This window comes from Dipteris shenzhenensis, chromosome 31, assembly GCF_047967505.1.
Source record: "Dipteris shenzhenensis isolate YYH24624 ecotype China chromosome 31, Dip_SZ_1.0, whole genome shotgun sequence".
Lineage (NCBI taxonomy): Eukaryota > Viridiplantae > Streptophyta > Polypodiopsida > Gleicheniales > Dipteridaceae > Dipteris > Dipteris shenzhenensis.
Genome location: NC_141626.1, coordinates 45,667,018 through 45,811,196, shown reverse-complemented (window position 1 = coordinate 45,811,196; position 144,179 = coordinate 45,667,018). Strand labels below are relative to the sequence as shown.

The window sequence follows — 144,179 nt, the reverse complement described above, 5'->3', positions numbered from 1 at the left end:
TACATGTGGCTCTGCCCCCACCTCCTAAACATATGAAATGATGCCATGTGTCCTCTCCCACCTAACTTATCCCTAGTCCCATGGAAACAAAAGCCTAGGAACTAGAATGGGATCCCCTTTTTTAGGAATAATGAAATGTATCTTTCTCTCAACCTGCTAAACACATCAAATGATGTTGTGCATCCTCTCCCACCTAATCCATCTTAGTTTGTTTGACTCTTAGGAATAGGATAATAATACATTTGAACATGGATGGGACCATCTTGTCCCATTCCCATCCTATTTTCTCATATGTGCTAAGACCCTATGGGATAACTAGCATTTCGTCTGAACCTCCCATTTTTACACCATCATATGCTTGAGAAACTGAAAGAGAAACACTACAACGAAACACCCCAATTTTTGGTTGTCATTTTTTTGAGGCAAAATGATGGGCATTAAAGATAATGTTTGTTTCTTTTTCAGACTTCGTAACTTCACCATTGGAATTAGCATTGATTTAACATAATAATAATAATATATACTTTTGTGCGAGCTCTATATTTGTGCATCTTTTTGCCAACAAGCATTGGTTTGGTGGTTTGTAGGTCTTCATTACTTGTCTAAATGAAAGTCCTAAACTTTGAATTATGCACAAAGAACAGTTGACGCAACACATTTAAGCAATGGGTGAAAGCATGCTACGGTGTATATACTAATGGCAAAAATGTAGTCCTATCTATTAGTACTTTTTCAAAAGAACTCGAGTTAATGCATTCACACATTATCATGCACACGCGCGAGACAAATTTAAGATACGTTCACCAAAATCTTTCAAATCTCATTATGGGCTCTAGCTTTGTCTTTCATTTTCGGGCACACGTAGGTTCATGATTCTTTCAACCACCTCATTGTCATTGTGACCTCCAACCACCTCATTCTCAGTGTGACGAGACTGTGACTTGCACGTCAGCCAGTCGGTTGAACTGTTGAAGGTTTCTTTTTTTCTAGACAAAGAAGAAGTGCATCTGAGCTAGAGAGTGTACGTCGGCCGCAGGGATTATAAACCAAAAGGTGACTGTTTGAGTCTCTCTCTCTCTCTCTCTCTCTCTCTCTCTCTCTCTGTCTTTCCTCTTCTTCTTTTTCAAGTTTTGCCTTTGCATACAGCTGTTACATATGGCTGAGCCATAACATTGTTTGTAAACACTAAGGCTTTGTTTACTGTATGTTGAATGCACGCATGTGGAGAGGTTGGTTGTAAGCCATGTTACAACATCATGGGCATCATTGAGTTTTTCTTGAGGGCATGCTAATTGGTGTTTAAATAGAGCTTGCTTAACCCAAAGAAATTCCACATCATGTTTAGACCGGTTAGGGATTTGAACCTTGAGACGAAGTAGAATCCATGGGCTGATTTAAATTGAGAGGCAGCACCATCTGACCACACCCAATGTTGTTTTATATTTCTTGCATGGGGATTTTCCTTTTTCAACCATTCCCAATGTAGTAGAAAAGCATGCTGCACAAATAAGGTATGATGTTCCCTATCATCTGAAATGTAGAAATGGTATGTGCATTGCACTGACTTGGACCCCTGTGAGTCAATAAGCAGATTGGCATCATGTGTGGAAGAATCAAGCAAATGATTATACGTGATATGCACAAGAATTGTTATCTGCTTGTTGTACCAGTGAGCACTTTGCATCTCATCTTGTTCTTGAAATGAATAATTTTCAGCAAAATCTATGGCAAAGACAATAGTGTCATTGGGAAAATTGGCAAGGCACGTCTTGAACTGCTTATCCTGCCAGCTGGTTGTGAAATTGTGAAGCACAAAGCACATATTTCGGGATGGATTGAATCACGTGACCTATAAGCTCCCTTGGTTGAGTGCTCTTATATGATAGTAGCCATCTCTTTTTATCGCATCCTTCAACATTGACATTTTCAAATCTCCTCCATTTAAGAGCAACATGGTTGTCTTCCCTCATTTCATTTGGATAGACATTCAATGTCTTCTTCTTCAGCTTCAAACTGCAATGCTTGCATGTGCCACGAATGCATTCAATCCAGTGCCACTCTCACGGTCTCATTCAAACCACTGGCTCCCATAGAGACCTTGGGCTACAAAACCTGCTCTCCCTTGCAACACACATTTAGAAAATAACATTATATTGCTTTTCGTTTCTTAATTTCATAATTTCAATCACAATTTATGTCAGTAGTTGCTTGCTATTTGTCGTAAACCAGCACTGGGCTGGTTTAGGACAATCACATTAAGTCCAAGCCATCTCGATCTAGAAATAGTGGTATATGACCCGAATAGCAGGAAATTAAATTTAACAAATTTAAGTACTAAGAAACACAATAATTTCAACCATCGGGCTGGTCAATAACTAATGTTTGTTCAACCACGCTGGTTCAAGACAATCACATAACTAGTGATTGAACTAAAGCAGCCACGGTAGAATGATGTTCCAACCACCGGGCTGGTTTAGTAAAATAACAATATATTACGAAATATATTGCTGTTAATTTTTGCTCAACCATGCCATCGGGCTGGACAACAACTAATGTTTGTTCAACCACGCTGGTTCAGGACAATCACATAACTGGCGATTGAGTTGAACTAGCGTACGGTTGCATGATGTTCCAACCATCGGGCTGGTTTAGGACAATCACATTTAGTCCAAGCTTGGTTTAAGAAATGAAAAAAGTAAACTATCCCAAAGCTCAATCACAAACAACCACCGGCCTAGTTTAGGTACCACTGACTTGTGTTGTATCTAGCATGTGTATGATGTGCTCCTCAAACACCTTGCATCTCGTTTTCTTCTTACAGATGTCCTTTCTATTTGAAAAAACTCTCGTATTTTCGTGCCAAAACATCGTCATTGTAGCAATGACTTTCACACTTAGGCTGTCTCTCCTTTTCTTGCATTCAGTTGAAGCCCACACACTTCTCGGATTGGGATGATCATGCATCGCTTCTACTCTACGTTCAATCGTCCGCTAGAGCCACATTGATCCTTCTGATTGACAACATCTCCTGGGGTACCAACTCCCTTTAGTAAGAAAACCTATCAAAATCTTGAGTATGTGATGAATTTAACAATATGCCATGAGTAGAAATTATTCAAATTAACTTGGTTGTGTTCTACACTAAAAGAGTTTTAAATATGTCTTTACACCTTGAAATTTGGGTAACACATGAAAAAGTTACATTAATTTGAAAGGAGATGGATTTTCATATTTTAGTGTTTTTTTAAAATACCCCTGCATCCAAAAGACCCTGCCGTTGGGCCACACATATTATGAAAAATATGTACAAATCTTAAAACCTTGCATATTTTTCAAGGTACATACCTTATATTTTGTATGAGGGGGGACATGAAATTTTTCCCTTGCATCTTTGAAATTTTTAGAGGAAATCCATGCATATTACATATGGACCTTGTCCCCCCATACCTTGGATTTTGGACAAGGGTAGTAACATATTACACATTGAGTTGGTGCCCCAGGCAACATCTTCGACATTGTATGCCCAAGCCATTTCTCCTTTGTTTCAAGGGACACCAACATAGCTAATGTTGCCCTCTTTGCAGCTAGTTGATCTAGGCTGTGCACCCCTTTCAATTTTTGTAGGCCATTTCTCAAGTTAGAGAGCATCGCCTCTTGGGCGTGCATCTCCCGAGGTGTTGGTAGGATTGTTACTCTACGAACTTTAGGGTGCAGGCTAAAGCTTGTGAAGACTCGAGATTGGTAATCACCTGAATGGCCTAGTGTTGCTACCTTGAATGCTCCCACCAATCATGACACCACAGCTCATGTTGTTCGCTCTGATGGCAATGATCGAATGCATGCATCTGCAACCGCTTCTTGCTGCTACTCTCCAAGGACTCTTCTTTCTTCTCATTGTTTCTCCCTTCGCAGATGTTGCAAAAGTGTCTTCCATTGCCGTTTCGATACCATGCCAATGCTTTCCTTGACCCGCACTCTGTTCCTTGTGCCTTGACCTAGCTTTTCAACTTTCCTGTCTCGCAGCCTCTGTCTGCTTCTCTTGCAAGCCATGGCGAGTTGCATGTTGCCATTGACGCCATGGCTATGATCAGTCCAGAAAACCATGGCTACGATCAAGCCATGGCGAGCTGCATGTTGCCATTAATGCCATGGCTACGATTAGTCTACAATAGACCTAGAAAACCTAGCTGGTGAGGCAAGCAAAGAATAGAAGACAACTTACCTGAAAGAAGACAATGGTAAACCAAAGTCTACGCAAGGTCACATTGAGGTGCGTGCGGTTTGCAGGGCAGGGGCAGGTTGTAGGTACTTAATCTTCCAAGATTTGATGGGCAGGAGGTGTGAAAATTCAAAATGCATGGGAGTCTCGCAATAATATTTTTTGTTAGTTCGCCATGTATTTAGCTTTGTGTTTTTGTCGGTGCTACTGAAAATGTCACCCCTCCAAAGAATTATATGAATGGGATCTTGCTAAAGAGGTGGTGGAATAATGCTCCTCCAGTGGCTTGTCGAAGGGGGTGACATTCACTAGGTTGGATCACACATTGTGTCGGCTTGATGAAGTTTTTGGCATGTTTATGGACCCTCTTTGAGATTGCTACATGGAATAGCATGATCAAGAGGAATGTAGAGCCCTTGATGGCTTTGATAGAGAGAAACATGGCGTGGGATGGTGGATTGAGTTCTTTCAAGTTTAAGTTAAATTTTTCACAAGAAGAATGCAACAATTCTAAAGAATACCACCATCCAACACGATCGGATGACTCGTGCTACTTGAAGCCCTTTATCACAATATGCAGGCATGGCATTGATTTTGATCCAGAGCACACAATGCTTATAGATGACATGCCTCTAAAGGTTGTGCTGAACCCCCCTGGAACATGCATCACTCCATCTAAATATGATGGAGATCCTCATGATGAGGTGTTAAGTTCTTGTTGCCACACTTGGGGAAGCTAGAAAATTCCAAGGAAACTAAATATGATGGAGATCCTCATGATGAGGTGTTATGTAAGTTCTTGTTGCCACACTTGGGGAAGCTAGAAAATTCTAGGGAAACTATCCCAAAACTTATTTCAAGGCTACCCTATGAGGGCCATGTAATCAATACCCTAGCATATGATTCTGGACAACACCCATTTTGACTGTTCATTGGAGAATTTTCTAAAAGCTATAGTGATATGGTTGATGTTGAGATTTATGTTGGTTGATCTAGTGCATGCAAACTGGCGGGATGTGATGTAGAGAATTGTAGGGCTACTAATGGACGTATTAAGTAAAAAGGAGTGTTGCGGTATTCTTGTTTATCTATTAGTGTTGCAGTATCAAGTAGAAAGAAGAGAAAAAGCCATTTGCTTATAAAAAGCCATTTTCACAAAAGCCAGAGATAAAAACTATGCAATGTTTGTCAATATGGCCCTTGAGGGGTCCCTTGTAGGGGCCTATACACTTGATGAATATTGGAAGGTGTAGTGGAAAGTGTTGAGTTTGTATATGTGTTTCCTTCATATTATGAATGGGCTTGTTCGCACTATATGTGTTACCTTCTATAAGGCTTGTTCATAGTCCATCCTCACCTATTTTTGCCTACATGTTGCATGTGCATGGCTCCCACTTAGAGGGAGTTGTAACTTGTAACAAAACGTTTGGTTTAAGAAGTCCTTGATTTTGATTTATGAAGGAGAAGTTATATATTTCCAAATGTTTATGCTCACATTGAGCCTTGTAAAAAGTTTATAAGAGGAGGAAGAAGCATTAAAGCAAAAGGTAATCATTGTTTGGTTATTAAGGAAAATTGACAAGATGTTGGAATTGGAATATTGTTCTTAAGGTTTCAAAAACCCTTTAAAAAGTGAAATAGACAAAAAATTTGTAAGTTAAGAAAGTAAATCTAAAAAACTATGTATCCCCATTATAGCCTCTCCACCCCCTCCTCATTATCTTGTCACTCCCCTCCGGCTTATACCTATTACATGCTCTAGTTGTTCACGGACCATGGACACTCCAAAATGTGGCATGAAAGGTCTGGTCATGTCAATTACGGTACTCTTATAGAAATGCAAAAGTTCAAAATGGCAGAGGGAGTTCCACCTATCAAAAGCAAATAGAAAGTCCTGCCAGGCTTTCTTGGAACTTGTGCCTCCTTCCTATCTCCTACACTCCCTTCCTCCTCTTTCTTCCACACCCCCCTCTCCCCCGTCGACCCCTAAGTACCCCGCCTTCCCTCCCAAGATATTGCACATGCAAATGATCGAAGGGGGGTGTTGGGAGGTGGGGGGGGGGCGGAACCAATTGATCACCATCTCCCCTTCCCAACCCCCCTCATCCCCTTGCCCCCTCCTAAAAAAGAAATGCATCACGTGGGCAACAAGTTTGGAACCCCCACTTTACTCCAACTCACCCCCCACCTGCCCACCTTACCCCAACCTAACCTCACACCTCCCAACATTACCCCAATCCCTCCTAACCTATTATGTGCAAAACAAGTGGGGTTTCTGCCTAGTTTTTGTGCATGCAACAAGTTGGAGGGTGCTTCCCCTCTCTTTCTCATACCTTTTACTAGAAATGACTGCAAATAATAAACGGCCCACTAAGTCCATTAAAGGTATCCAAAATACAAAATATTATACCAAAAAAAAAAAATTCTTGTACAAGTATCATTTATGAATATTTTAAATACCAAATAAATAAGAAAATTTAACATTAATAGTTTGTCTTACATAAATTCAAATGGTTTAAACACTAGAATGGCATGTGTGTGTGTGTATGTGTGTGTGGTGTGCATGCGTGTGTTTAGAGAGAGAGAGAGAGAGAGAGAGAGAGAGAGAGAGAGAGAGAGAGAGAGAGAGAGAGGTATAAGCGTGCGCACGCACACACACACGTGTGTGCGTGCGTGCCTATCCTTTGAAAAGAGTTTCCTTAGATGATACCAATATTATGAATGCTAGCCGCAGAGGGAGGCCTACATCTAACCACCCAGCCATTGGTTCCTTTATGGCTCCCCTCCATTGTCTCTTCACAAAAGTGATATCTTTCCTACGACCATCCAGAAAGTCGGAGTCCCATTTTGGAAGGAGGTTATGCAAGATTGGTAAAATATTCAAGTTGTATGTCTGAATGCTAGAGATGCATGCAACCATGTATGCACATAATATTGGACAAATCTAGACATTGAGTTATGGCATAAAAGTATTAACCATCAAAGGCTCAAGGCCTTCTGCACATCAGGCATTGTCATTGATCTTCCTAAGTTTAGATTTACAAGACCTTTAGTGTGTCTCCAGCAAGTTAGTTTGGCAAGCAAGATACTCATTCCCATAGTAGGGAAAGAGAGCTCAAAGCATTCTTGTGTAAAAAGTGATGTGTAAATAGCAAGAGTCAGCCTAGTCTTAATGGGTATAAGCATGTGTCCTTTCTTGATGATCATACTAAGAAGACTCAGGTGTGCTTGCTAAAGGAGTACATCTAACGTGAATTTGATGCCTTTTTGTGTGGTCATGGGATCACAGGGCATAAATCATGGGTCAATGACCAGAAAGTAGTCCTAAAGGCACTCCAAGAAGTTTTGTACTTGAGATTCTAGCTAAGTGGTATGAAAGATGATCCTTTGAACCTCCTCAACACCATCAAGAAACTAAAGAGAGAGTACACAAGACTATGTGATAGAAGGATTTTGTCGGAAGAAGTTCCAAATAATCCAATGGTTTTTAAAGGCTTAACCAATTCTATACGAATTGAAGCTATATCATACTTAATCAAAAAAATGGAGAATAATGATGACACAGTCTCAATTTATAGCAAATAAAAAGACAGTTATCACCACTCTTAGCATCCAAAGTATTAAAAAAGTGAATGTTGTGGGTAGCTTGGGGAAGGAAATCACTCTATTAACAAGCTCTCAAAAAATCTCATCAACAAGCTACACAAGTCAATGCACAATAACCTAGCCCAAGCTTAATGACCTCTTTACCTAAGCAGATATATATCTAGATGAATCCAAAAACATGCCCAAACTTAACATTTTAAAACATTACAAAGAATGCAGTTTCAAGCTCACGACAATGAGTTACACAGTTGAATACTATAATCTCCATCACGCATAGCAGCCACTAACTACTAGGACATCCCCAGTGATTTCATGAGTACCCAACGGTGGGTTTAGACCATAGTATAAGCATATGCTATCACAAATACATATCCACACACCCACATATACTTGAGAATCCATTTATAAAAAGGTCTTTGTACTGAGTTTCTATCAGCACTATAGAGGTAAAGGTTAGACTCAACTGTAATAAAGGCTAGCACTGAAGGAGAAGGCTAATGAAAAAGTGGTGCACATTCCCTTCATTCAAGCTACAAGTGTTTCTAAAGACCATGATTTCATTTTAGTCTTGCCCAAACAAGCATTTTTGAAATTTTGTATGTCCTCCAATACTGTGGGAACATATATCTAGATGAATCTAGGAACATATTTAAACTCTAGGAGCATATATGTAGATTTATGTCGTTGAAAATAGAACACATAATGTAGTTTCAATTTCATGACAATAAATCACAAGGTAGAAAACCATAATTTCGATCATGCATAGCAGAGTTCTAGCTACTAAGATGCTCCCACTGACATCACGAGCACCCATATTATAAACCTATGCAGTCATAAATACATATCCACACACTCACACATACTTGAGCATCCATATATACATTTACCCTAAGGAGAGATTTGGTGAGGTTCCTTGTGTGTGCCCTTAAGGCATGTAATGCAAAAATATTATGGGATGTGCATCAGATATGGAAATCATGACACCAAGAGAAGCAAGTTAAAACCTACAAAAAAATGCCTAAAAGGTAGCAATAGTATATCCCTGCACAATGGGTGCAACCTACCCAAATGCAAAATAATTTGGTAGGGGGCAGCTAGGCATAATGAGCACATGAATTTTTAGTCTTTTGCTTGACACTCGTATGCCACCTCAGTATTGCATCCACAAGTGCCACCTAATTTAATCTTGCCTTCTTTTATTTTGATATAGTGATGCCACCTAATGTAAACTTATTTTCTATTTTGGTATAATAGATGTTGCAATTGCATTTTACTTTGGTACAATAGATAATGTAAATTTATCCTTTATTTTTTGTATAATAGATAATAAGTGATGAATGGGAACTTACAAAAGAAGAGAGTTCAGAGGGAAAATTAAGAAGAGTCAACAATTTTTTAGACTTCCACTTGACACTTCTATGCCACCTCTAGTGTTACATCCACAAGTGCCACCTAATGTAAACTCGCCTTCTACTTTGGTATAGAAGTGCAACCTTGTAAAGATGCCTACTATTTTGGTACAACAAATTGCCTTGTACTTTGGTGCATTAGGTGATGCAAACTTACCTTCTATTTTGGCACACTAGATGAAAAGTGATGAGTCGAACCTCCATTCCAATGTGAGAGCTCCATGTTTCTCTACCACGTTGAGGAATCCATGAGCAATTTCAAGAGCTCAAATCCTCATCAAGAGGAAAAGTATCACTTGAGAACTCAAGGGGCGTTTTCAACCTATCTACAAAGAATGTGGGATAGGACACCTAATCAAGTATTGTCCAGTAGCACAAGTAGCCAAATAGAATACCACCACTCAAAACTAGCCCTTTACAACACTCAATATTCTTGCAATGGAGACAATAAAGTAGACCAAGGATCTAGATGCTCTAACCACTAGTAGTCAGTTGCAAGGAAACCAGCTAAAAGAAAGGCTAACCTCCTTGGATGGGCCAATCAAGTCACCATGTGAGAAGGTGCTTGGAGAAATTTCAAACCGTCCTCTTTGTTGAGAGTTGTGGTGCCATGAGCACATGTAGAGCAAAGATATGAGTAAAGGGCAAGCTACCACATGGCATGGAGGAGATATCCCACATGTGAGCAAGCATATGGATGTAAGTACCCTCACCTATAAAAGGGAGGTTCATTTGAAGTAATATCAATCAAGCACTTTGCAATATCTTAAGATTCTCTTTACGATTCCAAGCTTATCTATCTTGGAACCTAATTGACTTGAGGTACATGTCATGAGCACTCTCTTCATCATGTCTCCACATAGGTTCCATCCAACTTAGAGTGCTCCATAGATCCTGAGGCACACATGTTTTGTCGTGGTATCAGAGCATAGGATTAGCTTTCCTAGTTTAGCTCATTAGTAGTTCACTAGGATTGCTCCCATTCCTAGATTGGTTGTAGGCACACCTTAGGAACTCATGAGTTCTCCTAGGTTAGTTTTAGTTTTAGATTGAGAAATTTTCCGTCCATCCATTTCATGAGAGATTCATTGTGAGCTTGAGTGTTCCTTATTCTGTGAGAGCAAGAGAGTCCCTTGACTATTTTCTTTGTGAGGATTCATGTGAGAGAGATTTCTTTTAATAAAAGAAAGAAATATCATCGAGAGCTTTCAACCTTGCTATCAGCCACTAAATCCATCAACTCCATGGTAGAGCCAAGCCTCGATAGCCAACGGTCCATGCAAACTCCAACTCTCTCATTCAACAACCTCTTCGACAACATACGGGCTCCCACGACTCTGAAAGAGCAACTCCATTTGCAAGGCTCACAGATGTGCAGCTCTTGAGGTCTCGGTGCCCTCCTTGTGCCAGCCAACGGATCTCCTAGCTCCTCAACTGAACAACGTGCTCTAGCTCTAGTCGATTCCATCAAGGATGCTACAGACACTCAGAGCTATCGACTGCTCCTATAGCACATAGACTATGCCTCCATCGCCCACAGCCCCAAAGAAGCTCCGCTCCACCAACCAAACAATGAACTATAGCGAACAGATGCCTTCTACAACAGCTTCCTTGCAAGGCAGCCATGACACTAGGACACCCTCCAACGTCAAAGTTTGACCAAGACGAGTCAGTGCTCCAGCTCCAATAGCACCAGCAAACAATCTTCAGCCCCTGGCAGCCCGTATGTGCCAAGCTCCTATAGCAAGCTGCACCTCTCCAAATGGCTGACTCCATCTCCTATGATCTCCAGCAGCTGTCAAACAAGCCTGTCAACAGCCTGTAATGCAAGGTGCACCCAGAAGTACTTGTTGCTTTCCCTCTTCTTGATTGAGATTTCTTTAGTCAAGTTGATGTAGGAGGTGAGTGGGAAAGCGAAGTTACATGATGGTTGACCTTCCATAGACTAAAAGGTTGAGGCTAGAGGTGTACCTTTTGGATCCCAGTGGGGTCCCTTCCCTGTTGGTGTAAGAGTCATTGGAGGTCGGCGAACTTATTGTTGATTCATTGTTCCTTCCTTTTAGTGCTACAAGGGAATAATCTTGCAACGAGGATATTGGGATGTTAGTAGAGGTGAGCTTTCACCATGTATAAGGAACTCATGGTCATCTTGCCAGTCTTTTGGAATACAGGAAGCATTGGGCCTAAGGTCCCTATGCCGACCGTTTCTCAAGGGCTATCCCTACACCCGTCAGCTTACTCATCACAATCCCACGTCCATCTCTTAAAGTCTATCCCTATGCCCGTTGTCTTACAACTAGCCCTACGACCATTGCCATAATCACATCCCATTGACCTGAGCATCCTGTCATATGTTGCCTTAGTTCTAAACCCACGATTGTGGGCATACCATCTTCACTCCATTCCGCCAACACGTGTTAACTCTCTATCCCTATGCCTGTCACCTTGGCTATATCCCTACACCTGTGGGGGATATTTCTGGGACAGTAAAAAAAATATATATAGATTAAGTTTGAGCCAGAGTGTAGCTCTGTGGAAATCCTATACATGCACTAGAGGTCTAGAAGAAATTTGTCCAAGGAACTCCATCCCAAGGACAGTGTTTCAAGCTACGCTCAGCTTGCTTTTTGACCTCATTTGGGATTGACTCCAACCAAAAGCTCCATTCCTAGCTCTCACTTAGTGTTAGGGCCTCAATGGGAGGATCCCTCTAGCTCCGACAAGACGACGAGTGTGAACAAGGAAATGCAAGACCCTGTAGGCCCGAGGTCTTACAAAGTTCCCTACTCTAGCCTGCACCTAACTCTCCTTCTCCTTCTATCTCCAGGTTAAGAGGTATGATATCCAACATGTTTGGATGCTTGGGTCAAACGGATTTAGTGGACATGGAGAACACTTTTGCTAGCATGTCCATGGAAAGGGGGGGCTAGTATAGCAACTAGCCCTTGAGCCACAGGTAGGGACTGAGTCTACCTTTGTGGACTCAGTTCCCACAGCCTTCATGGGGCACCCTGATTTGGAATGCATGGAGGATGAAGACCCATGGATGAGGGACTTTGCTGGGCGAGACCCTAGCCGAGGAAACACATGAGACTTCTAAGGGGGAAAATATTATAAACTTTCAACCTTCCAGGTGTCCCTAACATTCGCCAGCTACATAGCCCCACAAGTTCCACCTTACCGTCTAATGCAAGGAACCCCATGCAAATGCCTAGTGCCCTGCTTCCTCCTAGAGTCTGACAATTCACTCCTGCAACTGCAGCTCCAATGTATGGGGGAGCAGACTTCTCAGCCCCAACATGAGTGCCGGCAACCCAGTGGATCCCACCACTAGTTGAGATTGCCTCTACGACCCATTAGGCCCACAATGATGCCACCTCTAGCAGCTTCCCAGATGGTGCTATATCAGATGAGGCGATGTGCATCCTGGTGAACGCACTAGGAAGGGGGGCCGCCCCACCCCCGACCACACCCGTATTTCCTATAGGGATTGCCGATCCCTCTAGGAGTTGACCCATAGCCATCTCCAAGTTGATAACTAAATTCCTTGGGGAAGGAGATCCAGTCTCCCATGTGGAGTGATTCGAGCAAATATGCAAAGCCTTTGGTGCTCCTGGAGATCTAGAATTGGTTAATGCATTTGGACTTAGTTTGGATGGCAAGGTAGGCCAATTGTATAGGGCCATAAACCCGAAAAAGAAAGTCAACTGGGAGGCATTATGAAAAGCATTCATTGTAGGGTTCGCCCCTAGTAGACATAAGTGGATCCCGATTAACCAGTTATATGAGGTGAAACAGAATGACAAGGAGTCCCTTTGAGATTACATTGCTAGGATCAAACACCTCAATTCCCATTTGTGAGCCATATGAGAGGATGAGAGACGAACAATTGCTGCCATGCTTCCTTATTGGATTGGCAAACCCGAAGCTACATGACCACTTAATGCTCACTTAATGGTTATGAATCCCACTTCTTTCAGACTTTACAGTAAGGTGGATATTCGTATAAGTGATAATATGATGGATAAGGTTGCCCAGGACAAAACTACAACTCCATTAGAGGTATCACAATCGGTAAGGTCTTCCAGTGCAGAACCTACCAAGAAGGAAAACAACGAGCTCAAGGGCTTGGATATGAGCGAGTTGGCCTCAAACCTACTGAATTAGCTGGGCCAGTAGTGGAAGTCAGGGACCTCCAAGGAGGCACTGAGTAACCCTTATTTGTTTCCTAGGAGAGACAACATGTAGTGAGGGGGGTATGCAATGGCAATCATCCCTCCAATGAGTGCCCCTGCCTTAGGGCAACACATGCACTCTACTGGGCACACTGCTATAGATGGGGAAACCATGACAACTCCCAATGCTAATTCCCGGGGGTCCTTCCCCAACTGATTTATCAAGAAAGACCCCCATTAGCCTTGATGGCCCCACCCAACCCTATGAATGCACAAGGTGTCCCTTTAGCCAATTTAGGGCAGTATAGGGCACAATAGGCTCCCTCACTACCACCCATACTGGTTCTGCAACCTCCCCCATCTCGTATAACTTCGGTCAATCAAGTGTTGGTGGAGGAACTACCCAATGATTAGGAGGAGCTAGAATAGGACCACGGTCACCCTGACTATTACCCTTGAGAGGAGGGAAGTGGCATCATAAGTCATTACCTCCTACATGAGGATCAACATGTCCTAGTGTTCCAGACAGCTCCGGTGGCTGTCACAAGGGCAAGAGACATGAACTTTGTAACGTGATGACCCCCCATCCAATGTTATACTTGCCAAGGTCCACACAAGGCAAGTGAATGCCTATATAAGGGCTCAGTGAACCCTCTGGTGTCATGTTTTAAATGCTGGGGACCACGTTTTTTAAAGGACTGCCCCTATAGGGATCTTATCATGGTGGTTCCACCCATGGAAAGCCCTACGCCCTTGTGTGATGGTTGTAGAGTGGAGCATTTATTCAAGGATTTCCCCGTAAGGAGACTAGCAATTCCCACCACCCCGCCCAATAGCACTAGCATCAATTCGATGAGTATTGAATGGGGTTAAGGAGTGGCAGTACCCTTGAAGGTCATTACAAGGATGCAGGCCAGAGCCATAGGTAGGGAAATGAAGAAGCAGGCAACAAGGAAGGATAAAGTGCCAGTGCTACAAAACCCTGAGGCACCCTAATCCCCACAAACTAGGTCTAAGAAGGTCACCCAGGTAGGTGAAGGAACGAACCAAGTGCTCATCCAAGATGGTTCATATGAGGAGACAGCCACTTTCACCACCTTCTCTACCGCCGGATGAGCCCTCTCCCAGGATGACCCGAGTTTTCCTCCATACCTAGATGTAAACAAGCCACAAGGACTCACATCCCCACCTCCATAGAAGGGAACCTATCCAGACCACCCAGCCTTGGAAAAAAAACATATAATAGATGCTCAAAACTTGGTACAGGAATGCCAGGAGAAATCGGAGCATAGGCTCAAGGGTAGCAAAGGGTCGGATACCATCCACCTGGACCACCTGACCACTCATAGAGGGGCAAAGGCACTTAGGGTCTAGAGAGGGTGGAAGAAGAGGAATGATCTAGCTCTGGTAATCAAAGGCTCTAGACTTGATGCAACAAATGTTCTAGGAGGACCCAGTACTACAAAACCTATGAGAGGAAGGAGACATTTATGGTCTCGAGGATCTGCTACTATCAATAGGTAGGGAGACCTCTCAGGAACCATGCAATAGCACCGGGTTAGTAGCCTTCCTCTCCACTGAGGTTAAGATGCCAATCACATCCTTGTTAAGAGGGAATCTTACCCTCTAGTGAGACCTCTCAAACTAGATGAATGGGCAATTCATGCCTCCAGGACCAACATGCCCCGAAGTTGACCAACCATAGGAGGAAAGCCAGAACCTACCCAAGGTCCCCATCAATAAGTTAGTCCAATACTTCAAAGGTGACGATACTAATGCAACTATCCCCATAACCTACGAGAATTAAAAGGTTGATGCCATCCTAGAAGGGGGAGTGTGTGTGTGTCTACACTAAGGAATGCTGGGAGAGTTGGGGAAAACATTCTCTCGAGCAACAAACCCACTTGGTAGTGAAGTTAGCTGACGGAGGAACTGCTGAACCCTTGGGAGTCCTCACCAGTATTAACATTAAGGTATTCAGCTTCATGTACCCCGTTAGAGTTGTAGTCATGGACTTTACCCAGTAGCCTGGATATGAAGCCATCCTAGGCAAGCTCTTCTTGCAAATGTTTGGATTTGTACATGATTGGCACACTGACAACATATATTTATGACATCAGGAGCAAATCATGCGAGTGGACTTGCATACATACAAGACCCACCCCTGCTCTTAGGACAACTATTTGCCATGGAATTTGACACAATCAACAAGACTGCATCCCTAAAATTGTTCCAAACCTATGGGAAAGGAGAGGGCGACGAGAGGGAGGCAAATGAATTTTGGTATGCCCCTCTCCCCGAGCCAGAGTTCTCTCAGAATTGGATGCACATGCTAGCAAACATTGACATCCCAGAGAGAATAGGGCTCCAAGTGACAACTCCCGAGCATGAAGGGTTGAGCACGATGGTTCCTTTTATAATGTTTAAAATGTTTAAACCCCGAGAGTTGAGCAAGGGGATAGTAAAGGTCAACCTCCACTGGCTAACATATGTGGGTGCAACTACCGCTCACCATGAGTTCTCCTCCAATTGGTGGGGAGCACAGTTGAGCAAGGTTACCTCCCTGGTTTGTGCAACAACAAACATAAGCTTAAATACAGGGGCATGGGTCCCTATTGCATGGTGGAGATTTGTAGCATCATAACTATGCACAAATGCTTTGGGAAAATAGAGATAAATGATACCTACAACATCTATGGAAAAGGAATATAGAGAATGCAATAGAGACAGAACTTCGAAGAACTTTGTATTCCAGAGCAAGAGCTCACACAACAATTGTGTACAGGACAACATTTGAATGCTAGTAATAGCATGCATACAAGAACCGTCTGACGGTTAGGGAAGCGACCCATTGAAGACTCAACTGCTTGGAGAACTAAACCACCAATCCTTGCAGCTAACCTACCCTCGCACACCCCTCAGAGTCATTGCTGCTGCTAACCTGCATGGTTATGCAATAACACATGGCACTCACGGTGGACTGTGCAAATCACACAATGCACATCCTCGGAATAAAAGTTAGATGCCTACATAGTGCACGTGCAACAATCATTTTGGGCATAGCCTCGGTAGAGTACCAGGTGCAGTAAGTTAATCCAGATCCATTTAGAAAAACATCAACTGTCATTAGTCTAAATGCCTGTATGGACGTCCTTTGTTGCCTTCACTGGCTTGTTCAAAAGCATCCCACATTCCAGACACTTTCGATCTTTGCCTGTCCAAAAGCATCCCGCACTCCGGACACTTTTATTTTGTGAGGCCATCTAATAGCCATCGCCATATCGCTACTCTTCATCCGAACTAGAAATACATTGAACAGGCGCATCAATGACACCCACCTTGCTGAATCCTGCATCACCAATTCCAGGGCACTCCTGCAATTGCGTCGTTGATTCTACTCCACTCAAACTAGCAGCAGTAGTCTCTAGCTGCCTCTTCCACAACCACATCAAAACCTATCCGCTTCTTTCCACCAAGGAGGACGAGGAGGCAATGTGACATACTGAAGGAATGAGCACACAATTCTAACCATAGACATAGGGAATGCCTTTGCTGCTTCAGCACATCCACTCTTTTGCTAGAGCGAGCAACCGCATCCACAATGCCATCCACCAACTCTTCGTACTTTGCATGCCAATCCTCCCTTGTCTGCACAGACTCCACAACCACTCCTTTACCCTTATCCATACCGCCATTACCACCTGAGGAAGGACTAGAACCCATTGCTCCAGATACTGTCTGCACTTGCGGACCACTTTGTGGACCAAAACCTGCACCAACACCTGCATCCCCATCCCCATCCATTCTGGGCCTGCATTGTTGCGGAACCAACTCCCGACATGTTTGTGGAATGATAGTTGCATGCCAATGTGCAACTTGTCTATCCCTTTCCGCCCAAACATCCCCTTGAAGAGCCTCTAGGAGCATGCCCATCTGCTCCATGTTGATGCTTACATATCCAAAAAAAGCCTGTAACCACTCGGCCAGTGCATTGGTAGTACGTCGGCGTAACAATTCCTCCTTCGAATGCAACTGTTGAGTGGCCTCCGAGTGAGCTTCCGCCACTTGCACCTGTGCTTCGAGGACCGCCTCCCTGTCCTCCAATTGTTGTAACCTTGCTAGAGGATTACCAAAATTTGAGTAACTGCATTCGAGCAAGGCAATAGTTCGAGTGAGGAATTTCATAAATTTTGACATTCTAGTGTGATGTTTTATGTTCAAAAAGTTGTGTTGCAACTACTCCGAATGATAGTTCATACTTATCTTTGTTTCATGAGAGCCCGACCTTATCAAACTCTATATTTAATTATGACCATGGATTTTTCTCATATAGAGTTTGGGTCCTTGGTTTCCTCCCTCCATCTTAGAGGTGTATACATGGTCAAGGACATATGAAGGTGATCCATATTTAGTTTTAGCATCATCATGGTCATAAGGTGATCAATAATTTATTAGTTCCATAGTTTAAACATTTTATTCATGTGCTCATTTTGTGTACAAAATGGATCAAATCATGTCGGTAGCATAAAAATTGATGAGCTACAAATAGTTGTTTGTGAGGGATTTTGCTAGGAGGAGCTTCTATATCACCAATGTGACTATTGTTGCAATGTATGTAACTCCATAAAATAAAGAAACCCCTTCAACTCACGTGCTACCTTACATAATTCTAAGTGCACCTAGAGGTGTAGATGTTGTGGCATTTCCCCTTTTGTATCTATTGAATGATTGCTAACTTGCATGTATTTATTATTTATCGAGAATAATAGGTTTTCTCTTTGTATGTTGCCAAGAATTTTCCCTTCGGTATTCATTGAATGATTCCTAACTTGCATGGATTTATGAGTTATCCAATAGTAAGTTTAATCTTTATAAGTTGCCAAGAATCATACAAAAAATAATTAAAAACAATATGTAATAGTGTCATGTAGATTCAACCATTTTTAGTAAAAATTTATTGCTCCTACAGGTTTAGACAAAGTTCCTCATAAGCATCGCTTGAACATAGTCGCTCGATGTTTTGACTTACCCTAACCTTGCCTGTTGACTCTGCAACGACTCATTCTCCATCTGCAACTGAGTGACATCGGATTCCAAACTTGTCACCCTTGCAGAATCACCCCCCGCACCATATTGCATGGCAAGCTGAGCGAGCAATTGAGAATAAAACTACAGCTATACATTAAGAGGCTACACTCGAAAAGAAGATTCGGCCGAAGACACTGTAGAGACAACTGCAGGCTCAGAGATCACACTGCCAATGCCTCTAGTGCAGACACGCACACTACCTCAGTCACCGCCACCACCATTGGAGGAGTCATTGTAGTGGTCATTGCTAAATGCTAAAGCTGCTCTAGCCACCTTTGAGTGAGTGAACCTCCTACCAGCAGACTACCTCCGAAAACCCCCATCGTAGTGGTTGCGGGAGTCATCATCGCTGTCACCCTCTCAGCTGTGACCGGTGGTGCAAGTGGAGGCATGACACTGATCTGAGTTGATGCCACCCCACTGGTGAACACACTCCCCATTCCACTTGCATGAGGAGTCAAGGGTGCAAGAGAAGAAACCACCCCCTGACTGAGATAAGGCCCTTGTCTTCTCTGCTTCTTGGGCGCTCTTCCAGCAGAACCCTCAGCCTCCCCCTGTACAGGTCCCTCAGGCTCAAGAGTAAGTACCAAAGCCATATTCCGTTGAGGTGCCATAGACTCAAGATGCAAGGGAAATAGGATCTCTAGAATTTGCCCAATCTTTGAGTTCACCGCCTGCTTCTTCTCCACCCTTTGAGCCTCTACATGGATGCACTCCTTTAGAACACGAGCCCATGGCACAACTTGCTGCTTAGCACAATTGCAATCATCCCTCAAGACTAAGGAGTGATTGTATATGTTTTGTCTTGCAAAAACACATACTCTAGAATCCACCGATATAAATCTTGCATCTGTGCATCATGGTAGGCACTCAGCTTGTATTCTCCTCTAGTAGGATTTCCAAACTCAGCCCACCATCGCCTCCGCTGAACACGTTGGATGCACGAACACTCTTGCATCCATGGGCAAAAATAATCGCTGATAAATCAATTGAATTGTAAGCTCTCAATGCTCCTCTAATAATTCCACAATAGTACCCACCACCAACTGCTGGAAAAGCGCCAATGCTGCTGGATGAATATTCACCCTTTGCCAATCAATGCTGTCGAAGCTCTGAGGGCATAGTAGTTAAAGACAAGCATCAATCGACTGGGAATAACCATAGACCAGTGGAAGTAGAGGAAGAAACTGTGCATGATCCATCCTCATAGCTATGCGAAGTAGAAGGAAGGAAAGTGCACTGAATGTAGATGAAAGCTGGAAGGCAAAAGAACTTAAGAGAATTGCAAGTGCGATGAGGAAAAACAATCAAGTAACTGGTACATGCAAACAAATGCTGAAAAATTGCAATCCAGATTGCCAATACCCTGCCTTTATGATAGGTAGTTGCATGGTGGCTAGGATAGGACCTCAGACTGCTATCATCATGCTTCGAACCCTTCTGCCACATGTGTTCATGCAATAGATTTGCTGCCTCCACCTCAACCCAAGAAATCTGTGCCTCATTAGATATCAAAAATGGGCACTGAAGACTGCCGTCATGATGGTATGGAAGAAGCCAAAAACCAATAACTGGATGTGGAAGTACATGCCCTTGCAAATCTGCAAGATAGAACCATGTCGATCCGCAATCATGAAAAATCCAGAATGGACCAAACCATCGCAATTTCAACTTCCTGGCATCCTCCCAAGGCGAGTGTTGAACACAAGGAATAGTTTCCCATGCTCAAAAGATTGCTTTGTCGAGGCCAAATCCACCCTCTGCTTGTGCCATGCTTGAACCTCCAAGGTGAGAAAGTAGCTCTCCAACCGCATATCATCCAATTGATCTAGAACATCCAACCAGAACACCATAGATTCCTGTAGGAGTCTGTCCTCTTCTGCAATCCGCAGACTCGAAACGATATGCTCGATTGGCGTAATTGCTTCCAGCCCAAATGCCAATTTGAAAGGAGTCAACCCCGTGGCCATATTTAATGATGTGCGATAAGCCCATAGTGCCGCCCCAACAACTTCTCATCCCAATCTGTGTAGTGCTCATTCACCAATGACATAATCTGCTTGAAAGTATGATTTGTAGACTTAGCCAATTCATTAGCCTGTGGATAATTGGGGGAAGACTTCTTGTGAGTCACTATATAGAAAGAATTCATCTGCTTGATGACCTTATTGACAAAATGAGTCCCCCTGTTATCTCGCTGACAATTTCAATTGGGCAACCGAACTGAGTGAACACATCATGGTACATGCATTTGGCAACCGAATTTGCGGTATTATCCCACAAAGCCCAAGCTTCCACCCATTGGTATAGTAGTCCATGGCCTACCAGTGTGTAACAATTCCTTGTGCATGCAGCTGTGGGCTTGAATGGACCCATGAAGTCTAGAGCCCACTTTTGAAATGGCTCTAGAGGCAATATGGGGTTAAGTAACATACGATCCCAATCTATGGGTTGGCCCAACCGCTGGCAGAGGTTGCAACTCTTTGCAAACCATTTGGCATCCTTCTGCATGGTTGGCCACCATAAGCCTGTTGCTTGTAGAATTTTCTTTACGGTTACTTACCCCACAAAATGACCATCTAAAACTTCGCAATGGGCTTCCATAACAGCACTGCCTCCTGCTCATGAGGCTGAACACACCGCAGTAGGGCCTCTGTTAAATGTTGCCTGTACAGTTGGCCTAGGACTGACTTCAAAGAATCAGCTCTGCAACGCCAATCGTTTCCTCTGATCTCTAGAGATTCATGTACTTGGGCATGATGCCCCTAGACAGGAATGAGAGCATTTCATCATACCATGACCAGGGGCCCTCCGGAATGACTTCAACCTCCACCTCGATCGGTTATACCCGAAAAATTATTGCCCGCTCTGCATCAGGAAACTCATCCTCCACTCCCATTGGCAGTTCTCTAGTCTAGTCGAGATAAGTAATCTGCTACTACATAGTGTGAGCCTGGTTGACAAATCACATCAAAATCATATTCCTGCAGGAGCAACACCCAGCGTGACAATCGGCCTGTAAAACTTTGCTGTTTTACCAAATACAACATTGCGGAATGATCAACATGGAATACAAAAGGTCAATCCAACAAATAATGCTGGAATTTTTTGACAAAATAGATCATGCCCAGTCCTTCTCTCTCCATGACAGAGTAATTCTTTTCTACTATTGAGAGCCATTGGCTTGCATAGTAGACTAGGCGATACCATTTATTTTGCATCTTCCTACATCAAGACACTCTCAATAGCTCTATCTAAGGCATCCACAAATACATGAAAATTCTTCTCCCAATTCGGAGACATCAACATCGGTGCTTTGGAAAGCTAAATCTTGAGTTGCCGGTATGCTTGGTCACAGTCTGCAGTCCACACAAATGCTTTGGTTCCACATGAGCCAGAGCATTCAAGGGAATCGCCAAGTGAGCTAGGAACCACAGATGTTTGCCATGCCATCGAATTTGACCCCAAAAGTGCAAGCAATGTTGTTGGAGTTGGTGCTTGCATAATTACTACCACTTTGTCTGGATCCACCGCAATTCTTTTGCCGAGATCACATGCTTGATTGCTACATACTATTGGTGGTGAACACACATTTCATAGGATTTAGGCTGAAGGAGACCTCCTTGCATCATTGGAAGCACTTTCGCAAATGCTCTAAGTGCTTGATGAATGTTCTGAACACACTAAGATCATCCAGGAAAATCCGCATGAAATCTATCAACAAGTAAGAGCCAAAAATCTCCTTCATTGTTGTTGAAAATTCAAGGGAGCATTCTGCAATCCGAACCACATGACTGTGCAGACATAGACCCCCCATGATGTGATGAACATTGTTTTGGGCTAGTCTTATGGAGCCATCTTGATTTGATTATACCTGCTATACCCATCGAAGAAGGAGTATACCTCATGCCCCACCACTTTGTCTAGCATAGAATCCATGTACGGCAAGGGAAATGGATCGGGTACAGTGGCTGCATTCAGCTTGCGGTAGTCGACACAAATCTGCAATTTCTTATTTTCCTTTGGCATAATGAAAATTAGGGAAATCCACTCCGGATTCTCGATCGGTGTGATGAATCCCACCTGTAGAAAGTGCTCCAGCTCTTCTCGCACTTGCTTAGCCACATGCAGATTCATACGATACCACTATATCTTTGTCAGAGTCACATCTAGTTTGATGCTGGTAAAATTTTGGATCCAGACCTTTCATATCCACATAATCCCATGCGAACACATCGGAAAAATCCCTCAAGAGGGCTATCAGATCACAGCGGAATTTATCTATCAACAATGTGCTGATTTTGATTGGTTTAGATGCTCCATCCTCTCCTAGATATACCGTATCTAGAGCATTTTCTTGCACTCGCGTCTCTCGGCTCATGCATTCTTTGAACTCGCTCTCCTGCTATAGGAGATCCCACAGATCCATCTCCACCTGCTGCTTGCTAGGGCAGTCACTTCCTTTGGAACTGTGTTGGCTGAACTCGCCAGAAGACTCTGATGCATGTAACTTTTCGTAATGCCCTCCACATCGATGGTGAAGATTGGAACTAACTTCAGGTTTTCTTTAGAAAGGCTTCCTCCTCATCATCCTCCAATCCGTCTACCATGTTAATCGTCTCGACCACGTACTGCATCCACCAACACGGGTCGTACTGCATCCACCAAAGGTGCCACCACTCCCATTGTGACCCACACTTTCTTCTTTCCTCTCCGCACTGAAATGACATTCTGCTCCCAATTTGCTTGACCTTTTCTTCCCACAACCAAGGCCTACCCAGGACACTATACTCTGGTGTTGTGACTTCCATGTTGATCACCACGAATGAGACCACGAACAAGATGATCGCCACCTCCAAAACAATGGCCCTTAAGATTCCAAGTGGTTGAACACGGCATTGGTAGACTAAAAATGGCACTGGTTCCCAGGACATCCATCCCATTTCTTGGCATGTTTTCAATGTGATGATGTTGACCCTCGAACCTCCATCTACCAACACTTGAGTAAAAGTCCGCCCTTGTGCCTTTGCGGATATCACCGAAATTCTCATGTCTGTCAGATGAACTACTGGTACCCCGGAACTAGGTTAAGTAATCTTCCCAATGAGATCTGGATCGGTGCCTCTTGAATGCATTCCAACTCTGGCTCCCTTTGCAGAGAATTTACTCACCTCTTGGCTTGGTTTGCTACCAACAATGGAGTTGCTTTGACTGCCTTTGAGCCATTCCCTAGTAAGTGAAGTTTGAACTTGGCTTGTGCCTCCAAATTAGTTTGGGCAACCAGTTCCATGAACTACTTATGTGCTCCAATGGGCATCGTTGTAGGCTGTGCCAGTTGCATCAATGGTGGCTCCTCCGTTACCAACTCGTGGACTTGGCATCATACGTGTTCTTGGGCTAGCCAATCTAGCACCTTGTCACCTTTCTTGGGAGTTGCCCCCCGCAGCTTGGTACTAGCATGGGTGATTATGCTAATCTTTGGGCACACCAGTGGATCGTCATCAACAATGTGTGTGCTAGGCATTTTCCCTGTCATCTTTTGCCGCTCCGCTCTTTGTCGATCCCATTCCTAAGCATCCAAGAATTCATTCCACCAATGGCCTTCACCCAAGCAAAATAGATAGGTTTTTGATCGATTTTGACCATGACCTCCACCTCCTTGTCCGCGCCTGCATCCACGTCCCTAGACACCACCGCCCTCACCTCGTTGGAATGACTTTTGTGGTTGGAACAATTGTTGTTGCTACGGTTGAAATGATTGCTGCTTTGGTTGAAACGATTGTTGTGGTTGCTCTTCTTACACAAAAGACGCACCTGCATCCTACTGGCTGCTAACAACCGCTCTCTAACCATGCCCATTATAGGGGCATCCCACTCTATTGTGTGTATTAGTCAAGCAAATCACGCACCAATTTGCATTAAGAGCACACTCGACTACGGAGTGATTAGGATTGCGGCAGTGAGTGCACCAGATACCTTTCAAGCCTTTAGGTACTGATCCTTCTCCAAAAGCCAATGGAGCATCCTTGCCCCCTTTAGAGGCTTGCTGGGTCTTCTTCTCCGCTTTCGAATCGGATTCCTCCGAACTAGTACCTTCAGAGCTTTCTTTTGAACTAGTCATGTCCAAATCTTCATCGCTATCATCCGACTTCTTAGATTTTGGCAGTTTCTTCTTGGTTTTACTTTTTACGGATTTGCGGTTCTTGGATGTCCTCTCGTGTAGCGACTCCCCTACTCACACTGCTTGTGCCATGACCACCATGAGCATCATATGTGTCAGATCCACTGTGGCCAATGCCCATAGATCTCGTGATAGCCATGAAATGAAGTAGTCGTTGAGTACCTCCTGAGTAGACTGCTCCCTAGCTACCTCCTGAGCAGACTGCTCCCTAGCTGCCACATGTTGCATGAGTAAGTTGAATTTGGATGCATAATTTTCCACATCCTGATCTCCTTGATCCAAGCATCGCAATCTATCCAAAGTGTGTGGAATCATTTTTTCCCAACGAAATCATCTTAAGAATGCTTCGCGGACTCCATCATATGTGGTGAAGTAATCCACTGCGTACTCTGCCAACCACCATGCAGCCATCCCTACTAAAGTTGACTCAAAAACTGCCTCCTTATGGAGTGGTACCAAGGGTGGTAGATTGTTGACCTCACACCCTCTAAAACTGTCGAACATGAGCATCCGGGTCATCCAACTTTCTCCCGGCAAACTTGGTATACTTGACTTGTCCCGCCATCACAGCGCCTCCAATGTTTGGTGCTCCTACTCCTCCAGACGGCCCTCCTTGATCAAAGAGATTGCGAGAAGCAACCAAAACCGCTGTTGGAGATGAAGATGCACTTAGTACTCGGCATGCATCAAGAGAGACCCGTAGCCGTGGCGAGTGAAACTGAATGAGAAGGCGGACTTTGAAGCCAATCAAATCCTCTTGTAGATCCTTGTGGAATGATGTCTCCATGCTTGGGATCATTGTTATGTCACCGCAATCATGTCATTGGTGTCAAGGATCAGGAGGTCCTTGTGAGCGTGTGTGCATGCATGCCTACTAGGAAGATAGCAATCGTAGAATATGCCTGCCAGACCACTGGATGAGGTTCTTCACTGGGATTTCCACACATTCTCAATCGTAAGCAGGGTGCTGGGGCAAACCTCCATGTGAAGTGCCTCAGCAATGATGGCAAGGAGCGGATGACATGAGCATGCCCAAAACACATTCCCAGAAGACAATCAATCGCCAGATCACGAATCCCTTGCATGATGGTAAGAATGTGCATTGTGATCGCCAATGTGTAGCATCATAACTATGCATAGACGCTATGGGAAAACATAGATAAACGATACATGCAACATCTATAGAAAAGGAATATAGAGAATGCAATAGAGACAAAACACTAAAGGACTCTGTATTCCAGAGCAAGAGCTCGCACAACAATTGTGTAAAGAACAACGTCAGAATGCTAGTAATAGCATGCATACAAGAACTGTCTAATGGTTAGGAAAGTGACTGTTGAAGACTCAACCACTTGGAGAACTGAACTGCCAATCCTTGTGGCTAACCTACCCTTGCACACCCCTCAGAGTCACTACTGCTAACCCACATGGTTATGCAATAACAAGATTACTCCACAAGGGGCATGCCGAATAGCCACCTTGGATGGAGTAGAAATGGACGGCTACCTCAACGGTAGTAAATTAAAAGGATAATATGGCCCCCTCACCCTACAGACCCTCCAGGCCATCCATAGGAAAAAGGAGCTTAAGGCCAAGGTGGCCTGGATGATGAGAGTGATCTCAACGGAAGCAAGAACGAAAGAAGGAGACAGAGAGACAGAGAGCCACACAAGTTTTGGTGGGTGCAGAACCACCCTAATCTTCTTTTCCATTCATTTATATATGTGTTTGAGTATTGTACATAACCGGGGTTAAGGCACAGTGACCTTTAACCCCCACAACCTCCCACTTAAAGGACAATGTGCCTTTAAGGGAGAATAACTAGTGAGCATACTATCCAATGCCCATCAATACATGACAATACTCAAACCGCTGACTAGGTAGACTCTTTGTCAGCATATCTGCAGGGTTATCATCTGTATGAACCTTGACAAGCTCTATGCGCTTGTCCTCAAGTACCTCCCTGATGAAATGGTACCTGACCTCAATGTGTTTGGTCTTTGCATGAAAGACTGGATTCCGTGCTAGCTGAATAGCACTCATGGAATCACTATGCAATGTCGATACACCTGTATGAATCCCCAAATCTCCCACTAGCCGATCAAGCCATATAGCCTCCTTGCAACCCTCTGTGGCTGCAACATACTCAGCCTCTATGGTAGACAAAGCAACACACTTCTGTGCACGAGACATCCACGACACTGCACCACCTGCAAAGTGAACACATAACCAGAAGTGGATCTCCTACTATCCACATGCCCTGCATAGTCTGAATCCGTGTACCCAAGTACACGCATGTCTCCTTTACCAAAGCAGATGCACATCTCCTTGGTACCCTTCATGTACCTCATGATGCACTTAACTGCCTCCCAATGCCTCTTTCCTGGATTAGCCATATACCGGCTAACAACTCCCACTGCAAATGCAATGTTTGGTCTAGTAGCTATCATAGCATACATAAGACTCCCAACTACTGATGCATAAGGAACCTTGGCCATCATGGCCCTCTCCTCATCTGATTTGGGACTATTTGTATGACTCAGTTTCACATATGGAGGCAATGGAGTACTCACTGCCTTCCCCCCCTCCATATTGAAACGCTGCAATACTTTTGTAACATACCCTTTTTGTGAAAGCCAAAGGAGTTTCCTACTCCGATCACGCGTGATGCGCATACCAAGAATATGACCTGCAAGTCCCAAATCCTTCATATCAAAGGCCTCATGCAACTTGGCCTTTAATGCATCTAGCTCATAAGTATTCTTGCTAGCCAATAGCATATCATCCACATATAGTGCCAAGATTATCAGGCTATTATCCTTAGCTCTTTTAGTGTAGAGGCAGTGATCAATTTCACTCCTTCTAAAACCCTGGGACCGAATGAAAGCATCAAACTTCTGATACCATTCTCTAGGCTCTTGCTTAAGACCATAGAGACTCTTCTTCAACTTGCAAACTAAATGCTCTTTGCCCTTTTCTTCAAAGCCTTCCGGCTACACCATGTAAATTTCCTCATGCAAATCCCCATGCAAGAAAGCTGTCTTGACATCCATCTGCATAAGCTCCATATCCTCTGATGCCACTAGTCCAAGCATGCATCTAAGTGTGGTCATCTTCACAACCAGAGAGAATATCTCATCAAATTCCACACCCTTCTCTTGCTTGAACCCTTTAGCAACCAAACGGGCCTTGTACCTAGGCACATCATCACCTGTGACCTTCATCTTGTAGACCCATTTACATGGCAATGCTTTCTTTCCATGTGGCAAAGAAACCAAGTCCCAAGTCTTATTCTTCATAAGTCAACTCATCTCTGATTGCATAGCATACTCCCACTTGCGTTGATCCTCACGCATCATAGCTTCTCTGTAGCAAGAAGGCTCCCTGCAATCAGTAAGCATCACATAGTCTACCCCTGGAACAAACCTATCAGGCGGTCTAGACACTCTAGATGATCTTCTCAAGGGCATTTCAGCTTGCTGTCCCATTTGCATATCAGCCACATTTGGCTCATCATTTCCACCAATAGATGATCCATCATCTACCCTTGATTGTATACCTGTGGGAGTACTTGGTGGTACCATTTCTTGCACATTTGGTGCATGGACAGCTTGCTGTCTATCAACATATGCAGGTGGATTCACATCCTGGAAAGTGATTCTCCTCATTTCCACATCCCTCATGGGTGCCTTATGCATCTTCTTCTCATTGAAGACCACATCATGGCTGCGTATGATCTTCTTTGCTTCTGGATCCCAGAGACGATAGCCCATCTCTCCACTTTCACCATAACCCAGAAAGATGCATTTCCTAGACTTAGGATCTAGCTTCTTTCGAAGCTCTTTTGGCACATGTGCATATGCCTCACACCCAAATATACGCAAATGAGAGTAAAAGGGCTTCTTGCCACTCCATGCCTCTTCAGGAATACCACCATCCAAACTCTTACTAGGTGATCTATTGATCACATGCACTGCAGTCTTCATTGCCTCAGCCCAAAAACCACCAGAAAGACTTGCATTGGAAAGCATGCATTGCAACCTTTCTTGAATGGTACGGTTCATCTTTTCTGCAACTGGATTTTGCTCTGGAGTACGAGAGGATGTGAGCTCCCTCTTAATCCCACGTGTATCACAGAAATGCTGAAAGTCATGAGAGAGATACTCTCCACCATTGTCAGTCCGTAGGCATTTAAGCATTCTACCTGACTGATTCTCAACCAAGGCCAGCCATTTCTGAAATACCTGGAACACATCACTCTTCTGAGCTATAGCATAAGCCCACATTTTCCTAGTTGCATCATCAATGAATGTCACATAGTATTCAGCCCCGCCTAATGACCGTGTAGGCATGGGACCACATACGTCTGAATGCACCAAATCAAGCATTTCAAACTCTTTCTTTCCCCTTCTTTTATGGGCTGATTTAGTCTGCTTCCCATAGAGACAATGCTCACAAAATTCAAAATCAGAGAAACTCAAATGCGGTACATAACCCAAACGGCTCATGTGCCCCAACCTGCAATGCCACAAAGAAGTGCTTGGCTGCTCGGTTATTGCAACAACATGATCAAATACCCCTGATACATGTAAGGGATACAAAGTCCCACACTTGGCACCCCTAGCCAAAAGCATAGAGCCCTTTTGAATTTTCCAACTTTGAAAGCCAAAAGTGGTGTGAAAACCAGCATCATCTAGCTGACCCACTGAAATAAGACTCTTGGTCAGCTTAGGCACATGTCTCACATGTTTCAAAACAAATGCAGACCCATTTGCAAAAGAAAACTTTATGTCACCTGCTCCCACTATGTCACATGCATAGTCATTTCCAAGATGCAGACAACCTATCTTTCCACTATCATAAGTGGAGAACCATTCCCTATGGGGAGTAACATGGAATGAAGCATCAGAGTCCAAAATCCAATCCTGGGAATATGCATCATCTGAAGTGGTAAGCAACTCTGTAGATAAACTAGACATGAAGAGAACGTCATTGTCACTATCATGTGTGACTGCATTGATCTCCTCGATCTTCACTTTTTCTTTGTCCTCCCTTGGACTCTCTTCCTTTTGATTTGCACCCCAATTTGCATTCTTTTTCTTATCCGTTTGCTCTCTTTTTAGGTTGTAGCAATCCTTTTTCATATGGCCCTTCTTGCCACAGTGGTAACACTCAATGTTCCGTGCCCTGGATTTGCTATGTGACTTCCCTCTTTCTTGGGACTTCCCCCTGAACTGTGATCTGCCCCTTTGCACATTTAAGGCTGCATCCTGCTTGTTGCCATCCATAGACTTCCGTCTAATCTCCTCGGCCAACAAGCTACCCACAACATCATCAAATTTCAGTACTCCACCACGTGCAGAGTTACTAACAGCTGTACGGAAGGTATCCCATGAGGATGGCAATGAACATAAGAGAAATATTGCCTTAGTCTCCGCATCAAAAATCATTTTCTGAGCCTAAAGTTGGCTAAAAATAATATTGAATTCATTCAAATGAGAAGCAATGGAGACCCCTTCCTTCATCTGCAGCTCAAACAACCTCTTCATGAGGTAAACTTTATTAGAGGTAGTTTCCTTCTCATAAGTGGCACATAGTTTCTTCCACAAATCTTCCGTAGTCTGCTCATTTACTACTGTGAAATAAACTGACTATGCAAGATGAAGTCTAATAGTAGACTTTGCTAATGCATCCAACTCATTCCAATCATCCTCAGACATATTTGCAGGCTTAGCTTCAATCCCTGCCAAGGGTTTAATATGCTTCTTTTGAATAAGCACATCCCTTATTTGTTCTTTCCACAAAGAAAAGTTTGTCCCATCAAACTTTTTAATGTTGAAAAACTCCTTTTCAGACATGGAAGAGGATGCCATGATGCAAATAAAGCAAAATCCCAAATGCTAGTGCCTCAAGAGAGAATCACACCAAATACCAGGTGCACCCAAATGTGTATGCCACAATAGAGTGAAATATCACCAAAACTCAAAGCTCAAAGCATCTGACTCATGTGCATATACTATGCATCCATATGAGAAAATCTGGCCCAAAAGAAAATGCCAATAAGTGCCAAATGACTCAAGCATAAACACTGTCCACTGGCATATGCATCAATAATGTCTCATCCAAGAGAGCATAGCACTATCAGTGCATCACCTGCAATGTTTCAAAGGTGTCCCTCAGCATAAAATAGCATCCATGTGCAAAGCGTCCATAAAAAAATAGCATCCCACAAGGCGATTTGGGCTTATCAGCGCATCCAACAAGCACTGCAATGCATCCAAATGGCCTATAAATCATCCATTACAACCCAATGCATACCACGAATGAGCGCACACTGCTCAAACTGCAACCAGAGTGATCTGCATAAGGTATGCTTAAGAAATCATAGTCCCACGGTAATGAGCGCTACTGAAAATAGAACCTGAGATGCTTCAAAACATGGGCACCATTGCATAATCGGACTCAGCAAGAAAATCTGCAAATATCTCTCTTCTGCCAGAACTCCAAAATCCCAACCGATGAGTGAGAAATGGGAGTCAACACTTATCCACTGCCATGTGGCATAAATCTAAGGTTTCAAAACCTTTGTATGAAAAATGCATAACAGAGAGACGAAATCGAATACACAGAGATTTATAACTCTGAAAATCCTCCACCGAATCACGCAAGAACTGACAGGTAGGGGTTTTTGGGCGTCCGGAATGCAATGGGACAGACGGCGGTTTTGGAAACCGTGGTCTCAATCACTGGGTCCAACACACGGACTGAAAAACGTTTTTGGAACCAGAGCTGTTTGTAAACTCCATCGGAGTGCGAATGATGAGCAACATAGAAGTTTTAGGACCTCCTGAGTCCACGGAACTGACAGATCTGCAAATGGTTGCTCCAAACTTGAGTTCCAACACCCGGGCAAAAAACGCAGGAACTGACACAGTGAGTCAGAAATCCAATGAAATGATCCCAGATTCAAGAATGAAGGTGTTTCCAAGCTCCTGAAGTAATGTAGACACCAAAAGCAAGTAATAGTTGCCTCTACAAGTCAATACGGAGTCTCTGTCATCGAACGGAACAGGGAAAAGCTCAAAAAACGACTTTTTCTTTGAAAACTCTTAACAGGCTCTCAAAACCACTTTGCAAAGCCAAAGTGACTTTTCCAAAGGTTCCTCCAAGGTCTCTGCACACTCGGATCAAGTAAAGTCGCCCACAAAGCTTCCCACAGAGCTTCTCCTTCCTCCCACAGAGCTGCTGAGCTTCCAAGCATTCACGCACGCTCAGCTAGATCACCCGTGCTCTGATACCAGTTGAGAGTGATCTCAACGGAAGCAAGAACGGAAGAAGGAGAGAGAGAGACAGAGAGCCACACATGTTTTGGTGGGTGCAGAACCACCATAATCTTCTTTTCCGTTCATTTATATATGTGTTTGAGTATTGTACATAACCGGGGTTAAGGCACAGTGACCTTTAACCCCCACAGATGAAACGTCAAGCCATCGAAGAAGCCAAGGCACATAATGCCAAGATCAAACAACGTAAGAAAATGGCCTTTCTTAAAGCAACACTGCAACATCCAAGACTGATTGATGAGAGCAAGCCATAACTTCATCTCCTGCAAAGTATGGGAAATGCTGCAGGTACCCCTAAACCTTACTATGGCTTTAGTCAATGCCATCAACGGTCAATTCTTAAGCACATTAGGGTATGTGGACTTGAAACTAATGGTTGTTCACCAGGAAGTAGAGATTAGTTTTTATGTTCTCCCCACAGAGGCAACCGACAAATAGATGATATTGGGAAGGAACTAGTGCTACGCCGTGAATTGCCAAATCAACTAGAGGGCTAGAATAACATCTCTCATGAATGGGGGGAGGGCTACAGTAATTTTGCTTTGTGGACTTCATTCTACTCCCCCCACAATACTACCACATACTAGAGGTAAGGGAACTTTAATTGAAGGTGATTCCAAGGCCCCAACAACCTCCAACACTCCTGGTATTGATCCTTGGAAGGAAATCCATGGACAATACAAAGTCCTAATCACACTGACAATAGAGTCACGCCACATGCTACTCTGCCCACCCAAAAATGCTATGAACAATAGGTGCAAGAAGCTACTCTCTATTCTCAATGCCACTTCAACAGTAGTTGATGGCTTGAAATGACCAAAGTAGGGGAAGGGTCTTCAACCCCCTCTTGGCCTACACCAACACAGGCAACCCCATCTAAGAGAAGAGCTTGATGCTGCCAATTGCCTCAACTACCAAGACCAAATCTGCCACTCCAAGCACAACGGTCCCACAAGCGTTGGGTCCCCACAAAGCTCTTGGAAGCCTAGGGATATTACCAAAGCAAGCAAGTTGCTTGGGTCCAGAAACTTTCGATGGCACCAAATACACGATCCCAACTCACTGGGGTTCAAAAGGTAGTAACACAAGAACCTACGTCAACCCTGGATGCAATTTTACAAAAACCTACCCTCGAGCCCATCATGATGATGGACAGGCCCCCAAGCCCCTCGAGTGCCATGATTCCATGAATAGTGCAACTCAATGAGAAGGCCGCTCAGGTCATCAAGGAAGAAACACAAGAATTGACCCCTAGAAAGGGGGTGATTACATAATAACCTTCCTCCAGGCTTGTATGCACACCATAAAAGGATGTCTTAGTGCTACTAGGACATAACGCGTCTGCTATAGCAAGGGTCGCGGTACCAGAAGAACCTATTTTTGCACCAGTTATGGCCACACAAGAACCCACGTACCCTACCTCAAAAGGGTTCCGTCAGAGTGAACATCACTATGCCACTACACCCCTGACAACTAGGATGAGGCACAGACTCAATACGTGCTCTACTTGGCTGATGACATGATATGTGGCTACTCGACATTTGTCTCCATTGTATTCCACACATAATCATCAAGTCTAGGTCCAGGTGAGTTTGTACAATAGGCATATTACCACTATGCAGCCGTTGCAGCTCACAAGTCCCTAGTATGCCAATGCACCCACTCAAATTCATGGTCAGTAGTAGGTGAATACGGCTAGTACATCTCTTGTGCATTATCTTCATGTTTTGCATTGTTGCACACTGACATCACAAGTCCACACGGCACCTAGTTCGTTCACCTCGTGTTTCCCTTCACACGACACCCTCGGCATCCACAACCCCCTCCTTTCCTTTTTTCTTTTTTCCCTTCTTCCCCACTCTTTCCTCTCTCTCTCTCTCTCTCTCTCTCTCTCTCCCTTTCCCCCCACTTCTTCCTTCCCCTCCCCCCATTCTCTCTCTCTCAAATTTTGACAACTACTATCCCCACTGCCATCGCCATTTTGCTATCCCTTGGTCATTTCCTTTCTGCTATCCCCACAATCGTCGCCTTTCTACTATCCCCATAGCCATCACCTTTTTGTTATCCCCATGACCGTCGCCTTTCTTCTATCCCGTCGTCCACCATCACTTTCCTGTTATCTGCTGGCTGTCACCTTCTTGGTAACCCACCGACCATTGCCATAGCTCCCATCCTGTTGACCGTCGCATAGCTCATATCCCCACTTAGAAAAAACAACAAAACTCTGTCAAATTTCTACTAGACCTTCCCTGCCCCCTGCCCTCTTCCAGATTACATTCCAGCCCTCATTGAATGTCCTTAGCCTCCTCCTCCTCCACCGACTCTCTTCTCATACAACTACCCTCCTTTTTCCACATGGATCCCCAATTTGAGACAGAGCTCGGCCTCCACCCCCCCAATTCCACAACCCACTATCCCCTTTGAATCCCAAAGTACACCCTCAGGGACAATCTGGATTCCCTCCGACATTCCAACAGAGGACCTACAAGTGGAGGAAGTGATCTTGACATAGCAAGCCACTCAGGATCTACCAATAGCAACTACCACTACTCCCTCCAAGACATCCAAAAAGCGTACTCCTGCCCAATGCAAGGGGAGTACAAGATTGTGTGGTCCCAGATGGTGGACTCGCCACTTAGAGAATCCTAGGTGCAACAACTCAATAGGTGCACCATCCACTCTCGATATGCCTACGAGGGACACGAGTCACGACTACACCCTCCAATGCGACTGCATATCAAGCACTCAAGGAGCCAGAGGTTCAAGCTTCTCTAGCAATAATAGGTCTTGGATCCATTGGCGGACTGCCTCCTTTATCACTGGACATGAAGCTACTCGGAGAATTCCTCCAAGCCTACAACTCCAACACCAACATCGGCATCTTGCGTGATGTAACAGACACCCCCCACTTCTACGACCTCAATGTGGATTTGGTGCATGCCGCCTTCAGCCTCCCCGTCATTGCCGACAAGTACTCCTTTTTTTGGTGCCTGAGGCCCTCAGTCAAATCTACAAATATGACTGGAAAAAGAGCAAGGGGCGCATCCATTTCTCCGAGACCACCAAGCCAGAGTTGGAGAAATCAGCATGCACACTCCAATGGCTAACCCAGGTCAAGCATATGGGTCATCACCAATCCATCGTGCCCAACATCTGAGAGTGCTCTCAACGGAAGCAAGAATGGAAGAAGGAGAGAGAGAGAGACAGAGAGCCACAAGTTTTGGTGGGTGCAAAACCACCCTAATCTTCTTTTTCATTCATTTATATATGTGTTTGAGTATTGTACATAACCGGGGTAAAGGCACAGTGACCTTTAACCCCCACAACCTCCCACTTAAAGGACAATGTGCCTTTAAGGGAGAACAACCAATGAGCATACTATCCAATGCCCATCAATACACGACAATACTCAAACCGCTGACTAGGTAGACTCTTCGTCAGCATATCTGTAGGGTTATCATCTGTATGAACCTTGACGAGCTCTATGCGCTTGTCCTCAAGTACCTCCCTGATGAAATGGTACCTGACCTCAATGTGTTTGGTCTTTGCATGAAAGACCGGATTCCGTGCTAGCTGAATAGCACTCATGGAATCACTATTATGCAATGTCGGTACACCTGTATGAATCCCCAAATCTCCCACTAGCCGATCAAGCCATATAGCCTCCTTGCAACCCTCTATGGCTGCAACAACATACTCAGCCTCTGTGGTAGACAAAGCAATGCACTTCCGTGCACGAGACATCCACGACACCGCACCACCTGCAAAGATGAACACATAACCAGAAGTGGATCTCCTACTATCCACATGCCCTGCATAGTCTGAATCTGTGTACCCAAGTACACGCATGTCTCCTTTACCAAAGCAAATGCACATCTCCTTGGTACCCTTCATGTACCTCATGATGCACTTAACTGCCTCCCAATGCCTCTTTACTGGATTAGCCATATACCGGCTAACAACTCCCACTGCAAATGCAATGTCTGGTCTAGTAGCTATCATAGCATACATAAGACTCCCAACTGCTGATGCATAAGGAACCTTGGCCATCATGGCCCTTTCCTCATCTGATTTGGGACTATCTGTATGACTCGGTTTCACATATGGAGGCAATGGAGTACTCACTGCCTTCCCCCCCTCCATATTGAAATGCTGCAATACTTTTGTAACATACTCTTTTTGTGAGAGCCAAAGGAGTTTCCTACTCCGATCACACGTGATGCGCATACCAAGAATATGACCTGCAAATCCCAAATCCTTCATATCAAATGCCTCATGCAACTTGGCATTTAATGCATCTAGCTCATAAGTATTCTTGCTAGCCAATAGCATATCATCCACATATAGTGCCAGGAGTATCAGGCTACTATCCTTAGCTCTTTTAGTGTAGAGGCAGTGATCAATTTCACTCCTTCTAAAACCGTGGGACCGAATGAAAGCATCAAACTTCTGATACCATTCTCTAGGTGCTTACTTAAGACCATAGAGACTCTTCTTCAGCTTGCAAACTAAATGCTCTTTGCCCTTTTCTTCAAAGCCTTCTGGTTGCACCATGTAATTTCCTCATGCAAATCCCCATGCAAGAAAGCTGTCTTGACATCATCCCACGTGTATCACAGAAATGCTGAAAGTCATGAGAGAGATACTCTCCACCATTGTTAGTCCGTAGGCATTTAAGCGTTCTACCTAACTGATTCTCAACCAAGGCCAGCCATTTCTAAAATACCTGGAACACATCACTCTTCCGAGCTATAGCATAAGCCCACACTTTCCTAGTTGCATCATCAATGAATGTCACATAGTATTCAGCCCCGCCTAATGACCGTGTAGGTATGGGACCACATACGTCTGAATGCACCAAATCAAGCATTTCAAACTCTTTCTTTTCCCTTCTTTTATGGGCTGATTTAGTCTGCTTCCCATAGAGACAATGCTCACAAAATTCAAAATCAGAGAAATTCAAATGTGGTACATAACCCAAACGGCACAAGAGTTTCATTCCATTTTGGCTCATGTGCCCCAACCTGCAATGCCACAAAGAAGTGCTTGGCTGCTCGGTTATTGCAACAACATGATCAAATACCCTTGATACATGTAAGGGATACAAAGTCCCACAGTTGGCACCCCTGGCCAAAAGCATAGAGCCCTACCAAAATTTCCAACTCTGAAAGCCAAAAGTGGTGTGAAAACCAGCATCATCTAGCTAACCCACTGAAATAAGACTCTTGGTCAGCTTAGGCACATGTCTCACATGTTTCAAAACAAATGCAGACCCATTTGTAAAAGAAAACTTTATGTCACTTGCTCCCACTATGTCACATGCATAGTCATTTCCAAGATGCACACAACCTGTCTTTCCACTGTCATGAGTGGAGAACCATTCCCTATGGGGAGTAACATGGAATGAAGCACTAGAATCCAAAATCCAATCCTAGGAATATGCATCATCTGAAGTGGTAAGCAACTCTGCAGATAAACTAGACATGAAGAGAATGTCATTGTCACCATCATGTGTGACTGCATTGATCTCCTCGATCTTCACTTTTCCTTTGTCCTCCCTTGGACTCTCTTCCTTTTGATTTGCACCCCAATTTGCATTCTTTTTCTTATCCTTTTGCTCTCTTTTCAGCTTGTAGCAATCCTTTTTCATATGGCCCTTCTTGCCACAATGGTAACACTCAATGTTCCATGCCCTGGATTTGCTACGAGACTTCTCTCTTTCTTGGGACTTCCCCTTGAACTGTGATCCGCCCCTTTGCACATTTAAGGCTGCATCTTGCTTGTTGCTATCCATAGACTTCGGTCTAATCTCCTCGGCCAACAAGCTACCCACAACATCATCAAATTTCAGTACTCCACCAGGTGCAGAGTTATTGACAGCTATACGGAAGGTATCCCATGAGGATGGCAATGAACATAAGAGAAATATTGCCTTAGTCTTCGCATCAAAATTCATTTTTTGAGCCTGAAGCTGGCTGAAAATAATATTGAATTCATTCAAGTGAGAAGCAATGGAGACCCCTTCCTTCATCTGCAGCTCAAACAACCTCTTCACGAGGTAAACTTTATTAGGGGTAGTTTCCTTCTCATAAGTGGCACACAGTTTTTTCCACAAATCTTTTGTAGTCTGCTCATTCAGTCTGCTCATTCACTACTGTGAAATAAACTGACTCTGCAAGATGAAGTCTAATAGTAGACTTTGCTAATGCATCCAACTCATTCCAATCATCCTCAGTTTGCAGCTTAGCTTCAATCCCTGCCAAGGGTTTAATCTGCTTCTTTTGAATAAGCACATCCCTTATTTGTTCTTTCCACAAAGAAAAGTTTGTCCCATCAAACTTTTTAATGTTGAAAAACTCCTTTTCAGACATGGAAGAGGATGCCATGATGCAAATGAAACAAAATCCCAAATGCTAGTACCTGCAAGAGAGAATCACACCAAATACTAGGTGCACCCAAATGTGTATGCCACAATAGAGTGAAATATCACCAAAATTCAAAGCTCAAAGCATCAAAAGATGCATCTAACTCATGTGCATATACTATGCATCCATATGAGCAAATCTAGCCCAAAAGAAAATGCCAATAAGTGCCAAATGACTCAAGCATAAACACCGTCCACTAGCATATGCATCAATAATATCTCATCCAAGAGAGCATAGCACTATCAGTGCATCAATAATATCTCATCCAAGAGAGCATAGCACTATCAGTGCATCACCTGCATTGTGTCAAAGCTGTCCCTCAGCATAAAATAGCATCCATGTGCAAATCGTCCATAAAAATAGCATCCCACAAGGAGATTTGGGCCTATTAGCGCATCCAATAAGGACCGCAATGCATCCAAATGGCCTATAAATCATCCATTGCAACCCAATGCATACCACAAATGAGCACACACTACTCAAACTGCAACCAGAGTGATCTGCACAAGAAATCATAGTCCCACGGTAATGACTGCTACTGAAAATAGACCCTGAGATGCCTCAAAACATGGGTGCCATTGCATAATCGGAATCAGCAAGAAAATCTGCAAATATCTCTCTTCTGCCAGAACTCCAAAATCCCAACCGATGAGTGAGAAATGGGAGTCAACACTTATCCACTGCCATGTGGCATAAATCTAAGGTTTCAAAACCTTAGAATGAAAAATGCATAACAAAGAGATGAAATCGAATACACAAAGATCTATAACTCTGAAAATCCTCCACCGAATTACACAAGAACTGATAGGTAGGGGTTTTTGGGTGTCCGGAACGTAATGGGACAGACGGTTTTGGAAACCGTGGTCTCAATCACTGGGTCCAACACACGGACTGAAAAACGTTTTTGGAAACAGAACTGTTTGTAAACTCCACCGGAGTGTGAATGATGAGCAACATAGAAGTTTTAGGACCTCTTGAGTCCACCGGAACTGACAGATCTGCAAATGGTTGCTCCAAACTTGAGTTCCAACACCTGGGCAAAAAACGCAGGAACTGACACAGTGAGTCAGAAATCCAATGAAATGACCCCAGATTCAAGAATGAAGGTGTTTCCAAGCTCTTGAAGTGAAGTGGACACCAAAAGCAAGCAATAGTTGCCTCTACAAGTCAATATGGAGTCTCTGTCGTCGAACGGAACAGGGAAAAGCTCAAAAAACGACTTTTTCTTTCAAACCACTTAACAGGCTCTCAAAACCACTTCACAAAGCCAAAGTGACTTTTCCAAAGGTTCCTCCAAGGTCTTTGCACACTCGGATGCAAGTAAAGTCACCCACAAAGCTTCCCACAGAGCTTCTCCTTCCTCCCATAGGAGCTGCTGAGCTTCAAGCATTCATGCACGCTCAGCTAGATCACCCGGGCTCTGATACCAGTTGAGAGTGCTCTCAACGGAAGCAAGAACGGAAGAAGGAGAGAGAGAGGGATAGAGAGCCACAAGTTTTGGTGGGTGCAGAACCACCCTAATCTTCTTTTTCATTCATTTATATATGTGTTTGAGTATTGTACATAACCGGGGTAAAGGCACAGTGACCTTTAACCCCCACAACATCCTGGCAAGATTGGTAGCCCCCCAAGTCACCAACTAGGCATACTACTTCTACACCTAGATGTGGTAGGACCTCAAGATGCCTGGCGAAGTCCTTGGTAACCCCATGCTCTACATCCAGTACTCAACCATTTGCTTCCAGTAGCAACCGCCAATTTGTTATGGGCTAGCCGACAAAGTAGCCACATGACTCGTGCTAGCCAATGAGGAAGAGACATTGGCCATACCTAAGATATCAAGGACAGAGCCGAGTGCCACCCCTGCCAGCCACCCCTCACTAACCAAATGCTCTCCCAATATGAAGACTGAGAGGTGCAAGAATTCCTACATAGGCAACACCAAACGGAGCACTCCAATCCATGCTCTAAGGGCAAGGTTGCACCCTAGGATCCCATCCACATTGAATAATTCCCTCGGGATGACACTATTCACATTGGCCTCCACCCCAGATCCCAAGGCACTCAGTCCACCCTCTTTGTGCCCCAAGTCTCAGCCTTCAGCTTCCACCCACCCCTAGGAGACTGCCTTCGGCTCCTCCTTGTCCCAGGGGCAGGGCTCATAGAAGCCCTTCAATTTTGTAGCACACCCCAATATCAGACCACAAACAGCTACTTCACCATGATTGCCTAGCGGCTCTCTCATGCCGATTAGATGGAGCTACCTGCTGGATGTGATGGCCCAGCTCCCATAGGTGGCATGAACGATTTTGCAAAGGAGGCAAGAGCACACCTCCAGCTGTCCACCACTCTCCAAGCACCACTCAATGCATGCGACATGCATACGTTGATGGTCATTGCCCAAGCTACAAGGCAAACCACCCTTGATAGAGCGGAGTAGTATCAAGCCAAAGCCGAAGAGCTAGAGGTCTCATCACCAAGCTCAAGGATGAGCTTTTTGCCAGTGAATTCTCGGTCCAAACCCTCATGGACTAGTTGGACAAGGTAGAATTCAAGCTTTGCACTATAGAAGAACACAAGGCGCAAGCCAAGGAGCAGCAAACCAAACTCATGGAGGGATCTAACAGTCACATCCAAACCCTCCAGGATCTCTTGGCACAAGAGCGTTCCCTCACTATCAACTTGTAGGCAAAAGATGAGCGCCTACATATCTCTGGCTGCCTAGAGGAATCCGCATTGGAAGACTGGGAGCAACAGGAGCTCTAGACATACCAAGAGGTCTCCACACAGCTTGCCATGTACACTCTCACCCCATGCACCGTCTCCCAAACACTACAAATGCACTTTGATGCACTCGGCGCACAAAACCTCATCTTCCACATAGACCTCACCACCCCCCTTTCTTCCAATGCACTCTAAACAATCCTAACCATTGTCGCCCCATACTTGCCATGCCATATTTCTCCCTCAATCTTCAACCCACCGCCAGGCTCTCCCTCCTTTGTCCCTTTGACCTTCAGACCCTTGTTGCCCACCCCATCATGCTCACATTCCAAGTGTAGTGTCTGGTCACATCACAGAGTCCACCAATTATCCATAAGACAATGACGTGATGCAACTAGCCAAGCCCGATGAACTCAGTCCATGGGTCTGCACTCCCGACGGCCTCCAAGCTGATATCAATTAGATGCAGACCTACGGCTGCCCAAATGCAAAGGCACCTAGTTGCATACTACTCCACCACCTACCATCCCCTTGGCATAATCATTCTATATAATCGGGTGCTACAAGCTCTCTAGGACTCTCTCGAGTCCTTGGTTAGCAATTTTGAAACAATCCACGTAGCATACCCCAAATAGGTCGCCGAGGAGGAAGGGTAGGAAGCCATAGCAATCTTCAACTCCACTGCCCCCCCACTGACATCCCATAGCCACCTCCTATTGATCCCACCCAACCCCCCTAGCAAACCATGAATCACGTCCCGCCCCCACTCCCTTGCACAAACCTCCCCAAGTACTCCTCCAACACCTCCAATAGAAGTTCTACACAACACAGGAGCTCCCAGTCCATCTCCTCCAACGCTCCTATCGACCTTTTAGAGGAGGCACTCAACACGCTCCTCAAGCCGATGCATTTTGAACATATGCCCATTGATCCATCTCTTGTAGGGACCGCTGAAGAGGAATCCATGCCTATGGATGATGACGATGTCCCTCCAGCACCCCTCTCCTCCCTGCCCGAAGATGTCCAATGGCGACTCGATCTATAGTCCTTCCAAGATCTGCCCGACAACACCCTAATGCATCACTAGAAGACACAGCTTACAAGCTCTCGCCTCCACCTCTACGAAATAATGGAAGTTAGCCCCCTTACCTGGTTTATTATCCAGTCCTTCAACAATTGGCGGTGAACCCATTCGAAGCACACATGCAATGGGTATCACCTTGCACCCGATGCACGTGTCCCCCACACCGGCTCTGACATCGGTCTTCAACCTCATTGGCACATTTCTTTTTTGAAGAAGGAGCAATTTTGGTGCTACTATTGCATTGTGCATGTCGACCACCGGATCCACCCCCTTTACATGCCCATGGAACGCCGCTGGACAACCTAGGCCCACTTTTGCAAGCTCCAACAAAAGGACCCCAATATCCTGTACAACTTCCCGAAGTACAATTTTCCCAAGGAAATGACCCAAGAGGGATTTTGCTTCGACCTCAACGACACCTATGGCCCAGACTATCAGATGGATTCTACACTTTTGTAAACCTACCTTGTTTGGTTGTAATACCTTTGAAATAAAATTATATCTCATTTCTTTTAAATGTTTAAATCTCCTTATTTGAATTATTTTTAAATTTTAATTGTTTAGTTTAAGGCCAATCTATGACTGAATTGATTGTATGGTTCAATTATTGAGGGGATAATGAATTCTAAACCCACAATTAAGTTGTTGGGACACTTGGTTCAATAGATCCATAGGAGCTAATTCCTCTATCTTTGTGTTCTTAACCAGTAGAGTTGCCTCCTTAGCCTCACTTGTGCTAATTGTCTTGCCTATATAAGACACCTTGGATGGAGCTGCATGCGACTTTTTCAGTTGTACCTTATCCTTCATATCATCATCCAAGAGTACAACTGCCTTGCTGCACAACTCGAATGATGTGGGGTTCAGGGTAAACAAATGATCATGCAACTTTGCATCGCTTAATAAGGAAGCAAGGAAATAGCTGCTCATTGCTCATCCTCTCATGATGCTCGCAGGGGAATTCAAGTGTATAATCCTTGCAACATATTCCGTAATGTTGCATGGTCCTTCTGCTTTACCTCATACTCACCTCATACAATTGGCTAATTGGACTCCATCTGAGACTAGTGGGAGCAAGCCCCACTGTAAAGGCTTTCCTTAGCATCTCCTAGTTGATTTTCTCTTCGGTTTCTTGGGCCCTATACCATTGGCTTGCCTTACCATCTAGGATTATCCCAAATGCATTTAATTTTTCCTAGTCACCAATGTCCCCAAAGGTCTCACAAATTTGCTCAAACCTTTCAACATGGGATATGGGATCTCCCTCTCCTAATAATTAGTATGGTTATTATCTTGGATATGGTGACAAGATGGATTTGTGAAGCATTAGTGTCTCTCCCCACAACCACTTGCAGAACGGCCCCCCTTCTTAGTGCTTGCACTAGGATCCTCATACCAACATCTGTTAGTATCATTTGTGGTGCAAGTGAAGGTGCTTGAGGGGCTGGCATGGTACCGTAATCGGGTGGCCCTTGGGGTGGATTATAGAAGGTTGTCAACCGTGTAGATATTATGTTAGCTAGTTTTGGACTAATAGGACCTAGAACTTACCATACATGGTGGGCTCGGGCGTACTAGCTGCACTGGCATGGGCCTTGGCATGGACATGTTCATGCTAGGCACCAACCTATAGAGTGAAGCCGTAGGGAAAGGAGGGCCTTCTAGGGACCCTACCCAAGACGAGGGTCCATTGGGTGTGGAAGAGTGTTTTTCTCAAAGTCCATCTAATCATTACTCTTCCCTTTAGGACTTGATGGCCAAAAGCTACATACCCAAGGCTCAGAGGTTATGGTGAAGGATGGCTCACCCTCGTAGAATTGAACATGGGGCCTTGTAGGCTATTTGGTCGAGAAGGGAATGGGATTACTTGGCGTACTATTTTTTATGGATGTTGGAGGTGGAACTTGTTGCTCCTCTAGCAATCTGGACTACCTGGCAAAGGGGTTGACCAAATCGGGGTTGGTTAGGATGAAACATCCCATAAAATTATAGAATGACTCCCTTAGTCTTGTGAGGCTGTGGTTGAAGGTGTGGGGGATTGGGGCCTAATAGAGCTAGAATTGGGAGCCATGATAGCCCTAGGATTCAAGTGTTCCCCCATTTTGGCATCAAAGCTCATTGTGTCCTCTGAAATTGAGGACTCTATGTGTACGGGACCATGTACCGAATAAGAACTTAAGGTCAAGATCCCAGATGGAGTTGAGAGTGTGACATTTGATGGGTTAGTTAGGATGTTATTTCAGGCACTATCTTCCATCTCTAGGCCAATTCCTATCACCCTAAAATACCTCAGGTTCATGTGTTGCTCACTCACAGGCTAACTGCCCAAGTCAAAATCACTCACTATGTCTTTCTAGCCTTAAAGTAGTAGCCATTGGATTAACCCTAAAGCAACGATGACTGCATGAGTCGCTACATTATTAGGTTGCTATGGTAGCCTTAAAGAAATTACTCTTAATGTAGTGGGTGAGTTAACGTGACGATTGATAATGTAGTGGGTAAAATATAGCAGTGACTCCTTAACACAATGACCTTTTAAAGCAATGGATTGGCTTAAAGAAACAGATTGACTTTTGATGTGGATTGACCATTTGAGGCATTGTCTTCCATCTCTGGTTCAATTCCTATCACCCTAAAATACCTCAGGTGCATGTGTTGCTTACTTAGCCTAGTTGCCCCAGTTAAAATCACTCACTGTGTCTTTCTTGTCTTTAAGTAGCAGTCATTGCATTAGCCCTAAAGCAATGATGATTGCATGAGTTTCTAAGTTATTAGGTTTCTATGGTAGCCTTAAAGCAGTTACTCTTAATGCAACAGGTGAGTTAACATGACGATTGATAACATAGTGGGTAAAATATAGCAGTCACTCCTTAACACAACAGCCTTAGAGTCACTGCATTAGACTTAAAGCAATGGATTGAATTTTGATGTGATAGTTGTGAGTTAATTTAATGCCACGTGTGGTTAGGTGAGGTGAGTGGGTGTGGTTGGCCAATTGGTAGTCCACGTGTCAATCGCACAGTGTTATAATGCAGTGACTCAGTCACTCGCTACGTTAACTAGGGGCTTTTAGTCTAGCTATGTCATTGATTGGTTTTTGGTGCTCCTTGTGGATTTTTGAGTTTCTGTGTAGGGTTTGTGAGCACTGGGGGATACTATCCTACCTAATCTACCTACTCAAATAACAAAACCACAGAAAACAACAACTTGAAAGCAACAAATGGGAGATTTTCAAAGGGGGTGGTTGGGAACTCACTCACACCTTAACCGAATCTGATTCAACTCCATTTTTTAATGGTTTCAAAGTCATTTGACACCACACACACCTTAACAATCACCCAAGCTAGCTATTCCTATGATTTGACAACAAAAAACACTTCAAAATAAGCTCAAATGCATCAAAATCACCGTAGGGATAGAAATGATAGTTTTCACTTTTTCACTTCAAACATATACTTTTTCCTCTCAACCTAATCCTATATTCCACTAGAAACACTCCTAGTTATGCTAGAAAGCATTGTGCAATGGGTGATTTGATGGTAGAAATCCTATGCATAACAAAATCATACTTCGACCTCCCTGGTAGCAGTGCCAAGAATGTGTACTCCAGCGGTGACTCACGTGTTGTGGGGATCTTGGAAGAATGTCGTCGGAGGCTCCACTCGCAAGAAACAACTTGTGGGAGCTTTTCATGCACTATTTTCACACTTGTGTCACCCAAGTGTCTACTAGATTGTTAGTGTGATTCCACGAGAGTGAAGACGGGAAGAGGGAAAAAGGGAAGGGGAAAAAGAGAAGGGAATGGGAATGAGAAGGGGGGAAGGAAGTGTGAAGGTAGGGGAGTGGCAATCAAAAGGTTGACAAAATATGAAGAGGGGAGAGGAGAAGAGAGATGAGGAGAGAGGGCATAGCTAGAGGGCACACCACAAATGACTAATTGTACACTAGATTTAGTTGAAAATATAGAATATATACAAACCCATTTAGGGTTAGGGTTAGGGCATCTAACCCTTTCCTTTATAGCACTTTATAAGTGTTAGTGCTATGCACATATGATCACATGATGTTGAGTGTGATCTCTCAACACCTTCCCCTAAGATCAACATCATGAAGTAGGCCTTTCCTCAAGATGATGATTCTGGGGAATCAAAGAAGGACTGAGCATTACATTCCATCACACCCCTTTATGGGAATGTCCTTCCTTTGCGTCAAACCAAGAGCTTATCGGTGTTTCTCGAAACTCGAAAAGCTCTTTACCGAGTGGTTTGGTAAAGATGTCTGCAACATTCTCTTTGCTATCACAATGCTGCAGTGTGATGTCACCAAGTAACACTCTTTCTCTGATGAAGTGCTCTCTAACATCAATGTGCTTTGTCCTGGAGTGATATACTAGATTCTTGGCCAATGCTTGAGCCAATTGATTATCACAGTATATTGTAGTTGGCTTTGAATCACAAAAGTAATCTGTTTTTGACAATAGTCTTCTAAGCCATATAGCCTCAAATGCACCTATAGTGAGTGCTCTATATTCTTCTTCAGTCGAAGACAAAGAAACTCTTTTGGCTGCATTCCAGTGAGACTGTTTTGGATTTTCCATAAACTGTGCTAGTGAACTTACTTCATAACAAATATCTGGCCGTGTGATAGTCAGATATATAAGAGATTCGATTAGCTGCCTATAGTACCTGTCATTGACTATAGGCTTTTCTAAATCTTTAGTAAGTTTCAAACTCTATTCCATGGGAGTGGCTGCAATCTTGCAATCTGCCATATGAAACTTCTTCAGGAGATGTCAACATACTTGAGCTAACTAATAAAGGTGCTGTCTGAATCTCTCGAGAACAGAATACCAAGAAAATAGTGCATAAGTCCAAGATCTTTCATATCAAACTCTGCAAATAAGTCTTATTTAGCTTTTCGATGAAGCTATCCTTGCTTTCTGTCACAATCTGATCATCTATGTACAAAAGTGCAATAGTAATGTCTTCCCTTGAACTTTGTAGTAGAGAGTATGATTTGCATTGGATTTTATGTATCCCAGATCAGCAAAATACTTGTCGATTCTATTGTACCAACTTTTGGGTGCTTGCTTTAAGCCGTAGAGACTTTTATTAAGATGGCATACTTTATTCTTCTTTCTTGGTTCAACATAACCTTGTGGTTATTGCATGTAGACTTCCTAGTCTAGGTAACCATTGAGAAATGCATGCTTGACATCGAGTTGGTACACATTCCATCTACTGTGAATGTCGCTAGTGATATCAAGAACCGTATGGAATCCATCTTGCTACTACTGGAGCATAAATCTCATCATCATCGTGACCATATTACTGTGCAAATCCTTTTGCAATCGGTCTGGCATTGTATCTTTGAATACTTCCATCTGGATTGTACTTCACTTTGTATACCCATTTGTTTGCTATGGCCTTCTTTCCTGGTGGAAGGCCGCATAATTCCCAAGTATTATTCTTATACAAAGCATCCATTTCTTCATTCATAGCAGTTTGCCATTTTGTCTTGTCTATTGCATCTTCGAAGTACACTGGCTCTTCTGTAGCCATGATGGTAGTCATAAGAGCATAGTTGGTGGTTTTAACTTGAACTGCTTTGCCTTTTTAAGCATATGTCAATCTGGCTCAAGGTCTGCTTTCCTAACAGACCATCTGAGCTGCTATGGCTTTGCTTGGGGTGTTTCTGGCAATTCTTACTCTTCTTCATCAACCTTTTCTGTAGATGACTAGGTAATCAGTGCATCTATCTCTTGTGTATTTGAGGTTTTCCATTCTGATTCCTCATTGAAGATTACATCTCTAGAGATAATGACCTTGCGGTTGATGGGATCCTACAACTTGTATGCTTTGCTTTCTTCATTGTAGCCAACCATGATGCATTTGCATGACTTCGCATCCAATTTCCTGTGAGATGATCAGCATGTATGTGGGCATATGCTTTGCAACTAAATATGTGGAGATGCCCAATGTGTGGCTTATGTCCAGTGAATGCTTCATAAGATGTCATACGCTGTATCGGTTCGGTAGGAAGCCAATTAAGCAAGTAGTTTGTAGTGACTATTGCTTCTGCCCGATACTGATTCGAAAGATGCTTCTCACTAAGCATTGCTCTAGCATTGTCTGCTAAAGTACCATTCTTCCTTTCAGCTCTTACATTCTGCTGAGGAGTATCTACACAAGTGAATTGTCTATGAATGCCGTGACTTCTACAAAAGTTCATGAATGCTAAAGACATGTATTCACCTCCTTTATCTAGTCTCATGACTTTGATCTTTTTGCCTGTTTGGTTTTCTACCTTTGGTTTTCTACCATGGCTTTGAATTCTTGAAATCTAGAAAAGATTTCAGATTTCTCTTTGAGAAAGTAGACCCAATAATATTTGCTAGAGTCATCGATGAAAGTCAAATAGTAAAGTGAACCATTGATGCTGTGGGCCTAAGCATAACCCCATACATCTGTATGAATCAAATAAAAAATACCTCATGCTTGAGAGGTACTTCTACTAATGTTGGTTTGCTTTTGTTTGCCGAAGCAACATGCTTTGCAAACTTTTCCAGAAATTGTAGCTTAGGAATCCCGATTGCCATATTCTGATTCCTGAGATCTAGCGAGCTCTTGAAATTAACATGACCATATCTCTTGTGCCATTTTATAGATAGTGGCATTTGTTGCTGTTGAGCTGACATGGCGTGCATATCTGCTGGTCCCGTAGCTAGCATTTTGTACAAGCATCCTTCCTTGACACCTTTTCTGACTAGCTAAAATCTTCTGAATTTATCTCTGATAGTGCATTCATCTTCATCGAAGATGGCTCGGTAGTTGTGTTTTGTCATTTGACCCACTGACAAGAGGTTCTTGCTGAGCTTCGGAACATAGAGTACATCTTTCACCAATCCTTTCGTACCAGTGAAAATTTTCAAAGGGATAATGCATGTCTCTTGAACTGGATTCAGTGTATTATGTGCTGTGTAAATGACATTCTTTTGATCTCTAATGGTTTCAGCTCTGTGAAGCATTCCTGGAGTTGTCTAGCTTTGCAGATGCCTCTAGATTGAGGTTGCTAGTCGTAGACATGGTGCAAGAAATGTACTCAAAGTGTCATGAAAATCACTTTCTGAATCAACTGCAAAACACTTACTGTAGCAAGTCAAACCTGAACTATCGATGAAGGTAGAATTGCAATATATATAATTCGATTTGTTACAAGGCTTGTGGCAAATAATGCCGGGATAGCCAAGAGGCTTTACAAGGCTTGAAATGATGTGCACAAGGCCATGAAATAGCCAAATAAGCTCTACAATGATGGCATGTGTGTGTTAAATCAAATCATGTGCTATCTGCCCACCACTATCTGCCCACCACTGATCAATTGGCAATGCCTCTGAACACTTTGAAATCTGCTCACTGAACTAATGAACATCAGGTTTCAAGTAATGTGATGATGTGAAACCATATGTGAGCATAGGGACTGACTCCGAGTAGGAACTAGTTGGGAATTTCGGGCATGGCTTAGATTGGCAACTTGGAGAAATTCAAAGCGTCTCCTCTATGGCAATCTCATCTACTCTGATCTAGATCTATACCAACCGTCAATCGATGAAAGAACAGCAAATAATTTCTTTTCTTTGGTTCTTTTTATGTGCTGGGTTAGATGCATCAATGTAGAGGCGGATGTGCATGTAGGAAGTGGATTTGTCATCGCGAGGCTCAAAAGTGAGTGATACTTGTTGAGATATCAAGCTCCACTCGTGATATGCCAGGGTGACCATTGTGCATTTATGTCATCGACTTGTTAGCTACAGATGCGGTTGGTACACCGCCCATGAATAATAGCTGGATGACAGCTATCCTTATGTACTCTAGTTCGTGGCTCAGTTAGTATGCCACCTTAGTTAGCTGAGTTTGGTTTGAGACCCACATATAGGGTTCTTCTATTTCTTTGTATTAGAGTTCTTTTGGCTTACACAACTAAGAAGAGGAAAACTGTTTTCAGCCTCTACCTTTGTGTGTATTCCCCCATTGTGTATGTGAGAAAGCCGCAAGTGAGACTCCTTCCTTCTCTCCCACTATCTTCACATGGTATCAGAGCCTGGTTCGTGGTAAGGAGCTCAAGAAAGCAAACCAAGTTCGCGGTATCCTGGTAAGAGGACCAGTGTTGCTTTCCTTTTTCGAGTTTGGGAGCAAATCTCTATAGGTAGCGCAGCCGAAAAGTGCAAGAGTGCATTGTCTCAAATTGAAACGCCCTTCGCGGCGTGGCGAGAGGGCAGTATATACTGCGGGCAAGGTCAAAGCCCTTGGTGACTTTATTTTTCTGATTTGAGGCCATTTTGGAGGCAGACGTTCTCTGCAAGCACTGAGAAAAAGGCCCTGTTTTTGCTGTGCGACCACTGCTCTGCAGGTCGGTGAAAAGTTGCCATAGAAATTGCATCGTATGCCTGTGCGCAGAGATATTGGGAGTTACAGAATCATCCCTATTGCATGTTCATGCAAAATCGTCACTAGGATGTGACTGTGTGGTCTAATACCACTTTCGTCAGTTTTGCAGATTTGCCCTTGTGAGGTAGAAGTTGTGTCTTTTTGCAGTGTTCTGTAATGGCCTCTGATTCTCTTTCACAGATTGTCACTGAAAAGCTTGACAAGAACAACTTCCAAGCATGGAAGTTTAGAATGAAGAATTTCCTTATGGGAAAAGGCTATTGGGAGTTCATTACAGGAAATGAAGAAGAACTATTCTTCCTAATGTTCCCAATCAACAGGAAATGCAGGCATTTAAAGGATGGCATGAGAGAGCCAGAAAAGTTATGTACTGGCTGTCTATCAGTATTTCAGATTCTATGATTGTGCATACTCAGGATGCAAGTATGCCAAAGGAGACATGGGATACTTTGGCAAAAATGTACAACACAAATACACAAGCCAGGAAAATGTAGCTCAAGCAAGAGTTGCACAATGTGCAGAGAGAAAATATGAGCATCAATGACTACCACATGAAGGTGAAGAAAATTGCAGATGCACTTGCTTCCATTGGGTCGCTAGTGGAAGATGATGATTTAGTTTCTGTGATCTTGAATGGTCTAGGAAAGGATTATGCATAGTTTCGGACATCCATTGCCGTCCGTGAAAAATTTCCTGATTTTGAGGAGTTGTTTACTCTTTTAATTTCTAAAGAGCAGAGAAATGGTGGTGCATCTTCTTCAGGAGGAACTTCAAAAGAAACTATCTTCTACTCAAATGCTGGAAGAGGTAGAGGTAGAGGTAGAGCAGGCCGATCTGGAGGCTATGGTAGAAATTAGAATATGCAGCAAACTCAAGAAAACCAGTCCTATGGAGGAGAACGTGGTAACTCTAGAGGCAAGGGGAGCCAAAGAGGTCGTGGTGGATGGCAGAGAGGCCAAGATGCAAACAACAATGTTGAATGCTTTTATTGTGGTAAAATGGGTCAATGGCTAAAGACTGCTATAAAAAGCAGAATGACATCATGAATGGAAAATTGTAGTAAGGGAATTATGCATCTTCTAGTAGACAGGGTGATGACAGAAATGAGCATCTGTTTATGGTGCAACGTATGACCAATTTTGTGACAAGTGTAGAAGAAAGCAATGATGTGTGGTATGTTGACTCAGGTTCGTCAAACCACATGACAAGTCATGCAGAATGGATGCAGGATGCAAGGAAAATGGAAAGACCAGGATTTGTGGAGACTGGTGATGATACTACACATCCTATTGTGCAGATTGGTAAAATTCCTTTGTCTATGCAGGATGGGAAAAAGAAAAAACTGTCTGATGTATTTCATGTCCCGAATATCACCAAGAACCTGGTTTCTGTTGGTCAAACGGTTGAGCAGGGCTTTCAAGTCAGATTTAATCCTCATGGATGCTTTGTTGAGGATATGAAAAATAACGGTTGCTTGATAGCAAAAGGAAAGAAGAAGGACAGGATGTTTACGTTGGATGTGGACATGCCTGAATTGAGTGTAGCAATGTTTGCACATGGGACCGATGTAGTTGTAGATATTGAAATCTGGCATAAACGCATTGGTCATGTTAATGTACAGTGACTTAAATCAATGCAGGCCCAAAATATTGTTGCAGGATTGCCTAAATTCAAGGTTGTAGAAATGCATAAGGTATGTGAAGCCTGTCAGTTTGGAAAACAGGCAAGGAAACCATTTCCTAGACATGTTCAAGAGAGTAAGAAGCCATTGGAATTAATCCACTCTAATGTGTGGACTACTAAAGTTGCATTTATTGGAGGCTGTCATTATTTTGTCACTTTTATTGATGACTACAGTAGAAAAGTTTGGATGTATTTTATGAAAAAGAAAAGTGAAGTGTTTGGGCATTTCAAAGCTTTTGAAGCTATGGTTGAAAAAGAAACAGGACTGCAAATAAAATGCCTAAGTTTAGATGGAGGGGGAGAGTACCTCTCAAATGAGTTTGCAAGGTTCCTGCAGAAGCATGGCATAAAGCAGCAATATTCATGCAGTCATACCCCACAACAAAATGGACTTGCAGAAAGGAAAAATAGGCATATTGGAGAGGTATCTTGGGCCATGCTAAAAGAAAAAGACCTACCACATTCTTATTGGGCTGAAGCAATTGCTACAGCAGTTTACATAATGAACAGGACTCCCACTGCAGCAATACATGGCATAACGCCAGAGGAGATGTATACTGGTAGGAAACCAAATATTTCTCATTTGAAAATTTTTGGTTGCATTGCCTATGTTCATGTGCCAGATGAGTTGAGGTCCAAGTTGGATCCAAAAGCTGAGAAGTGCATCTTTATTGGTTATTCTCTGCAGCAGAAAGCGTATCGATGCTATAACCCTTCTACTCGTAAGTTTACAGTGAGCAGAGATGTTGTTTTTGATGAGATGAGGAGCTCGTATAAACCAGTAAATGTGATTGATGATGTAGATGCACAAAATGGTAATGCTGCATAGAATTCACAGTAGCAATCACAAAATATTAGTGGACCTGCAGTGTCCTCTAGCAGTGGTTCACATACTTTGCCATGGACAGGCAGATTGAGATCAGGAGAATCTCCTCAAAGCAATGCAGATAGTGGTATGCAAGTATCACGAAAAGGAAAGGAGAAGGTAGATTAGCCCATGTTTGATGTGAATGCAGGTCACTCTTATGTGGATGGTGAATCCAGTGGCTTAGAACAGAGCATTGATGATGAGTTGGGTATTCCTTCTATTGTTACACTTGGAGTAAGGAAGACCAGGGATGTTTTGAGAGCATCTGGAAGTGAGCCTATTTTGTGTAGGTCTACCAGAGCTAGGTATCCTATGGATAGGCTGAAATATAATGGATTTATAGCCATTCACTATGCCTATATGGTCAAAGTGATACAGGAACCAGAACCCACTTCTTTTGAGCAAGCCATGGGAAAAATGGGAGAAAGCCATGGATGAAGAAATGGATGCCTTGGAAGCAAATGCTACGTGGGAATTGGTGCCTTTGCCTAAAGACAAGAATGAAATTGGCTGTAAGTGGGTTTATAAGGTGAAGCACAATGCAGATGGTTTTGTGAACAGATACAAGGCAAGATTAGTTGTCAAGGGGTATGCACAGACATATGGCATTGATTATGAAGAAAAATTCAGTTCGGTTGCAAGGATGGCAACCGTAAGAGCAGTCATTGCTATGGCTGCATCAAAGGGATGGTCTTTACATCAGATGGATGTAAAGAATGCCTTCTTGCATGGTGATTTGCAAGAAGAGGTCATTATGAAGCAACCACCAGGTTATGTTCATGCTGTTCATCCTAAGTTTGTTTGCAGGTTGAAGAAAGCCTTGTATGGCTTGAAGCAAGCACCTGGAGCATGGTCTGACAAGATAGGACAGTATCTTGTCACTATTGGCTTTCAGATTTCCAAGGCAGATTTCTCACTTTATGTGAGAAAAACAGAGAAAGGTATTATGCTGCTTGTCATTTATGTTGATGATTTGATCATCACAGGTGATAGTGATGAAGATATCCTTCATGTGAAAATGCTATTGAAGTAGAAGTTTGAGATGAAGGATTTAGGAGAGCTTCGTTATTTCTTGGGCATTGAGGTGATTAGATCACCAAGTGGGATACGGCTCTTACAGGGGCAGTATGGATTGGACATGCTGTCCAAATATGGGATGACAGGCTGTAAGCCTATTTTCAGTTCCTTTGGAGTAGAATGTGAAGTTGAGCGCAGATGCAGGTGAGCTTCTGGAAGACCCTACTATGTACAGGCGCATAGTAGGAAGTTTGATTTATATGACTATTACCAGGCCAGATTTGAGCTATGCTGTTGGATTGGTAAGTCAGTTTATGCAGGCTCCAAGGAAACCGCATTTGGATGCGGCTAGACGCATACTCAGGTATGTGAAGTCCACATTGCAGTATGGACTATTTTATGAGACTGGGGTTCAGATACAGCTACATGGATACACTGATGCTGATTGGGCTAGTAGTATTTCTGATAGACGATCTACCAGTGGATATGTGTTCTCTTTTGGGAGTGCTGCAGTCACTTGGAGCAGCAAGAAATAGCCTACAGTTGCCTTGTCACGCACAAAGGCTAAATACAGGGGTGCACAATGGTTGCATGTGAGGTAGCTTGGTTGCATAAGCTACTTTATGATATGCATTAGTCTACAGATGGGCCAGTTGTCATTTATTGTAACAACATGAGCAGTATACACTTGGCAAATAACCCAGTCTATCATGCTAGAACAAAGCACATTGAGGTGCATTATCACTATGTGCGGGAGAAGGTTTTACTAGGTCTTATTGATCTAGTTTATGTCAGCACGGAGGATCAGGTAGCTGACATTGGGCACAGAGAAGCTGCGCAAGTTCAGAGACCTACTTGGTGTGCAGGAATTGGGATTGAGCTCGAGGGGGAGTGTTGAGATATTGAGCTCCACTCGTGATATGCTAGGGTGACCATTGTGCATTTATGTCACCGACTTGTTAGCTGCAGATGCGATTGGTACACCGCCCATGAATAATAGCTGGATGACAACTATCCTTATGTACTCTAGTTCATGGCTCAGTTAGTATGCCACCTTAGTTACCTGAGTTTGCTTTGAGACCCACATATAGGGTTCTTCTATTTCTTTGTACTAGAGTTCTTTTGGCTTACACAACTAAGAAGAGGAAAACTATTTTCAGCCTCCACCTTTGTGTGTATTCCCCCATTGTGTATGTGAGAATGCTGCAAGTGAGACTCCTTCCTTCTCTCCCACTATCTTCACAATACTTGTGCCAAAATGTGTGCATGATGTAATGAGCGCGTAGAGCACAAAAAATCGATTGTTTCACCTTTTTGTAGGTCCCTCAAATTCCTCCTAGGTCAAGAGATATGACTTTATCTACGTGGAGGGGCAAAAAAGAGTGAAATGTGCAGTGATGATGTGGCACTGTGAGTCACTTGCAGTGATGATGTGGCACTATGCTTAGTAAGAGGTGTGCCAGTGGAGCACTGTGGTGATGTGGCACCTGTGTTCACATGTAGTGGACTGTGTGTGCTTGCCAGGGGGTAAGAGAATTACTACTAAGACATTTCCATATGGTTGTAGGCTAGACTTAGCTTAATTATTCTAGTCTATGTGGAACTATTCAATGGAGCTTTGTGTGCAAATTAAACTCTCGTGTCTTGTGTCCACTTTGTGCCTCCCTAATGTTCCAACACTTGAGGCATGTCAAGTGGGCCACCTATATGTAATAGCTCCACCTCATTTACTGACTACACACTAGGCTACCAGAATACTAGCCATGTCAAACTAAGCATGTCAAGTGGGCCAACTAGGCTGTCAAAACAATAGCCAAAGTGCTTATCTGGACGAGGCGAAACAGGAGAGGAAACTACGTAGGGAAGAGGGGGGTAAGGGCAAGAGGAGGGTAGGGTAGGACAAGGTAAGGCCAGGAGGAGGGTAGAGCAGAGGGATGCTATGGAGCTAGGTGGTGGAGGGCATAGGGCAAGGGAGGATGTAGGGCATGGAGCTAGTTGGGTACCTGGGAGGGTTTTTCTTTTGGGGGGTAGAATCAAATTCATGGGCCTTTTTCCATGGGCATTTTTGTTAATTTATGTATGAAAAATAGGGGGGGACAGATCACTAGGGGTCTTCTACAAGACTTCTTTATTTTGAAGGGGCATGAGAAATAGGGAGGACACACAAATTATTACTTAAATATTATTTCTAGTTTAAGGGGCCATGAGAAATAATTATTATTTGAAGATTAACTTTTTTGGATGAAATGAATTTATTGTGTTTTTTTTATTTTTTAAAATTTCTTATTTATTATTTTTTGTTGCAACAACACCAAAAGGCCAAGGGGAAGGCCTCACAGACTAGCTAGTAAGAAATTGGAGATGCTAAGAGTTCTAGAGCTTAGTGTCACCATATATGTAGGGGGGGATATAGACTTGAATGTGCTTCCTAGCATTGACCATTTCTTGTCTGTGTCATGTCTAGGTGACTTGTGTATGGTTGACCAAGGGGGGGACATTGTAACATCTTCATCTGCAAAGGGTTTGTCGGATTGCCACTACAAAGAGCATCCAAGCTATAAATAAGCTTATAAAAAAGGATATAAGTTGGATAGGAACTGCCATGTGGGGGGAAGTTTCATGTGTAGGAGGTTGAAACAAAAACACTTCCATTTCATGGGATGTTAGGCTACTATATGAATGATTATGGCCAACCGCGCTTTTAAACTTTGTCCAAAAAATATTAAGTATAGAGGATTTGAAAATGGATTTAAACTTGTACATTCATTATAGTGTTGATGATGTCAAAAGTCGTGGTATCTAACCAACTCAAACATTTTTGAGATGTCGTTCATGTATTAGAAATATAATATGGGATGTAGGTTATCATGGATGATTTCTCAAAAGTGCTTAACTGGGTCAGACACATATGGCTCTTGACATTGACATCATCGGTCTAAACCCATTTATAGATCCTCTGCACTTATGATTTATGACAAAGTCTAAAAGTGCGATTAGCCATAATCCTTCATGTGGTAGCCTAGCATTCCATGAAAAGTACGGAGGTTTTTTCATTTCAAGCTCCTACATAACATAGTACTACCTATAGGGTGCTTCCTATCCCAACCTATATAGTTTTGGTCTGGGAGTGGTGTGCCACCACGATGAGAGGTCTTTAGTTGCATCTGCCTCGCTCATTCTTAAGTGCATTCGTCTTGCATCTCTCTCTCTCTGTCTCTCTCTCTCTCTCTCTCCCTCTCTCTCTCTCTCTCTGTCTCTCTCTCTGTGTCTCTCTCTGTCTCTCTCTCTCTCTCGCTCTCTCTCTTTCTGAGCTTGCTCATGTTGCACACATGCTTGGAGAAGTGTGGGAAGAAAAAAATCCAATTTATCCAAACATTATACCTTGCACATCATATAACCACACAAAGCTTGGGCGCTTTGTGGGCACAAATATTTCTCCAAATCTTCTCTCTTGTCAATAGTCCCACTCCTCTCTCTCCCCTTCCCTCTCTTTCTGGAGGTTGCAACCCAACATATTCCCTCTCTACACAAAACAAGGTGAAAAGCATGTCCCTGTGCATGGCTTTTTCAATCGTCACCATTCGAGACTATCTACACACACAATGAGGCAAAAAGCATTCAACACACACAACGAGGTGAAAAGCATTCAACTAGTACTTGTAAGAGTTCCCTTGGCAATCTTCACCATTCTAGACTCTCATTGTCACCCATTCTAGCCTTCGTTGTCCCTAGGCCCTTGCTTATTCTGCATTCAAACCTCCCTAACATGGGACTGAAATACAAAGTTGAAATGTATGTGACAAATGAAAAACTCACCTTGTCTTCTCACAATGGTTTTCAAAAACAAATCCTTGTATCTCGCGGGCGACACAGATGTCAACGAAGGCGTTAATGCAAACGCCCACATGGCACGCAAAGATTGGCAAGGTATGGAAACAACCACATGGCGGTGGCAGATTGGGCTGTGGAGTGCCACATGGTGGTGGGCAAAGGCTAACACACCACATGGAGCAAGGGAGACAAGGGCAGAGAGCGCAAACAGTGCGCAGAGCGTAGAGGGATCTGACGGAGAGCAAGCAAAGCCACAACAAGCAAAGGTTGAATTGGCACGGAACTAGAGGTGGGATAGGCAGTTGCTCCTTGGGGTCGTGGCTACATTCAGTGCGTGCCACATCGACAAGGCCTAGCTCGACATAGTGGGGTTTTAAATGTGCGACACTTTTAACTGTGACATAGGGGTTCTTAGTGCCACATAGGCAATTGGGGGACTGACACGCAACGACCACGTATTTATAAAATATTTATATACGTATAAAAATATATAAACATGTGTGTGCATGCGTGTCTGTATTTATCTTTTTATATTTATATTATATATTTGTATATGTGTATTTATATGTTTTGTAAATATATATGTATTTTTGTGTATGTGTATATATTCTTGCCTTCTCTCTCTCTCTCTCTCTTTATATATATATATATATATATATATATATATATTGTATGTATATATTCTTATATATAGAGAGAGAGAGAGAGAAGGCAAGAATATATATATACACACACAAAAATATATATTAAAACCTCTCTATGTGTGTGCATGTGCTGGTCCCTGCACCCTCTACCTCGCAGACGACTCATTGGTGACTGGCATAGAGCACACACGATGACAAGAAAGCAATAAGGCCAAAGGGTCATTCTTACACACACGCGCGCACCCACCCACCCACACACGCACGCACACGTGTGTATATATATATATTTCTTTCTTTCTTTATATTTAGATCTAAATTTATATTTATAAGCAAGAGACGAAGAGAGAGAGAGAGAGAGAGAGAGAGAGAGAGAGAGAGGGAGAGAGAGAATATTATAATCTATCATACATAATAAAATACAAAATACAAAATATATAGAATATAGAATATAGTATATATTATAATATATCATATATATATATATATATATATATATATCTAGAGAGAGTATGATATACATTATATATTACTTAGTATAATATTATATATATAACAATTTCCCCTCCTATTGCATCCCTCCCTACTAGCAACTTTTCTAAAAGCTTACAAGGAAATTCATTCATTTGGATGACTCAAAAGCCTTCTTCCCTTTGATTTCAAAGGTTCATGCAAGCTTGCAAGTATGACTCTAAGCTTTTTTATTTATTCTTCCACACATCAAAGCCTTTTAAATTGAGTGATGGCCTTCTATGGGGAGACTATGATTGCCATGAATTCCATATGAGAAAAATGTGTGCATCCTAAAATCAGTCTACATATTCACCAACATGAGTTGGAACATAAAATCAACTCCTCATGACCCCTTAACTCCCCACTAGATCAAATTTGTGAAAAGACATCATGTATTATAATGAACATCACTTAATGATTGCCTTTCCACTTAGCTAGCTAGATCAACTCAAGATTGCAAATGGAGCCATTCGCTATGACACAACCCTTAGTCCTCACCTATTTAGATAGGACTAGCAAACACTAGAACTTCAATAGCTAAGTACAATTAGAAGTTGCCCATTGTGATTAAATATTGCTCCATTACAAGAAAGAAGAAGTGCAACGACCAAAGTTTTTTGGAAAAAAAACCATGTCATACATATGCATGCAGGCATGAGTGCGTATGAGAACCAAACATTGTAGCACTTAACACTAATTATGGAGCACGTGATGGAGAACGAGAGAGAGAGAGAGAGAGAGAGAGAGAGAGAGAGAGAGAGAGAGAGAGAGAGAGAGGCATTATTAACTAAACATCCCTTACGTTCAAAAAACTAACACGAGCATTTCATCATTTTACCCATAGTCTAGCAAGGTGAAATTATTATGTAACTATCCTTTCAGGTCATTATAGTGGCATGCATGGACAGATTTACTAGCAAAAATGAGACTAGCGACTGCAAACAAAATCACTTCGATCTTGGAATCTTTAATAGGTAAAGATACGCCTAGAAAATGCGTTTGGAATATTAGTTGAAATTGAAGTGATCTTTAAATGCACACTATACAAACTCTAGTGATATATGAGAACAAATTAATATCATGCCTGTCAACCCAAATTTTGGAAGCATCCAAATGGACATAAAGTTCATTTTTATCAGCTCTTGGATTCCTACATAGCTCCTGTTCATATCCAACCTTCCATTCTACTCTTCTCCTACCTCAAAGTACTACACTCACTGACTGCTCCAAAGTCTTGAAATATAGAGCACAAGGTTTTAACTTGTGAAGAGTTGCTCCCCTTATTGACTTTTAAGCAATAATATTTTGTATAATTATATGTGTTTGTTAGTCTGTTCTAATAAGGACATCATTATTTGCAAATTAGTCTCGAGTTGTTGAAGATTTCAAGTTGATAAAAGGTAGGAATCAAGAATGAGGATGAAAGGAAAGAAGGAATATGAATCTCTCATTGTACGCATTATGGATTGACATGTTTTCTTAATGGCTCTTCCCCTTGCACCTGTATATCATGCACATCATTGACATTGTGAGCTAATCCACTCCATAGCTTGTGGATGGCCCTGAAAAAACCAAACTTTCTGGCTATCCACATACACCCTCCTGCTGAAACATACTATGTTACTGATAACGCCTTCCACCAAAATGTGCTGCTGCTACTGTGATAAGGAGTCTCAAAGTCAAAGACAGTGTTGATGCTCAATACTTTTGGGGAGGGAATGCCGAAGCTTTATTGTCCAATACACTTGGGGGAAAACAGCTTGATAGTAGATACCTCGCACTTTGATACAATCTATTCTGCATCAACTACCGAGCCTGTTGAAAAGAGGATGTTGCCCGATAGAAGGGCATCCTTTTCTACAAGACAAATCCATGTTTGAAGCATGAGGGATAAAGTATGACTTGACAAATGAAGGGACAGAGAAAGAATCATACTTGAAGCAAAAAAATGAAATATACAGCAAAAGATGTAGACCAAGTGAGAAGTTTTTTGACGCCGACACAATATCCAAACCTGTCAATGCTAAACAAGCAACCTCCCTTCGTACGTATCTTGCCAAGCTCTGCAAAACATCGAACGGACACAAAGATGGAATCAAAATGGAGTCGTCCCAAACAACAAGAATCGCTTTCCACAGAAATAATCCATCCTGTACTTCAGTGTATTATTTGAAGTAAAAACTCCTCATGCATCTTCCCTGTAATGCCTCAGTTATTGTCAGGGTAGGAGTGACCCTAGAAGTTATATTCTTATATCAGGCCTCATGAAGAAGACTCATCTTTGGTTAGCCTTACACACTGTTCACAGGAGCTGACCTTCATGATGAGTATTCTAGTGGAATTAACAAATGAATGATCTCCTCTGTTTGCATGGTCGTAACATTCTAAGGTTCAAAGGGTCAAGTTTAGGTAATCTGAAAAGAATGACTCAATGGAAAACCCATGTCCTCTTCTACTTAGAAGAAATACATTGGCTCTTCTTCCATTTTGTTTGGGGTCCCTGAAAAAACAAATTATTATAGCTGTATTTTTTTCCTTAACCATTTAGATACATCAGCTTGTCCACTTGGGCATTCCTCTTTTCCATGGAACAATTCCCACAATACATCTAGAATCCTCGAGCTTGACATTCCACGAGTGGTGGTTTAAGATGATCTATTTATCAACAAACAATGCAGTTAGGTGTGTTAGGTGGAGCTAGATGCTTCTAGAGGATAGGGGAGAGATTCTAGGAGCTTGGTGGCCTTTGGTATGAGGTCATCTATGATGTCAGTATGGATGTAGAGGTAGCCTACATATGGCCCTCATTTCTCTTCATTATTAGAGACAGTTCTTCATTTGTGTCCATCTTCTTGTCTCCATTTTGCTCAGCTTGCTCTTTTCCAACATGGTATCAGAGCAGTACCAGCCTCCTTGAGCCTGATCCCAGCACCTCATCATCATCTTCTCCTCTCTCCCGTTGCTCACTCTTTGCATCGTCTTTTGCTCATCAGACCTCGCGACCCTCAGCTATGGCGTCTCCCCCCTCCTCTTCCTCCTCCTCCTCCTTGCCTTTTCGAAGGCCTCTTCAGTAAAAAGCAGCAGCAGCAACCACAAGACCAACTCCCTCAAGCTTCTCCCTACCTCGACATCGCTGTTCCATTTCCCGATGCTCTCCTAGCAGACACTTTCTTAGCCGGTCGAGAATTGAAATGCTGCTACAAGGCGTCTGTCGATGGCTTCAGTGCCGCAACATTTCACGAGAAATGTGACTTTAAGGGTCCTTGCGTGATCGTGGGCATCGCTGAGAAGGGAGTCAGGTTTGGAGCCTTTAATCCAGAGGGTTACAGAAGTACAGACGACTACTATGACACATTTGAGGCATTCCTTTTCTACTAGGCTGCCGCGACGGATCGGACCCAGTGATGTTGAAAAAAAGTGGGAGGCAGCGGAGCTGCGTTATTCGATTATGCTAGAGGAGGCCCTCAGTTTGGGGCAGACGGGTTGCTGATAGGACCGCCGCTAGCACCGGTGATGGGTGGCTTCTCTGGTCCTGATACGAATTTGGGAGTGGGTATACTTACGGAAGGGAAGTCGAGATTAGGACTGTCGTATGCCAAGAGGGAAGATGGAAAGGACTCGATCTTTGGAGACGACAGCAATCTAAACCATGATCTTCAGCTTCTCAAAACTCTCATCATATTAGCTTGGCTTGCTAGTAAAGCTGCCCATGTGGTAAGACCTTGCCTTGACATGGATATTTTGCTTTGCTACAAGAAGAGGCTTCTTGTCAAGCCCACATCATCCAGGAGATGATGAGTATGTTTTTTGAGCTCCACTTATATCTCCCCGAGTTGTCAAGGTACTCTGCCTGAACAGTCCTCCAAAATGATTATAATAAACTGTGAGTTCTTTGTCCTCACCTCTGGTCACCTATGATGTAGACCATGTGAGTATGTGTTGTCCCCTTGGTACCTCCTGCAGACTCTTGTTTGTACATGCAAGGGAGATAACCATTGGGGGGGGTTGTGTTCCCCACTCTCTATACCTTACACCCATGGGAACCCTTGCTAGCTTGAGATCCTAGCCATTGATAGATCCATGACCACCATGAGATAGTATGTGACACCTTGTGCTAGCTGTATCCTTGACATAGCTTGAGGCAGTCCCTTGAGGGGGGGTTTGTTGGGGTTTGTCAATGTCCTGCCTCTCCATAGGCACACTTGTGATCCTATGAGTGTGCTAGAGGGGCAGTTAGGTGTGTTAGGTGGAGCTAGATGCTTCTAGAGGATAGGGGAGAGATTCTAGAAGCTTGGTGGCCTTTGGTATGAGGTCATCTATGATGTCGGTATGGATGTAGAGGTAGCCTACATATGGCCCTCATTTCTCTTCATTCTTAGAGACAGTTCTTCATTTGTGTCCATCTTCTTGTCTCCATTTTGCTCAGCTTGCTCTTTTCCAACATTGTGTTCCCCACTCTATATACCTTACACCCATGGGAACCCTTGCTAGCTTGAGATCCTAGCCATTGATAGATCCATGACCACCATGAGATGACATGTGACACCTTGTGCTAGCTGTATCCTTGACATAGCTTGAGGCAGTCCCTTGAGGGGGGGTTTGTTGGGGTTTGTCAATGTCCTACCTCTGCATAGGCACACTTGTGATCCTATGTGTGTGCTAGAGGGGCAGTTAGGTGTGTTTGCTACACATGCATGTTCTTCATCCACATAAGTTGGTGCTTGGTGCCGATCTTCATCCAGTAGTGTAGTGATCATTTCGTTTAAACTGTTGCTAACTCGAAGAATCTTCACGTCGTCGTCATATTTGGGGGACAAGCTCAATAGCAAGATCGCTCTTGCATCATCATCATCAACTCGTGCGTTCAGGTCTACTAGCTGCTTCATAATCAAACGGAATATACTCAAATGCTCACCTAACTTACCTGTCTTGTCCATCTTGAGCCCAAAGAATTCTTGTTTCAACAAGATCTTTGAATTCTTCAATTGAGATCCGAAGAGTGCTTCGAGTGCCACCCATTTTTTTGCTGCCGTCTTCGTCAAATCCAAGTGGTACATGAATTTGTTTTCCAGGGCACATCCCATGATGCCAAGTGCTCTTTCATTCCGGGCCTCCCACATATGAATCTTGTCGGAACCTTGACTATTGGGCGGTTTCTTCTCATTCCTAGCAACCACCACTGACCATCTCCATCAGGTAGAACTGAATACCGAGTTGCTACGCAGGGAAGTTATTTCATGAAAACTTCTCCAATTCGACCGAATCTTCTTCAAAGTTCTCCATCGGGTCAAGCAAGCTTCGTTACCAAGACACACTCTTGCAAATCTCTCACAAGCCTCGTATCAGTGTGGCTTTGATACCACTTGATGAGAATTGAAACATGCAGGCTTGGTATCGTATGCACATAAAATATCACAAGTGTGATTATAACCATACAAAGATGGAAGGATATGACTCAAAATCTACCTGTATTCAAGCTTGGAAGGGACAAATTCTGACTAAGACAGACTTTTGACAATCTATTCATGCCTACTGGCCTTGTTGCAATTTACATGGAAGGATAAGACTTCCCTACACAGTGACGAGCTGAGCAACTGTTCTTTATTCATAGATAGAAACCATCAGATGACTCTAATACAGGCAGATCTATTCTACTTCCACACTCTGTATACATCTTTATCAGTCGGTTGCTACCAACCAAGTTGTATCAATCTCCTCCAAAAATCAATGCCAATATTCCATTAGATGTGGCGCTGATGAAGGTGGGTGTAATCTACATAGAATCTAGGTGAATAGGACGCCATGAGCCGAAGCAAGAATCTAAGGCATGAAAGACGCTACAAGCAGGTGTCTTGCACTATTTATAGAGTTGCATGGCTCGCCTGGGCCATGTAGGTGTCTCATGCTTGAGTCACGTGTACCTAGTGAGGATTGCCATTCTCCAATAGAAACGAGAGGGGGAATAGGCTGAAAAGAATGCAACATCAAGGTGGGGATTTGCGAAATAGGCCGTTGATGCATTCCAAACAAAACTGTCTCTTGGCCTGAGGAAAAGAAAGAGTGGCACCTCGGTCATCCACCACATCATCCACCGTAGAAATACCCAAACGATGCAAGAAATATGCCTTACGAGGCTAAAGCAAATCCAAGGAGCAATAAATACACGACTCCAATGGATGCTTTGCATTCAAAGGGTGTTCCCTGTGTCCGGAGATCATCCCGTGTGTAAACATTGCAGGAGCTCATGCCAATCATAAATGAGCCTAGTAAAAAAAGGCCAACTACGAATACGACCATGGAAGTGACCGTGTGTGTGTGTGTGCGCGCACGCGCGTGCACGTGCGCGTGTGTGTTATTGGGCCCTTTGGACTTTGTGGATAAACAGGATTTGTAAAGTCTTTGGTGATCCAACATTTTCTTTATTTACTTTCTTCAAGCGTTCTTTGCAGCAATCTTTTTTTGACTGCTTGCAGACTCGCTACATCGTTCATGATGTATATTTAGCATATACAGAGGTTTTCAGCTGATGTAATTTCTAGCTCCTTGCTTTGACGTGGTTTTTCTTGTAATATAAACAATCATGGCTTTCACTATTAAAAAAAAAAAAGTGCGTGTGTGTGCGTGCGTCGTGCGCTGTGCCTACACACACACAAACACACAACCCCCCCACACCCACACTTTTTTTGGGTGAAAGCCATTTGTATTATAACATGAGGAACCGTGAAAATGTCCCCCCAAAAAGAGGGGAGAAGTAGTTAAAGCATAAGAAGATCTCATTATAGGACAATAATCTAGATCCGTGCATGCAGGCAATCAAACAATGATTGTGTAGAGAAGCATGAAAGAAATGATACTTAGACACATAAGGTTCACTAGAGACTCTATGATTATGGTCCTTCCATGGAGTCCATAGTGCCCAAACTCAATCAAAGAAAATAGGAACAAATAACAAGAGCAATGGGACGGCGAGCCAATATCTATCCAAACTGAAAAAGCCCAACGGAACTCTCCAAAAGAAACCTGCTAACGAAGTGGAAGTTTGCGAACACGCACATACTTTTTTTTTCGGTAAAAGAAATTTTGCATTAAGAAAGCATTTACATTCATAGGTTTTCCAGAGTGGGACAGCTACTACTCAAAACAAAATACTAACAACTCAAAGCAGTTGTAAGAACGACTAGTACAAAAGAACTAAAAACACTCAAAAAACACTTCTAGTTGGGCCACCGAAAGATCGCCCATTCAATGTACGTTCTACAGAGAGCAAAGCGTTCATGCGCACATGCGCACGCGCACACACACATATATAAAGCCTTTCAATTACCGAATGGTTTTGTAAGTTAAGGGGAAGGAGCATGTCTAAGGCAAATATATGCTTTTAAAGTTTGGAAGCAAAACTCTATATAAAATTGAATGACACCTCTATGGCCTTGACAAGCACCAAGGATATGGTATTAAAGAGACCAAACAAATAATGGGGGTGAAGTGTAAAGTAATGCTCAGATTAGCTTAGAAACATGTATTGTACTTGGATTGGTTCAAAATCAGCCTAGCTAAACAACAAGGGAGCTCGACTATAAGTCAACCACTCAGCCTAAAGGCTGTGTGCGCGCGCGCGCACACACACACACATATAAAGCCTTTCAATGAACAAACAAATCTTAATGGGGGTGAGGTGTAAAGTAATGCTCAGATTAGCTTAGAAACATGTATTGTACTTGGATCGGATTAAAATCATCTCAGCTAAACAACAAGGGAGCTCGACTATAAGTCAACCACTCAGCCTAAAAGCTCAACTTCTATCTGCCGCAATATCAATCGGTGTAGTCGTATGCATGCATTTCAAAAGAGAACGATGAGTTCACCTGCACAGGTATTGCCAATGGTCCAGACGGCATTAAAGAGTCCTCCTCTGCAAACACATTCCTGCAAAATAGATACATAATTCAATACCAGCTTATGGTCATAGGGAGCATGGTTACAAGATCACACTTGATGTATATTCTTGACATCTTCCACTCTTCACATTGTTTTGTGACTTTCTCCCATGCCCCTTAGAAACAACCAAAACACATTTTTCTAGCACTATTACCCCAGCCATCTAGAACTTTAAAGAATATTCATGCTCATTTTTCTAACATGGTTAATAATGATGTTGCTTTTTGCTGTTAAAATGACAGAAAGATTTGCATGAACTTGTAAAGGCTGATATGCTCACTAGACAACAATCTCACCGCCAAAGGGATCGAGCAAGGTCATCTTTTGAGGCCTCAGGTCGCATGGCATTATCATATGCAAGAACAGCTCCGTAAAACATTTTCTCAAGCTCCTTCATCCACTTTGAGAATAGCATCTTTACCTATGTCTCTCCAGGCAAGAAGTATTAGAGTTATGACTAGTAAGGACATTCAAACTCTAAATTATGTTTTGAACAAAATCGTATGCTCAAGTTCAAGCACAATGCAAAACAAAAAACGTATCACAGAAGAAAAAAGAGACAAAGGAACAATCAATCATTGTGAGCCAGCAAAAGAAGATATTCATTGGTTGGTAACTAAAGAAGCTTTTATATATTGACGAAAAGGCCTGTTTGAAAATCCATCAAATGACACTAAGCCTCTCATCAAAAGTAAACAATAGGCACAAGGTCAAAAATGGACTGCAGCCTGCCATATGGTTAATGAGAGGAGACAGTGCTTATTATCAAAGATTGATGTCTTCAACCTCTCAATATTTGAAAGAAAAAGATTCTAATTATGGCCAATTTTTTGAGAGTCCTTGGATGGTCTTAGAAATGCCTCTTACATTTTTGGCACTGATGCCAAGAGAGCTTTCCTAGAATCAAATTCTTTAGTCCACCAGAAGACTTTAGCTTTGATTTCATTTGTGGACCTCTGCTTGCCTTGATGGCACTCGAATTGGTATGTATGGCAGGCCATTCTGGGGCCTTAATCTATCAAAGGTGGACTAGGCTTGGGTGGAGAGGCTCCAGATTCTCTAAATGGCATGGATGATCCACAGTAAGCCGTCGGACAAACCTGATCATCTTGGCTGAGTTTGGGGTCCCCCACCCTAGCTTGGCGCAGCATTCTAGGTGATCTTGCTCCTCCACAGAATCAAGGATTTTGGTTCCTTGACCTCAAGCTTACACAGGTTAACATGGCTAGCCTTATCCGCATCCATGTCATTAGCAACTGATGGCAATCACAGGTGTTGGTATGCCCATACTGTTGGAAAGTAGAGGACAGAATCACTCACTCCTCTCACTCCTGATTGCTTCTCAACAACACTCAAAGAGATAGAGAGAGAGAGATAAAAACTCAGATGCCAGGCCCCAAGTGTACTCCATATGCTGCTCCAGCCCCTCCCGTGTCTGCTAGCGCAATTCCATGCAGGGGGGCTGCCTCCATAAAGCCAGGTACTCTCAGCCCCATCCCCCTATAGTCTCCTGCCCCCTAGTCTCCTCGAATCGGGGGCTCACACGTGGGGCAGTGACATTTCTCACATATACGTGCAGATTGTTTGTGTGCCTTGTACTCCACATGGATAGACTGCCTCCTTTTCAGTATAGCTGTTAGGCCCCCTCTATTCTGCTCAGCTGTCACGAGGCTAACCAGGCCATTCGGAAGGATCTCGTACGATGAGAGCTCCTTGTGAAGCTAAGATCACTACCTACGGATATCGGAGGAGGGCTTGATCGACCTACTAGTCCATACACGGATTCCCTTCCCCCCACTCCTTGAGAATCTTGATGGGGCAATCCTGTGTTGATTTTTTATAGAGACTTGACAAGCTAAGGGCATACATAGCGAGAGCCGCATCTGCACCTTATGTGATCTACAAGATATTGAATCATGAGCACTTTGCTTTCATATGTTTTGTGTACTATGAGATTCGAGGCTGTCACGACTCACCATTGTCTTCTTAGAAGATGGAATCAAACAACACATTGCTTCACCTCAATCAAAGATGTTTAGCGATCTTCATTCGGTTGTACGACACAGAGACCAGCTGCTCACGACATAGAGGCCAGAACAAGAGGCTCAGCCAAACTCCATTCAGAGGGTTATCACAATTTTTTTCCAATAAGATAGCATGGACCAGCAATCCCTAGGGGGATGGCATAGCTAAGACTTGGAAATAGACATGATAGACCTGCCAGCATGTTTATGCATAGTTCACTTGATCACAGAGTTGACCAACGGGGTTGACAATGGCCTTGTCCCATAGAAAGATCTTAGGTAAGTTATTTTCAAGTTTGGAGTTGGGATGCGATTTCACCATATTTTGGGGCTTCATATATGCACTCATAGTTCACTTGTCCTTTCAATTCACTTGTGTATGGTTATAGAAATACAAGATTCCTTGCTTCCTTCTCATATGCTTGCTTGTCTCACATTGAGCAGGCTATATCCGGGCAGGCTCACCATTGCTTGCACGAGAAAGCCACCACTTATTTCAGCTTGTTTTTGTTCTAGCAATCACAGCATACTTTGCCCCTGGTCCATACCCCACATGCCTGTTTTTGTTCTAGCAATCAGAGCATACTTTGCCCCCGTTATATACCTCACACACCTCTGAAGTAAACTCAAAACACATGCTCCTAGCTCAAATTGTACATATGTAGCCCAGCTCGTTTTCATCTCACCCATACACATGCAAGACTAGCTCAAATTTGTACACCATTTTTGGCAGCTGATTTTCATCTCACCCATGATGAGTTTTTATGTTGACCACATAGTATATACACATCTTGACAGTCCAACAAGGTTTGGTCCTTGGTTTCCCTCGTTCGACATACGGAACGTACCGTACGTTTCGTACTATCCCATACCGTTCGATCCGTACGTTTGTTTTGGATGGATGGTTTTGTTATTGGTGGTGATTCTGCCAAACTAATTTTGGGCCTCCCAAATGGCAAGGTTCCATATAAACCCCCTCTCTCCTCACTATGATCTCACACTAAGCATCTAGCTCTCGACTCTACCCTCTCCATCTCCAACAAGTGACAAGGCACAAGCTGCATCAAGCATCTCCATCTCTCTGCCTCTTTATCTCCATCAAGCACCTATATAACATGTTTGTACAAGTTTTAAAGCTTGTACAAGTACCTACTCCAAAACTCTAAAATCTTTGCCTTTTTTTTTTTGGTATCGAACATACCATTGGACGTACGCCTAATATTTTTTAGTTCATTTAGTACTGCACTAATATCGAACGGTACACATTGAATGTGATCGTACGTGTCAACCTGGTTTGATCGGCTGTACAAGTCGGATATTTCAGAGGGCCCTTGGGGCCTAAAGAGGGCAGCCCCTTAGGGCTCATTATCTATCCATTTGTTGAGAAGTTTTGGGACTCCGTGCAGCCTCAAGGTGTCATCCAAGAGGGCTTGGTGCAGCCAGAGAAAAGGCTGAGTGCCACATACAAAGAGCTCAAGGGTCTTCACCATTGGCTGCCCTCACAAGCAACAAGGAAGAGCAAATCGAGGGAAGAACTTGCGCCTCACCATTAATGGGCTGTCCACGGAGCAGCAAGGAGGTTAAGCATCCACAGCAAAACACTACCTTACAGGAGGCTGTCCAGGAGGATCACTTGGAAGGTGTGTTTGTAGGGCACGCATACGAGGCCCACACAAGCTCTAGTGCCACGGAGGTAGGGGACTAGTCAGCACTCCGTTGATAGAGGGTGGTACATTGAACATAGCTTTTGTACTATGCCCACATTGGGTAGAAATATATTTTGTTGGTTCTACATCTCTATCCTGCATTATCCATTTGCTTGTTGCACATCTATGCATAGTACACATTAAGGAAATAAATTTAGATTTGAATATACCACTATGTGAGTTTGTGGGCTCCATACTGTACTATGAGGTTCGCTTCCGCCATGCATACCCTCTGTTCTAAACAAATATTGAGAGAGGAGAGGAGAAGAGTGGAGATGAGGGGAGAGGGCACAGCTAGATAGCACACCACAAATGATTAATTGTACACTAGATTTAGTTGAAAATAAAGAATATATACAAACCCCTTTAGGATTAGGGTTAGAGTTTCCAACCCTTTTCGTTTTAGCACTCTTTTGAGTTGGTGCTATGCACATATCAAACATATAATGTTGAGATAGTGTCAGATGGTGACATGGCAATCAAGTCCACGTGGCTTGAACGTTGGGACCGTGATTGCATGTATGGGCCACTCATTGAGATGGCTATTGAGCCCGATCCGGGAGCTTCGTGGATGGAGCTGAAAGCTGAGTCATGGGCTGCTGCTTGCAGGGACCTTCAACGTTGGAGTCGCAAGGTCCGCCTTCTTTGTAGTAGTCGCCTATAGAGGCTTAGGTAAGCTTAGGTAGGGCTCGCCAGTCGTTATTGCTTTGCCTTAGCTTGACCCTCTTAGGAGCTAGACGCTCGGCCGTCTTAGTCGCTACCGTTAGGCCTCTAAGTTATATGGGAGACTTGGAGTCTCTCTAGACTCAAGCTCCAAACATAACTCTCTCTCTTGGAAGAAGACTCTTCTCAAAGGTAGGGATTCTTTGTGAATTGGACTCTCACAATGGATGTCTCTTACTCTAAAATCGCTTTGAGAAAGAATGGAATAGAAATCCTCGCAGAACTCAATCTTTGAGTCTCTTTACTCAAGAATGAAGAACTCTCAATGAACAATGAACGGAATTATGGACAGAAATCCTTAAAGGAATGAACGGAGATTTCTCTCACGGAAGAGAAGGAATGAACTCACGAGATCTCACTCAAGAACTATCAATCAATCTCTCACACGGATTGCAATGCCTCAACGGAAAGCAAGGATGCTCTGATACTATGAACATGGAGGAGAGGAGAGGAGAAGAGTGGAGATGAGGAGAGAGGGCACTGCTAGAGAAGAGCACACCACAAATGACTAACTATACACTATATTTAGTTGAAAATAAATAATATATCCAAACCCCTTTAGGGTTAGGGTTTCCAACTCTTTCCTTTTTAGCACTATTTTGGGTTAGTGCTATGCACATATCGAACATATGATGTTGAGATGGTTCTTTGACATGTTCTATTCTCTAACATGGTATCGGAGCCTTGACGGAAGTTCAAAAGTGGTGGGAGCTCGAGGACAAGGACCTTGGGAAAGGACAACCTTAATTAAAGCTTGTGAGAATCAGCTCTATGTCTGAAGGATGTTAGAAATGAAATCCCACCAGACGATATCCCCGCAACGAAATATTGATAGATGGGCCCAGGAATTACATGCGGAAGTGTTTTACTACGGAATCAAACTTCTTAGCTTGTGTATACTTCACAATCATAGATGTGTGTGCAAGCCAATAAATGGACAGTGCATCCAAGACAAATATAGAATCCACAATGCTATATTTCCGTCCGTCCAAAACCAGACACAATACAAAAGAGATGCGAAGTCCCACTAAACCGCGGTCATCTGATCTTACCAAAGTTCTTCTACTATCTGTCTGCACCTCTAGATCTTTGAGCCCGCATCTCCTCTGAGCTTATGTAGACTCTCTATCCAGTGATCCTTCCACCTTGCTGCCTGGGTAGTCAACCCAGGTGGGCAACACCTTCTAAGCTAAGTCTGCAGATTCTCTGTGCCTCCTTCACCTCTTGAATATATGCCCAAGGAAGGTCAACTACTACTTCTGCGAATGGCCACTACAAGTGATACCTTATGGGAACCAAGGGCCACCTTTTATAGGGGTTGAGCCCCCACCGACTGGTAGGGGGGTATTGGCCAACTCAAACACGCCCATCCCACCTGAAATTTGCTCTGCTCCCCTTGTGAGGCACATTCCTAAAGGCTTGGCCAGCACTACCTAGCCCTGTGACCTAGTGAGGGTGACTCCAATTTAGGTAGGTGTACGACATCTCTGCTCTATCTCTTCATTTCATTATCATGGCTATAGGATATCCCATTCCAAAACTTGGGGAAAACGGGCACGTTGGATGGGGCAAATTACCCTCTGTGGAAGGTGAAGGTCCGAAGCCACCTAGTGGGGAGATCAACTTGGGAGATTACAAAGGAAGTGGAGCTAATGCCTCAGCCCACAGTGACTCTAGCCACCGTGAATGCATCTACGGCGGTACAAAACCAGCGGACCCTGTAGCACTGAGAGATTCGGTGACGCATGATGCGGAGGCTGTGGCCATCATTCTATGGACTCGCTGCTCCTCCACATTCAATTGATAGACACTTCCTTTGACCGTGGACCATATTAAAGAATATGTAAGAGGTGAATAACAACACGAGGATTCTCGACCTTGAGACGGAGCTACACGGCATGAGCATGGAAGGGAGGGGTTTAGTCTTGTGACCACATCACCAAGATGAAGGTGGTGAGGGACAAACTCTCAACAGCTAGTAACACAACAGATTCACCAAGGATGGCCAGACTCTTGCTAGGCATGCTTCCCAGAGCTACAAGAGGTTTGTCACGATAATGATTGCAGGGCATCACTAGTGACTTTCAAGGAGCTAGTGCCTTTACTTCTACAACCAGAAGGTCAGTAAAAGAAGCACGAAGCCGGATCCAGTAATGCCCATGCCTTTACTGCTCAAGACAAGAGTTGTTGCTACACATAGTAGGCCTGAAATGTGTTTCGGGACACCTCGAAACGTACGAAACGTTTCGAGACCCCAAAAAACCCCCAATGTTCAAAAAATCCCAATTTGTCCCAATTTTGGGAAATCTGGTGTCGCTTTGCATTTTTGCAACCCATACGTCTCAAATTGCCACCCGTCTACTGAAATCGACCTTCAGCCCATACATTTTCTTTAGCCCGTCCAAGTGAAGCATGGACATAAATCATGATTCATGATCCCATGTATCTTTTTCAATTTTAAAATATGACGATTGATGCTTAAATCTAGAATAATGTGTTGTTAATTTTTTGATTTAGGATTTAGTAATATGTTTCAAGCATCCAATTCCAAGTTCTAAGTGACGTATCAAATGTATGTGCGCTCAGTTTCATGAGTTTTTTTTTCAAGTATTGGACTTCTGGTGGTAATAATCTAAAATGTTTTAATATTTTGGGAAAAAATATATATTTAAATACCCTATTATGCACGAAACGTTTTCACAGACGGTTCGGGTTTGCCTCAAAACGTTTCCGAAACCCCGAAACACGTTTTGAAACTTGGCATTTCGAAACTCCTCGCCTATTACGCAAGAGCAAAGGCAAGGAGAAGGGTAAGCCTAGCAATGGCAAGCCTAAGAAGAACGACAAATCTGAGGATGAGGACACATTAGATGGTGAGAATAAGAAACAAAAAAAGCAGCAAAAGAAGTGCTTCAATTGTGATTTGCCAAGGCATTTTGTGAAGGACTGCAGAAAGAAGAAGGCCGATCAGAAGGAGAGGAGACCAATCAATATACCTTTGTAAGACTAGAATAAGTCCAATCATACAAATTTAGAATTTTTTGTTGTTCTAAAGATCAAAAATCTACAAAGAAAATAAAAGAGAAAATGAAAGAGAAGAAAAAAGAGGTAAACAAAAACTTTTATGAAAAGCAAAAGGAAGACATACTTAGCAAGCAAAGCAACACTTATGTCGTCATCAGTGCCCAAGCATAAGCAGCTATACTGGGTTTCTAAAGACCCGCGGAGTCTCTTGGGCAAACCCAGTGCTTGCTAAAATACGTCAAATAAACAAAAGAGAATGAAAACAAGAAATAAAGAAGAAACGAAGCAGGTGACTTAAGCAAAAATAAACAAGCAAGTCAAGAAACAAAAACTTCCAAAAAACTAGAATCTCTCTCTCTCTCTCTCTCTCTCTTATTTAAAACATAAAAAGTTAAAAGGCACTTTACACTTATGTCTCGTTTCTGCAAAGAGGCAAAAATACATTTCTAACTTAGAAAGCACAAGTATACTCAAACAAACTCTCTTTTGAAACTAAAAGAAAAACGGGCTATTCAGCTCCCCGCTTTTTGTTTTCAGCTTAAGTTCAATCATTCTAAACAAACCTAAGGCCGAAACACCATAGATAAAAGACTTCATATCTAAGAATGTGCGAACTTTTTTCATTATTTTCCTTGGATTATACCTCTTGTGTAATAGTAAAGTGATCAAATTACTACAATGAGTGATAAAAGACTCCTTAGTTGTACAAAGGCGGGAAAATCTATGGAATTGGGAAGAAATGACTCCATATTTTGCCAAATCAGAAATGTTTGAGTCAATGTGAGGCATTTTTATAATGTGTAAACCACTATATTCAGGTTGTTCACGTTTATCGTATATATCAACCTCTAATCCTATGGTAGATTGAGAAAGTCTAAGATCTAAGAAAACACAAGAATCCCCTTTTGAAGTGCAGTTCAGTTCACAAGAGTCACGAGGATAGATTCCTTCTCCAAAAGCTCTAGCGTCTTTGTACATAAAGTCTTGAAAGTTAGGAACATCTGGTACAAATAAATCATCTATAAAACGCCTAACTTGACTAAGCTTATGTAAAATGATAGGGCAGGTACTGATAGAAATAAGACGTTGCATAAACTCAAATTCATAAGTGAAAAGATAAAAGTTTGCTAAAAAGACGGCACAATTAGTGCCCATGGGGATTCCTATAACTTGTTGAAACAAAGAATCACCTATTGTGATGTAAAGATTATCTAAAAGAAAATCTATCCAAGAGCAAACATCTTCTACACTTACTACCTTTGTGTATCTTTTCTTTTTAGAACCTATGTCATGATCTTTATTTTTTAGCTACAAAAAGTCAAAGCATAAGGCTGTTTTCTCAACTTTTAGCACTTTGCATCTATCTTTGTCAAATCTCAGCTTGAAAACTTCAGCCACTAGCTTTTTAATTCTAAACTTCAGGTCTTCCAGCTCAATCTTTGTGTAAAGCGTCGTAAAATCATAGGTTTGAAGGAGAATAGGAGACTCTTTTTCCTGAATGCTTCGAGAGGAATTAAAAAATTTTACAACAGGAATCACTCCTACAGAGTCATTTAAAATCCAGCTTGAGTTCGAGGGGACATCTGCCTCTTTTAATAAGTCCCTCCAAAGTTCATGGACACTAGGCAACATGGCTTTGAAGCAGTAGCTTAGCCATTTAGAGATATTCGTCAAAGTAGTCTCACAAGCAGCTGCAATAAATCTTGGCTTTTTTGGAGTTTTGTGAAACTTCCAAGCAGCACAAAGAAAAGGTATGCTTGGATTGCAAACAAACCCAGAAGACTTGCAAAAACTCTGATGTTTTGAGATCAAATCCTTTTGAGAAACTAAGGCGGGGGCGTAAGTTTTGGCAGACGAGTTCACTTCTCTCAAAAGACATTCTAAGTAAAACTTTTTGCAAATAAAAACAAAGTTATTGGAACATTTGTCCACATAAGAAATGACAAAATTCCTATGGAATTTTCGAAGAAGAGTTTCATCTTCTTTCGAAAGATGGTTACTTTTCTTTGAGCAAATAACCGAAGGGACTTCTTCTAGTTTCAAAGCAACTTTCTTCAAAATCTTCCCTTTCCATTCTGATAAGATATTTTTAACTCCTAAACATTCTTCTAATTGCAAAACAAACTTTGAGATTCCCTTATCGATAGCTTTTAAAAGGCAAGACTCTTTAAAAGAGTACAATCGAAATTTTGTGCCTTTCATGAAAAGGTCTCTTAGGTTACTAGAAAGCAAAATTGAGGTATCAGTTGTGACTACATGTCCTAAATCAGCATCAATAAAGCTTTGGAATCTCTTACTTTTACAACAACAAGGTTCTTTAAGGATAGAAGATTTTGAATGCTCTGAAAGCCTTTTACCTATCTCTCCATAGTTGAAAGCCTTTTGTCCTAAAGTTTTTACATACTTCCAAGCTACTACTGGATGCTTCCAAATTCTTCTCACAAAATGAGGGAGAGAATCCATTACTTCAGGAGACTTCAAAATGGAGTTTAAGCCTATCTTGTCAAGTGAGGGAGAAGTAAAAATACAAATCAAGAGTTCCTTATTTAGATAGACTTCTTTGCTTTGAAATGAAGCTTTTACTTTTAAGAAGCGATCCAACGAAGTTTTAAGTTGTATATAATGGAGCTTATTTAGATTCAAATCCTCAAAAGAGAAGTTTTCCAAGGTGTATTGAAGTTTAAAAAGAACTTTGACATTATATTTTTCAAAAACTTTTATTGAAAAAAGACCCAGTGACATTAATCTATCTAGGTAGAGTAGTCTTCTTTTATAGTCTCGAGAAGCAAAAACTCTTGGAACTGAGGAAGTTAAAGGAACTAAAGGAGGAGGAAGTGGAGGAAGAGGAAGTGAGGGAGGCAACTCATGAACTACATGTGAGATTGCAGGAGAGCTAGGACAACCTCGTAACATAACTTTAGGTTTCCATACGATGTTAGGTGTATGACTATGTTGGTAATGATGAATGTTAAAGGGCTTGATATGAGTTCTCCACATCAAAGGGTTCTTTTTAGAGGTTCTTTTATTTTTACGAAGAGTTGATTTTCCTTCTAGATTAAAACCTCTTGGGAAGAAAGTGTGTAAAGTTCTCATCCAAAACAATTCACGAGGACGAGCAGCCTTGTAAAAGTCCTTGGCATTATTAAAATGGCCCTCTATATGCTCAATGGGAAAGCAACGAAAAGATTCAAAACCAGACTTTGCCATTGCTGCATATAAGGGTTTTGAATTCTCAATTAAGGAATTCTTCCTATGAATTTTTCTAGCTTCCCTAACATGTTCTTGAAAACGAATAAAAGCTGTCCTATAGGTTTGTCCTACATAAAGCATATTACTACTATGTATGTTATAGACAACATAAATTACTTGCGTGGCATGAATAGGACTAATAGAAATAGAAGTCTTGAGATGCTTGTTTCTAAGACGTCTTAGTTTATTAAGAATTCTTATGTTATTATTAGTATAATGAGTGCTAACTAATAAAGCCTTAAAGTTAGACCAATTAATGTTACCTTCCCCAAAATCATGAAGATTATTCATGTTTGACCTAGCTAAAAAGTTATACCTTTCTCTATATATGTTTCTTCTAACTTTTTTGTTTTGATTTACAGTGCTAGACCCAACTAAATCACCTACCAAAGAGACAAGACCATCACTAGAATTTCCAATGTTGTTCGGTGAGGTCAAACGATCCAACATTGGGGAACTTGCTTGCACTCTCCCTGCCCATCCCAAGGCAGTTTCTCCCTTGCTATAACCCCTAACTCTAGCAGGAGCGAGACTAGTATTTAGGGGGGGGCTTGCTTGCACAGTCGTTACTCGTCCCAAGGTAACTCCTCCCTTACTACTACAAGGGAATGTCACAGGAGCCAGATGACATCCCAGGAGATCGCCCTGTTGGTTTCCAAAAGGCGAATTCATCATAGCATGTATCGCTAAAGCCAATATACCCCCAAACTGGCGAATACAGTTAGGGTTAGCCAGGGCCCCAAGGCCACTGTAAGAGCTTAATCAACCTAGAAGCACCAAAGAAAGAGAGAGAGAAAAGGAAAGTTACCAATAAATTTAAAAAATTCATTAAAAAAGCGATCAAACAGAGAAATAAACCAAGGAGAGCAACTAAAACAAAACGCAAAAGCATACTTTTTAAAGAAATAAAATTAAAAATAAAATAAAAGTAAGGGGAAGAGAGACAGAAATTAAAAATTAAAAATTAATAAATAAATAAATAAACAAAAAGAAAAGAATTAAAATAATAATAAGAATAAATGAGAATAAGATTAGCTGTTGGGGCTTCTGCACCCGCATAAGATAAAACGATGTAGTTGAACAGCTGATCACCACTTGGACGAAAATTCAAAGAATTTGCATGTCCGCTAAGGTGATAGAAAAATATACCTTTGTAAGACTAGAATAAGTCCAATCATACAAATTTAGAATTTTTTGTTGTTCTAAAGATCAAAAATCTACAAAGAAAATAAAAGAGAAAATGAAAGAGAAGAAAAAAGAGGTAAACAAAAACTTTTATGAAAAGCAAAAGGAAGACATACTTAGCAAGCAAAGCAACACTTATGTCGTCATCAGTGCCCAAGCATAAGCAGCTATACTGAGTTTCTAAAGACCCGCGGAGTCTCTTGGGCAAACCCAGTGCTTGCTAAAATACGTCAAATAAACAAAAGAGAATGAAAACAAGAAATAAAGAAGAAACGAAGCAGGTGACTTAAGCAAAAATAAACAAGCAAGTCAAGAAACAAAAACTTCCAAAAAACTAGAATCTCTCTCTCTCTCTCTCTCTCTCTTATTTAAAACATAAAAAGTTAAAAGGCACTTTACACTTATGTCTCGTTTCTGCAAAGAGGCAAAAATACATTTCTAACTTAGAAAGCACAAGTATACTCAAACAAACTCTCTTTTGAGAGGAGACCAATCAACTCCAAAAGCTAATGTGGTAGTCCTAGAAGAACTTTCTTGGTGACATCTCCATGTGTAACTGAGCTAAGGGATGTAGAGCTAGGTGTTACAGTAAGAATGTCGGACATTGAGAGCTATTTTAGAGAGGGTTCAAAAACCTTTGTAAAGATTAAGGACAGTAATGAGTGCTTAGATTGCTATAGGTGCTTGGCTGATATCACTACATAAGGAGGATTCTTTGGAAGGACCTATGGATTAAGGACAGTAATGAATGCTTGGATTGCTTTAGGTGCTTGGCTGATATCAATACATGAGGCAGGATTATTTGGAAGGACCTATGGATTAAGGGCCAATGGGAACTATGATATTGAAGAGGGCATTTCAAAATTACACAATGAAGTTGAGTGTGCCTCCATGAGGCACATACTTTGCTTTTAGAGCAAGCAAACAAGTAGGCAGGGTCATCTGGTATGTGCATTTTTGTTTAGTCATTTGAATCTTGATAGCATGCTTTGTGCGTTTAGTCATTTGAATCTTGATAGCATGCTTTGTGCAAATTATATACTTTGCATTTCTCACGTGTTGAGAGATTGGAAGGTGGTACTTCTTTGAAGCTCGAGCTGGAAGGTGGACCTGCTGGACTTGTTGGAGCCTCCGTGATGAAGACAGGGACACCTATCGGAGGACAGAGTGTGCTGAAGCCAAAGGATTAGTTGTTTGAGAGCTCATGGTCCACGTATTTTGGAGTTATGCTTGGGTTGGGAGATATGTGTGGATCAACCATAAGGGTTTATGTGCTCAAATTGTTTATATGGATACGGACCTTGCCAGAGGAATGACAAGTTGAAACAGACCTTGAGAGCATGTGCTTGGAAGACTCCACACTATTCACAGTCTTTGGAAGACCGATGGGTCTATGAGACTGTGAAAATCCTGGTACAAACGAGCTGTGGTGGTGGAGCTACTAAACGAGCATCCACACCAATGCAAAATGCAGAAAATGCAGAATGGTAAGTACTAAGTACTAAGTACAACATAGTCATGTCAGTGGTCGACTAAATATCAATCTCATCATCATCATCATCATCAACATCATCATCATGACATCAGGGTGGAGGCATGAAATCAGCGATAGAGTGTTTCGGCCACTCACTCACGGATGCAGCCCTGGCACGTCTCTTGGTCATAGCTCTGTGCCTCACAATGGCTACAGTAACCCCTGTCGATCGGGCTCCGACTCTAAACAAGAAGGGGATATCCCCAAGTGTAATCTGCGTGTCAACCCTCTGTCTGAGTTGTCAGGTCACTGGCTTTGGATCTTAGCCATGTCGAGGCCTCATCTCGTGGGGGTCCATGTGATCTGGCTGAGGGATCAGCCAAGGAAGAAGTATGCTCCTGTCTCCGTGCTCGAAGTATCCTCTCGTGGTGTTTGAGTACCTCATGAACGAAGCCTGCCAAACACCTCTGGTCTGGGTAGGAGAGGAATCGGGCCAAAACCCCATAGCTATCTCTGAGGAGGCAGTAAAAACGTCCTCGGATCTCATAGAGTTGATAGGGGGAAGTGGAGAGAGGGAGAGAGAGAGGGGAGGAGAGAGAGAGACTAGAATAGGAAGTAGTTAATCAAGGCATGAGGTGTCCAAAAACTATTGGGAGGATGCTTTTTTGCAAAACTCTCAGTAGAGCACTACCCTTGCAAGGCAGTGCTAACAAAAGAAACACCAATGCCTAAACAAGGAGCAAAAGACAAACCAATCCAAACACAAGAAACCAAAAATACCTAAAACCAAAATTCCAAAGATATTAGGAGTACAACATAGAATAGAGCATATTACTCTTCTATTATACCCCTTTCACAAAAGTAATATAATTAAATTACCAAATTGGGACTACAAGGACCCGATAACCTATATAGAATTGAAAAGTAATCACTCTATATTTAGCCATTCGTATGGACGTCAACATAGCATACTCAGGCTGTTGGCCTTTATCAAGGACATCCACTTCTAGCTGTATAGAAGACCGAGTGATGCTAAGATCTAAGACATTGGGATGGATTCCACTAGTTGTGCCATTAAGTCTATATTCCAACCAATATTCCAACATGAGGCTGATGATTGCTCCTCAAGGATAGGGCATCGAGGCAAGACAGAGATACACAAGATGACAAAGGATGTTCCTTTTTTGTGAATGGGTCTATTTGAATTACTCATTATTAAAGCCATGGTATGGTCGATTTGGTATAAGGAAAATTAAACAAAACCAAGATAAAACTAAATGCGAAATTTTAAGGAAAAACATATTTGCAAACAAGCATTAGACATAAATAAGAAGACATGGAGCATATTTGCTGCCAGAAAGCACTATAGCTATATTAAAACATCCACAAATGGAAAGAGGCCTTCAAGACAAGGATTTTGTCAAGTCTCAAGTGTCAACGGTATCAAAATTAAGAATTAAGACAAACAAATTTAGAGGGAAACAAGGAGGACATTACTAACATAAACAAATTTAGAGGGAAACAAGGACATTACTAATTGTAAACACGCTACCTTACTGCAAGGCGCTAGAAAACAATGTATGATTGCCAAGTTGTCCCATGTGATATCAACATGTATCTCAAAACCATGGGGACATGGCATCAAATGTGTTTTTAGCTTGTAGAATATGGCCATGAGGGGAGCACCTCAAAGCCTCTACATCTTCTGTCAATGTGTTACTTGTCGAAGTCCATATAACACTCAAATTGAAGGACATACATACAATTATCTTAGCAAGTCTACATGATTTTCACTGATCCAACTTACGAGAATAACTTAGTGGTTTCCACGTAGAGAGCTGAATAGGAAGGGGATGTAGCCAAGTGGATCACGGCAATGCATTGTGGATACATCACCAGTGGGTTCAATCCCCATCGTTCACCGATCAGGTTGGCAAACTTGTCTTTATCACTTGGAATAGAATAAGCTGATGAGGAGATAGATAAGACATAGATAGGTTTCTTCAACAATTCGAGAATCCCGCGTCTTCTGAATTCTGTTTGAGGGATTCATATCTTTTTTACACCAGAGATCTATAGCAGATGTGCATGCTGACAGCGCCAATGTACGGGACTGTACAGAGGGCAAGGAGCAAGGTATGGAGCAGGTACAAGTGCCAGAGGGCTGGAGCAAAGGTTCAGTGCAGCAAGCACAGGTGTACAGGCAGGTTGAGGAGCCAGCAAGGGCCTGCAACATGGCGCAATCATGGTGGGGAGAGCATGAGATGGGTCGGCCACTAGATAGGGCTGGTGGGGCTGGTTGGAGCCAGCCAACCAGGCCAGGATATGGGCAGACCTAAGGGCTGGACCCCTGCATGGAATAGAGGGCCTAATAGCCCAGTTTTGTGAGCCCTACAAGTCAGTTGAGGGCAGAAGAAAAGTCAGCCAGAAGGAGGTCGGTGAAACCCCTACTGGGTCGGTCCAATTTTGGGGGCATTGAGCCCTATAAAAGGTGGCCCTTGTGGCCTTATTTCACATGACCTGGAGCAGCCCTCAGAGAGGAGATGGGAGCAGAAGACCAGCAGCAATTGGGCCTATAACCAGGAGGTGAACCAAGCTGGAAGAAGACCTGCAGACTGAGCTAGAGTGACATGGCGCAATCATGGCAGGGGGAGCAGGAGATGGGTCGGCCACTAGATAGGGCTAGTAGAGCTGATTGGAGCCAGCCAACCAGGCCAGGATATGGGCAGACCTAGGGGCTGGGCCCCTGCATGGAATAGGGCCTAATAGCCCAGTTTTGTGAGCCCCACAAGTCAGGGGGGGGGCGCAGAAAGGAAGTCAGCCAGTAGGGGGTTGGTGAAACCCCTACTGGGTCGGTCCAATTTGGGGGTATTAAGCCCTATTAAAGGTGGCCCTTGTGGCCTTATTTCACATCATCTAACCCTCAGAGAGGAGACGGGAGCAGGAAGATCAGCATGTGAGAATGGGAGAGAAAGAAAGAAAGAAAGTTTATTAAAGTCTTCGGGAGACCGTGAAGGTCTATGAGACTAAAGATAACTGATACAATGAGCATAACGGTGGCGGTCTCAAAACGGGCCAGCCAACCGTTTCTACAAAAAAGAGGTTATGAAGGACGGTGTGTCTAGTCCTGCTACAAAAAAATATGTGTCTACCTCCAGATGATACAAAAAAGAAGGGGGGGCACCAAAAATGGGCCAGAGGAGGGAGATACAGTATATATGTGGAGGTGGTGATCGTCAGAGACCAATCATAGAGGGGCCGTCAAATGGGAGGTCGGAAAAAACCCTGCGATAGATGATTGGCCTCTGACGTCACGCGGCCTAGTTGAGCTCGATCGTCGGGGGCGGCGGGTGGCCTGTGGATGAGGGCAACGGTAACCCTGGTGGGGCGGGCAGAGAGCAGAGACGAGATGTCATGGACCCGGATGTGTGAGTCTGTCCGCTGGCGCAGCTGTCGTGGCTCTGGCTCTCGCTCACGTCCGCGTCGTCGACTAGACTGAGGAGAGGTATCCTCTGACTGGAAGAAATCAGTGATAGGCCGTTGGGTGTCCTCACGCTGTGTGCGCTGCTCGTGTTGCCGTGCTCGGAGAGAGGTATCTTGGTGGCGAGTCATCTCATGTAAGAAAGCGGCTAGGCATCGCTGATCCGAGAACTGTAGCATGTGTGGGAGGGAGCCGAATCCGTCGCGGAAGAGGCAGTGGTACCGGCCTCGAATGGCATAATAGATAGGACATCTGAAAGCAAAGTGCTCCTCCGACTCGATCTCCTGCAAGTCGCAAAGCGGTTCTCTCGTGGGATACCCTCTGCGCGTCCGCTCTCGATCCGTAATCGGTATGATGAGACCCTAAACTGATCGAGGGAGATCCGGAGCGCATGTCGTAGATGAAGTTGTGTGTGACCCGGAGGTGTGATGAAGCCCTCCTGTGAGATCTGGAGGCAGTGTCGGCGGTAGAAGTCGAGCTTCACAGGAAGCTCGGAGTGAAGAAACCATGTCCGCCAGGTGTGGAGCTAGAGCAGATCCGCTCGAATGAGCCGGTTGACCTCCTGGTCAGTGGGGGAGAGGGGAGATGGTGGAGCGTCGAGGCTGTACTGAAAAGGAGGCAACCGGTCTAAGTCGAGGCCCAGTCGGGTGAACCAACTGGAAAGACGACTATACCACCATTGCTGGTCCCCATCAACGGATAAGGCCATAGAGAAGGATAGGGCTAGCCAAGGTAGACGGAGGCGACCGTTGGCGGAGGAGCTGAAATCCCTGACTCTGTGGAGATAGGTGATAGCCTGAAAAGCCACATCAAGCTGTAGGGGTGAGGCGCCGACCTCTGCTAGAATGATCTGGTGTGGTACCAATGGTTTGCTGCGGATCATCCGAGCAAACATCAGTATCTGTAGGCGCTCCACTCGAGCCCACTCTGTGTCTGAAAAATCGACTCCCCACCAAGGGCTACCGTACATGCCTGCTGGGCGGACCAAAGAATAAAAAAGGAGAGACTTGGTCCGCGGGTCCTGAAAGTGGGAGTGGTAGCACTGTCGCTCCAGCCTGGCAAGAGCGGAGTATCCCCGGCTGATCCTGGCCTGCATGGCCGGTTGCATCATGAAGATCGGGCCTGAGAAGACAACGCCCAAGTATGTGTAAGAGTCAACTACTCAACAGGGTCGCCGGCGAAGAGGAACTGCTCTCGGTGCATAGCGGGTCTGGAAGTGTTGAAGATCATCACCTTGGTTTTCCCAAGGTTGACCTTCAAGTCATGTGTATCACAGAAGACCTGAAGTCCATCCAGGTGTCGCTGAAGACCAACAGCAGAAGAGGATAGTAGTACTACATCGTTTGCGTATAGGAGAATCTGAATGACAGCCTCTACAAGAAAGCTGCCTGCACCTCCGAGTGTCCTAAAGGTGGTCTCAAGCTCGTCAATGTAGAGGCCAAATAGAGTCGGTGACAAGGGACATCCTTGTTTGACTCCGATAGTGCTCGTGATCTTTGGGGTCCAGCTGGTGCCAATCCTGACCTGCCCCGTCACCCGCTCATAGAGAGCTACTACTGCCCAAATAATCTGCCCAAATAATCACCGAGTCATAGCCTAACTCCTGCAGGCGTCTGATGAGTTGGGCGCGGGGAACAGTGTCGAATGCCTTGCGGAAATCCACAAAGCAACAATATACTCTCTGTCTCCTGTGTCTGGCCTCCTCAATGATCCCTCTAAGTGTAAAAATGTGATCGTAAGTCGAGTGATCCGCCCTGAAGCCGGCCTGTCCGGATGCCCTGAGCCCCTGTACCTCTGCGCGAGCACTGACCTCGCCATCTAACACTGATGCATAGATCTTGGACATAACATGTCCAATCATGATGGTCCTGTAATTCCCTTGATCCATTAGAGAGAGCATATGAGAGCAAGAAGCAGGAGAGAGTGAGAGCTGAAAGCTTAGTTGCAAAATAGATGAGAGAGTTACAACTGAAAGGAGTGATGGGTTTTGTCTAAGTGACAAAACCTTATCACTTCACTAACCATAGTTAGTGAACTAGCTGTGGTTAGGGGAAAAAACCTCTAAGTGAGGGAAAAGTGCCCCTAACCTACTTATTACATTACATTGGTCACTGCTAAATTATAGCAATAATTCTAACACCCCCCTGCAGTGCCAATGTCATGTACAAGGAAATGATCAATCACCAAAAGAAGATAAGTTCAGGGCACTGCGAAATGCCTCAAACTTTTCACGTGGAAGTGCTTTGATGAAAATGTCTGCAACATTGTCATGTGTTGACACATAGATCATGCTGATCTCTCCTGCATGCAACTTCAATCTGACGTAGTGATAATGAACCTCAACGTGCTTTGTGCGAGCATGAAACACAGGATTCTTTGCCACTGCAATAGCACTCTGACTATCAGTGAGAATTGGAGAAGGACCCTCCAATGAAAGATGAAGATCAGCAAATAGACGACGCAGTCAAACACATTCAACTGTCGCTGTGAAAGCTGCCCTGTACTTAGCTTCACATGAAGAGGTAGCCACTGTAGATTGTTTCTTGCTCAACCAAGAAATACAAGCTTTGCCCAAAAAGAAACAATTGCCACTTGTGGACTGCCTAGTGTCATAATCTCGAGCCCAATCTGAGTCACTGTAGGCATGCATCTGCAAGTCACTCCCCTTGGGAAACATCAAGCCAAAAGACTTGGCACCTTGCAAATAACGGAAGATGCGTTTTACAGCCTGCCAATGCATAGTCTTTGGGCTGTGCATATATTTGCTCACCTCCGAAACTGCAAACTGAATGTCAGGTCATGTATTGTAGAGATAAATGAGGCATCCAACAGCCTGACTGTAGAGTGTGACATCAAATGATTCACCTGCTTCATGCATTGTAAGCTTCAGCCCCGGCTCCATGGGAGTAGCTATGGGCTTACAATCTTGCATGTTGAATCTGTCCAAGAGTTTTTGCACATACTTGGATTGAGACATACCGATGCCACTTTGCTCTTGAGTGAACTGGATCCCCAAATAAAAGTGTAGCAACCCCAAATTTGACATGTCAAAAGTGGTCTGCAATTCAACTTTAAAATCTGCAATATTATCTTCATTTGACCCTATGAGCAGTAAGTCATCTACATAAAGAATGATGACAAAAATATCCCCCCCATCCTTCTTGATGTAGAGGATGCTTTCAGTTGGACTGTTGTGCAGCCCTTTGCTGGTCAGAAAGGCATGAATCTTTGCATACCATGCACGTGGGGCCTGCTTCAGCCCATACAAAGCTTTATTTAGCTTGCATACCTTAAGTGCATTTCCTGAAATTTCAAAGCCTGGAGGTTGTTTGACATAAACCTCTTCCAACAAGTCTCCATTAAGGAAGGCTGTTTTTATGTCCAACTGATGAACATTCCACTGAAAATTTGCAGCCATTGCTATGACTGACCGGATGGTTGTCATTCTGGATGTAGGAGCAAAAGTCTCCTCATAGTCTATGCCCTTTTCTGAGCATATCCTTTTGCGACCAGCCTTGCCTTGTACCTGTCAAACTTGATCGAAGCGATCAGCTACTCGAATGGCTTTCTTGGAACGAGTTAGAGGCTATGGAGGAATCTTGGGACCGGGCAACGGGGATACCTTATCCTTCTTAGTGAGCTTCTTCATAGCCTTGCCTAGTGCCTTAGCCTGCATCCTTGTAATGACTTGTAGTGGCATGGTGGCCACATGGCCTTGTTAGATGCTAAGCAGATTGAGGCTGGTGCTCTTTGGCAGGGTGAGTGGAGTGGTTGGTCTTCTCGTGGGACAGTCCTGGAATAGATGCTCCATGCCACATCCTACGCACAAGGGGGTGGGGTTGTTTGTGGTTGGGGAGGTGGGCGTACAATCCCTGTATGGACAGTCCTTCAAGAAGTGTGGGCCCTAGCATTTGAAACAGGACGCTGGCGGGCTCAAACTGCCTCGGTAGGGGCATTCACTTGCTCTATGGGGACCTTGGCAGGCATAACATTGGAGCAGGGGCTTCCGAGCAATTGAGTTCAGATCTCTCGCCCTTGCGTTTACGGGGGCAGTCTGAAATACCGGGACTTGTTGATCCTCTGGCGAAAGGTAGTGAGCTAAGGCTCCACTTCCCTCCTTGTAAGGGTAATAATCATGAGGTCCATGATCAGGGTCCATTTCCTCCCAGTCGTTGGGCAACTCTTCAACCAACACTTGATTGACTTGGGCGATGCGAGGTAGAGGGGGGTGCCATCGGGCTTTCTTTTAACTTTGAAAACCCACCGTGTACCTATGGCATGTTTACCAAGTGGCAAATCGACAACTTCCCATGTCTGATTTTTCTGAATGGACTGCAACTCATCGTGCATGGCATTCATCCCCAATGCACATTATCCTGTGCCTCTTCAAATGTCTCAGGTTCCTCCTCATCAAGAAGAGTACTTGCATAAGCTGATTCAACTGAAAGAGCACCTCCCCCATGCCTTACTGCACTCCGAGTTCTGCCAGGTAATAAAGCATCAATTTTACTCTCCCTGAGAGTCTGTAACAGCCAATTTGGGACTGTTTTTGCTGCATGTATATCTGCAATTTCTTGCTGAACAACCTCTTCCACGGCTTGTGGAGGTGGTATGACATCCTGTGGCTGAATCGGAGCATGTGGAGGTATCTGAAAATTCTGATTTTCATCAGATATATCAGCAGGGGAACCCAAGGCAATGGGTAGTAACCCCTCACAGACATCACCGGAAGAAGAAGGCATATCAAATTCAGCTTGAGTGTGAGCTGAATTTTCTGAAAATATTACATCTCTACTGACAATGATCTTGCGTGTGACAAGATTGTAGAGATGGTAGCCCTTGCTCTCTGCACTGTACCCAACAAAAATGCATTTGATTGCCTTATCAGACAACTTATGCCGAAACTCAACAGGCACATGAGCATAAGCAAGGCATCCAAAGACACGGAAATGATCCACAGAAGGCTTTCTTCCTTGCCAAACTTCATAGGGAGTCTTGGTCTTCAAAGCTTTTGTGGGTGCCCGATTTAAAACATAATTGGCACACATGAGACCTTCAAGCCAAAATTTGTGAGGCAATTTTTTGCTTTTCAGCATACATCTATCCATCTCCATAAGAGTACGATTTTTTCTCTCAGCTTTCCCATTTTGCTGAGGAATTAGCCTCACTGTAAGCTGATGTACAATGCCCTTGTCTTTCAAAAAAGCATCAAAATTTGCAGACAAGTACTCCCCTCCTCTATCTGTGCGTAATGTCTGTATCTTGAGTCCGGATTCATTCTCAACCATGGCTGCAAAGTGTTTGAAGACCATTAACACTTCTGATTTGCGTTTCAGCCCATAAACCCAAGTGTAGTTGGAGTAGTCATCTATAAAAGTGACAAAGTAAAGATGACCACCCAATGATGAAGTCCTCATGGGACCACAAACATCACTATGGATAAGCTGTAATTTTCGAACAGCTTTAACTGATCCATCCTTCTTAAAAGGAGATCTGTGCATTTTACCCAGAATGCACCCTTCACAGGCATGTGGAGGAGGTGTTTCAAGAGGAGGCAATGCATCAACCATGGCATGTTTTTGAGGCGTCATCAAGCTACCATAATGCATGTGTCCATATCTCGCGTGCCATAACTCCGCATTCTGCATAGCCGCAGTAGGAGTGGAAACTGCAAGAGCATGTGCTGGTCTTTTCTCATACATGTCAAGCTGAAAAAGACCACGCAACAGAGTGCCAAACAATCTCAAGGCATAGTCATGCTCTCTATCATGGACTGCACACTTGTCATCTTCAAAAATGACCTGAAATCCAGCTCTGTTAAGAGTGGACACTGAAAGTAGATTTTTTGTGATACCAGGCACATACAAGACATCAGAAATTCTGAATGTTGAGCCATCAATGGCTGTAAGTTCAACTTCTCCTGTACCACGAACTGAATAGGAGTTGTTGGCACATGTGACCTTTACAAACAGGTGGTGGATGCAGAGATGTGAAGAGACACTTCCTGGAAGTGATATGCTTTGAGGCACCGCTGTCAAAATACCATGTATTATGTGTCTCATTGACACTAAAAGCTGATGCATCCTTGGAAGAATCATAACTGCATGTCAGAAAAGCATAAGTGTCATCATTACAAGTGGCTGTACTATCCCGAGCAGCCAACTGAGAGTCTGAAATGCAAGACAAGAAGGCATAGTCGTGCTCCACAAAGTTGGCTGTAGCTTGCTCATTGTCAGATGCATGAGGAGCTGAATCTGAGACAGCCATACCGGAGCTGTTTTTCTTTTCTTTTGCAAGCCTTTTCTTGCATTCTCCAATGTAGTGACCTGGCTTTTTGTAGTAATGACATATTCCCTTCTTCTTGGGCTTACCTGCATCACCCTTAGCCTTTTGAGAAGGCTGTCCTGAACCACTGGAAGGCTGATTTGCTGAAGTCTTTGCCTGCTGTCCCTTTGCTTTAGGCTTGAATTTTGAGAGCATGGCATGTTCACCTGCTCGTGAAGCCATGTTTTTCTTGGTTTGCTCTTCCTACAGCAGAAGTCCTATCAACTCGTGAAAAGTGAGAGGATTTGCACCCCCCCTCAATGACGAATTTAGCGAGGTATGAAAGCAGAGATAAGACTTCAACACTTGCAGATTTACTGCAATGTTTGCCCAAAAAATCCAACTGTGCTCCCATAAAACTGAGCCAAACAATGGCTATATGCAAAGAATGCACCTGCAAAAGAACCTTGCAAGTAGAACCCTGCTCAAAAGTCCTGCAAAAATGCGAATTTCCAAGCCCACCTTCAAACTTTACGACAGTTGTACGAAAATGTACGGAAGATGTATGAACAACCGTACGTACTGTACGGCAAGCAGCAGCCATCGATGTACGGAGGACTCAGGTGTACGGTGCCACACGTGCTCTACGGACGATTTGTACGTAGCTATATGGAACTGTACAGATAACCGTATAGTCTAGCGACGACTTGTACAGCGACGATGGCGATGATGTACGATACGGAAGGGGCTGCAGGAGCTGTACGGACTGTATTGCGAACTAGTACGGAGCTAGTGCATGGAGTTGCACTATAGCGTATGAAATCTGTACAAGATATGGATGACGAGCAGATCTGGTACGGTGATACAGCGTACGATGCTCCACAAACTATTTCGAGCTATATGGAATGTACGGCGAACGTACGGACGAGTACTACGTAGGAATTGCAGTACGGCGCATGTCTGTACGGACGGGTACGCACGTAGAGGCTGTACGGTATCAGTCCGTATGAATTGTACGGACGATCTGTACGGAAGGTGAACAGTTGGAGCTGGAGCTTGCGGGCTGGGCTGGAGCTGGAGGCGAGAGCTCAACGAGGCACTGATACCAAATGTGAGAATGGGAGAGAGAGAGCAGATGAGAGCAAGAAGCAGGAAAGAGTGAGAGCTGAAAGCTTAGTTGCAAAATAGATGAGAGAGTTACAACTGAAAGGAGTGATGGGTTTTGTCTAAGTGACAAAACCTTATCACTTCACTAACCATAGTTAGTGAACTAACTATGGTTAGGGGGAAAAACCTCTAAGTGAGGGAAAAGTGCCCCTAACCTACTTATTACATTACATTGGTCACTGCTAAATTATAGCAATAATTCTAACACAGTAGCATTTGGGCCTAAAACCAAGAGGTGAACCAAGCTGGAAGAAACTTGTAGACTGAGCTAGAGTGACAGCCCACCTAGGCTGAGGTTCCAGACAGCAAGGTGGAGAGATCCTTTGGATTGAGAGTCTACATAAGCTCAGTGGAGCACGTGGGCTTAGAGATCTAGAGGTGCCAAGCATATAGTAGGAGAACCTTTTGGTATTGTATCTATCCAGGTTTTGAACGGACGGAAATATAAAGTGTTGCTTCTATATTTGTCCCTCAGCAGAGTCTATTTGCTAGTTTGCACATACACACAAATGTTGTGAAGTACACACTTGATGAATCTTGATTCCATTGTGAAACACTTCTGCGTGTAATTCCTAGTCAAGTAAATCTATCAATCTTCCGCTGCGGGATTCCCTCTGATGGGATTTCATTTTCTAACACAACCAGTCCAGTGGGAAAAAGAAAGCAATGATGAGGGATGTATAAACCATGAAAAGAAGCCATCATCGATAAGCATGCTATTCACACATTTTCTACAATGTTTCACACTAGTAACAGACATGGGACTCTCCAAACAGCAAGCAAACAAAACAAAAGTAAGTATTTAATATAAAAAAGCAAAATAAAGATTAGATTCCATTTGCAACATGAGATGTTTACATGGCTTACATATTGAAGCAAAACAAAAGTGGAGGGGCTAACAAAAAGTTTGATACAAACCCCAGCAGCGACAACACGTTTTTCCAAATCTTGATTGTAAACATCGTACAAGAACTGCCCAAAATCGGAACCATCCTTTCCTTCGGTTCGCAGCCTAACTAAACACATCCACATGTGCAATACCAACATTGCATGTGTGGTCCGGAAACTCTTCTCCAAACTATAAGCTGAAAAGACATGCAATTGCATGAAGTTATAAGCAAAATCAATCTCTCTCTCTCTCTCTCTCTCTCTCTCTCTCTCTCTCTCTCTCTCTCTCTCTCACGCACGCTGATCGTCATCGCTGATAGCTCGCTGATCGTCCGTCGCTGATAGCTCGTCGCCTGTCTCTGATCGTTGTCCATCGCTGATCGTTGATTGTTGTTGTTGACCATCTCGCTGCCCATCTGATCGTCTGTATCCTCTCCCACTAGCCCATCGCTAGCCTCTCCCCTCTCCCATTGCTAGCGCTAGCCTCTCCTGTCACCTGTTTCTTTTCTCCTCCCACCCGTCTCTAGCCTCTCCCATCGCTTTCTTCTCCTCGTCTCCATTCCCGTCTCCAGTCTCCAGTTAGGGGAAGAGACCCCAAGCTGAGCTGAGCCCCTGGCTCAGTCTCGGGTGTGTCACGAGGGCGTGAAATTATGGGACTTTTGATTTGCCACTCCCGTAATTTGCACATGATTGCCTTGAGCCTCTAGGGTGCGAGGGTCCGGCCATGGGGTGGGACTTGGGGAATTAAAATTCCCTAGTGGGCCCTTGGAAATAGTGAATGTGCGCCCGATTACTAGGCAATTAACTCCTAGGGCCAAAGTGTGCAACAAAGGGGCCAAAAAGAGTGGTGCAATCAAAAAACACTGCTTTTGGGAGCATAGGGATTTAAAAGGGAGGCGGGGCCTTCTTTTAGGTTCAATTGGCCAAAATCAATTCCAGAGGAGCCAGATCATCAATTTGGAGCTGCTAGAGCTTGCCAGGTGCTGCTAGAGTCAAATCGCTTTTTACCAGGAGGTTTGAAAATGCTGCAAAAGCTGTCCAATGTACTTGGATTGTGACATTAAAATGCCCCCCTCACTGCTAGCAAATTGAATACCCAGATAGTAGTGCAGAAGACCAAGAATGTCTACTGCAAATCAACTTTAAAATCTGCAATTTGCTGAGCATGTGTCCCAGTTACAAGCATGTCATCCACATAAAGGACTAAAGTCAGCAAATCTGTCCCACGCTTGTGGATGTAAAGGGTAGCCTTTGTAGGGATGTTCTGAAAGCCAAGTGTGAGCAAATGAGAATGAATTCTTGAATACCAAGCCCAAGGTGCCTGCTTGAATCCATAGAGGGCCTTTTTCAAGCCACATACCTTGCTTTTAGAACCTTCAACCTCAAAGCCAGGAGGTTGGGAAACATAGACCTCTTCCTGCAAATGCCCATGAAGGAAAGCTGTCTTAATATCAAGCTGATGTATCTGCCAATGAAAGTAGTGAACCTCAAAGCCAGGAGGTTGGGAAACATAGACCTCTTCCTGCAAATGCCCATGAAGGAAAGCTGTCTTAATATCAAGCTGATGTATCTGCCAATGAAAGTGGGCAGTAAAGGCAATAACAATGCGAATGCTAGTGATCCTGAAGTGGGAGCAAAAGCCTCCTCAAAGTTGATGCCATGCTACTCAGCATAGCCGTTGGCAACAAGACGGGCTTTGTAACGGTCCACTAAACCATCAGCTTTCCGTTTGATCTTGTAAACCCACTTAGTTCCAATGGCATTCTTGCCATAAGGCAAATCACACAACTCCCAAGTGTCATTCTGATGGATAGAATCCAATTCAGCTTCCATGGCCTTCATCCAACAATCATTTTGAAAGGCATCTTGATGACATAATGGCTCTTCATTGCATGCTGTAGCAACCAAAGCATAAGCAACAAAACTAGCATGCTCTTTCCGGACAGCTGCTCTCGTACGGGCTGGCAGAGGAGTGTCTTGTTTACTGTCTTTTAATGTGTCAAGGAGCCAATGGGGTACCTTTTTAGGCTCCTGAATTTCTGCTCTTTCCTGGTCAAGAGCCCGGTGCAGATGATCCTGATCAATGATAGGCATACCAGGCTGAATTTCTGCATGCAGATGGGGCTGTAAATGACCAACAGATGGAGGAGGGACAACCTCAGATGGAACATCATCTCGAGCATCGGATGGAAACAAAGGCATCAAGCTGTCAAATATGTATGGGGCATCAACAACGGGCTGTTTTTGACAGTCCAGCAAAGGCATAGTGGAAGACTCATCAAACACAACATCCCGACTGACAAAACACTTGCCCGTGCGGGGCTGATATAGCTTATAGCCCCTGCTCTCTGAACTATACCCAAGAAAAATGCATTTAACATCTTTATCATCCAACTTAGTGCATCTCTGTGAAGGCACATGAGCATAAGCTAAGCATCCAAAAGTCCTCATGTGAGAAATGCGAGGCTTATAACCCGTCCAAGCCTCTTCAATGCCTTTGTAGGACATCTATTCAAGATGTAACTTGCACACATGACCGCATCCAACTACAACTTATTAGGCAATTCAACATGCATCTGGCCATTTCCATCGTTGATCTATTCTTCCGCTCAGCCACAGGATTCTGTTGAGGAGTATAAGGCACCGTGCATCGATGATTAATGCCACGTGAAGCCAAAAAAACAGCAAACTCCTTCGACATGTATTCACCCCCCCTGTCTGTATTAATGTGAGCAATGTGCAGCCAACTCTCATTCTCAGCCAAGGCAATAAAGTGCTTGAAGCATGAAGAAACATCAGACTTGGATTTCAATGCGAAAATCCAAGTGTACCTGGTGAAATCATCAATAAAAGTAACAAAATAGTAGAACTCCCCAAGAGTTGCAACCCTTATGGGTCCACAAACATCACTTAACGATGAACCCAGTGCTTGGTGCTTGGTGAGTGCACAATATTGGGACAAGAACAGTACACGATCAGAAGATGCTCTCTCTTACACTCCGAAGTTTGCTTGGCAGGTGGAACCTACTCGATGCTTGGGTATAGAAGTTAGATGTTTGGTGACTCTCACATGGTTTGTGCTACGTGGGTGCAACCACATGAAGATAACTAGTACTGTAAAATAGGTCATAGCTGGTTACAAACATGAAGGAATGGAGATAGATAGAGAGAATGAGAGCTAGACAGAGTGAGAGAGTCGTAAGCTTGAAAGCTGTAGTTGCTCAATAGAGTGTGTAAAGAGTACAACTCAAAGTAGTGTAGATAAGGTTTTGTCATAGTGACAAAACCTTAGTAGTCACTAACCATAGTTAGTGAACTAACTGCAGTTAGGGGGAAAAACCTCTAAGAGAGGGAAAAGTGCCCCTAACTAACTTATTATATTACATTGGTCACTGCTGAATTATAGATATAATTCCAACACCCCCCTGCAGTGCCAATGTCATGTACAAGGCTGATCAATCACCAAACGGATATAAGGTCAGGGCACTGCGAAATGCCTCGAACTTCTCACGTGGTAGTGCTTTGGTGAAGATATCTGCAACGTTGTCATGTGTGGACACAAAGATCATACTGATCTCTCCTGCATGTAACTTCTCTCTGACGTAATGATAGTGAACCTCAATGTGCTTCGTGCGAGCATGAAACACTGGATTCTTTGCCACTGCAATGGCACTCTGACTATCAGTGAGAATTGGAGAAGGACCCTCCAAAGACAGATAAAGATCAGCAAATAAACGTCTCAGCCAGACACATTCCACTGTTGCTGTGAAAGCTGCCCTGTACTCAGCTTCACATGATGAGGTAGCCACTGTAGATTGTTTCTTGCTTAGCCATGAAATGCAAGATTTTCCCAAAAAGAAACAATTGCCACTAGTGGACTGCCTAGTGTCATAATCACCAGCCCAATCTGAATCACTGTAGGCATGCATCTGCAAGTTACCCCCCCTGGGAAATAGTAAGCCAAAAGACTTGGTGCCTTGCAAATAACGGAAGATGCGCTTAACTGCCTGCCAATGCATAGTTTTGGGGCTGTGCATATACCTGCTCACCTGAGATACTGCAAACTGAATATCAGGCCTAGTATTGCAGAGATATATGAGGCATCCAACAGCTTGACTGTAAAGTGTGGCATCAACTGATTCTCCTGCATCATGCATTGTGAGTTTCAGCCCCGGTTCCATAGGAGTAGATATGGGCTTACACTCTTGCATGTTAAATCTGTCCAAAAGTTTCTGAACATACTTGGACTGAGACATAACAGTGCCACGTCTCTCATGAGAGAATTGGATCCCCAAATAAAAATGAAGCAGCCCCAAATCTGACATATCAAAGTGGGTCTGCAAATCAGTTTTGAAATCTGCAATTTTGTCGTCATTGGACCCTGTGAGCAGTAAGTCATCAACATAAAGAAGGATGACTAATATTTCCCCCCCATCCATCTTGATGTAGAGGGTGCTCTCAGTAGGACTATTGTGCAGCCCCTTGCTGGTCAAAAAGGCATGTATCTTGGCATACCATGCACGAGGGGCTTGTTTCAGCCCATATAAAGCTTTATTAAGCTTGCAGACTTGAAGTGCATTTGCTGTAATTTCAAAACCCGGAGGTGGTTTGACATACACCTCTTCCAGCAAGTCCCCATTTAAGAAGGCTGTTTTGATGTCCAATTGATGAACATTCCACTCAAAATGTGCAGCCATTGCAATTACTGAGCGGATGGTGGTCATCCGGGATGTAGGAGCAAAAGTCTCCTCATAATCTATGCCCTTTTTCTGAGCATAGCCTTTAGCAACCAGCCTGGCTTTATATCTGTCAATGGAGCCATCTGGCTTCCGTTTGACTTTAAATACCCATCGTGTGCCAATAGCATGTTTACCCGGTGGCAAGTCCACAACATCCCAAGTCTGATTTTTGGCAATGGACTGCAACTCATCGTGCATGGCATTCATCCAATGCACATTACCTTGTGCCTCTTCAAATGTGGCAGGCTCCTCTTCATCAAGGAGAGTACCTGCATATGCTGATTCCACTGAATTAGCACCTTCCATGTGCCTTGCTGCACTGCGAGTCCTGCCAGGTAACGGAGCATCAAGTTTACTCTCCCGGAGAGTCTGTAACAGCCAGTTTGGGACTGTTTTTGCTGCATGTATGTCTGCAATTTCTTGCTGTACCACTTGTTCCATTTCCTGTGGAGGAGGCATGACATCCCGTGGCGGAACTGAAGCATGTGAAGGTTGCTGTAAATTCTGATTTGGATCAGAAAAATCAGCTGGGGAACCCAAAGCAATGGGTAGCAACCCTTGAAATACATCTTCTGAAGGTGAAGGCATTTGAAAATCAGCCTGAGTGTAAGCTGAATTTTCAGAAAATATTACATCTCTACTTACAATGATTTTGCGTGTAGCAGGATTGTAGAGACGATACCCCTTGCTTTCTGCACTGTATCCAACAAATATGCATTTGATGGCTTTATCTGACAATTTGTGCCTAAATTCAACTGGCACATGTGCATAGGCAAGGCATCCAAAGACTCGGAAGTGATCCACTGAAGGCTTCCTGTCATTCCAGACCTCAAAAGGAGTTTTTGTTTTTAAAGCCTTAGTGGGAGCCCTGTTCAAAATGTAATTGGCACACATCAAACCCTCTAGCCAGAATTTATGAGGCATGTGTTTGCTTTTCAGCATACATCTGTCCATCTCCATGAGAGTTCTATTTTTCCTCTCAGCTTTGCCATTTTGCTGAGGGGTCAGCTTGACTGTGAGCTGATGCACAATACCCTTTTGTTTGAGGAAAGCATCAAATTCTGCAGATAGGTATTCCCCACCTCTATCCGTGCGTAATATCTGTATCTTGAGCCCGGTTTCAGTTTCAACCATGGCTGAAAAGTGTTTAAACACTGTGAACACTTCAGATTTCTTTTTCAGCCCATAAACCCAAGTAAAATTGGAGTAGTCATCAATAAATGTGACAAAGTAGAGATGACCACCCAATGAAGGAGTCCTCATGGGACCACAGACATCACTGTGTATAAGCTGCAATTTGCGAACAGCTTTAACTGAACCATCCTTCTTGAAGGGAAATCTATGCATTTTACCTAAAATGCACCCTTCACAGGCATGTGGAGGAGGTATCTCAAGAGGGGGCAATGCATCAACCATTGAAAATTTCTGAAGTGTCATCAAGCTGTTGTAATTCATGTGGCCATATCTGGCATGCCATAATTCTGCATTTTGCATGGCAACTGTAGGGGAAGAAATTGCCAAAGCATGAGCTGCTCTTTTCTGAAAAATATCAAGCTGAAAAAGCCCACGCAGCAGAGTACCAGATAACATTAAGGCATAGTTAGCTTCCCTGTCCCGGACAGCACATTTGTCATCCTCAAAGATGACCTGAAATCCATCTCTGTTAAGAGTGGACACTGAAAGGAGATTTTTGGTTATGCCAGGCACATATAAAACATCAGAAAGTCTGAAAATTGAGCCATCAATTGCAGTGAGCTCAACTTCTCCTGTGCCACGTACTGAATATGAGGAGTTGTTGGCACAAGTGACTTTCTTACCAACAGGGGGTGGATGCAAGGAAGTAAAGAGACACTTCCTGGAAGTGATGTGCTTGGATGCACCGCTGTCAAAATACCATGTGTTCAGTGTTTCATCAACACTGAAAGCAGATGCATCTGAAGGAGAGTCAAAACTGCAAGTCAAAAATGCATATGTATCATCACTGCATGAAGCTGTACTATCCCGAGCATCTGGAACAGCTAACCTAGAATCAGAAATGCAAGATAAAAAGGCATAATCTTGACCAACAAAGTTGGCTGCAGCATCCCCAGTGTCAGATGCACAAGGGGCTGAATCTGAAACAGCCATTCCTGAGCTGTTTTTCTTTTCCTTTGCAATCCTTTTCCTGCATTCTGCTATGTGATGACCTGGCTTTTTGCAGTAGTGACAGAAACCCTTCTTTTTGGGCTTGCTTGCATCACTTTTAGCCTTTTGTGAAGGCTGTCCTGACCCACTGGAAGGCTGATTTGCTGCTGTTTTTGCCTGTCCCTTTGTTTTTTATTTGAATTTTGAGAGCATGGCTTGTTCACCTGCACGTGAAGCCAAATTTTTCCTGGTCTGCTCTTCCTGAAGCAGAAGTCCTATCAGTTCATGAAAAGAAAGAGGATTTGCACCCCCCCTCAATGATAAATTCAGCGAAGTATGAAAGCTGAGATAAGACTCAGGAAGAGAATTCAGAGTGGTTGTAATCATCTCTGAATCAGGAATAATTTCATCTATATTTAACAACTGCTCTCTGAGATCCTGTAGCTTAGTGAGGTGGGCTGACATGGAGTCACCCTCCTCCATATGTGTATTGCTCAACTCTCTTTTTAAAAAAGATACCCTGGCATCATTCCGTGCTGCATACATGCTTTCCAAAATATCCCACGCTGCCCTGGAGGTCTTACACGACCGGATATGCGGAATGATTGATCTTTTCACTGAAAGAGAGATGCAAGACAAGGCTAAGGCATCTCGTGAATCCCATCTCTTTTGCTCAGGAGTATTAACTGTAGCTGCACCAACAACTTGTCCTGCAGCTGCACCTTGTGCACGACCTCTTCCACCTCCTTGGTGAGGAGGGGTAGCAGGTGCAATATCTGCTGGTCGGATTTCATCCCCATTGACATAATCCCATAAATTGCGAGAAATCAGAATATTACGTACCATGAAACTCCAGAGGGAGTAGTTGGTACCATCCAATTTGTCTTCCTGAGAAAGACCACCGAACTGAAAATCATTCTGATTTTGATGGGCCATATCTGAAAAAGGAATTGAAGCAGATACAAAGCTGAATTCCCTTACTGGGAATAAAATGCACAACTCCCAAAAAACACACCCAAGCACGGGCTGTATATGCAACTTAGATTTCTGCACTTGAGCTGTCAAAAAATCCGTCCAAGCATAAAACACTCTCCAAAATCTGCCAAAAGTGTTCCAAACACTCCAATAAAGGCAGTATATACTGAATACTCCAAAAAATGCTCTCCAAACACAAAAGCCCCAATTTGTGGCTAGAAATTGCAGCCAGAAAGGGGTAAAAATGCCAAAAGCCCCAAATCTGCAATTTTAATACAAAAGCCCCAAATTTCAGAAAAATCTGCAATTTTGCTCTTGTGATAGCTTCAAATTTGCCCAATGATTGCAATGGCTTCAATCTGTAAAATGCCCCAAATGTTCTTGCAGAATACTTAGCCAAACAATGGCTGTCTGCAAACTTAGCCTGCCAAAAATCACCTGCCAAATCAAAGATGACCTGCCAAGAAACACCTGCAAATGTCTTGTCCAAAACCAAGAAGAATGGCTGCTGTACTGAGATTCAGTACAGATTGTACTGAATACTGTACGGAAATGCCGGACAGTTTGTACGGCACCGTACAGGAAGTACTGCGTCGACAAGTACGGTTACCACGACAGATACCGTACGGTATCTGTCCACGGTGTACGGCGCTGCGTCGACAGGTACGGTGTACGACGAAGTACGATGTACGGCGCGCAGGCTTTTCAGGTGCGATGTACGGCGATGTACCTAAGCTCGAAGCTGTACGGCGTACGGCGAGGTACGGCTGCAGGTACGGAAACTCGGAGCTGTACGGCGTACGGCGAGGTACGGCTGCAAGTACGAAAACTCGGAGCTGTACGGCGTACGGCGAAATCGAACGGCAGTCTTAGAAATCCGTACAGTCGTACGGACTGTACGGGCAGATTTGCTGAGGCTGAAAGTTGAGGCAATGGTTGAAGCTTGAGGGAGCAAGGAGCACCAGGCTCTTGGACCTGCTCTGATACCAAATGAAGGAATGGAGATAGATAGAGAGAATGAGAGCTAGACAGAGTGAGAGAGTCGTAAGCTTGAAAGCTGTAGTTGCTCAATAGAGTGTGTAAAGAGTACAACTCAAAGTAGTGTAGATAAGGTTTTGTCATAGTGACAAAACCTTAGTAGTCACTAACCATAGTTAGTGAACTAACTGCAGTTAGGGGGAAAAACCTCTAAGAGAGGGAAAAGTGCCCCTAACTAACTTATTATATTACATTGGTCACTGCTGAATTATAGATATAATTCCAACAAAACAGTCGTAGCTAAACTGTGCTCTCATGCAACAATCCTTCTCTCTCTCTCTCTCTCTCTCTTAGCTTGAGGCACCACAATGACTAAGAGTAGCAAGGCTCACACTATCTAGCCTACTAGAATGAGACTCACACACTTCAAAGCAAGGGGACCAAGCCCATTCTAACTCTAACTCCTAATTTAAATAATCTAAGACTCTCAACTAACCGGTTTTAGTGAACCACCTTCAGAACTTGGCCTTGAAACCTGCAAAACCATTATCAAGGATTGCCTACACGTGGCCTTTCCTTGCTTCTCTTGGATGCTTAGGGTCATACTACTTGGCCCCTCAGTGGTAGCGATTGGGCTGCTAGTGCTCGCATACTTAGACTTGACTCGGCTTCGTGCGGTAGCTAGAGGTCAACATTTCACCTCATCTTTAAGCTAACTGTGTTTTGATGGCTCAGCATCAGCTCGAACTATCTCTTACTAAAAACTTGGGGTCCAGATGGAGGTCAAGATGATATCACTGAATTCTCCACGCAGGGGGACATCCTTCTTCTTGGTGACTTCAATGCACGCAGGGAATAGGCATGTGGGCTTACTGGACTTTGCATCAGATTCTCTCATAGTACAAGAACTAGATGCAACTGAGCTCGGGATAGTGAGACATTCTGCAGATGCACCACAGGTAAAAGAGTATGGACAACATCTACTTGAGCTAGGGGCTGTTCATGATTTGATAATTTATAATGGTCTACAGAGATGGCCATCATCCGGTGGTCTCACTTGTTTCCCGCATGGCGGAGGGACAAGCACAATGGACTACCTCTTGGGTCCCTTGGCCTTTACCTCACGGATATACGACTTCATTGTGCCCCCTCCCCCACTCCGGGCTGATCACTCGTACCTAGCCTTTTGTATCTCTACCACTATGCCAGCCACAGAGAGGGTCCCTCTCGCGCCTAGTCGTGTACAGGTTCACTTTGATCGAGCCCTGAACCCCATCTATGTGAGCAACTTGGCAAAGGGACTTTCAGCCCTACTACTTGGAGATGCTGCAGACCTCGCCCACACCTCATACACCCTTTCCACAGTAGTCATGGATGCAACCATCAAGTCTTTCCCCACAACTCGATCTGCACGTGCCTCACTTGGGAAGATGCCATGGAATCCCTAGTATGATGATGAGTGCAGAGAGATGAGAGCTCACCTCACACGCGAGCGAGCCCTTGGCCATTTGACATCATCTGAGGCACAACGGATTTCACGGCAACTGACACGTCGTATGCGGCGGGCCTTCCTAATCCATAGAATGGACAAGGTGATCACTTCATTTCGAGGGGGGGATCCCACCATTGGATGAGGGCTTCTATCGGAGGGGAAGCCACCAATACCCATCACAGACCCAGGTGTTTGGCACACTTATGCATGCTCTCTTTATGATGTCCCCATGCAGGCACCACCTGATATGTCCACTATGCCCCGGCCCACCACTTGCCACTTGTTCACTGCACAAAATGTGCGGGCTGCACTCAGCCGGCTTCATAACTGGAGAGCACAGGACCATGAGAGACTACGGATTGAGCATTTCGATCATGGACAAGAGGTTTTGGCTCCGATACTAGCACAGATGTTCAACCACGCCTTATGTCACGGCTTCCCACCCTCATGGAGTACCACCACCATAGTCCTGATACACAAGGCAGGCGACCCCATGGATACTGGGAACCATCGCACTCTCATGATTGGCCACACGCTAGCCAAGATCTATGGATCGAAACTGGAGAGGGAGATCAACAGCCATACAGAGGCACATGGGCAGCGTGCTCTAGGGCAAGCAGGCTTTCAAAGAAAGCACTCCACTCTTGACCACATCTTCACCTAGAGGGCTATCATTGAGGAGGCGAGGTCGAGACGCCATAAAGTCTACGCTTGTTTTGTAGAATTTCGGAAGGCCTTCAACACTATCCCGCGATCTCGCATAATCAGGAGACTACAAGATATGCAGATTCTAGAGGTTCTGATCTGGGGAGTGGTGAGCCTATATGAGTCCGTTAGAGGGAGAGTTCGTGCCCCAAGAGGCTTATCAGACTAGATTGAGAGCACGATTGGAGTAAAGCATGGATGCCCTCTCTCACCGACTCTCTTCGGGCTCTACATTAATGAGATTACATCTTTCATAGACCGCCTAGGAGGCGAAGGAGCACCACTAGCAGACTAGATGATACAGAGTCTCCTATATGCGGACGACATAGTCCTCCTGTCATCTTTAGCAGAGGGACTACAGAGACATCTAGATGCCCTAGAGTTGTTCTGCAGAGAGAGAGACCTGATGGTTAACCTTGGGAAGAAGGTCATGATCTTCAACACCTCTTACACAATGCTTCACCAACGTAGCTTTACATACCAGAGTCAGCCAGTGAAGATTGTGCAGTCCTACACATACTTGGGTGTAGTTTTCACAGGGCCAGTTTTCACGATGACCCACGTAGCTAGAGCACGACTCACACGAGGGCGTGGTGCCTTGGCCCCACTAGAGCGATAGTGCTTCCAAGCACACTTCCAGGATCCACCGACGAAGTGTTGGCTTTTCAACACTAGTGTGAGGCCGACCGCCATGTATGCAGCACCTTATTTCAACAGCAGAATGGAAGAGATTCGAGCGGCTACAGGTGATTATGGGCTCCAGGATAATTCGGAGTAAGCCCTCGGTCCCCCATCAGATAGTACAGACAGAGTTTGCCATGACCCCTCTCTAGGTTGATGCCATCTTTCAAACAGTGACTTTCCTCCACAAAGTTTGGGACCTATCTCGTGAGGGACTTCCGAGACTAGCACTAGAGTCCTCCATACGACTATCTGAGAGTGGGGCAGGTACATCATGGTTTGCACGCATCACCGCATGGTTCGCTAGTCACGGCATTCAGATGGATTGGCTTCCCCGTTTTAGTATAGCATGGATGCACCGCCCGAGTCGATCCCATGAGATGAGATTAACCGCATCATATGCTTAGATCTCTTCCAGCTCCACACATCTCGCACTTGGGGGGAGGGACTAGGAGTTCCCCACAAAGATCCAGCTCTACTATGACCACTTTCTGAGAGTATCAGAAGATGGGCTCGTCATCAGACCTCAGTATCTCGAGGACAGAGGAGTCTCACACGCACTAAGGATTCCCATAGGATAGATGCACGTCTCATCCCATCACATGAGGATCGAGACAGGGAGAGCTGCACGCATACTCAGAGAGCAGCAAAGTTGCAGGTTGTGCACGATGGAGGTGGTCGAGACAGAGGAGCACTTTCTGTGTGACTACCTAGCCTACTATGAGATCCGAGGGCGCTACCACTGCCTTTTTCAAGAGGGATACGGCTTTGGCCCACTCTCACGACTGATCCACTTCCACGACCAAGTCTACATTGGGCTCTACCTGATGGAGATGCGACGACACATGGAGATACTACTACGACACATCAGAGAGAAGGAGGATGAGACTCGGCCCTAGGGCACTCTGGAATAGAGGAGGAGGAGCTCTCTGACATGAGAGATATATGGATCAGTGGAGGGAGCTGACACATCACTGCCAGACGAGGGACACAGAAACCGTACACAACGCGACAGGCAACCAGAGCACACACGATCAAGGTTCGACCTATTTGAGCTCTCCTTAGGGGAGATCGACCAAGTCGAGGCATCACCCTTGACATAGCCCATCGGATCCAGAGATCGAGGAGACCACGGCCTCCACCACCACGGGAGGCATCCCGACAGATGCAAATACGTGAGCTCCTTGCATCTCATATAAGAGCCATCATGGAGCCTGGATACGTAGAGCCAGTCCATGCACTTGGGACTCTTGCTTTGAGCACTTGATATCTTGATGCCACTCTCATTTTGCTACTTTGCTATTTTGTACTAGTATAGCATTTTAGTACTCAGCAAGGGCCTTACTGAGCCCTTTGCCCCGGCCCACAATGGTCTATATGAGTTACTTGATTCTGCACTTTGTCCCATATACCCGCGAGGTCTTCCATGGACGTTCATATATCTTTCTTTCTTTCTTTCTCTCCCCCCTTACAGCTAGATGCTGCATTTCAGGTCATCACGTATCTGTACCGAGTCAGGGAGTATGGGGATTACAACTCTAGGCATAGCAGGCTGCCATGGCTAGCACTATCCTCTTCTATGGCACTTGCAGCAGAAGGAGACCAGAGGTGCTGGTATGCACACACAGAGAGATGGTTTGAGGGACTGGGGGTCCACATGGATAGACTACCTCCATTCCAGTATAGCATGGATGCTCCGTTCTCTCCCCTCCTATCGCACGACGTCAACTAGGTTATCCGTGAGGACCTATTACAGCTACACACATTCCGGACCTGGCTGGGCCCGAGCAATCTTCCAGGGAAGCTGGGCTTCTATAGAGATCACTTCTTACGTATCACAGCGGAGGGTTTCATTGATCCACTAGGGTATACTCAGATTTACTTACCCCACTCAATGAGGATCTCTCTTGGGTAGTTTCGGGTCTCTTCACATAGACTTCATATCGAGAGCGGCAGAGCAGAAAGACTACCCAGAGAGAGGCGGATATGCACTTTGTGTGACATGCAGGAGGTTGAGGCAGAGGAACACTTCATCTTCCGGTGTCCTGTTTACTATGAGATTCGAGGACACTGCCTCTTCAGAGACAACTATGGGGTTTTTGCCCGATTCATCTCCTACCCAGACCAGCGATGTTTGGCAGGTTTCGTTCATGAGGCACTTAGACACCGCGAGAGGATGCTTCAAGCATGGAGACAGGAGCAGAATTTTTCCTTTGCTGATCCCTCTCAGAGCTCTATCACGGAGTTTTTCCAGCCAGATTACATGGACACCCACAGGACGAGGCCTCGACATGACCGTGACCCAGACCCTGTGACCCGACAGCTCAGACAGAGGGTTGACACACGGATCACACTTGGGGACATCCCCTCCATGTTTAGAGTCGGGTCCCACCCGACGGGGGTCACTGTAGCCTTGGTTAGACGTAGAGCTAGGACCAAAAGACATACTAGGGCTGCACCTTCCAGTGGCCGACAGCACTCTATTGCCGATTTCATGCCCCCATTGCCTCATCCACCCTAATGTCTTGATGGTGATGATGAGATAGTCGACTACCAACATGACATGACTATGTTGTACTTACGATTTAGTACTGACATTTTGCATTTTTTGCATTTGCATTGGTGTGGATGCTCGTTTAGTAGCTCCACCCCCATAGCTCGTTTCGACCAGGTTTTTCATAGTCTCATAGACCCATCGGGCTTCCGAAGACTTTAATAAACTCTCTCTCCCTCTTTCTCCCTCTCTCTCTCTCTCTGCGTTTTGGTTTCTGAGATTTCAGACCTCCTGGGTGTCATCACTGTCATGGTTAGAAGGAAATTACAGCAGTCCAGCCTGGGGGATCATGCTGTTGAAATGAGTGGCTGCTTGATAGACATGCTTTCAAGCCTGGACGGAAATGAAGCCACTATACCTCCAGATATGAGCATGGTGGCTATGGATCTGAAATTTTTTATGCGATTCTTTTCATGGGGTAATGCATTACACAGCCGTATGTGCATGTCACTATTTCAGTCCATTCACAACGAGGATTTATGGAACCTCATTTATCAGCTGATTGGAAACCATACAACGATATCAATCTTGGAAATTGTCCCTTATATGGAGAGCTTAAGCAGAGGCAGCTTTGCAAAAGAACTAACTGAGCTTGAAGGAGCCACTTGGAACAGAATGATTGCACGAGAATGTATGGCTAGGCCTTGTCAGTCCAAACTTAATGTTCATGTTACATGCAACCTGCTGGTGTTGTTTGGGAAAAGGGCCAGAAGCATGCAGCCAGGGAATGGTAATTTTGTTATAGATTTGGTTGCAGCACATCTACATATGCAATTTCATGCCTCACCTTCAAGAAAGAAGGGCTACTCATTAGAGTGCTTGACTGGAGCTTGGTTAGTATATTATGGCAGAGATGAGTTGCTCAATAGTGCTCAGATGCAGTCCTGCAAGAACTCCAGCAGTTGCACACTGATCCTATTCCATCTGTACACGGTGACCAAAGACATCATATGCCCATAGAAGATCTTCAGGAGATCTTTCATTGCCTGGGGAGAAGCAGCATCAATATTGAGTATGTAACCCGGAAAGGATTTGTGCTGTAAACGCCACTGTATGGCATGCACACTCAAGAAGACTATGGGCCACCACATGCACTTTGGGTTGCACATGGCTGATAGCTTTTGGGGGATGGGCATGTTTATGCTGTCTTCGAACTACAAGAGTACCATCGACAGCTGACCCTTTTCAGCATGAAGCAAGCAGAGGTCACACAGGATCTGGCATTTGCTTGTTTTATCCAATGTCCCCCCTCCTTGTTCTACCACATTAGGTTCAAACAATATGTTTGAATATTTTGTTGTCATGGGGTTGGACTTTGGTGTATCCAGAGACAAGGAAAGATTGTGGGACCAGTCACCATGCCTACATGACTCCTAGCAGGCCTAATTCGTCTCTCTCATATTATTTGGCTGTTTGCAGGCTAGATGCACCCGGAAGCCATCTAAAAGACATGTATGCTACTAGCATCCAAATATTTTTATTTTTATTTTCAAGAAAGAGACGTCTATTAAGTAAGAGAAAAAACCCACGAGAGCAAGCTCAAAGCGGAATACATCATGAAATCATGAGGATAAATAAACTCCCTCAAAATGAGATGGAAAACAACCAAGGCTGAGGCTGAAAGTGCCACCTCAACCCTGTAGGAGTCTCAGAGAAGAAAGGAGAATCCTTCCATTCCCTGAAGAAAGAAGCCCTCCTAGCTAAGGCTGCACGGGAGTCTCCTTGCATACTCATCCATACGGCCATCAAGGTATGTATGGTGTCTGTCCAAATACTAGCCAATGTGTGCAAGGGATGAACCTGAGTTCCCTCCAATGCCTCTGTGCATCTGGCTCTCCAGATATGCCAAGCTGCTATGCTTGCTAGAATCTCCCAAGGGGTATCCACAGAGGCATGTACAGCTGCAAAAGGTGTTAGAATTCTTATTATAATTCAGCAGGGACCAATGTAATGTAATAAGTAGGTTAGGGGCACTTTTCCCTCATTTAGAGGATTTCCCCCCTAACCACAGTTAGTTCACTAACTACAGTTAGTGAAGGATAAGGTTTCGTCACTTAGAAAAAACCCATCCCACTTCTTGCATTAGTCACTTCTTCTATTGCAAGCACTACATTCAGCTCTCCCGCTCTCTCACTCTCTCTTTATGTAACATTTGGTATCAGAGCAGCAAGACCCTGCTCCTAGCTTCCTTGCCCGCAAGCTTCCTGCCTAGCTACCCTGCTCCCTGCTCTTCCTGCTCGTAGTCCCTACAGCTTGTAGTCAGCAGCTCGACTTCCGTACTGCAGGCGTCACTTCGTCCGTACCAGCCTACGCTGACATTCCGTACAAGTACATGTTGCCATTCCATCCGTACACTTTCCGTACAATATCCATATGACGTACGGGTTGACAAACCATACTTCACCGTACAACTACGCCGCACGCGTGGCAACTGCAAGTCGTTCGTACCATCCGTACTTCTGTCAGCGCCGTACCATCCGTACTGTCTGCACCGTACAGATCTATACCGTACAGCTCTTGCGCCCATACAGTCCTGCATTCCATACGCCACCACCATTCCGTACATATGCGTCAGCTTGTCTGTACTCTGTACAAGGTGGCCGTACTCAGTCCGTATCTTGTACGGAATTCGTACTGACAGTTCCCTACAAGTTGAAAGCGTCCGTACACTCTTGTTGCAAGGCCTTCTGTGCAAGTTTTTTTCTTGCAGGTACTCTAGCAGTTGGTTTTTTGGCAAGCATTATCTGCAGATAGCCATTGTTTGGCTTAGATCTTGCAGAGAATTTGGAGCATTCTGTATTTGTGGACAGATACTGCAGTTGGGTTGCAAGTCGTCCAAGAAATTGGGGCTTTTGCAATTACACTGCAATTTTGCAGTGAATTTGGGGCTTTTGCAGGCAGACTACAATTTGTGCAACATTTGGGGCTTTTAGACCATTTGCTCTCTTTTGTATGCAATTTCCCACAAGAAATTGGGGCTTTTGCATTTGGGTTGCAATTTTGCAAGTAAAAGGGCATTTTGGAAGTTTGCAAACAGTTTTGAACTCAGTACGAGTCAAAGTGCAGACTTTTGCCACCTTTTGCAGATTCTATTTGCAGATTTTTGGGCATTGAGCAGAGCATTGTGGTGCATTTTGAGCCCTTGATAGGCTGTGACAATATTTGTCACTGAGGGCAGATTTTATTTGTGCATCTTACATCCCAGGAAGGGACTTTACTTGTTCCGTTTGCTGTATTTCTGAGTTTATCTGGCAAAAATGGCATAGAACAACTCAAATGAGGTGTTCGGGGTTCTCACACAGGAGGATAAGTTGGATGGCACCAACTACTCCTTGTGGAGTTTCATGGTTCGAAATATCTTAGTTGGCAGAAATCTTTGGGATCATGTCAATGGAGATGAAGAAAGACCAGATACAACGCCTATACCTGTCACTCCTACAGCTGGAGGCAGGGGTAGAGGTAGAAATACAGCACAGGTGATTGGAGCAGCCGCTCCAGGGGCTCCCACAGCAGAGCAGAAAAGATGGGACTCTAGAGATGCACAAGCTCTTTCACTAATTTCTCTTTCTGTCAAGAGGTTCATTATACCTCAGATTCGGTCATGCAAGACATCTATGGCAGCTTGAATAATACTTGAAGGTATGTTTGCAGCAAGGAACGATGCCAGGGTTTCCTTTCGGAAGCGAGAACTTTCCCATACACATATGGAGGAGGGAGATTCCATGAATTCTCACCTCACAAAGCTTCAGGATCTCAGGGAACAATTGCTTAACATTGATAAAGTCATTCCGGATTCAGAGACGATCTCCACCACTCTGAACTCTCTTCTTGAGTCCTATCTCGGTTTCCACACCTCGCTGAATTTGTCATTGAGGGGGGGCAGCAATCCTCTCTCCTTTCACGAGTTGGTAGGACTTCTGTTGCAGGAGGAACAAACACGCAGAAATATGGCAACCCGGGCTGGCGAGCATGCTATGCTCTCCAAGTTCAAGCCGAAGGGTAAAGGGCATCATAAGCCACATGCCAATCAGCCCACACATCAGCATAAAGCTGATTCTGGACAGCCTTCTTATAAGGCACAGGGTGATACAAACAAGCAGAAAAAGAAGGGCATCTGTCATTATTGCAAGAAGCCAGGTCATTATATTGGAGAGTGCAAGAAGCGCATAGCCAAAGAAAAGAAAAGGGATTCCGGTATGGCTGTATCAGATGCATCAGGTCCACATTGCCATGATGGAGGAGATGTTGCAGCCAACTCGGTTGAAGAGCACTATGCCTTTTTGACTTGCACTTCAGATTTTTCAGTGGGTAGTTCAAATACTACAGCCACTAATCATGATGACCCATATGCTTTTTTGACTTGCAGTTACGATCCTTCAAAGGATGAATGCTCTTTCAGTGTTGATGAAAGACTACATACTTGGTATTTTGATAGTGGTGCTTCAAAGCACATCACTTCCAAGAAAAATCTGTTTGTAACTTTGCATTCTTCACCCACCAAGAAGAAGGTCACTTGTGCAAATAATTCTTCTTATTCAGTGTGTGGAGTGGGAGATATTATTCTCACATCCACTGATGGCACAGATTTCAGAATTTCCAATGTACTCTATGTGCCAGGTATAAAGAAGAATTTGCTTTCAGTGTCCTCACTCAATAGAGGAGGATTTCAGGTTGTTTTTGATGATGACAAGTGTGCAGTCAGAGACAAAGAAAATGAATATGCTTTGAGGTTGTCTGGCACTTTGTATCGAGGTCTTTTTCAGCTTGATTTATATGAAAAAAGATCCCATCTTGCATTATCAGTTAGCACTCCCACTGCTGCGGTGCACAATGCGGAGTTATGGCATGCCAGGTATAGGCACATGAGCTATGGCAGCTTAATGACAATTCAGAGGCATGATATGGTTGATGCATTACCTCCTTTGGAGTCGCCTCCTCCTCATGCATGTGAAGGTTGCATTCTTGGCAAAATGCATAGGCTTCCCTTCAAGAAGGATGGTGCAGTAAATGTTACAAGAAAATTGCAGCTTATTCACAGTGATGTCTGCGGTCCCATGAGGACACCTGCTTTTGGGGGTTATCTCTATTTTGTTACATTCATAGATGACTTTACCAATTACACTTGGGTCTATGGTCTCAAGGCAAAATCAGAAGTGTTTATGCATTTCAAACACTTTGTGGCTATGGTTGAGAATGAGACAGGACTCAAGGTGCAGACACTTCGCACAGATCGAGGGGGGGAATATATGTCTCATGAATTTGAGACATTTTTGAAAGAAAAAGGCATTATGCATCAGCTTACAGTGAGGCTTACACCTCAACAAAATGGCAAAGCTGAGCGGAAGAATCGCACCACCATGGAAATGGATAGATGCATGCTCACAAGTAAGAAGTTGCCTCATAGGTTTTGGCTGGAAGGCCTCATGTGTGCCAACTATATTTTAAATCGGGCTCCTACAAAGGCTTTGAAGACAATCACTCCCTATGAGGCATGGCATGGGAGAAAGCCTTCAGTGGACCACTTCAGAGTTTTTGGTTGTGTTACATATGCCCACGTGCCTGTGGAGTTTAGACACAAGTTGTCAGATAAGACACTAAATGCATTTTTGTGGGATATAGTTCACAAAGCAAAGGCTATCGTCTCTACAATCCTACTACACGCAAGATTTTTGTCAATAGAGATGTCATATTCTCTGAAAATTCTGCACATACAAATGTTGAATTTCAGATTCCGGCCTCTTCAAATGATGTGTTTGAGGGGATGCTTCCTATAGCATTTGGTTCCCCCGCCGAAAATCAGAATTTACAGCAACCTCCGCTAGCTCCACAAGTACAGATTCAGCCCCCAGCTGAATTGTTACAACCTCAGGGTGTGGATGAAGTTGTCACGCAAGAAATTCAAGAGATACACGCAGCCAAAACAGTCCCGCATTGGTTGCTTCAGACTCTCAGGGAGTGTAGGCTTGAAGCTCCATTGCTTGGCAGAACTCATTGTGCAGTAAGGCACATGGAGGGAGCTCATTCAATTGAATCAGCTTATGCAGGTACTCTTCTTGATGAGGAGGAGCCTGAGACATTTGAAGAAGAAAAAGATAATGTGCATTGGATGAATGCCATGCACGATGAGTTGCAATCCATTCATAAAAATCAGACTTGGGATGTTGTGGATTTGCCACCAGGTGAAAATGCCATAGGTACACGGTGGGTTTTCAAAGTCAAAAGAAAGCCAAATGGGTCCATTGATCGGTACAAGGCAAGGCTGGTTGCAAAAGGATATGCTCAGAAAAAGGGCATAGATTATGAGGAGACTTTTGCTCCTACATCCAGGATGACAACCATCAGGTCAATTATAGCCATGGCTGCAAATTTTGAATGGAATGTTCATCAGTTGGACATTAAAACAGCTTTCCTTAATGGAGACTTGTTGGAAGAGGTTTATGTCAAACAACCTCCGGGCTTTGAAATTTCAGAAAATGCACTTCAGGTATGCAAGCTGAATAAAGCCTTGTATGGGCTGAAACAAGCCCCACGTGCATGGTATGCCAAAATTAATGCCTTTCTGACCAGCAAGGGGCTGCACAATAGTCCAACTGAGAGCACCCTCTACATCAAGAAGGATGGGGGGGATATTCTGGTCATCATTCTTTATGTAGATGACATGCTGCTCACCGGATCAAATGAGGAAGTAATTGCAGATTTCAAGGCCCAATTGAAAGCTACATTTGATATGTCAGACTTGGGCTTGTTACATTTTTGGGGATCCAGTTTATTCAAGAGAAACGTGGCATTGTTATGTCTCAGTCCAAGTATGTTCAAAAGCTCTTGGACAGATTCATGCATGATTGCAAGCCTATGTCCACTCCCATGGAGCCGGGCCTGAGCTTACAATGCATGATGCGGGTGAATCAATTGATGTCACACTCTATAGTCAAGCTGTTGGATGCCTCATTTATCTCTGCCCCCCGCTGCTCACGCTCAGCGCTCCCTCGCTCAGCCCCCTACTGCTCCTCGCTCCCGCTCCCCGCTCCCTCGCTCCTGCTCAACCCCTTGCTCCTCGCTCACGCTCACGCTCCCTCACTCAGCCCCTCGCTCACGCTCACGCTCCCTCACTCAGCCCCTCGCTCCTCGCTCCCGCTCCCTCGCTCACGCTCACACGCTCAGCCCCTCGCTCACGCTCACGCTCAGCCCCCTCGCTCACGCTCACGCTCCCGCTCCCTCGCAACTCTCCCTCGCAACTCTCCCTTGCAGCTCTCAGCCCCTCGCTCCCCCGCTAACCCCTCAACCACCCCTCGCTCCCCGCTATCCCCGCTCAGCCCCTCGCTCCCCTCAGCCACCCCTCGCTCCCCACTACCCCCTCACTCAGCCACCTCCCTCCCTCCTTTTCCGCTCATCCACCGCCCCCCCCCCCCCTTCTCTGCTCCCCTCGCCACCTTTCAAAAAAAAAAAAAAAAAGCACAACCACCTTTATTTTAAAAAAAAATCCTCGCCATCCTTGCCATCTTAGCCTCTCCTCCTTCTCCACCTCTTGGCTGCCTCTCCACTTCAGGCTTCCGCCCTACCTCTCCACCTCGCACTGGATGTGCCTCCCATTATGGGGGGGGAACCGGTGCTCCCGCTCCCGGCTGAACACTAACACTAAGATCTGCACTCGCACCCCAAGAGAAATGGGGGACAAAGCCAAGAAAGACGAAAATAACAACAAAAAAAAGCAAACGACACAACTGAATTTGGAGGATGTGAACACACGTTACAACCGAAGTGGACTCGGGGTAGACAGCAAGGCAAAGGTAGGACCCGCCTCAGCTTCTTCAACCTCTATCTCTACCTCTACCTCAACCTCAACCTCAACTCCCGCTACAATGTCAGTTTCGTTTTCAGCTCCAACCTCAGCTCCCTCTATCTCTGTCTCTACTTCGACTTCAGTCCCCGCTTCAGGCCTAGCTCTAGTTCCAGTCTCAGTCCCATCTACATCTACGATCAGTGACATACTCATGGTGTAAGGCCTTACGCCGTCAACTCAGATTCAAAACCAAAAACAGTCTTCCGAGCGTACCAGATACGCTACATGAATACCGTAGATTGGTACGGAGGAAGAAACTAGACTTTGTTCGTCGAAACGAGGAGCTACTGACGGAGATTTCTAGAAGGACGGACCCCTCCGCCACTCACTGACACCCAGATCTGATTTGATTATGCACACACACTTTATGACATCCCAAATCAGCCAGTCCCTAGCCTCTCACACATGCCTCGTCCCACATCCTGCACCCTCTTCACTAGAGGAGGGGTAAAGGATGCTGTAATGAAACTTCATAATGGCCGAGCGAAGGATCATGAGGGACTATGCACTGAGTTCATTGCATATGGGATTAACCTCCTAGCCCCAATCTTAGCAAAGCTTTTTAATGAAGCGGTTTGTTTGGGATTTCCACACACTTGGACCATTAACACTATCTCACCCATCCACACGGCAGGGGATCCCATGAGCCCGGAGAACTACATGACCATTATGATTGGACATGTCATGTCCAAGATTTATGCATTAGTACTTGACTCCGAGGTTAGCAGACTTGCAGAGTGTCGAGGACTCAGAGCAACACGACAGGCCAAATTTCGGCGTGATCATGGAACCATGGACCACATTTTGACGCTCAGATGTATCATCGACGAGGCAAGGTCACGGAAGCAAAGGGTTTATTGTTGCTTTGTGGATTTTCGCAAGGCATTTGACACGGTCCCGAGAGCCCGCCTCATACGGTGCCTACCGGACTTGGGTTATGACCAGGAGATCATTTGGGCTGTCATGGCACTTTACGAGAGAGTTTCTGGCAGAGTTCGGGTAGGATCCGGGTGGACAGACGAGAACATGAGTACCATCGGGCTCAAACAAGGGTGTCCTGTCGCCTACCTTGTTTGGCCTCTCCATTGACGAGCTTGAGACAGTGATGCAGACACACGGTGGTGTAGGTTGCTCTCTTGCGGGCACGCTGATCCAGATTTTGCTCTATGCAGATGACGTGGCTCTCTTGTCTTCCTCAGCAGAGGGGCTTCAGAGAGACCTAGACGCACTACAGTCCTTTTGTGAGTCTCATGATTTGAAGGTCAACCTGGGTAAAACCAAGGTCATGATCTTCAATACATCTTGAGCCATCATGCGTCAGGAGCAATTCACATTTGCAGGGTCATCTGTTAAGATAGTTTCATCATACACTTATCTTGGGGTTATCTTCTCCGGACCAACTTCACTATGAGACCCGCGATGCAGGCACGCTTAAGTAGAGGGTATGCCTCATTGGCCAGGCTAGAGAGGCAGTGCTTCCGCTCACACTTTCAGGATCCACGCACCAAGGGGTTGCTTTTTGACTCCTTGACTCGCCTAGCGGGGATGTATCACAGTCCTTGTTGGGGGCCAGACTTGTCGGATACAGTGTGGGCCTGTGTGGAGCGGCTACAGGTTCTCATGCTATCACGGATGATTCGTGGTAAGTCATCCGTTCCTCACCAGATCATTCGGGCTGAGTTTGGGTCACCCCCTTTACAGCTAGATGCTGCATTTCTGGTCATCACATATCTGTATCAAGTTAGGGAATATGGGGATAATACCTTGGGGCGTAGCAGGCTACCATGGATAGCTCTATCCTCTGCTATGGCACTTGCAGCAGGAGGAGATCAGAGGTGCTGGTATGCACGTACAGAGAGATGGTTTGAGCAACTGGGGCTCCACATGGATAGACTACCTCCCTTCCAGTATAGCATGGATGCTCCATTCTCTCCTCTCTTATCACACAAGATCAACCAGGTTATCCGTGAGGATCTACTACAGCTACACACTTTTCGGACCTGGTTGGAACCGAGTGAACTCGCAATGAATCTTAGCTTCTACAGAGATCACTTCTTACATATCACAGCGGAGGGTTTCATTGACCCACCAGGATACACACAGATTCACCTACCCCACTCGATGAGGATCTCTCTTGGGCAGTTCCAGGTCTCTTCACACAGAGTTCGCATCGAGAGCGGCGCATATGCACACTATGTGACATACAGGAGGTTGAGACAGAGGAGCATTTCATCTTCAGGTGTCCTGTGTACTATGAGATCCGAGGATGTTTCCACTGCCTCTTCAGAGATAGTTATGGGATTTTAGCCCATTTCCTCTCCTACCCAGACCAGCGGTGTTTAGCAGGTTTCATTCATGAGGCACTTAGACACCGCGAGAGGATACTCCGAGCACGGAGACAGGAGCAGACTTCTGTTAAGCCAGGCAATCTCCAATTCTCCAGGACCAGATAAAATAGGTACAAACACCACTGGTGCCTCTCCAAATCCTGTCAAAGAAACCCCGAATCGGAGGCCAAAAACACAACCAAAGAAATGTCAAAAGCCCCGGTGCAGAGGAGAAACAAAATAAAAAATTATTTAAAAAATGTTTTTTTTCTGGTCTGACCAGATCTGGCCGACCAGATCTGGCCGACCAGATTGACCTGGTCGGTCAACTCTGACCAGGTCGGTCAACCTGCAGGTTGACCGACTTTTTCTGCCCCTTCCTATTTAAAGGGGGGGGGGGGGCTAGGTATTGTCACACAATCTCTTCTCCAGCTCCAGAGGTTCCTGCACACCCTGAGCCACTTCTGCCTCCTGGCTGCCTCCTCTGCTGCCTCAACTTCTTCCTCCTGGCTGCCTCCTCTGCTGCCTCAACTTCTGCCTCCTGACTGCCTCCTCTGCTCCCCTTTTTTCAGCTCCAGATCTGTTCTCTTTTCTGCCCCAGATCTGCCCCTCCTTTCTGCTCAGATCTGCCCTCCTTTCTGCTCAGATCTGTCCTCCTTTCTGCTCCAGATCTGTCCCCTTTTTCAGCTCCAGATCTGCCCTCTTTTCTGCCCCAGATCTGCCCCTCCTTTCTGCTCAGATCTGTCCTCCTTTCTGCTCCAGATCTGTCCCCTTTTCAGCTCCAGATCTGCCCTCTTTTCTGCTCCAGAACAGCCTTCCTTTCTGCTTCAGTTCTGCTCATCTTTCTGCATCAGATTACCTCCAACTTCCGCTCCAGATTCCGTTCTTTCTACTCCAAATCTGCAGCAACCCCTTCATCAGTTTGTTGTCTCAGATTTGGTTCAGTTCCAACTTGCGGAGCTAGTGCAGAAGTCCACGCAGAAGTCCACTACAGTTGTCAGGACTGAAGTTTGTTTCAGAGCTTCTCTTCACTTGTACTAAGTTCCGTTTGTGATATATATATCTTCTTCAGCCATTGATTGTCTTCAGTATTGTTTTATTTGTCTCCAAGTATTTTCTTTATATGGTATCAGAGCCAGGTGTGCCAATTGACACCTGAGCCTTGATCTGGAAAGCTTGGAAGATAAATCATCACCTGAAGATGTCTTCTCCCTCTTCTCCGAAGCGATCTCAGCCTGAATCAACCTCTATTCAACCATCACCTTCGACATATGTCGAGAGAGAGTCTGCTAGGATTGAAGGTGATGAATACCTCTCCAAACTCTTTAAAGAATTTGCTGAATTCCAGAAATGGAAGGAACTTGAAGCAGGTACCCGCACACCTCGTGCCTCTACCTCTCCACGGTTCTCTCCAATACGTCAACAAGGACCTCTATTCAACTCAGAAGAAGCTGAGCAACATCTCAAGTTCGGTGCCAACGAAGAACAAGTATCCCCTGACGAAAGAGGACAGGCCGGCATGAGAACATTGGATTATTCGACAGTGCCTATTCCACAAGAATCAGTGCAAGGTATGATGCCCTATTCCCTTAGTGCAACTCCTTCTGTTATGCAAGGCATAGGAACAAGTAATCACGAGGACACAGATCCATACATGCATGTGAACACTTGCAGACGAGAAGGAAGAAATGCGTCTGACAATGAGTTTGCTTTCGGTTCACATCCCTCCCTCCCTCCCTTCCCTCTCATCTCTTCCGCTGCCATCTTTCCTCCAGTGGTTTCTCATCCTCCTCCTTCTCCCATGCCACTGGATTCCTATAGTTTATTTCCCTCTATCTCTCCCGCTGCCTCTTTTTCACCTCTCATGTCTTATCCCGCCTCTCATATTCATCCCTCCCCCTCAGGACCTTTTTCAAATTCCTTTATTCCTCCGGTGATGCCACCTCTCCCTTCTTCTCACTCTGCTACTATTCCCAATTCTCTTCTGCCTCCACCAGTTGCTTCTCCCTATCATTCTATTTCTTCCCCTCACCTTGTCTCTGCAACAACCAAACATGCTTTCACTGATATGACTCGTTTTAACGGGTCTAATTATACCACATGGTCCAATCTTATGCGCCATGTGCTTGATTCTCAAGACCTATGGGAACTTGTTCAAGGTACCGACGAATCGCCACCTGATCCTCATGTTTATCCTCCTCAGGTAGTTCGTTCGTGGCGACATCGTAATGCCACTGCCATTGTTGAAATTATGCAAGGTCTTTTACCTGAATTTCACTCTCAATTACAGCATTTTGATCTTGCCTCTGAGCGATGGGCACATCTCACTGACCGCTATGCAGCTCGAGATCGTACTCGTCGTATCAATCTTGACCATGATCTCCAACAATTCCAGATTCTTGCTGACGATGATCTCAAGGTTAAACTAGCCGATTACCGGCGGTTAGTTGCTGAATTTGCCACAACTGGTCCTCCCAAATCCGAGGATGACCAAGTTACTTTCTTTTTAAATAAACTTCCGCCCAAGTATTTCAGTTTTATGCAACAAATCATTTCTCAACCTTCTCTTCCTACTTTTTATGAGTTTGAATGTCAACTTTTGCGTTATGCTCGTCTTTACTCTCAGGTCCACCAAAAACATAGCATTCCTGCTTCAGAGGGGGCTCTTCTCTCCGGGATTCCAAAAGATCAACCTAGCTCCGGAAAGCCCTCTCCTACTCCTAACCCCTCTAGTAGTAAACCCGCCTGGCACTCCCTTCCCAAAAAGAATAGATTTTGTCAGCATTGCCAGAGAGTTGGGCATATTGACGATGAATGTCGCTCCAAAGCCAAAGGCCTTCTTCCTCAGCCTCCCACCATGACTCCTCAACCACCCCGTTGGACTCCTCAGCTCCCTACCACGACTCCTCAACCACCCCGTTGGACTCCACAGCCCCCTACCACGACTCCTCAGCCACCTCGTTGGCGTCCTAGGGGTGGTCCTCCTCCTCCTCCTTCGAACACTAGTCTCTGGAGACCCCAGGGCCATGTCACTAATCACTTCACTCCTTCTCCTCCCTTTATAACTCCTGAAGGTCTGTCTGACTGGTCCACCGGAGATTCTCTAGACTTCACTTCTCAAGCCTTGATCCATATCACCGAGCTTGACTCCTCCTCTTCCTTATCTGGGTCAGCTTTTCATACTCTTTCATGTGACTCTAAATCTTCTTGGATTGTGGATAGTGGAGCCACTCATCATATGACCCCTCATCCTGATCTCTTCATTTCTCGCCAACCGGCAACAGGGGGAGTTCGTTGTGGCAATAACTCTGTTGCTACTATTCATGGTGTTGGTTCAATAACTTTTGATACTGACAAAGGTCCCAAACTTGCTCAATTGGATCAAGTGTTTTATGTGCCCCAATTAGGGGTCAATCTTCTTTCTGTTCATCAACTTTGCCTCCTTGGTCGCACAGTGCTATTTACAAAGATGCATGTTGACATCATAGATGAGTCCTCGGGACTCCTTCTAGCTCGAGGTGATGCTCAACCTAATGGTCTGTACTTTATAAATCAATTTCTTGCGACTCCCTCCCCTTGCGGTTCTGAGTTTCATCGGCTTTACGGTAATGCTACCCTAAAAGATCCAACTGACACAGAACGATTATGGCATTATCGTCTGGGACATTTGTCCTATGACTCTTTATATGAAATGTCTCGGGATCATCTAGTTGATGGCCTACCTAAATTATCGCGCGCTAAAGATATTTGTCATCCCTGTCAATTAGGTAAACAAAGCCGCACTCCTTTTCCTTCTCATTCCACTTCTCGAGCCAGTGAGATTTTGCGTCTAATTCATCTCGCTCCTGTTCCTTCCCTCAATGGTTCACATTATTTCTTTTTAATTGTGGATGATTACTCTCGCTATCAATGGGTGTTTTTCATGAAAGAGAAATCCGACACTTTTTCTTTTTTTGCTACTTGGGCTCGCTTGGTTATGAACCAAACAGGCAAGTCTATTGGGATTACTCGTAGTGATAATGGTGGTGAATTCATTTCCCATGAATTCACTCAATTCCTTCAAGAGCATGGTATCCAACGCCATCTTACATCTCCAAATTCGCCTTCCCAAAATGCTCGTGTCGAACGGCGACAACGTACTGTCATGAACATGGCCCGTTCCATGCTTTTTGCAGCCGAGTTGCCTGAACGTCTCTGGCCCGAAGCCGTCAATACTTCTGTCTATATCCTTAATCGCTGTCCTACTCAACCCATCCTGAACATGACGCCTTTTGAGGCCTTTTATGGCTATCGTCCTTCTATTTCTCATCTTCGAATCTTTGGTTGCCGCGCGTACACTCATACTCCCAATGATACTCGCGGTAAACTCGAACCTCGTGCTGAACTTTTTCTTCTAGTTGGCTACTCGGCAGAAGCCAAAGCTTATCGATTATTTGATCCTCGTACAAACAAAGTTTTGGTTCGCCGAGATGTGGTCTTCGATGAAAGAGCAGTGCTTAAAAATTCCTCTATTCTCTCTACTGATGACGTCTCCACTCCAGTTCCTTCCGACAATTCTCCACCCGAAATTCCTTCCTCTCCTCCCGTAACATCTCTCCCCCCACCCATTGCTTCTCCTCATGACCCACTGCCACGCTGGTATCCTCAAACTATGAAGCATTCCGGGATTATTCCTGTCGAACTTCCTCCTTCTGGTCCGCGCCGCTCTACTCGAATAACTTCTTCTCCTGCCACTGCCTCTTTTTTTACCACGGCCTATATCATACATTCTGAACCTGCCACTTGGCAGGAAGCAGTTAAAAATCCTGCGTGGCATCGTGCTATGGAACAAGAGCTTGAAAGTATTGATCGCAATCAGACCTGGATCTTGGTAAGAGTGCCTTTCTCAATGGCTACCTTGATGAAGAAGTCTATGTGACTCCCCCACCAGGTTTTTCTCCTCCTGGCCATGAAAATAAGGTTTTCCGTCTCCGCAAAGCTCTTTATGGTCTCAAACAAGCACCTCGATCATGGTTCCACCGAATAGACACCTTCCTCAAAACTAATGGTTTTCATTCTACTCCCTTTGATCCAAATTTATATATCCATCATTCGTCAGAGGGGGTCTGCTTTATTTTACTCTATGTCGATGATCTTTTGCTTTTAGGCTCCACTCCCACTACACTTCAGTACATTAAAACTCAACTCAGCATCACTTTTGAAATGACTGATCTTGGTCGGCTCTCCTATTTTTTAGGCATGGAAGTTGTACAACATTCTGGTGGTATTTTTGTTTCTCAACAGAAATATGCTCTTCAACTCCTTGATCAAATCATTCCTCATGAGCCTAAGCTGGCTGCCACTCCCTTAGATCCCACCGTAAAGCTCTCAAAAGACTTGGAGTCTCCTCCCTTTGATGAACATCTCTATCGCCAGGTTGTTGGCAAACTCCTCTGGCTCCTTCACACTCGTCCTGATCTTGCTTACTCCGTCTCTATTCTCAGTCAATATTTTAATGAACCCAAGCTCACTCATTGGCATGCATGTATTCGTATCTTGCGGTTCATTCGTGGTACTTACTCTTATGGTTTACATTTCAGACCAGGACTAACCCTACAGGGATACACTGATTCTGACTGGGTTGGTGACCCGGACAATCGTCGTTCTCATGGCGGCTATATTTTCTCGTTTGGCTCAGCACCTGTTTCTTGGTCTAGCCGTAAACAAGAGACTGTTGCTGGTTCTTCTACTGAGGCTGAATACCGGGCCTTGTATGATTGTACCACAGAGGCCATATATCTCCGACAGTTTTTGGCAGAATTGCACTTTCCTTGTACTAAACCCACGATCCTCTACGTCGACAACAAAAGTGCCATTGCTCTCGCAGGCATTCCCATTTTTTCCAACCGCACCAAACATGTTGGTGTTCACTTTCATTTTACTCGCGAGCAAGTGGAACTAGGTACTATTCGGTTGATCTATGTTCCAGCTGCCGATAATCATGCTGATATTCTTACCAAGCCGGTTAATCGCCCTACTCTTGAGCATCTCTGCCCACGGTTGGGGATTGGTTTACCTCCTCCTCTTTAACAGTTTTTTTTTCTCTTTGTGTACTTAAGTGAACAAATCCCCTGCGAGGGCACTCCTTCAAGTCTTTCTTTTTTGTACCATCATCTGGGCATTTAGTGAAGATGAAAACCTACTCTGTAGGCATCTCCATCTAAATGAAAACCCCAAAAAAAAAAAAAAAAAAAAAAAAAAAGAAGGCTGATGAAGATGATAGATCACTCATGGAACACCTCTTTGCTTCTCCTGTCTGCATTGGACATTGAGAGGGGGTGTTAAGCCAGGCAATCTCCAATTCTCCAGGACCAGATAAAACAGGTACAAACACCACTGGTGCCTCTCCAAATCCTGTCAAAGAAACCCCGAATCGGAGGCCAAAAACACAACCAAAGATATGTCAAAAGCCCCGGTGCAGAGGAGAAACAAAATAAAAAATTATTTAAAAAATGTTTTTTTAATGGTCTGACCAGATCTGGCCGACCAGATTGACCTGGTCGGTCAACTCTGACCAGGTCGGTCAACCTGCAGGTTGACCGACTTTTTCTGCCCCTTCCTATTTAAAGGGGGGGGGGGCTAGGTATTGTCACACAATCTCTTCTCCAGCTCCAGAGGTTCCTGCACACCCTGAGCCACTTCTGCCTCCTGGCTGCCTCCTCTGCTGCCTCAACTTCTTCCTCCTGGCTGCCTCCTCTGCTGCCTCAACTTCTGCCTCCTGACTGCCTCCTCTGCTCCCCTTTTTTCAGCTCCAGATCTGTTCTCTTTTCTGCCCCAGATCTGCCCCTCCTTTCTGCTCAGATCTGCCCTCCTTTCTGCTCAGATCTGTCCTCCTTTCTGCTCCAGATCTGTCCCCTTTTTCAGCTCCAGATCTGCCCTCTTTTCTGCCCCAGATCTGCCCCTCCTTTCTGCTCAGATCTGTCCTCCTTTCTGCTCCAGATCTGTCCCCTTTTCAGCTCCAGATCTGCCCTCTTTTCTGCTCCAGAACAGCCTTCCTTTCTGCTTCAGTTCTGCTCATCTTTCTGCATCAGATTACCTCCAACTTCCGCTCCAGATTCCGTTCTTTCTACTCCAAATCTGCAGCAACCCCTTCATCAGTTTGTTGTCTCAGATTTGGTTCAGTTCCAACTTGTGGAGCTAGTGCAGAAGTCCACTACAGTTGTCAGGACTGAAGTTTGTTTCAGAGCTTCTCTTCACTTGTACTAAGTTCTGTTTGTGATATATATATCTTCTTCAGCCATTGATTGTCTTCAGTATTGTTTTATTTGTCTCCAAGTATTTTCTTTATAACTTCTTCCTCGGTTGATCCCTCTTAGAGCTCTATCACGGAGTTCTTTCAGCTAGATCACATGGACCCCAACGAGACGAGGCCTCGACATGACCGTGACCCGGAGCCTGTGACCCGACAGCTCAGATAAAGGGTCAACACACAGATCACACTTGGAGACATCCCCTCCTTGTTTAGAGTCGGAACACGACCAACGGGGATCACAGTAGCCCTGGTTAGACGCAGAGCTACAACCAGGAGACGTGCCAGGACCGCACCTCTGAGTGGCCGACAACACTCTATTGCCGACTTCATGCCACCACTGCCTCATCCATCCTGATATCTTGCTGTTGCTGGGGATGATGATGATATTGATGATGATGCTGAGATTGATATATAGTCGACCGTCGACATGACTATGTTGTACTTAGGACTTAGTCCTACCATTCTGCATTTTTGCATTTTTTGCATTTTGCATTTTGCATTGGTATGGACGCTCGTTTAGTAGCTCCACTACCACAGCTCGTTGTATCAGGATTTTCACAGTCTCATAGACCCATCGGTCTTCCGAAGACTTTAATAAACTTTCTTTCTTTCTTTCTGCAATACACGACCTGATATTCAGTTTTCAGTTTCTCAAGTGAGCAGGTATATGCACAGCCCAAAGATTATGCATTGGCAGGCTGTAAAACGGATCTTCCGTTACTTGCAAGGTACAAAGTCTTTTGGCTTGATGTTTCCCAAGGGGGGTGACTTGCAGATGCATGCTTACAGTGACTCAGATTGGGCTGGAGACTATGATACTAGGCAGTCCACCAGTGGAAATTGTTTCTTTCTAGGACATGCTTGCATTTCTTGGTTGAGTAAGAAACAGTCTACGGTGGCTACCTCCTCATGTGAAGTTGAGTACAGGGCAGCTTTCATAGCGACAGTTGAATGTGTTTGGCTGTGTCGTTTATTTGCTGATCTTCATCTTTCATTGGAGGGTCCTTCTCCGATTCTCATTGATAGTCAGAGTGCTATAGCAGTGGCAAAGAATCCTGTGTTTCCTGCTCGCACGAAGCACATTGAGGTCACTATCACTATGTCAGAGAGAAGTTGCATGTAGGAGAGATCAGTATGATCTGTGTCAACACATGACAATGTTGCAGACATCTTCACCAAAGCACTTCCACGTGAAAAGTTTGAGGCATTTCGTAGTGCCCTAAACTTATATCCTTTTGGTGATTGATCATTTCCTTGTACATGATATTGGCAGTGCAGGGGGGTGTTAGAATTATTATTATAATTCAGCAATGACCAATGTAATGTAATAAGTAAATTAGGGGCACTTTTCCCTCATTTAGAGGTTTTTTCCCCTAACCACAGTTAGTTCACTAACTACGGTTAGTGAAGGATAAGGTTTTGTCACTTAGACAAAACCCATCCCACTTCTTGTATTAGTCACTTCTTCTATTGCAAGCACTACGTTCAACTCTCTTGCTCTTTCACTCTCTCTTTATGTAACAAAAGGAAGGTGTGGTATCACATCCACAGAATAGGACTCAACCTAATGATGTCGAATCGAAATGGCCCGAGAGGAATCAAGTCTCTCATAGAATACCTGAGGCTCTGTAAGAGCTGAGCCCCATGTCATAAAGAATGGGGAGTGGGCAAAGTGACTGAAAATCTTGGCTACCCCCATCCAAATCATCCTCACATGTCTGCAATCCCATAAGCAATGCTGAATCGTCTCCAAAGCAGAGAGGCAACGAGGGCATGAAGGGTCGGCTCCGAACCTGGATCTCTAAAGGTTCACTGCAATCCCACCATGGATAGAAAGCGAAAAGAAAAGAGTGATCTTTCTATTCTTGTGGGATTTCCAGAAAAACCAAAGCATCCTCATGTGCATCTCGAAAGGCCAAAACCTGAAGAGGAACACCGCCTCTCGTAAAAGCACCTGCCCAAGTGGAGCAAGTGAGTGACATATCATCTGTGTCTACCCAATCCGCTGGAAGGGCTGCCTCAATCTGCAAGATCCTCCCTCACTCCCTCTGAGATGTCCTGTCAACTAAGATTTGGTCTCCTTTGGAAGCTTGTGGAAAGCTTTCCATGACCCCAATGATGAGGCGGGTCCCCTCTCCCACTTGGACCACTGCATGTAGAGTGAAGTACCAAGTGGTCTGCCAAGATCATCTAATATACTGTCATTCCACATGATCGGTTGCCTATCAATCTCTTCACGAGAGGAAGGGGGAATCCTCTGAAGAGTGCTGGCCCATGCTTTCAGTATGGCAACCATGAGAGGGGACGAAGGAGACCTGAGGTGTGGTGCAGTGAAAATCCACCTAATACTACCCATCCAGTCTCCTCCTGAAGAAGGTGTGCACGTCTGTATGCTGCTGATAAAAAAGGCCTTCCATGGCTCATGCCCTGGCATAAGTCCTCGCACCACCATCTTGCAGAGTACACTGTAAATATGGATCAATAATAATGAGACCCCCTTCCTGTGCAGGGACGATGAGGGTCTCCCAAACCACCCTGGCTAACGCATCTACTGTGCCATCAAGCCCACTCCAAAGAAAATTTCTGAAAGGTCTCCTGAGCTGAGTGATGCAATCCCTAGAACGGCACCAGTATGAACAAACAAACTAGGCCATGGCCAAGAGGACCTGGTATTCCATCACAACTCTAGAGGCAAGATCCAGCTTGGCTGAGCTCCAAAAAAGGAGCTTCCTCCTGATGCTCTCCAACACGGGAGCAAACTGCTACGTGGAAGAAATATCCAAGCCGACTTAGCAGCCCAAATACTTGACTGGCACACCCCTCTGAACCCAAGTGAATCCTATGTCAAGCCCCCAAACGGGAGTGTCCTCGTCACTGATCCAAAAGCCATTGGATTTATGCCAATTTATCTGTGCCCCCGCCGCTAACCAAAATAAATCCAATGCTAACCTGAAAGAAATGAGCGTCTGTGGTGTGGCATCCAAGTAAACTACTGTGTCATCTGCCAACTCACTGTCAAGTAGTCCTCTTCCCTTCTGATGGGAAGTCTTAGCCCAAAGATGTCAGCTTGAGATCTAACATAGATACTCATAGCTTCAGCCACGAACAAAAAAAAAGAAAAGGAACAAGGGGGCATCCCTGACGGACTGATCTGAAAATCTGAAATCTCTCTTCCCTTACTCCACCAATAAGAACCTGGCTGTGGGCTGATCTGTACAAAGAGGAAACACCTCTGATCCAAGCATCTATAAAGCCAAAACGTAGAGAGGTGCCCTCCAAAAAACCCCAATCTACTCTGTCATAAGCTTTCTCAAAATCCAAGAGTAGAACGGCTAGATTCTGGCCGCTTTGCATGGCCCACTTTGAAGCTTCCCAAAAGGAGAAAATTATATAAAAAATGCTTCTGCCGTGCACAAATCCCGTCTGAGTGTGATGAATAAGATCTGGGAGAAGGGGTTGCAATCAGAGGCTGATTGCTTTGGTCAGATTCTTGTAACATGACCCCAAAAGTGTGATAGGCCTCCACTGGGTCACTAAATTTCTGCAACCTCCTTTCGGGATAAGGTGTATGAGACCCTCTGTAAGTGACCCGGGCATCTCGCCCGAGTCCTAAATGCCCTGCAGGACCGATGTAATGTAGTCTCCAATCATATCCGAAAATGCAATGAAGAAAGAAGGGGTGAGGCCATCCGAACCAAGGCACTTGCCCTTGTGAAGGGCTAAAAGTGCAAAACTGAACTCTGTGTTACTGAAAGGTGCATCAAGCAAAACATGCATATCCGGTTTCACCAACAAAGGGATGCTCTACCAAATAACCTGTCTAGCATCCTCTCTATCCTGTGTGTCAGGATCTGCAGTAAGAAGGGCGGCATAAAAATCTGAAGCTATGCACATGACGTCATCTGGATCTCTCTGTAAAACTCCATGTGAGTCAATAAGCTGGGATACACTCTCTCTACTATGTCTAGGGCCAAGAGTAGAGAAAAAGTGTTTATTGACTCTGCCACCCATCTGAATCCAGAAGGAGTCCCGTGCATGAAAGGCATACTCTGCTCTCTGATCAAGCAATATCTGCTTATGAGTCCTTGCTGCAATAAGGCGCTCTTAAATCCAAGCATCTGAAGGCCGTTTCTGCTCTTCCCTCTGCAAAGCTGCCAACTACTTGCAAACACCAATCTCACGTTTGAGAATATCTCGTCTCCTGGTACAAGCAACTGAGTGGTAGAAGTCGCAGGTCCTCCTCTGTGTACAAGGCATTTGGAATCCTGATGCTGGCAGAGAGGCCTCATGATGGATCTTTCCAAGTTGAGCATGCATGAATTGAAGAGTGCAAAGAAAATGGCAAACGCTACCCCACTAAATTTCAAATCATGTAACTATCTACACGGTCCAAAGTATGTTTGATATATGTGTGCTTGTGGAGTTACAATTTATGGCAATAAACAAGGCCATAAGGTGCAAAACAAGGCTCTCAAGAGGTTGGACTGACATTAGCGACCGTCTAACCCACATGTTTTGAACATATATGTGAGATGGTGCCCATCTTTAGCATAAACCCATCTTTTCATGATGGAGCTTTCCAAGTTGAACACACATGAATTGATATGTTTATTACATGCCTAAGCTTGTTCATGTATCAAGAGTGTTTTTTGTGTGTGTACATACACATGTGGATGTTCTATCCATCTTTGTTGTTAGCCTTCCCTATTTTCTCATATGCTCATCGCGCTCTATGAAATGCACTAGACCTGGTAAACCCCTTCTGTTCATAAATTCTTAAACCGCACATCTACATAGGCTCATTTGACTGAACGAAAGGAATAAAAACAAGTGATTAGATGCTTTTACTCCCCACCTTTACTGTTGCGCTCGAATGAATGCAAGCATCAGCGTTATCAACAAATGTCCTTTTATCAAATACGTATGCATGCATGAGCACAATGTCATACTTGCGTATAATTCAGGAGCCTCCGCTTGACGTGCTATACGGGAATGCAAAGTACGCGCTCCACGCAAGAGTTTGCTTTCTCTACTGTAATAGCCTAAAAGCCTTAGAGCAAATCCTCCGATTCCTTTAGGCTGAGGATCCATTACTCGCAGCTTTGAATCCAGAGGGAGACTGAGAGATTGTGGCTTTGACTTGAAAGGCAACTTTGCTGCCTGCTGCAAAACAAAACACAATCGGGGAACACTAAATGCTGCGTCCTCGTTCCGCATACATCTCATGCAAACAAAACAAAAGAGAAAAAATCACACCTGCGACTCGCTTGAGGAATCATCCTTCACGCTCTCAAGCACTTCTTGAGTAGCCGTCTTGGTAGAGAACCGGGAAGCTTGCAAGCTCACTAGGGAGCCATTTACGTAGCGGCGAACGGCCAGCCTGCTCCATTTGGAAAGCATTGTCGGGGGACAAACAACAATACGGGGCCTAACTCGTCGTCCTCGCCATAGCTGCGACAATGTGGCAAGCTCGTTGAATGGCAATTGGCAAGAAAGGAATAGCTACGATGAAAGTTCTCTTCGATGGAGAAGAACCATAACTAGGAGCCACCTCACTCGGCTCCAAAAGATCTTCAAATTACACTCACTAGGGGGTTCCTATGTCCAAAGGGTCATAGGGAGGTGGTTGGGAAAATTGACCTGCGTGTCAATTTGACCGGTTAGTGGTCAGATTAATGGGTTGATTAGGGCTATTAGAGAGTTTAGGGTTAATGTTTTGGAGGTGGCGCCGCCTCACTACCTCTCTTGCAGCCTCTCTCCTCTTCGCCTTGCAGCACCCGAAACGCTGCCTCTCTCCTCTCTAGCTTCCTCTCTCCTCTCCGCCTTCCTACCCCCTTTCGACCTCCCTTGCTCGTCTCAAGCCCTCTAGCAGCCGAAACGCTATGTTATCTCGTGCACAGGTTTCCAAGATCCGGTGATGCACGTGGCGAAGCTAAATGACGCCCGTTTCTGATGGCTGTCCTTTTGGATTGGTTCTCGTTGTTGTGCAATTCTGTTGGGTTCCTGCTTTCTGTCGGTTGCTACTTTAGTGTTGCTTCTTTACCCCCAAGAAATACGGACATGAAACTGGCTATTGTTGCATGTTGGTTTCCAAGGGGAAACGAAAAAGGGCCTTCCAGGCAACCGTGTTGTCGTGCGATGTGTGGCGAGGGAGTGAAGTCGGTTACATAGAGGGGAGAGGGTGAAGTCGATTGCAGAACTCGGCGGAAGAGCAGATTGTTAAAGCATATCCTATTTGTGGGTTTTGTTCGTGTTCAGTTCTCTATAAAAGGGAGCAAGGCGGCAGTGGAATTTTATGTGTGAGTTTGAACCATAGTGTTCTTGAATTGTGTGTGGACATTTGAAGTATCTGCAGTTTGAAGGAAAGTCCTTTCGATTGTCATGGGAAGCGCTAGCGAGATGGATATGGGGGATTATGTGGGAGGTGATTTTCTGCTTTATTTACAAGTTCATTTTATTTGCAATTGTTGTAGTGTATACGAAAGTGTTTCCTCTCTGTCTATGTTTTGATTGTATTGTGTGTGATATTTTGATTCTAGGGTGTGATGGTACATATGAAATTAGGCTTTGGGCCTAGTTTTTGATTGCGTTGGTAAATTCCGAGTGTAGCTGTCTCTGACTATCTCTCAGTTTGTTTTTAGAAACGTTATCAAAGGTTTACTTTCATTGCTGACCGGCCTGCTTAGAATGAATGCTTACAATTTGCTCAAGCTGTATCGTTGTGTGGTACACATCCTATGCTTCAGCTTGAGTCTCGTTGGCAAGGGAAAGGTGGTGGTCAAATATATCACCCACATACTTGGGGAACCTGTTGTAGCACACTTTGGTTTTGGTCCTTTCATCTCTCCCCGTCTTATTCATTTCATTCCTCTCAGCATTGGTTGAGAAAAGTGCTTTTAGAACAAGAGAATTCGTAGCACTTGCTCTTACAACAGCGTTAATTTGAACAATTCAAATTGTCCCATTATCACTTTTGACTAGCTGGTCTCCCTTGCGCTCTTTAATTACTGCCCTTGTATCAGTACTATCTAAGGCACTAAAATCTCATTTTTGTCCTACAGTGGTGGATGAACAAGGGTGCAAACTATTCACCATTCTCTCATCCCTGACTTGAGGACCCAGCAGCTCTGGGATTATCCGTCTACGACCATGGGTTTTCAATATTCATTCTCTTTCACAGACACACTTACAGTTTTGCCATTCCCCATACTTGCACTTAATCCGGTTGCCAAAACCTGGTCAGTAGTGTGAGAGCTCATTGGATCTGTACTAGTTATCTACATAATAACTAGAATAGAAGTTACTTGGTCATTCAACTGATTTTCTCTACTCCTCCATTGCTTAGGTGCTAGAGATTTCAACATCAATAGGGCTGGAGATTCACCTAATGTAGTTTGATGACTTTGAAGACTTTGAATGTGTCCATCACGCAGATTACATAAAGATTTTGGACATGTTTAAGGTGTGCGGCTTTTGTCATTTCGTTCTAAGAAACGAAGGAGCAAAGAACAGTCAGCTGATTGCACTAAACATTCTTAAATGGTGCGTTGCCCTATCAGCTAGATTTAGATTTAGATGCTCGCTGGGGAGAGACTAAAATGAAAATGTTTAGACTTCACAAGCAGTTGTAGCTTGAATGAAGAGATTTTGGACTATCTTTTGATTAGCCTTCTCCTTTAGTGCTAGCCTTCATCATGGCTGAGTCTGCCCTTCACCTCCGGAGTGCCGACAGAAACTCAGTACGAAGACTTTGTATAAATGGATGCTCAAGTATGTGTGGGTGTGTGGATTTGTATGTGTGAGAGCATATTTTTATACTATGGTCTACACCCACTGTTGGGCGCTGATGACGTCAGTGGGGATGTCATAGTAGCTAGTCCCTGCTATGCATGATGGAGTTTATGGTTTTCAACCTTGTGAGTGACTATCATGAGATTGAAACTGCACTATGTTGTGTTTTTAGAGGATGAGTTTGGGAATGTTCCTGGATTCATCTAGGTATAGACCTAACTATCTTGGTATTTGCTTGAGTTTCATCGATCTCGGTAAAACTTGTTTGAGTCTTTCATCGACATATTCAGCATTGGTTACGAAAACCAGATAACATTTAGTGTTCACGGAATGTTGTAATTAATTTCAAAACGGAATACAGTTTATTTGTAGTTAACTTTTGCTTCATCTTGCTTATAGATAAGTGATATTCTTACTGTCCATGGGGTTGAACTCGACCTTGTATGAGCTTGTGTGCTCTTTCTGCAAAGAGGGAAAGATTGTAGCTTGTTGTGTGTAACATGCGACGAATCGTCGTTTTAGAGAAGATTCTTAAAGTTAGGGGACTTGTCACAAGTTTAGATGGCACAAGTATAGATGTTATATTGAAGAATACATAGGTGGACAAGTTCTTAGATTTGCCTCGATCATTCATAGAACTACATAAAGACAACACATAGTTTTTGAAATTACAATTCGATCTAAGGATCGAAGAAAGGTTCTTGGTTAATATGAACAGAAAGGTTCTTGGTTAATATGAATGGTCTAGTTGTAGACTTCATTCCTTTGAGGATAATGCTTTTGCTAAGAGCAATAGCTATGGAGCATGATGACGAATCTGGTCCTACGGATTTTGAGCCACAAATAGCTTAACATCGATCTAGACTTGTGGGTTGAGTCTCAAATGGCTTAGGATAGAGGTAGGCGTCGGGATCATTCAAATTGACAATGATAACTCAAGAGCCATTTGGATTCCATGTATGCATAACACATGAGTCATTTGAATACAAGAGGAGGTTGAGAGAATATCTTAGCATTATATGGGTCCAAGTGGTTGTAACGAAAAAGAGACGAGAGAGTGGTATAAGGAAAAGGGTTGGTCCTCCCTTCAAAAGGTAGACTTGTATAAAAGGTCAAATGGTTGACTTTCGTCTTCATTTTTGTATGCAAGAGTTTGCAATACATGCTCTCTCTTCTCTTCGAAGGGTGTTTTTGGATGTTCTCTTGTTTTCCTTGTAGTTTCTTTGTATTTGCAATACAAGCTCTCTCTTCTCTTTCAAGGGTGTTTTTGCAATACAAGCTCTCTCTTCTCTTTTAAGGGTGTTTTTGGATGTTCTCTTGTTTCCCTTGTAGTGTCTTTGTATTTGTCACTTCATCCTCCTTCATTCTTCTCCTTCCTCTCTTCTTCCATCTTCGTTATTTTTATCGTGAAAACACATTGTAACAATCCGAGAGCTGTTTGAGTGACACTTGTGTATGGCTCGTGCTTTTCATTGCTCTCACAAGGAGTAGCTTGGATTGGAGGCTTCATTGGCATTCTTTCAACATCCCCACGACACGTGAGTTACCATTGAGATTACATATCTTTAGTGTCATTTTTGGGGAGTTTAAGATATGCTTTTGCATTACACTTGCTTTCTTTCGTCATTCATCCATTGCTTACTACTCATTGCTTTCTCTCGTCATTCACTCATTGCTCATTGCTTCCAGCTTAACTAGAAGCATTGATAATGGAGTGGTAGGAGAGGAATGAGTGAAGAAGTGTGAGTTTTGGACGAAAAAAGATAAAGTTGTTATTTGCTTGTTGGAAAGTATTTTGGATCATGTGAAACTTGCTTTTTATGTTTTTTAGTGTTTAGAATTGATAGGAAGATACTTTAGAGATCTGCTAAGGTGTGTGTGATAGCAAACTTCAATAAAAACACCCAAAAATGATGCGGAGTGAATTTTGAAGTTGCTAAGGAGAAATTGCGACATTTTGCAAAACATCTCATTTGTCATTCAAATGTTGTTTTTTGTATCGAGTAGGTAGAATAGGTAGTTTGGCATCCCCCTATCACAAAAAACTTGAAAAGAGACTTCAAAATCATAAAAAATCAGTTGGCGACACTGCAAGTTTCTATTTCCATGACCCTTTGCTTTAGCTTTCTATCCCCATAACTTGTCGCCTTAGCTTTATCCACACGATTTGACACTTGTCAGACACTTAATCCTCCGTCTTATTTATAATTTGTCGGGGATTGCTATCTCGTCTATTTGACAGGCGTTGACCCATGGCCTTGAGCCTACTCCCATGATTCATCACCATATTGTCAACCCTACGATCGATGCCATTCTAGCAGCCCTCCAAGGAAACTAACCTATCCATCATCGCCTTAAGTCTATCCCCACACCTCGTCGGCTTACAGCTTAATCTCCGACCATCACCATACTCACATCTCGTCGACCTGATCATCCTACTGTCCATTGCTTTAGCGCTAACTCGACGATCGTTAGCATACTAATCACACCTTAACCCGTCGACACATGTCAAATGATATCCCTACGCTCGTGGCCTTGAGCTTATTCTTGAGTCCCGTCGCCATAAGTCTAACTCGCCACCGTTGCCTTAAGTCTATCCCTATACCCTGTCGACTTAGCTATGGGAACAGATTCTTTGTCAAAAATACAGGATTGAATTTGAGGTAGGGTGTACCTCAGTAGAGACCTCATACATGAACTTGAGGTTTGGATGAATTTTGTCCAAGGAACCCGAGCTCGAGGATAATATTTTGAATTATGGACAACCCACCTTTCACCCAAGTTTAGGGTTAGCTCTCACTCGGTGTTAGGGCCTCGACGCAGGGATCCCTCTAGCTCCGACAAGTTCGAGAGCTTGAACGAGGAGATGCAAGACCCCACTGGCTCGAGGGCTTATGAACCTCCCTACACCAGCCTAGCTCCACCTCATTCTCCAGCTCCTTTCGTAGCCTCCAGGTTAAGAGGTACGATGTCCAACATGTTTGGACAGTGGGGTCGAACGGATTCAACAGAAATGGAGAACCCCTTTGCCATTATAGCCACGAAAAGGGGGGATTACCAACAGCCAATTTTTGAGCCGCAGCTAGGAGTTGAGGCCACCGTTGTTGACTCAAGACCCATGGTCTTCACACGGCACCCTGACTCTAAGCACATGGAGGATGTAGACTCGTGAATGAGAGACTTCGCAGGGCAAAACCTTGATCGAGGAAATGCATGAGACTTCCAACGGGAAAACTCTTATGAACTTCGGACCTTCCAAGTGCCCCTAACATTTGTCAGCTATGTGGTCCCCCAAGCTCCGTCTTACCAACCAATGCAAGGAACATCCATGCAGATGCTTAGTAGCCCGCTTCCTCTTGGAGGTCGACAATTTACTTTCGCAACGTAGTTCTGATGTATGGGGGAGTAGGCTTCACAGTCCCGACGTCGATACGGGCAACCCAATGGATCCCACCACTAGGTCAAGGCTTGAGGCTGCCTCTACTACCCATTAGGCCCACAACAACGCCGCCTCCTCAAGCTTCCTAAGCGGTGCTATCGGATGAGGGGATGTGCATCTTGGTGAATACATTAGGAAGGGTGGCACTCCACCCCCAGTTGCATCTGTACTTCTAGCAGGGGTCACCAATTTCTCTAGGAGTCGATCCATAGCCATCTTCAAATTGTTAACTAAATTTTTTGGAGAAGGGGGTTTGATCTCTCACATGGAGCGATTCGAGCAAATGTGTGAAGCATTCGGTGCTCCCAGAGATCTGGAAGTGGTTAATGCATTTGGCCTCAACTTGGATGGCAAGGCAAGCCAATGCTACAAGTCTAGATGAGCAAGTTAATTGGGAGACGTTATGGAAGGCCTTCATTGTAGGGTTCACCCCCAGTGGTCATAAGTGGAGCTCAATTAGGATCAAACACCTCAATTCCTACTACAAACCACATGAGAGGGTGAGCCGACAAACGATTGTTGCCATGCTTCCTCATCAGATTGGTAGACCCGAAGCTGCGTGACCACTTAAAGGTTATGAATCCCACTTACTTCAAACTCTGCAGCAAAGTAGCCATTAGGTTGTCCAAGACAAACTACAACTCCATCCGAGGTATCACAATCGGTAAGGTCTTCTAGTACAGAGCCTACTAAGAAGTAGAACAACAAAACTAAGAGTTTGGATATGAACGAGTTGGCCTCCAACCTACTGAATCAGTTGGGCTAGTAGGGGAAGTCAGGAACCTCCAAGGAAACACCTAGTAACCCTCACTTATTTCTTACGAGAGACAATGTTTCATGCGAGGTATGCAATGGCAATCACCCCTCCAATGATTGCCCCCACCTCAGGGTAAGGCAAGCCCTTTATTGTACACACTGCTCCAATGGCAATCACCCCTCCAATGAGTGCCCCCACCTCAGGGTAAGGCAACCCCATTATGGGGAAACCATGACACCTCCCAATGTAGATCTTTAAAGGTCCTTTTCCAACCGATCTATCAGACGAGACCTCCATTAGCCCTGACGGCCCCACCCAACCCAATGAATGCACTAGGTGCCCCTCTAGCCAATGTAACCACCTATACTAGGCCTGCAACTGCCCCTGCCTCGTATAACTCCAGTCAACCAAGTATTGGTGGAAGAACTACCTAATGATTGGGAGGAGACAGAACATGATCACGGACACTCTGAATATTACCCGTATGAGGAGGGAAGTGGCATCATGACCTCTTACATGAGAATCAACATGTCCTAGTGTTCGAGACAGCTATACTTGCCAAGGTCCACACAGGGCAAGCAAATGCACGTATAAGGGCCCAACAACCCTTCTTGTGTCATGCCTCAAATGCTAAGGGCCACATTTTCTAAAGGATTGCTCATATAGGGATCTTACCCCGGTGGTTCCACACACAACAGGGCACACGCCCTTGTGTGTTGGGTGCGAAGTCGAGCATTTATTCAAGAATTTTCCCTTGAGGAGACCAACAACTCCGGTCAACCCGGCCAAGAGTACTCGCATCAATTTGCTGAGTATTAAATAGGGTCAAGTAGTGGCTGTACCCTTGAAGGTCATCACAAGGATGTAGGCAAGGGCATAGGCAAGAAGATAAGGAAGCAGGCAAGGAAGGACAAAGCATCTATGTCGCAAAACCCTGAGGCACCCCAACCCTCGCAGACCAGGTCCAAGAAGGTCACTAGGGTGGGTGAAGGAATGAACCAAGTGCTCAACTAAGACAGTTTAGATGAGGAGACAACCACCCCTCGCCACCTCCTCTACCTCCGAACGATTCCCTTCTCAGGACGATCCGAGTATGCCCCTATACCCAGGTGTAAACAAGCTAGTGTAGGCCCAAGGCCTCATATCTCCGCCATCTTATAAGGGAGCATATTTAGACCCACCAGCCTTAGAGATATAACACTAAATAGAGACTCAAAACTTGGTATGGGAATGCCAAGAGAACTTCAAGCATAGGCTCAAGGTCAACTAGGGGTCAGATACCATCCACCCGAACCACCTGACCACTCATAGAGGGACAAAGGCACTTAGAATGCCAAAGAGGGTGGAAGAAAAGAAGCTACCTAGCTCCGGCAACTCAAAAGCTCTGGACTTGATGCAACGGATGTTCTAGAAGGATCCAATGTTGTGCAATCTAAGAGAGGAAGGAGCCCTCTACCTTCTCGAGGATCTACTATCTGTAGATAGGGAGACCTCAGGAACCATGTGATAGTGCCGGGTTTGCAGCCCTCGTCTTTGTAGAGGTTAGGATGTCAATCGCATCCTTGTTAAGAGGGAATCCTACCCTTTGGCGAGACCTCTCAAACTGGATGAATGGGCAATTCTTGCCCCAAATTCGACCAACCACAGGAGGAGAGCCAGAACCTACCCAAGGTCTTCATCAATAAGTTAATGCAGCTATCCCCATAACCTTCCAGAACCAAAAGGTTGACACCATCCTGGATGGGGGAGCGGGTGTGAGTGTCTGCACCAAGAAATCTTGGGAGAGGTGGGGAAAACCTTCTCTCAAGCACACCCATCTAGTGGTAAATCTAGTCGATGAACTTGTAAGAGTTCTCACGAGTATTAGCATTAAAGTGTTTGGCTTCATGTATACCCTGTTCGATTTGTGGTCATGGACTTTACCCAATAACCCGGATATGAAGCCATCCTAGGCAAGCCCTTCTTGCAAACGGACTCGTACATGATCGGCACACAGACAACATGTATTTACAACATGAGAAAATCATGCAAGTGGACTTGCATACCCACCCACTATCAAGACAACTATTTGCCACGGAATCCGACAGGACCGCATCCCTAAAACTGTTCCAAACTTGTAAGAGAGAAGGTGACGAGGAGGAAGATGAATTTTGGTATGCCCCTCTCCTCGAGCTAGAGTTCTCTCAGAATTGGATGCACATTCTGGCAAACATTGACATCAATAGGATTCCAAATAACAACTCTTGAGCGTGAAGAGTTGAGTACGATGGTGCCCCTCATAATGTTTAACATGCTCAAACCCCGCGAGGTGAGCAGAGGGATAGTAAGGGTCAAATCAGACCTCCATTAGCTAAAATATGTGGCTGCCACTACTACTCACCATGAGTTCTCCTCCAATTGGGGTTCTTGGTTGAGTAAAGCTACCTCTTCAGTCGGCTTCATAAGTACCATGAAGGAGCCCCCCTCAGGTCTGAAGCTCCCAAGTTCCAAAAGCCTCAAGGCTTCCACCAGAGCCAAGAGGGACACCACCCCAAGGGGAGTGGAGAAGGAAGACCTACGATAGGTATCTTCCCATTACAAAGCCGTCACAATCAAGGATCGCAAGATCTTGTACCAATAGGCCAAGAGAACCCAAGAAGAAGGGTGCTTCCAAGGATACGATGGTCCAACTAAGGTTAAGGAAGTAACCTGGTGTCGGAAGGGGTGGACCCACAACCAGCATACATAGCAAATGACCTCACTCCCAACGAGAAGCGTGCTTTAATTGCCCTTCTTTGAGAGTACAAGTACTGCATGGCCTGGAAGTACATAGACATGAGGGGTGTGCCCATTGAAGTCGTGCAGCACACGATACCCATTCTAGATGAAGTTAGGCTAGTGCACTTGCGTCCCTATTCCATGAATCCCAAATATGCACTCATAGTGAGGGAGGAGATCCAAAAACTCTTTGGGATTCATTTATGAGATAGAGCATACAGATTGGGTGTCACCCATTGTGACAGTCTTGAAGAATGGAAAGATTCGAGTTTGTGTAGACTTGGAAAAGGTTAATGCCGCTACAAGGCGCGATCACTATCCATTGCCTTTCACATAACATGTTCTAGAAAGAGTAGGCGGGAAGGAAGCTTACAGCTTCCTAGATGGATTCTCAGGATCCAATCGACTATCCATCGCCTCGGAGGATCAACATAAAACTACCTTCGCAACAACTGAGTGGGGTGTTTATGTGGCCAAAGTAATGATATTTGGACTTACCAATGCACCCGCCACATTTCAGCAGTTGATGGTCGCCGTCTTCAAGGAGTACCTAAGGGACTTTGTAGAAGTCTTCTTGGCTGACATGTGCGTGAACGCCTGAGATACCTGAAACTAGTCCTTGAGAGGTGCAAGTTGTACCGAATATCCTTGAATCCTCTCAAGTGTCAATTATGGGGCATGATTCTCGGTCACATAGTGTCTAAGAATGGCATCTCCATGGATTACAACAAGATCACGCTCATTCTAGAGTTACCTCCCCCCACTAATGCCAAGGGAGTGTAGCGGTTTACAGGCCATACGGGCTACTATCGAAGATTCATCCTATTTTACACAGACATAGCTCGGTCATTGTACAAGCTATTAGAAGTCTTTGAGTGGACCGAGGAGTGATAGAAATCCTTTGAAACCCTCAAGCTAGCTCTAGCCACAGCACCGGTATTGTGGGGCCCCATACTGGAATCTAATATTCCATGTCCACATAGATGTCTCAAACTTTTCCATTGAATGTGTGTAAGCCCAACCAAAGGAGTACAACTTGGAATACCTGGTGTACTTTGTCAGTCGGCAATTAAACAATGAAGAGGTTAATTACACGACAGAGAGGGAAGGCTTGGCCATGTTCTATGCACTTAAGAAATTCAAACATTACTTGTTAGCCAACAAGTTCATCTTTTTTGTTGATCATCAAGCATTATTGTATTTGGTTATTAAAAAACAAGCCCTGCATGACGGGACGCATCACAAGGTGGATGCTGATCCTTTTGGAGTTTGACTTCACAGTCGCATTGCATAAAGAAAAGACCCACGTCCTAGCTGACTACCTCTCAAGGATTCCCATTGGGGAAGCTCGAAGAGGAGTCGAGGATGATCTCCCAGATGCTCTCTTATTTCTCATTGACATAATTTCAGAATGGGCAGATGAAATAGGCCACTACCTGGCAAACAAGTTGCCTCTGGACAAAGCCCTCAAGAGGGACAGAGCCCACAAACTCATTAAGGATGCAGTACCATATCAGTTAATTGTAGGCCAACTCTACCACATGGGAAAGGATGGCATCATGCACAGGTGCGTGCGCGAACACAAATATATCAAGGTGCTTGAAGAAGCCCATTCCGAGATAGCAGGTGGTCTTTTTGTTGCTAATGTTACGATAATGTAAAATATTGCAGGCATGCCTCTGGTGGCCAACTCTCTTTGGATATGCAGTCGAGTTTATCAAGCAATGCGATCCTTGCCAAAGAGTACAAATCCCACATAAAGTAGACATGATGCCCCTAACAGGAATATTAACCGATCAACCCTTTGAGAAATGGGGCATAGATTTCAAGCCCAGTTGCTAAAGGAACAAGGGCTAGATACGTTATCTTGGCATAGATTATTTCACCAAATGGGTGGAGGGGCGAGCTACTAGGAAAGCCGATGCGCGATCCACAGCTAAGTTTTTGTATGAACTAGTTATTACACGGTTCGCGTGTCCCTTAAAATTAGTCAGTGATCGAGGAACTCATCTCCTCAACGAAACCATAGTGATCCTGACTAGCGAATTCATGATCATACACATAGGAAGTCGATGCCATACTATCCCAGCAAAAATGTCTTGGTTGAAAACTCTAATAAAACGTCTTGGTTGACAACTCGAATAAAACATGCTGCAAGATTATAACTTGCACAGTTGAAGCCAGTCGTACTGATTGGGAGCACAAGCTCATTGCAGCATTGTGGGCCCACTGAACGTCTTACAAGGTGGCAATGAACTGCACCCCCTTCAGCTTAGCCTTTGGGGTGGTGGTAGTTATGCCAATGGAGTATGTAGTACCTAGCCTTTGCATCATGGTTAAGGAAAGGCTTACTAAAACTGCCTTGGCGCAGGGCTTAATAGACCTTGAACGATTAGATGAAACTAGATTGCATGCAACCTATTGCCTTCGAGTGAGAAAGCAAGGCGGAAAAAATGGCTCGACCGCAACCTCAGAAACAAAGACCTCAAGGAGGGAGATTAGCACTCCTTTATAGCATCTGTAACACTAAGCACAAATTGAAACGTAGGGGCATGGGACCCTACCATGTAGTGGATATTACTCCACAAAGCGCATGCTGAATAGCTACCCTAGATGGAGTGGAGATGGACGGCTACCTTAATGGTAGAAATTTAAAAAGATACTATGGTCCCCTCACACTACAAACCCTCCAACCCCCATACATAGGGAAAAGGGAGCTCAAAGCCGAGGCAGCTCGGATGAAATGCCAGGCCATTGAAGAAGGCAAGGCACATAATGCCAAAATCAGACAGCGTAAGCAAATAGCCTTGTTCAAGGCAACAATATAACACCTAGTGTCGACCGAGGAACTAACAGTAGATCTAGCTAGGTTGAGTGTCCAATTGCAGGGTCCAAGTATACGCATTGAGGCATGTGTGGATTCAAAAGCGACGAGCCATTATTTCATCTCCAGCAAAGAATGGGAATCGCTTTAGGTACCCCTAACCCTTATTGTTACTTCAGTTCTAGCAATCAACGATCAACTCTTAAGTACATTAGGGCACGTAGACTTGAAACTAATTGTTTTCTGCCAAGAGGTAGAGATTCGTTTTTATGTTCTCCCCACAGAGGTACTCGATGAACATATGATATTGGGAAGGACCTGGTGCTATGCTGTGAACTACTAAATCGACTAGAAAGCTAGAACCGTAACTCTCATGAACGGGGGGGGGTGTTAGAATTTGAGCATGAGCAAGAGCAAGCGAGAAAATGAGGGCGATAGTAAGTATGATTTCATTCATGAGTAGAGTTACATATAGTGGAATGCCCCTGAGTAGGTGGCTCCAAATCCATGATTATCTCCTTGATTTTCTCCATCAGTAACACCCCCAAGTCCTCCATCAACCTGACCACCAAGTCCCTAATTTATCTCAATCACACCAACATAGGTGACACCTAACTAATGAGTCACCTGATACACCTACCATGGTGCTCACTAGCACTCACACCATGTCCTACGCAAACACTAGCACACTGGCACACACACCGTCCATAAGTGTGTCCCCTAGACTTCAATTTATCCAACACCCTCTTTAAATTGATGACCTTCCACCCTGGCAGTAGCCCGTCATGACTCACTCCAATTGCATTAATAGTAGGCACATGTGGATGCCCTAGCACCCTAGCCTCACTCCAAATCTGGTTACCTCAGTTTACAACAAGAGAGTCCACCTGGAATGTGTCTTTGGGTATCACCATAGGACATATGACTTAAAGCAGGCAAACATGACTAATTAAAATGGAAATAACATATCATTTTACGATGGACTATCCATGGCAGAGCACCTTATGGACTCAATCACACAACATAAAACTAGGTGACAGGGTCGATGCCCCCCTAGATGAAATCTCCCTTATTGATGACAATCATATCATCATAGTAGACTTCATACTTCTTGTTGCTTGGATCCTTTTCTGTAAGGCCTTCTCCTTCATGACATCTTCTTCAGCTTGTCTTTTGGCAACATATCAAGAGAGAGTTTCCTTAAGTGATAGTCTTCAAAGCTGTGTATGGTTAGGTTAGACTACAAAATTTGCAAGGCACCTTTTTTATACACTCATCTTCTTGCTCTTCTTGAGGGCAAAAGAAATCTCCTTCTCCATAAAGATGTAAGTTATTGGAGAGGAACTTGGACATACCCAAGGCTTTGGTATAGTAGTAGCCCCTCGGTTTCTTTCGACCATAGTACTTTGGCCCTTTTAGCCAAGCAGTCTTAAAATTTCTCTTTTTAACTCTTACATAATTGCCATTAGATGACTCTTTAGTGGAGGCCATCTTGGGAAGGTCTCACCCACTCATGTGGCAGTGTCTAGTCCCTTACAAAGATAAATCTTTCTCTTGACCAATAGTTACAAATGTCTCAATCATTCAAGACAATCAAAGCCAAGAGAGTCAAACTAATGCTTTTCAAAGTCAAATAGCATGCTGGGAACAAAAGTCCTCAAGAAATTTCTTAGTTTGACTTGGTCAACTCTATCAAACACAGTCAAACATCCAAAAAATAGTCAACCATGAAACAGTGAACTTGTATGTCAAAATTGGAGCAATCAGAAGCAATTCAGAGTGGGCCTTTGGTACTGATTCAAAGCTCATAGCCCCAGGCAAGAAGCCACAGAAAGGAATTGTGCCAATTCGTCAAGAATCATGCGGCATTGTATGAGGAAGATCGACTGTGTTTTGGTCGATTTCGAGCAGATTACTAGACCAAATGGGATCAAACTTCATCGGCATAAAGCTCATACCATCCCCTAACACCTCCTTGAAGACATTTGGAAATAGTTATCCACAGTAGCAAGCATTGCAAAAAGTTTATCGTGAAGAAGAAGGTGCAGCATGCGAAATCTGCGATAGTTTGGGGAGATCCCTTCAGTCAGTGAGGTCACCCAGACATGAGGAAGCTTCAGCTAGGAGGATGTTCAATCCATCGATTGGATGATGAGATTTTGAGGTTGCAAAGTCGTGAGAAAAGGGGGAAACTCCATGGATGAGAAAAGGAAGCTTGGTAGGGATGACCACGTGGCTGCAAAGTCAAACCTCAGTCAACCTGGCTCTGATACCATGTTAGAATTTGAGCATGAGCAAGAGCAAGCGAGAAAATGAGGGCAATAACAAGTATGATTTCATTCATGAGTAGAGTAACATACAGTGGAATGCCCCTGAGTAGGTGGCTCCAGATCCATGATTATTTCCCTGATTGTCTCCATCAGTAACACCCACAAGTCCTCCATCAACCTGACCACCAAGTCCCTAACTTAATCTCAATCACACCAACATATGTGACATCTAACTGATGAGTCACCTGACACACCTAC

The 144,179-nt window shown here is 44.2% G+C and overlaps 1 protein-coding gene and 1 pseudogene across 3 annotated transcripts; one reads left to right on the top strand and one right to left on the bottom strand.

The window, feature by feature from the left end:
- Positions 1–60,319: 60,319 nt before the first annotated feature.
- On the bottom strand, positions 60,320–129,694 carry LOC147881525 (ubiquinol-cytochrome C chaperone family protein). Of its 3 annotated transcripts, none has more exons than XM_087370081.1 (7): positions 129,340–129,694; positions 129,033–129,246; positions 92,408–92,574; positions 67,489–67,613; positions 67,120–67,180; positions 61,269–61,317; positions 60,320–61,106 (listed from the first exon to the last, which is right to left on the bottom strand). In XM_087370081.1, the coding sequence occupies exons 1-7, from the start codon at positions 129,481–129,483 to the stop codon at positions 61,057–61,059; spliced, it is 810 nt and encodes a 269-aa protein (XP_087226207.1). In that variant the 5' UTR covers positions 129,484–129,694; the 3' UTR covers positions 60,320–61,056. The 3 variants fall into 3 exon arrangements, with proteins under 3 accessions (XP_087226207.1, XP_087226205.1, XP_087226206.1); XM_087370079.1 differs by having other exon boundaries at positions 60,320–61,111; positions 129,340–129,692; XM_087370080.1 differs by having other exon boundaries at positions 60,320–61,111; positions 129,033–129,243; positions 129,340–129,692.
- LOC147881526 (uncharacterized) lies at positions 61,905–63,049 on the top strand (annotated as a pseudogene).
- Positions 129,695–144,179: the final 14,485 nt, after the last annotated feature.

What these genes read in the sequence shown, in the direction of transcription:
- LOC147881525 (XM_087370079.1), bottom strand. Translation starts at nt 129,483, where the DNA reads ATGCTTTCCAAATGGAGCAGGCTGGCCGTTCGCCGCTACGTAAATGGC. An exon ending in CTTGCTCGATCCCTTTGGCG is followed by an intron (nt 67,181 to 67,488) that starts GTGAGATTGTTG and finishes TCTATTTTGCAG; the next exon opens with GAATGTGTTTGCAGAGGAGG. An exon ending in CATTGGCAATACCTGTGCAG is followed by an intron (nt 61,318 to 67,119) that starts GTGAACTCATCG and finishes GATGTTTTGCAG; the next exon opens with AGCTTGGCAAGATACGTACG.